Below are 115,891 nucleotides of genomic sequence, written 5' to 3' on the forward strand. Positions count from 1 at the left end.
TCATAATAGGGGCTTGGGGGAAATAGAAATCAGCTGGGCTGTGGGGACTGGAATGGTGGCACAGGGGAGAGTTCCAAGGAGGACCACGGGGAGTTGGAGGATAGGGTGGGAAGGATTTTTGTGGGTGGAAGAAAAACGTATAAACAGAACCAAAGGGTGAGGGTCTATCTGGGAAGATCACTTCCCCCCGAATTGAGCTTAGCATCTGGAATATTGGGCCAGAGGTCACAACTGTCTCCCCTGTCAGCGTCCTTTCTTTCGAGCATCACACTCCTGTCACTTCAGTCTGAAGTTATAGCATCGTTTTTGTTGCCAGTGTGTCTCATTCCTGGTTTGTATTGGGTGTGGATGAGAACGGAAATCTTCTGGGGTTTCCACATGGCCCTTGTCTGGACATCCAAGCCCCCTGTCGCTGACCTTCAGTCACAGCAACGTCCATGACCTCTCGGATTTCTTCCTTTGTCTGCTAGAACATTCCAGACACAGGTGTTTGGAAGCACCTATGCATCAGGGCCGCGCTATGTGCGGGAGAGAATGAGAAGAGCGTGTCTGGTTCCCTTCCTCGTGGTACCTGGAGTCCACCACGGCTGGGGTCAGTGAATACTTTCATTATTTATTTACACATAAATTTTACTTTGATGAGGAGCCCCTGGGTGGCTCGGTGGGTTAAAGCCTCTGCCTTCGGCTCGGGTCATGATCTCAGGGTCCTGGGATCGAGCCCCGCATCGGGCTTTCTGCTCAGCGGGGAGCCTACTTCCTCCTCTCTCTCTGCCTGCCTCTGCCTACTTGTCATCTCTCTCTGTCAAATAAATAAATAAAATCTTAAAAGAAGAAAATGATTTAAAAAGATTTTACTTTGATGTTAATGACAAACTTATTGGTCAACGATCTGGACAAATTATACGTTGGAGAGAATCTTCGTTTGCAAGCTTCCCCTGGGAGAGTGGGCACCTGACCTGGGAAAACGTGCAGCATAGCCCAGTGTCCTAAGGGCACCCAGTGTTTCCAGAAGGGGCAGACTTTTTCCTGGGAATGCCGCTAAGTACGGTAGGTCTTTCCTTCCCGGTACACACCCCCACACTCCACCGACTTGGGTGGTTTCCACATGAGGTCTGGCAGCCTCCGCAGCACCAGGCCGTGTTGGAAATGCAAATTCCTGAGGCCCACGCAGACGTCCAGAGCACAGACCCGGGTGCAGGGCGGGCGTGGTGTCGGAACGGGACCGCCAGATCACGAAGGAGACGGCAGCTCCCACGTCTGGTCTGTCCTCGGCCAGCGCTGCCAACCTTCTGCAATGTGGGCCGTCCCTGAGGTGAGAGCGCAGGCCTGGGGGCTGGCCCGGCTTGCCAGAGGCCTTGCTGAGGAACAGAAACCATGTAATAGAACATCATAGACTGGGCCGCTCCGAGACCTTGTCTGAACACAGACAAAAACAGGAACATGTCCAAACCACAGAAATAACCAAAATGTGCTTCCATCCTAGCTACAGACGAGTGGCCACAGACTCCTGGCCACTGAAAGCTTCAGACTCTGTTTACCCCTGCGTCCATCTGCTGCTTAGTCACGGAGCCGCCCCGCTTGCTGATGGCGTCCAGCCCTGGGCAGGACCCCACGTCTCAGGAGGACCCAAGGCAAGCCGCAGCCCATCCCCAGAAAGTCCCTTCTGATCAGTTCTTACTAGAGTGTCGCCGGCTGCGCTGAGGGAGGCCCCCATGGACGCAGGAACAGGTGCACTCCCGGCGTCTTTGGCTGGACAGTACTGACGGTTGGGGGGTTCCGGTCCCGCAGCCCCCACCCGGCTTGGGACCAGCGCCCTCCCACGAAGAGTCTATCCCCAGGCCAGCCCAGGTAAGCGCAGAAACGGACAGGTATTCCTTACGAGCATTTACGTTACGGTTACATTACGGTTTTAAGAGATACGGAGGACTTCAGCTGGCAGAACAGACCTCATGAACGAGGTCATGGAAGCCAGGAACAAAACGGTGTATGATCCTAGTCTGCACGCTAATTCCCAGCGGGCGGAAACGGACGGAAGGCGGTCACCCGGGACACGCAGGTGTGTGCACCGTCTGAGGGCACATCCGGCATGTGGGAAGGCGACCGACCTTACGTATTTATTCCTTCGTGCATCCTCGCAAAAATCATGGAGCTTATCATGTGCTGGACACTTGAGTGCACTGCCTGCGTTCCAGAAGAAAATGAGGCCGTGTTCTTGTTCTCAGGGAGGGTCCAGTCCGATGGAGGCCACGGATGCAATAAAGCAAGGAGAGAGTGTCGTAGGTGTCGTGCAGACGCTTGGGTCAGGACATCGCGGCCGCAGAGGCTAAAGGAGCAGGAAGATGGGAGGTGAGGAAGGAGAGAGGAGGGAGCGTTGATGAAGGAGCTGACCTTGGGGATGAGAGGAAGCCACGAGGACGCAGGCTGGGAAGGGAGTTCCCGGGAGCTGGGGACTTCTCAGCACCTGCCACACAGGCCTGGGCTGACTCGAGGGGCCCGGGGCGAGGGCACAGGTGCGGCTGCCTGGCTGGTGCCTGTCTCTGCAACCCCGATGTCCTCACACACCCGTGTGGACAGCGCCGTCTACACCAGCGGGTTCTGTCCCATCTCTCCTCAGCGACCTGCCAGGACATCGGGAAAGTAAAGCCGAGGAGAAGACACTCCTTGCGTCCTGTCCGTGTCTCTCTCCCAAGACAAAGCACATCAGGACAAGGTGGGAGCCAAGATGCCAAGAGGGGAAGAAGGAGGGCTGGGAGGGTGACCGAGGACAGTCAGCAGAGAGACCCTCGTTCTGGGAGCCGGCCTCTCACGTGCAAGGTTGACACCGGCTCAGGGGGCTGATGTACCGTCACGGGTCGGATCTAAGGCCAGGAACGTGGGTCAGCGAGAAACACGGCCCACGAATCAGCCTGGTTTTGAGTCCAGCTGCGGTCCATGGGGCTAAGCCCTTCCCGTAGCCTCACACCCTGGGCATCCCCACGCCCTTGCTCGGCAACAGGGGTCCCTAGGCGCTCCTGCTCCTGCGTCTGCCCACTCCACTCGGGTCTGGCAGCTTCTGGCACTTCCCCTGACACAGGCAGGGTACTAGTTTATCTCCTGTCTGCGGTGCGGTTGCTTCCCGGGGTCAGGAATCTGGTGGAGCCGGGCTCCCGGCAGCCCCAGACCACCTTTGGCTTAGCTCTGGCCTGGTGGGAAAGTCCTCTCCCTGTCCTTTCCCCTAAGTTGGAAGTTCCTTAAATCCCTAACTTGAAAAACAGGTTCTCTGTGCTCCAGGGAAGGGAGGGTTGACTTTACCAAAGCTGAGAGCTGGAATTTCCATTTCATTTTCTCATACATCAAAGAGAAGGAAGAAAAGCACACGCGGGTGAGATTATACTCTGAAGCCGTGTGAACACCCACACGTGCAGGAGTTCTGGAGCTGGGATGTGTCACCCTCCCTGTATGTAGATGTGGTCCCCGACGTGGAAGCTCTCCGAGCCCCCGACTTATTTTTTTTAAATGAAAGCTTCATCATGTGGGCATGACGGGTCATTAACTCTGTTGGCAGACTCTCCCTTCTGCAGAGAGTGGTGGGGAGCTGAAGTTTCGAGGTTCTAATCATGACTGTCTCTGTTTTAAAAGGAGCCCACCCAGGATCACCTCATAAAAATAACAGGTGCTCCCATCACCCAGGAAAGTACAAGAGTTTAGGAGCCCCAGGTCAGACACTGGGGTCAAGCACCCACTATTAGAACAAAAGGTGCTCCCCACTCTCTCGCCTCTTAGGACGTTAAAGGGTCTCAGGCCTTCCGTTCCAGGAACGGGGCAGAAAGCCATCATTTTGCAGTGACATGGCCTCATGTGTGCTTCCTGCCTCGAGATGGCTCTGGAAGTCTGTCGTGTTGAGTCTGGGAGTGGGGATCCTTGCTCCGTTTTGTGGGTTGCCGGGGGTGCCGACCGACGGTGCTGCAGTCAGCTAACTTTTGTTTAGAAGTCAGGAGCTTATTATAAGGGAGCTTGCATTACTCCAACTCCCCAGTTTCCATTCTGCTGATGGGAAACCTGAAACCCAGAGCGGCCAGTGACTGTCACACCATCTAGCAAATACGCAGCATCAAACCCACGTCCGTACGGCGGGCTCACACTGCGTGTAATTTACTGCCCAGCAGTGAGGTTCTGTGGGTGGAAGGGGCAGCTGCTGGTAACTGCCAGGAGAGAGGACAGAACGCAGAGCCCTCCTGGGGCAGGCTGGGTAGTATGCGCAGCCGGTTTTTTCTATTTTTATTAACTTTTTAAAAGAACAAATCATAATTTTGGAAATGAATTTTGTTTTTAAGTATTCTCCCTCTTTTTGATTTGGAAACTTAGTTTTATCATTTTTTAAAAAAGATTTTATTTATTTATTTTACAGACAGAGATCACAAGTAGGCAGAGAGGCAGGCAGAGAGAGAGGAGGAAGCAGTCTCCCCGCAGAGCAGGGAGTCCGATGCGGGGCTCGATCCCAGGACTCTGAGATCATGACCTGAGCCGAAGGCAGACACTTAACCCACTGAGCCCCGCAGGTGCCCCCATCATTCCTTATTTTTTTTAAAAAAGATTTTATTTATTTATTTGACAGACAGAGATCACAAGCAGGCAGAGAGGCAGGCAGAGAGAGGGGAGGAAGCAGTCTCCCCGCCGAGCAGAGAGCCCGATGCGGGGCTCGATCCCAGGACTCCAAGGTCACGACCCGAGCCAAAGGCAGCGGCCCAACCCACTAAGCCACCCAGGCGCCCCTCATTCCTTATTTTTAAGAACGATACGAGTGTCAAGTCCTTTTATGAAGCTGATGTAACCCCACTGTGAGAACCTGATGAGAACAGTGCAGCGAAAGTAGATCACCAGTCTCATTTGTGAACAGAGGTGCAAGGACCCTAATGTACATTAGACAACTGAATTCAGTAACGATCAAAAAATTAATACATTGTGATAAGTTACAATTAATTGGTAGGAATGCAAGGAGAAAATTCTACATTAGAAAACAAATCTATTAATGTAATTTCACATATTAACAAGCTGAGGAAGGAAATACTTAGGAACACTTCAACAGATGCAAAAAAAAAAGCATCTTATTTACAACTCAAGTTAGCAGAAAACTAGAAATAAAAAGAAACTTCCTTAACGGGATAAGAAAGTATTTATCTTTTTACCTGGAAAAACTTGAAAAGCATTTGTTCTAAGATCAGGAGCAGTACAAGAATACATGGTAACATAATGTTCTGCATGAGACTGAAGCTTCAGGTCAAAGTAATAAGACAGGAAAAATACTAAGAAATATACGGATTGGATGGAAAGAGATGAAATTGTCTCTTGCAAATATTTACATGCAAGACTGAAGAAAACCAACAGACCTTCAGAAGAAATAAAAAAGCTTAAATACTATAAGATCAATATACAGAAATCAGCAGTATCCCTCAATACCATAATAAAACAAAGAAGAGACAATAAAATACCAAAGTGTCCAACATAACAATAATCAAACCGTAAATATCAAGGACTTATGAGACAAAAATTCACAAGCCCATTCCAGAAGAACATTTAAAACTCCAGCAAAGGATGCAGAGAAAGCACTGAATTAGGAGTGAGATAAATTGTCTTCGTGAATGAGGGTGCAGTATTTAAAGATAACAATTTTGCCCCACTTTAATGCGATTTCAAGCAAAGTCGCAGCCTCCATTGGGGAGATCCTGTCCTGCTCAGATTTCGAATGAACCCTCCACGGAGTGAGTCTTGTCAGAAGGCAGGACCTTACCCCTCTCTGTGCACGTGGATGAAGGGCCGGACACGCCTCGCTCTTTGGAAGCTAGCGCGAGTGTGGGACGGTAGCTCAGGCCAAGCATTCTGCTTGTCGGGGCTCTGAATCTTGAGCGGTGCGGGAAGGCAGGAGAGTTTGGACGGCGTTTCACTTCACAGCATCCCTGCTCTAGGCTTTCCCCTGGGAGCGCTGGTGCACTCTGACGCCTCCTGCGGTAAATCTTGCCCCACGTTAAGTTAGGTAGAACCAGTTTCTGTTGCTTGTAATCAAGAACTCGGAACTGGGAACCTTTTCAAAACTTGACGTGGAAGAATTCAAGCCCCTGAGTAACGGAGACCAGGAGTCAGCAAACTTTTCCTGCAAAAACACTAAATATTCTAAGCTTTGTGGCTGGAGGCCACTATTCAGCTCCACGGTTGTGGTCAAAGCAGCCAGTGGCTGTGTGTGAGCACGTGGGTGCGGTTGGGCCCCAATAAAGCTTGTTTCACAGAAATAGTCCGTGCGGAGAGTTTGGCTCCTGGGCCGTAGTTCCCTGTTCCTGATTAAGACAATCATGAAAAGGAAAACTGAAGAAAAGACAGACTCACTCTATGACCTAGTGAGACTTACCAGCCACCACAGCAGGAAGAACGACGTGGACGGGTCTAGGAATGCGCAAGGGGCCCAAGGAACAGAACAGAACCCAGAAAGAGGCCCGTGAGGGTTTGGGTTATCCAAACATTTTGTAGGGAAAATTGGTTCATTATGTGGAAAAAAATAAATTGGATCCATACCTCAGGCAAAATATAAAAATAAGCAAGAACCTCAACATGGAACGGTAATGTTGTGAGAGGGAAATGTGGAATGTCTTCGGACTTGGCGGGGAGAACTACGGCGGCTAGGCCGTTACTGGACCGCTCTGCCTTCGCGGAGGACACATCCGCAGAGAAAGTGCTTGGGTCGTTAGAGCAAGTTAGCCTGGAGCTGACGCCACGTGGTCCACTCAGGTGAGTAGGGTCTGCTTCGAAGGACAGAGCCCGGGCCACACGCTCGTGGCCGAATCATCGTCTGGGTCGTGAACAGAAGGGTAGGCGAGACTGTACAGGGAATGAGTGTTTTCTGTGTGGGCAGTAAAGATGGGAAACCCTAAAGGGACAGTATTTGCAGCCGAAAAGCAATGCAAGGGCCTGCTTGATAGTTCTACAAAGAGCATGGCACTCAGGCACAGGAAAGAGACAAGCGAGCGAGACCCAAAGTCGCTGTCAAGTCATCTTGTTTGGTCTTATTCTGCACATACCCGTAATCGTGTCTTACTGGAGAAGCAATAACAAAGACCAGAGACTCAACCACGTCTTCAGCCCCCAGTGTCGTCACGTGCAGCCATGAGAATTCCCTCTCTGATGCAGTGGAGGGGCTCCTTCCCACCTCCCAGGGTGGCTGAAGTCCTACAAGGTCAGCTGCGGTACAGACTGAAGATGGCTTCCTGTTCTCTGTCCTGCTCTCCCATGGAGAAACGGAGCTGGTCTCCCCCGACGTTGAATCCCGGCTTTGACAGAGGGAAGTTGGCCACAGTGCTGCTTCTGCTTCTTGCTTCTTGGAAACTGTACGTCTAGGGCTTCAGCCACTCCGTAAGGAGACCGTCTGGACGGAGAAAGAGGTACCAGTCTCGACGTCTGTGCCAAGGAGCAGACTTGGGAATGAGCAAGTGGGGGGCAATCCAGCCCAGCCATGGCCTGACCCAAGAGGGCTGAGATCCTGAACAAGGCCAGGAGAGGAACCGTCTGGTCAACCCACAGAATTATGAGTGGTGGTAAATCACGGTCGTCGTTTCAGGACATTAGAGTCTGGGTTTGTTTTCTGTGTAGCTGGAGATAAGCAGAGTGCTTGGAATGTGGAACAGCCCAGCGAACCATGCATAAGGGGCCACCGTTCAGGAAAAAGCCCACTTTTATAGTGAATATCTTCCTAGGCGTTAATACCTAGGAAGCTGAATAGAAACCATTTAGCTATTTGAATTTAAAGTAGCCCGTGTTCTGCCTCTCCTTCTCTGTTTGTAGCATCATCTTCTGTAAGATGTCTAAAATGAAATTTTAATTGAACAAGTTAACTTGAATTAATATTCGTCCATTCATCCATTCACCCATTTGACAGTGGGTGTGAGAGACCTTCTCAGGGCCGCCGATCACGCTCATCACTGCGCTTCTAGCTCCCAACGGTGCAGACAGGGACTCCGCCTTTTTTGCCCGGAACTGCACCGTTCCCACCAGTATCACTGGGGTTGGGGGGTGGGGAGGAGGAGACGCTTATAGCAGTATTCGACCCAGCACGGTTTCTGTACCAGAATGATTCTGTAGGTTGAGAGCTGTCTACGCAGTCGGAGGTGCATTCTTCCGGTGTGAGATCTAGTTACACGGAAACTGAGGGAGTGGAGTAGGGGTTAAGTTCCAATGGAACTCCAGCCCATCATGTGTGTCCCTAACTTTTCAATGGAGTTGCTTGCTTTTCTCGGGGCTTGGTGATTTGCTCGCTTGGGCGGGAGGAAGAGGAAACCTATCGAAGGTGTTTGAATGATGCTGAGGGAGTTGTCCAAGCGTCTCCAAGTGTAGGCGTAGCCCATACTACAAGCTCGATGATCACCGTCATCAAAGTCCGTGAGGGCAAGTCCACGACTGCTTCGTAACCGACAACGGTCCCGGTCTTGGTTCTCTAGTCTCTAATTCCTAGGAAAGTGTGTCAGGGATAAAAGCCTGTGCTGCTTCCTGAACTTCAACCCATCGTCCGTGGGTAGTGGTGACACCGTGTTTCTCCTCACCAGGTGAAGTTGCCCAGTAGGTCACGGCTGTCCCTTAGCTGGAGGTCAGGCCGAAGGGCAGGTCACTGTCGTCTCCACGCCTGCAAGCCGGAGTTTCTCTCTCTCACATGCAGAAAGATCAGTGACGACGCGGGCAGGGCTGGTGCTGCCTGACCGCTTCCATACTTGCAGAAAGCATAAACTCCGTCCCCAGAGAAACAGTGGTCGCCAGGGGAGTGCTCCGTAGCGTCCTCTGTCTCTCTGGCACTGAAGCAGTGACAGTGATTCTCTCTTTGCTAGCCGGGGCATTGGCGTCCGGGCTATGGTGGCAAAGAGGGGACCAACCGGGACTTATTTTTGCTGGTCCCTACGGCATTTCATTTAATTTATTTTTAAAGATTTTATTTATTTACTTGACAGACAGAGATCACAAGCAGGCAGAGAGGCAGGCGGGGCAGGGGGCAGAATCCCCGCTGAGCAGAGAGCCGGATGCGGGGCTGGATCTCAGGACCGTGGGATCATGACCTGAGCCGAAGGCAGAGGTTTTAACCCACTGAGCCACCCAGGTGCCCCCGGCATTTTATTTTTGATTTAAATTCAGCGAGCCGACCTGCAGCGCGCCACCGCTTTCCGCCGGAGTGTGCAGCAGTCCAGCAGCTGCGCGTATCGCCCAGAGCTCATCACATCACGCGCCCTCCTTCCGCCCGCCACCCGGTTACCCCAGCCCTCGCCCCCTCCCTTCTGAGACCCTCAGTTTGGCTCCCGGAGTCCAGAGTCTCTCACGGTTTGTCTCCCTCCCTGATTTCTCCCCCTTCAGTCCTCCCTCCTTCCCCTGCGGTCCTCTGCTCTATTCCTTATGCTGCATCTGTGAGTGACACCATAGCATACTTGTTCTCTGCCTGACTGGCTTCACTCCGCACAGTCCCGTCCAGTCCATCCACGTTGGTGCACAAGCTGGGTGTCCGTCCTTTCTGATGGCCGAGGATAGTCCCTTGTACGAGAGGACAACTTTACCCGCTCCTTCCGTGCAGCAAGTGTACCTTCTGTCAGCGAACCCAACCCCAGGTCAAGGTAGACGGTTTCCTAGGAGAAAGGGCGACCCCGTGTGGCAGTTTTAAAATATGACCGTGAACTTTGCGGCATTTCTTTTTTTTTTAACTGATGCTGCAGTTTTATCTATTTTTAAGGATTTCATTTATTTATTTGAGAGAAATAGAAACAGTGACAGAGATAGCAAGAGAGCACAAGCAGGGGGAGCCGCCGAGGGAGGGGGGAAGCAGGCTGCCCACTGAGCAGGGGGCCTGGGACCCTGGGATCCGGACCCCAGCCAAAGGCAGACACCTAACCTGCCCGGCCCCATCCAGCGGGATGACTCTGGCTTTTTAAGTACGTTTTGAAATCAGGAAGTGTGACTTTTCCAGCTTTGTTCTTTCTCGGATTGTTTTTGCTCTTCAGGGTCTTTTGAGATTCCCTATGAATTTTAGCCCAAGTTTTTGTCTTTTGCATTAAATCGGTAGATCACTTTGGGTTGTCTCGACAGTTTAACAACATTAAGTCCTCCAGTCCACAAACACGGGATTTTCCCTCTAATTTACCTTTGATTTCTTGCACCTCTGTCTTTAATTCCCGAGTATTTTATCCTTTTTGATATAATTGTTCATGGCGCTGTAGTCTCGATTTCCTTTGTAGATTGTTCATTGTTCGTGCACAGAAAAGCAACCACGTTTTGGTTGTAGACTCTGTATCCTGCTACTTTGCCAAATTTATTAGTTCTAACAGGTGTGTGTGTGTGTGTGTGTGTGTGTGTGTGTAATCATTAGGGTTTTCTGTATATAAGATCTTATCCTTGTGAACAGAGATAATTTTACTACTTCTTTTTCATTTTGAAGATTTTATTTATTTATTTCACAGGCAGAGATCACAAGTAGGCAGAGAGGCAGGCAGAGAGGGAGAAACAGGTTCCCACTGAGCAGAGAGCCCGATGCAGGGCTCAATCCCAGGGCCCTGAGATCACGACCTGAGCCGAAGGCAGAGGTTTTAACCCACTGAACCACCCAGGCGCCCCTTCCTTTTCATTTTGGACGTCTTTTATTTTTCTTATCTAATTGCTTTGCTTGGGACTTCCAGTAGGATGTTGGGTAGAAGTGGCAAAAACAGGCATCCTTATCTTGTTCCTGATCCCAGGGGAAAAGATTTAAGTCTTTTGCCACTGACTATGGTGTTGATTGTGAATTTTTCATAATTTTTTTATGTTGTGAGAGTTTCCTTCAATTCCTAGTGTGCTGAGTGTTTTTTTATCATACAAGGGTTTGGAAAATGTGCAATGCTTTCCTGCATGAGTTGAGATGATGATGAGATTTTCCCCTTCTTTTTGCTAATGTGGCATATCGCACTGATCGATTTTCATCATGCTGCAACATCCTTGCGTCCCGGGAATAAATCCTCCTTGTATCGTGCATAACCCTTTCACTATGTTGCTGAATTTGGTTTGCTAGTACTTTGTTGAGAATTTCTGCATGAATTTCATAAGGAATATGGGTCTACTTTTCTTTTCTTGTCGTGTCTTCGTCTAGCTTTGATATAAGGGTAATGCTAGCTTTGTAAAATAACGGAGTGTTCCTTCCTGGTCAGTGTTTTGGGAAAACATTGAGAAGAATCGGTGTCAGTCCTCCTTTAAAGGAGGAATTTGGTGGAATTCACTGGTGAAGGCTTCAGCCCTGGCTTTCCTTTTTCAGGAGAGTCTCAGTTACTGACTGAGTCACCCTCCTCGTTACGAGTCTCAGTTACTGATTTAATCACCTTCCTCGTTATGGGTCTGTTTAGATTTTCTGTTTCTTAGGATTTAATCTTGGTGGGTTTGATGTTTCTAGGAATTTGTCCACTGAGTCTCTGTTATTCAATCTGTTGACATTTACTTGACCACAGAGCTCTCTTATTTGTAATTTTTTTCCCTGAAGAATCAGTAGTAACGTCCCCACTTTCAGATCCGATTTTAGTGATTTGAGCCTTGCCTCTTTTTTCCTTAGTCCGTCTAGCTAAATGTTTGTCAATTTCACAGACTTTAAAAAAATTCCAGATTGTAATTTAATGTTTAATCTATAAGGTTATTTTTCTAAAATTAAGACTTTATTTTTTAGGGAAGTTTTAAGTTCACAGTGAAACTGAAACAGTGAAACCGAAAGGGGAAGGTACGGACATTTTCCACAGACACCCCCCCATCCCAATCCTTCATGCGAAGAACCTCCTCCCTTCTTATCAGCATTCCCATCACAGCGTGCCTGATGCCGTCCCACAGCACATTAGGTTCCATTCACTTTTTTTTTTTTACCCTTTTTCCTTTCTCCCTGAGCTTTGATAATTTCCACTGCCTCATGTTCAAGCTCGCTGATTCCCTCTACCCAACGTGCTTCTCCACAGAAACGCATTAGCGAGTCTCTGAGGGCAGAAAGAGCTGTGTGGACGTCAGGAAAATGGGTTTCTGGGAGAAGTGAGAAGGAATGGGGTGTAGACATGGGGATAGGAGTGTGGGGCCGGGGCAGGCGGGCAGTCAGTGACAAATCCGTGATGCTCGGGCAGGGGGAGGAGTGGAGGGAGGTGGGTAATGCCGTTTCCTTGGAGCAATGTGCAATGCCACTGCTGAGCAGGTCTTCAGTAGGGCCTTGTTGGACGAGCTGGGAGACAGTGAAAGACAGGAGGGTGGGACTGACGTCTGGGCTGGCCCTGGGCCAAGGACAGGGAACCCAGTGTGGCCGGGTCAGGGAGATGCAGTGACATCAGGCCCGGACTCAGCCACAAGTGTGGAAATGTAAAATCTTGGGAATTTACATGCCTGTTGTGGGAAGAACCGGGCTTCCCAGAAGACTCGGAGGAAAGCCTGGGCCAGGAGGAAAAGGGGAACTTGGGCACCTTCGGGCTGTGCCGATGGAGAGAGCTCACTCCTTGCCCGCCCGGGGACAGGACAGGTGCAGCTGAAGACCCGAAATGATGTGGAGGTCTTCGTTCGTGTGTCCTCTCTGACACAGACCCAGTCCTTCCCGATAGAAATCCTTCTGCGTAGAGTAAAAACTTTATTTATCTGTGTATTTAACATTTATTACCACTGACCAAGTGCAAGCTCTTGAGGAAAGTCATGGAGGAAGGAGGCTCTCGTGCTTTTCCCCAGGAGAGCGAGGCGGGTGGAAACTAGCCAGGACGCGGGGAGGGACGAACGAGGGGCCGAACGGAGCTTGGGGATCGTGTGCGTTCGCTCCGGCTGGGGAGTAGCCACGGAACCACGGAATGAACGTCCACTCTTCCCCACGTTCCTAATTCTTCCTTGAATTGCTATTGTCTCCTGTTGAGAGAGAAAACACGAACGCCCAACATGGGCGACAACGCACAAAAACCATCCCGAGACGCTGAAAACAGAGGATGTGTCACAGGCGGTACGGTCTGTTGTCCCCGGAGCCCGCTTTCCTGCGCTGGACCAGCGGCTCTGAAGCCCACTGTGGCGGGGAGGGTGGCGCTGGGTGGAGCGCGGCCGGGCCGAGCGTCTTGAATAGCAGCCGCGCCTCCCTGGGTAAGGTGGGCCTCCGGCTCTCGCGACTGGAGCTCACCCACCAGCACGACAAGGGGACCAGCGACTCCCTGGGCTGTCCTGTACGTGAGCAGGACTTGTGAGAGGCCGGGCGCGCGCCGTGCGAGACGCACTGTAGCTATTATTTGTATGATTCTGGAAAGAACACCCGTGCGGTGAATCATACGCTTTGGAATGTGTACTTTCCGCTCATACCACTCCCGGGGTGCATGTCCTCACTCGATTTAAAAGCTTTTAATTACCTCTTGCTTCCCTTTGTCCAGAACTTACCCCTTTCCCAGTTTGACTGGGGCGCCCTCTGGGCTGATGCCTAAGAATTTGATGCCTTGGTCTATCTGCTTCCTGTGAAATCTAGTCAGTCCCTTTTGGGGTCCCTTTCTCACTTTCTTAGGGTTCTGGGACAGTGACACAGGCCACAGGGGATCCCACGAGGGCTGCGGATTTATGGGAGGAGTGGCACTGTTTTCTGTTCTGTTGGTGATAACTTTGTCGACAATTGTCAGTGTTTCATCAACTTCTGGGCAACAGAGGCAGTTTGAGTCACAACCTGAAGGCATGGGTACGTGGTATTCTCCAGGAAGGGTTCACTATTCTGCGAGGGCTCAGTCCGCGGTCCAGAAAGAGGATACAATCTAGGGAGCTTGCGGTTAACTGGACTGGCGGGTATGATTACCACCCCCTGCGCCCGAAATACAGCAGATGCTGTTTCTTGATCTTGTTTTCCCATTGCTTCCTTTTCTGGGAATTGTCTTGGGGGACTATTTAATGTTCTAGGAACACAGTTTAGGAAATACCATTGATGGTAAGCTCTAGGTTGGACTGATCTCCTAAATCCATTTATTCTAGGAATGATCGTCTCCTGAGGGCACGGTCCTGCCGTTCGGAAGCACCTTCACGGCTCTCGTTATCATTCAGACCCTGGGGCAGCTGGGAGGAAGGCGCTCTGACCCTCAGCCCATCGCCCCAGGGGGACACTCCCGAAGGCATCTGTACTGAGCCAGAAAGAACAGCGAGTGGCAGATCGGGGACAAAAAATACCTCCCTCGCATCCTTTACCTGATTTCACCCAATGATACTGTATTACTGAATATGTAAACCAACAACGTATAAAATAGCCTGGGGCTGTTTTCAGGAGCTAAGGTCTCGAGTTTCTCCCCTCAGTGGGCTTTTAGACGTAAGTTTGGACAGGCTTTTCCAAGCGGGTACCCATTTCCCAGCCCTTCCTGTTGAGGCACGCCCGCCTGGAGGAGGGATGTGAAATCGTAAATATTACCGTATAACTTCTGGATTCCTTCGATGTCATCTGGTGAAAGTCTGAAATTCTTGGACTCTCCGACTCTGTAGGTTGGATACATGACGGCATTGGGATCAGACGAGTGACCGAGGCCCAAAGAATGGCCAAGTTCGTGGGTCGCGGTGACCAGGAAGTTAACTCCTGCAACCCAAGAGTGACACGCAGGAACCGTTAGAGCAGCCCAGTGAACAACGTCACACGTGACGCGCGAGGGAAAACGAGACAACCGCAGGAACGCACACCTCTTCAGAGCCTTTGCCGCTCACCTCCTCGAGTCTAGGCCCCACGAGTGGAGGGCTGAGAAGGAGCCTCAAAGCGTAGTGCTTTGATCTCATCACCCCGTCTGCTTTTACAAAAACGTGCTGTTTTTCTAAGGTCATTCCCCCAGACAGCCGTCTTCTGGAGTGGAAAGCAGAGGCTTCAGAGGCATTAGGGACCCAGGCTCAAGGCCCAGCTCTGCTGCTCACTAGCTGGATACTTGGGACACATGACCTGACCTCCCGAGTCTTGGTTCCTCGTGTTAATCAGAGATAATTGCTCCCACTGTGTAGGTCTGTCATATTCCTGAGAGCTTTCCAGTATCTGGAAAATAATGGCTATTCACGGACAGTGACTTTGAGCATGAGGAGAGAGACAATCGGCCTTGAGGAAGCCAGGACAGCAAGGCAGGGTCTCCTGGCAACGCCAGGTTTGGTTCTGATTGATTGAATCATCTTCCCTCAGATTCACAGATGGGCTGTGCTAGGAAGGCAGAAGGCAAGAGCCTGGGAGTTAGCAGTGTGGCCAGAGCTCTGACAGTGGGCAGACACCAGAGACCCTCTGTGAGCCCACCCGGAGAGGGAAGAAAGCGGAACCAGCAGGACACGCAGGATGTGGGAGCGAGCCCTGGTCACCACCTCACAAGGCTCAGAGCTAACAGCAGACAATGCGGTGGTGGTGACTTCCCACGACCAGACACTCCTACGGATCTCTAGCTCAGGGGCAGGGAGCAGCCACGTTATCTTATCTAATTAACTGACTGTTAGAACCTCCTCCACTTAGCGGTATTTAGACCAGAGCTTTCTTCTGTTAGTTTTCGGGGGATTCTGTAATCTCCCACTTTGCAGGGTGACAAAGATGGTGCCTGGCTTCCTTTTGAACAACAGAGAATGGCCTGAGACTTGTGCACAATTCTTAAATATCATAGTCTCTGCTCCTCCTCCTCCTCCAATAAAAAATCCTACTTTTGGGAACTGGAAAGACCTCTGATTGATTGCATGACCATGTGCTCCCAACACTGTAAAGCACTGTGCACACATTATGTCATTCACTTCCCACCACAATCCCAGGAGGAGGGAACGACGGTCCCACTTCATAGACGGAAACCGGCTCAGAGAAGTCATCACTTGACCAAAGACACAGGGTGAGTGGCTGGCGTTGCCACAGCTGGTTGACCCCAGTGTGGTTTGAGCCTACAACTGCCTTCCATCCTCTGTCTACACAGCACAGTGAGCTCGTGGAATGAAGTAATGCGATTAGATGCACACTGTCATTGGCAGTTAACTATGGGTCAGTAATTACCGTTAACAAAAGCAATTAGCGAATTCACACTGGTCTAGGGGTTTGGATCACCGTGCAGGGTGGTGATGGGTGCTGAGGAGGGCACATGTGCTGAGCACTGGGTGTTACACGCAACCAGCGCATCCTTGAACACTGTGTCAGAAACGAATTCTGTACTATACAGTGCCTAACTGAACATAATAAAAAGAAATAAAATGTTAAAAAAAAAAAAAAAAGAAACGACCACGGTGTGGCGGGAGAGGGTGGGCACTGTACCTATCCTGCTGCCGTCCGTCCAGCGCTCGTCCTCGTCAAAGTGCGCGTCCCCTCCCAGCCCCGGCCCGGGCCCGAAGGCGTGGGCCAGGGTGTTTCCCGGGCCGTCAAACGGGTAGTAGTCCCCGTGAGCTGAAAGAGAACGGGGGTCGCCCTTTGTGAGCCAGCCCACCTCTGGCCGTTTACCTTGTGCTTTAGGAACTACAGCGGCTGCGACGCTCAGCCCGGTGCGGGGCGAGGTCCGTGTGCGGTGCCGGCCACAGGCAGGTTTTCGTTCACAAAACCGCGGCTCAGCCCTGCCCACCCCACAGACCCAAGGCTTCCTGCCTGCGGGAGCGCAAACGCGGACAGTGTCTGGGAGGACCAGGCGCAGACGGTCCCTGCGAGTCCCGTTAGAGCTTTCGTCGTGATGCAGACGCTTGTCTGAGTCGGACCCGGTGGGATCCGTCTGAATCCAACAGATTCCACCCATTTCCAGACGGACACGGGCTGCCGGGATCAGGGCTTTCTGGGATACATCCTGGGGCGTTGTCAGTATTGTGGGCGAAGTTCACAGGTCGGCTGAGTTCGCAGCCCCTGGGCGGTCCAACAGAACAGACCCCCAAAGAACACTTGTCTTTAAACGTGCACCTAAAAAGCTAGCAGTTAGCAGCGGCGTGTGTGGGTTTTAGCTCCTTAAATCCCGTGATCTGAATGCTCTCAGTTTCTCCTTTCTTACCCCCTTGAGGGTGTTGGCAACGGGCCATGGGGAGAACCCTGAGGGCTTTCGGAAGTTGTAACCCGTGTCTTGGTTTAATGAGGGTGTTAGTCATATTTTAACTGTTCTGTAAATGCACGTATGTACATATGTATACGTCTACCAGGATTCACGCTACACACAGGGTCAGCAAAGCTTCTCTGTAAAGGACCAGATAATAATTTAGGATTTAGCAGCTCAGCAGTATCTGTCACGATCCCTCAACTCTCCCATGGTAGCCCCAAAGCAGTCATTGATAACGGGTCGATGAAGGACCATCCCTGTATTCTGTTAAATATTTATCCACAGAATGCGAACCTGCCCACAAAAAAAAAAAAAAAAAAAAAAAAAAAAAAAAAGGATAGAAATTCATGCACAGAAATAGATGGCAGGCCAGGTTTGGCTCACGGGCCATCATTTGGCATCTCTGCTACCAACAGTGGCTCCACGTTAATAAACCACAATACACTATACATCCCCTACATCCTATGTGGAGCACAGAGGAAGGTCCTGAGCAGAGGAATGTGCTCCCAGGAACATGCAGGGCCGCCCACAGCGACCTTCCTTCAACCTTCCTTACCTCCTCTTGCAAAGCCAATCATGATGTCTGCCGTCCCCGCTAACACTCTCCGGAAGGCCAGCGGGATCTCCCTGCTCCACAAGGCCAAAGCCTTTGCCACAAGCTGATTGACGGTGAACCGCGGCAGGTCTCGCGTGTACGATATGACCCTGACAGGGAACGAGAGGACAGCGTTGGCCTCAGGAGGAGGGCCGGGCTGTCTGCCGCGGCGAGCCCCGGGGTGCGCACCTGTAGGTGACAACTTGGGAATTCCACTTCGGCTGGGTTGGGAAGAGGGAGTAGTCGGCGACGTCGGGGACCCCACACCTGGGCTTCTGCATTATTTCCACCAGGCGGGGGGTCAGGACCCCCGTCACGGGCAGGCGGAAAAACGTCTGCATCCGCTTGAGTCTGGCTTCGACGCTGTCGGCTTCCCTCGTTTCTGAGTTGGACGGATAAAACCTCCTGAGATAGTCCTGTTGGGGAGAGGGGGATGGTCTGTCACCTTTATTGTCTTCCTTTTAGATCACAGAAGCCTGTGCGTCTTTCCTCAGATCCCTGCGGACTCGAGCCAGGGTGTGAAGGTGGTTGCGTAGCCACGAGGGAAACAGTGTGCATCAGTGGGAGAAAATTCAGTATGGATAAGGACGCATCAGCATTCCATCTCATGAGCCAAACGGTCCCTCCATTTCCCTTTTATCCCATTCAATGTTTTTTTAATAAGATTTTTCTTATTTTAAAGAGTTTATTTGAGAGAGTGAGAGCACATAAGCAGGAGGAGAGGCAGAGGGAGAGGGACAAGCAGACTCCCCGCTGATCAGAGAGCCCAAAGCAGGACTCTATCCCAGAACCCAGAGATCATGACCTGAGCGGCAGGTCGACGCTTAACCCACTGAGCCCCCCAGAGGCCCATCTCCCGGTAAATGTTTTGCAGAGAAATGCACGGTACACTTCATAAAGCACAGACTTGCTTGTAACAGCCAAGTGGGAAGGGCACCGGGCGAACCCCAAGGACGCAGCCTGCCCGGAGGCCCCTGGCACCCAGCCACCTCCAAGATCCGCCAGAGGTCTCGCCTCGCTGAGGTGAACAGGTCTGAGGATTCTAGTCTCAGAAAAGGATACTATGAAATTATTTCGTTTACTGTGCATATTCTCCAGGCGAAGAGAGCAGAGCTCACGGGGCTGAATGATGTGCCCAGGGCCACATATGAGCTTAGCCGCAGAGCTGGCCTGAGTCCCCTCACTGCCGGTCCCCCGGGCTGCAGGACACAACAGGTCTCCCTGGGGCACCCCACGTGCCCCTGGATCCTTGGCACTTTCTCAAAGGAGAAAGTTGCAAGGTCACCCCGAGAGGAACTGTATTTGAACTCGTTCTCTTTCCAAAGCCCGTTTCATGGGAACGCTGGAGAGGGCCGTAGAATGCATGATGGTGTTGTTGAGCACGCATGCCGTGCGCTAGGCCGTAAGGTTACTTGTCCCTGAAACGCTCGGAAATGTGACCTTTGTCCTATTGGTCTCTCTCTTCAGGGTCCCAGGGATTGTGTTTTCTTCAACACAACACTGTTCATCCATACAATTAAAGATCAATCTGTTATTTGAAAACAAGTCATTTTATCTCTTCCTGAGCTCCAGGCTTTACAAAGATGCTCTTTTGGAAGAAATCTTTTTATATTCTTGATATAAATTCTCCTGCCTCTGTTAAACCCAGCTAACGTCTCCCTGGTTTATTGGCAACATGTGCAGGAAGTAACGGGACTCAGCGCGCTTGCAAATGTGCCCCTTTTGGAGAACCCATTAGATTGGACTTTATGAAATTGCTGTTTTGTAGGTTAAAAAAAATCAAATATCAGTAATCCCATATAGTTCAATCTAACAGATTACTGGGACTTTTTCAAAGTCTGAGTTAATTGAAATAAAAGCAGACTTTTCTTATGCTTAAAGCTTAAGTTTTTGAACAACAGTTAGGAGTCAACAGCCCATTATTTTACCAAATATTCATTACTTATTAGGTTGCTTGTTAAGGAGTCTATTGGAAAGACCATGGCTTTTGAACCAGAAAAACTTGTCCTTGACTCCTATCACTATCATCATCAAGTATGTGACTCATCATAACTTTGGCATCTTTCTCCTGGGATAGGGCTGAAGTTTCCATGATATAAGATATGTTAAAGCACTTTAAGTCTATGATTTTCACATACATAGAAGTTGGCACTGTCACCTCCTTATTCAGGAGAAGAATCCCGTGAGCTGTGAATCACACAGTATCACTGTCCCCATTGGGCAAAATCAGAACTTCACACCTGCCTATGGTTCCCACCAGCTGGGCATGGGCCCCCAGGAATCTCTACCGTGTTTTCTGATTTCAAGCCTCTCCATTACCGGGAGTCCCCACCTTAATGGCAACACGCAGCTCTCTGTAAAAAGAATCTTGAGTCATGATAAATAACAACATTAACAACCTCAATTTGTTGAGCAGGAACCCTGCTTTGGCTTCCGAGTAAGTCCCCACAGCATCCCATGTCATCTCCAACTTCCAGTCGGAACACGGACGCTCAGAGGGGGGTGAGATCACCCCCACATTTGTCTATATAGCGAAGGCAGGAGGAGCTGCGACGCGAACCCAGTCTGGGCAGGCTCTGAAGTTGCTCTGTTTTTTTTTGTTGTTGTTGTTGATTTTTAAAAGATTTTATTTGTTTATTTGTCAGAGCGCGAGCGAGCGAGAGAGAGTGCAGTCCGGGGGAAATGGCAGGGGGAGAGGGAGAAGCGGACTCACCGCTAGCTAGTGAGGAGCCTGATGCCAGACTCAATCCCAGGACCCCAGGATCATGCCCTGAGGGCAGACGCTTAACAACGGAGCCACCAAGGCAACCCCCCCTTTTTTTTTAAGAGAGAGAGAGAGAATGTGTGCAGTTGTGCACAGAAGGAGAGAGAGAATATCAAGCAGACTTCCCATGGAGCATGGAGCCCGATGCTGGGCTGGATCTCATGACCCTGAGATCATGACCAGAGCTAAAACCAAGAGTCAGTCGCTTAACTGACGGAGCCCCCCATCAGCCTGCTCAGAACAGCTGCTTGATTAAACATGCATATGGTCAGAAAAACTACCCACATTGAAAATCACACCTCCTCATGCTGACGGTGAGACGGGGAGCCCCCACCCCAGGGGAGCGGGCCAGGGACGTACCTGAGCCTGTCTCCACTGTGGCTCACTCATGCCCCCTGCCTCCCGGGGGAGCGGCGAGGCCAGCCCGCTGCGCAGCAGACACAGGGCACATATCACGGTCAGCCGCATGGCTGCTGTCCCTGATGTCTCCTCTGGACAGACGGCAGATCGGCTGAGTCCCGCCGGACGCTGGGGACATTTATATAGCTTCTCAGCCCTGCGTGTGGAAACAGGTGACTCACTGGACTGTTTTCTTTCTTTTTAATGTCTACAGAACCTTGGAAGTGAGTGTTATTTTTCATTAACGGCAACAAGGAAGTTTTATGCCCTTACTGGCAGGAAGCACACAAGGTATTTGCCTCTCAAGGTATTTTTTTTTTCCCACCCTGTTTGCTGTATAAATTTAACTCATTTTATTTGCCAGAATCAAACTGCTGCTCAGACAGGCCTTTGCAATTTAACATTTGGGGAAAGCGTCATCTGGGACTTCTTGTAACATGTGTCTTAAAGGAATTTTCAAAAAAATTTGAAATGCATGAAAAAGCGCCTAAGACACACAAATAATCAAATAATTACAAAGCATTCTGTAATAGTCTCAAAGTCAGGATTTGAGTCCAAATCCTTTATTGTTATCAAAGGTGAAGCTGAAGCTGAGACGACAGATCTACTTCTTTCCCAGATGTCCCAGCTCGGTGACAGTGGCCCGACTCCCCACCCAGAGCCGCCTGTCCAGTGTGCCTTCATGTAATGCATTTCCCGGGAGAGTCCCACGGCTTCGAACTGTATTACATCATGGGAAACACGCCAGATACGCTGCAGCTGAAAAATTTACTTATTTAAATATATCCTAAATCATCTGGAGGTTGGGTGTCATGACTTCGCAAAAGCCAATCTTCTAGATCAGGAAATTAAATTGGCTCTTTGTGTAGATGCCATAATTCTGTATCACCACGGTTCAGCGCTGCTTGAGAACCTCCTATCTCCGGTCAGCGTGTGGAAGGTAACAGGGGCTCGGTGCAGGTTTATAGAGGAAATAAATACTTCACGATTTGGATCAGCTAATGCAGGTTTTATGAGGTTTTTCTGTGATCTTTGCATTGAATTAAAGTTCAAAGGCATTAGCTAGATATTATATTTTCTGTTTCTGTTAATTTTAGTAGTTCAAAGACTGTCAGATACTATAAGTTTTTTTAAAAAAAATTTTAAAGATTTTATTTATTTATTTATTTGACAGACTGAGATCACAAGTAGGCAGAGAGGCAGGCAGAGAGAGAGGGGGAAGGAGGCTGCTGAACAGAGAGCCTGATGCAGGGGCTTGATCCCAGGACCCCAAGATCATGACCTGGGCCAAAGGCAGAGGCTTAACCCACTGAGCCACTCAGGTGCCCCTACAAATATTTTGAATAAATTTGGGTTACTGTCTTGGTTAGTCACTTCTGGAGAGCAAGAAAGAAATCTTTTCTTGTCTTGTTCCTCTGAATTGTAATTAGTGAGAAATGAGTGAACAGGACCAAGTCCCCATCCCCGCCTGTAGAAGCTTATGCTCTAGGATGGGGGTACGGGGACCCCCTGTACAATGGGAAACTGCCTGTAGTAGGTAACACTACCAAGGACGGGAACAGCTAATCCTTCCCATGGGAACTGAGGAACGATCATGTAGATGCTGACATTTTAACTGGATGTGAGAGGGCAACTAGGCATTCCCCCGGGGTTGGCATGACAGGAGAACGCTTGGGAAGGGAAGAACCCATGACAAAGAGCGAGCCGTTGGCATTGCTGGGATGTGAGTGGCTGGGGAAGGAGTTTGGAATCAGGCTGTGAGGAGCCAGTCTTGTCTGCTAGGGGCGTCTGACTTTATCCTAAACAGTGTCAAGGAATGTTTCAAAGGAACAAAGTAGCATTATCAGGTTTGTCATGTTGTAAGCAAAGGGTGGCGGTTGCTGTCAAAAAGGAAAATCATGGTTTTTTACTGTCGTCAAATATGCATACTGTCACATTTACCATTTCCACCATAGTAACTGCACAGTTTAGGCGCATCAGGTCCATTCACGATACTGAGCAGCCTTCACCCATATCTATTTCCAGAACTTTTAAAATCATCATCAGAAACTCTATACCCATGACATGGGAACTCTTCCCTCCCTGTCTTCCCAGCCCCTGGTAATCTCAGTTCTGCGTCCTGTCTCTATGAGCACACCTCCTCTACACATGTGAGGGTATTCATGTCGCAGTCGTCCTTCCGTGAATGGATTATGTCATTTAGCAAAGTGTCCTCAAGGTTCATCCCTGTTGTAGCAGGAATCAGAGCTTCCTTCCTTCTTTCTTTTTTTTTTTTAAAGATTTTTCTTTATTTATTTGAGAGAGAGAGAGAGTGAGAGAGAGCATGAGAGGGGAGAAGGTCAGAGGGAGAAGCAGACTCCCCGTGGAGCTGGGAGCCTGACGCGGGACTTGATTCCTGGACTCAAGGATCATGACCTGGGATGAAGGCAGTCACTTAACCAACTGAGCCACCCAGGTGCCTAGAGCTTCCTTCCTTCCTTACGGCTGAATAATATTCCATTGTATGAATGTATCACATTTTATTTATCTATTTATCTGTCAACATCTTGGGTTGTTTCCACTGCCTAGCTATTGTGAACAGTTGTGCAATGGTTCTCAGAGTACAAATGTCTGTTCGAGTCCCTGTTTTCCACCAGTTTGGGCAGACACTTAGGAGTGGAATTGCTGGGCCATGTAACAATTCTACTCTAAGTAGACTGAGTTCTTGGGAGCCACCAAATGGTTTTCTATAGAGAGAGCATCATTTGACATTCTTGCCAGTAACATAGGAGGATTTCAATTTCTCCTCAGCCTCATCAAAATTCGTTATTTCCCATGTTTAAAACTTTTCTTCATTACAACCATGAAGTGGTGTCTCATTATGGTTTTGATATGTATTTCTGATGACCAGTGAACGATGTTGAATGTTTGTTGTCCATTTGAAAATCTTCCTTAGAGGAATATCTAGTCAAGCTTTTTGACTGTATTTTTAATTGGATTGTCTTTTTGTTGTTGAGTTATAGGAGTTCTTTACATAGTGTGGCTTTTAAACCCTTAAATAAATATAGGATTTGCAAATATTTTTTCTCCCTCCTGTAGGTTGCCTTTTCATGCTCTTGATAATGTCCTTTGATGCACAAAAGTTTCTATCTTGACGAAGTCCAATTTAGTTATTTTGTTGTTGTTGCTTGTGCTTCTGGTGTTGGATCTAAAATCCCATTGCCAAGTTCAAAGTCATGAAGATTTCTGCCTGTGTGCTGAGAGATTTTTGCTTCTAGATCTTATCTGTAGGTCATGCATCCACACTTTATTATTTTTTTCTTTTTTCAAGTTTTTATTTTAATTTCAGTTTGTTAAAATATGTATAACATTATTCTCAGGTGTACATACAGTGATTCAGCATTCCCATACATCATCACGGCAGGTGCCCTCCTTCCCCCCATCCCCTGTTCCTCCCCATCCCCTCGCCTGCCTCCCCTCTGGTCACTGTCAGTGTGTTCTCTGTAGTTCAGTCCGTTTCTTGGTTTGCCTCTTCCTCTCTTTTTTTCCCCTCTGCTCATTGGCTGTGTTTCTTAAATTCCACATTTGAGTGCAATCATACGGTATCTGTCTTTCTCCGGTTGACTTATTTCGCTCAGCATCACACTCTGGCTCCATCCACATTGTTGCAAATGGCAAGATCTCATTCTCTCTGATGGCCGAGTCACATTCCGCTGTGGATACAGACCCCGTCTTCTGTATGCAGTCGTCAGCCAGTGCACGCTCCGGCTGCTTCCGTATCCTGGTTATTGAGACACTGCTGCTGTAAGCATCAGGCTGCCTGTTTCCCTTCAAGTGTGTATTTTTGTATCTTTAGGGTAAATACTCAGTAGTGCGATTGCTGGGTCACAGGGTAGCTCTATTTTCAACTTTTTGAGGAACCTCCCTGTTGTTTTCCAGAGTGGCTGCTCCAGCTGGCATCCCCACCAACAGTGTAGGAGGCTCCCCTTTCTCTGCATCCTCGCCAACATCTGTTATTTCTTGTGCTTTTGATTTTACCCATTCTGACAGCTGTGTACATGCTCTGTTTTTTACAGCCTTCCTTTTCATGCCTCTGCTTTCCTCTGCTGCAGTGTGATTTTTTGCTTGGATGTTCTGACCAGACAGACTTGTCCCACTGAAGGAGCTTTTTCAGTCCTGATCAGTCCCCTTGCGTCAGAGTAACCTCTCTGTGCTGCGGATAGCTCAGCTGAAAAACAGGGGGGGCACCTTTCTCTTTTGGTTGGTGAGGGGAATGATGAGGGGTTAAGTGCATAAGCCGGTAAGACTTTAATAAATGTTGGCTAGGATCTCTGTCATCGTCATTATGTGCTGGGAGTTTTCATGCCCTGCAATCTCTATGAATCTAGCACGATCATCAGATAATTAGGTATACAAGAAAAATAGGAAGTTTAAGTGGTCTTGTTCCAAAAATTTTACTGATGCTGATAATGCCAGTGTTTTCTGAGATGGGGGAACTATTTTAAATATCACATTGTGGCATGTTATAATAGCCATTAAAGATAACGTCTTATCATAGATGCTATTGACTTTTTATTTTCTATATATTTTTAAAAAGACCTTATTTATGTATTTGAGAGAGAGAGAGAGAGAGTGAGTGAGTGAGAGAGAGCACAAGCAGGGGGGTACGGAGAAGCAGACTCCCTGCAGAGCAGGGAGCCTGACACGGGACTTGATCCCAGGACCCTGGGACCATGACCTGAGCTGAAGGCAGACGCCCAACCCACGGAGCCACCCAGGTGCCCGGCGCTATTGACTTTAAAATAAGAAAAGCATTTGTGATATTTATCAGTAAAATCTTCGGGTGCACAGTATGAACAAGACATATCCAGGAGGTAAAGTCACAAAGACGAAGACAAAGTAAATCAGTCTTAGCACAAGTGATGTCCGTGAATTTTAAATGCGTGGAAACATTTCACGTCCAGAAGGTGGGTTTCTGCAGAGCCAAGGAAGGCAGGGGGTACCTCAGTGGACACAGTGGATGTCCGGCGTCCCTCCCATCATGTCCGGTGACAAGCGACCCCACCATGTGGCATCCACGCCTGTTCTGAGGGGGAAGGGCCTCTGCTGTGCCCTGTTCTGTGTGCTTCCTACCTCCCCCACCACCGAAGGGAGAAACTGGGAGACGTTCCTCCTCCTCTCTATCCCTTCCTTTCCCCAACGCCTGTGGCCTGCTGGGGTCTGGAGCTTGGGTCACTGAGCCCACCTCCGCTGCTTGGACGGGGAAGGGCCAGGAGCTTTTCAATGGAGCTAGGCGTCTTACCCCAGTGCCACTTCTTACAAGTTACACCTCGGAAAGAAAGGGAGTGACCACGTCATCCCAGCCCAGCCCAGTGGACGGATGTCACTGTGCGTGCCTGACCTCCTCTGAGGGACTCAACCTGGAGGTCTGCACAGAATGAAGGGTTGGAGGTGACGGGAGGCAGGTCACAGCCGAGCACTGGATGCAGATAATGTGCAATTCAGGGCTAAGTGTCCCTGTTCTTACCAAAAACCTTACCAACTAAATCTTCCATTTCTTGCTCTGCTACTTCTGCTGGCTTCCAACCCCACAACGTGGTTGTCTTTTACTCTATTTTTACGACCAGGGGTCTCTCAGTAATCTCCAGATTGTCTTCTTATGACCCGCGTTCTCTGAGCCTCCCTCTCCGTTCCGAAGTTGCCCACCGAGGTATTTTCCTGGGCTTAGACCATCGTTTCTGCCGACGCAGGAACCCGGCCCCTCGGGTTCAAATAACATGACCCTCATGTCCAGGGCTTCCTGGGATTCAAGCAAAAGGGAAGCCAGTCATTGACCTCAGGTTGTACCTGAAACCGCAGTGGCAGACCCCCCGAATGTCATTTCCAGGGGGAAGAGTTTTGGCTTTCAGCCAGCTGCTCTGGGAGCGTTTGCTCTGCTCCAGCCCCTCTTCTCTGCTTACATGGACGCTGATGATTAATTAGCTGTTGCTTGGAGCCCTAACAGTTACTGGGATGTTCTATCGTCTTGTTTCACATCTCCACCTGTAAGTGGCTCGGAGGACTAGAATCAGCAATGGTTTTGAAGACAGCCAAGCCTCTTGGGGTGTGGGCTGAGCCCCACGGGAGGAGGGACGCTACACGGCGCCCTCGGACCGCTCCCTGCGGCCACCTGGACCACACCCTCCAGTTCTCTTGAGACCAAGCCCGAGGTCTTCCCTCCGTTTGCTCCTGTGGTCCTGGCTCAGGGAATCCACTGGTTTGAACCCAGAGTCGCTTACCGTAGCCAGGGACATTTCTCTGATGTTTTGTGTTTTGTTCTGTACTGGATTATTCGGTTACACACTTGCCAAGCCTCCAAGGTCTATGCCAGACTTACCAGCCTCTCCTGCAGCCTCTCCCACGAACACAGCAATGCAGGGCATGAACAGACGCTATGTAGAAACACACTGTGGCAAAATAACTTTGGGAGACACTATATGAAAACAAGTTAACAGTTTTGCTTCCTGCAGGATTTCCTAGAGCCTCCAACATGCACATCTGTGTTCTGAATCTATGATTTTACCTTCCAAGCTTATTTGACCGAGGATTTCTTACTCTTTTTTTTTTTAAAGATTTTATTTATTTATTTGTTGGAGAGAGAGAATGAGAGTGTGAGCACAAGCAGGGAGAGCAGAGGCAGAGGAAGAAGCAGGCTCCCTGCTGAGCAAGGAGCCCGATGTGGGACTGGATCACAGGACCCTGGGATCATGATCTGAGCTGAAGGCAAATGCTTAACCAACTGAGCCACCCAGGAGTCCCAAGGATTTCTTACTCTTTAGGCGTTTTTTAAGACGCAGGGTTCTGGCAAAGACCGCGTGGGGAGCGGTAAGGTCTCTTGCTGATCAGGCTACTTCTCGGATGTTCACAAGGGGACCCCCACCGTGGGGTACAAGGCCAATTGTCCCCCTTTTCTGGGCCATCAGTTTTCTGTCATTTTTTTTCTTTCTTCTTGCCTCCTGAAGTCATTCAGTCTTCTCAAAAATTTTCTGTGTTTGGCTGTTTTGCATACTTATTTAGGATGGGTGTTTCAGGATATCATTTTGCTGATCTGACATCAAAAGCTGAGTTGGTGGGGAGGCAGGATCACATGTAGGAAGACAACCGAGTCCAAAGTTGCTGTGTCACCTGCTCTCACTGAACATAGCTTTCCATGATTCCCTTAGAGAGGAGTGTCCCTCAGACTAGGTGAATACTGGTGAGGGCAAGGGTAATGGGGAGGGGACTTTTCCTAAAACTAGCTAGGAATACTTCCTAAATTGTTTGGGTAACTCTTCCTTTGTAATATTTTTTAATTCATCATAGCCACTCTCTCATTTGTGTGTGAGACTCCACTCGGGAGAGAAGACCTTTTCCTGATCCCATCTCTGAGGTGGGTGGACTCAGCACTGTCAAGAAGTATTTATGTGTGGGGCACATGGCTGGGCTCAGTCGGTGAAAAATGAGACTCTTGATCTTGGGGTTGTGAGCTGAAGCCCCACGTTGGGTGTATGGATGACTTAAAAATAAAATTTTTTTAAAAAAGTATATCCCCAGATTTTTTCTTAAATTTTAAAAAAATTTAAAAAGTTTTTTTAAAAAAATTATCCATTTGAGAGAGAAAGAGCAAGAGAGCATGAGCTGGGGCGGGTGTGTGTGTGTGGAGAGGCAGAGGGAGAGAGAGAAGCAGACTCCCCGTGGAGCAGGACGCCCGGATCATGATCTGAGCTGAAGGCAGAGGCTTAACCAACTGAGCCACCCAGATGCCCCTATATGACCTGATTTATTCATTCATGCAACAAAAACATTGATTTATCCATTATATGTGCTTGGTCCTAGGGATAAAAGAGTGAACAGACATGTACTTTGGCCTCAAACATCTTGTGGGGAGACAGAATGGGACCATCTTACACGTGAAAGTATACACGTGTAACAGCGGTGTAACGGGCCTTCGTTGCTGCATCTGCGGGACTCCTCTCAGTCCTTACGGAATCTGATCACTAGGAGGCAACCAACACCTCAGACTCCTGCTTTCTCTCCTGCTATCCTGCCCATTCTCTTATTCACAGCCCCTCTGCTGTCCATCTCCTAACTCCTGGCAGTCCTCAAGGTTCTGTCCCCTTTCCTTCCCTTGGTACGAATGCTCCTTGGGTGGTCTCATCTATCCCAGGGTTTCATTTACTGTCCATTCCATGATCAGGAGTTGGCTTGTCCAGTGCTGATGTGATCTTGTCCTGTCCCTGAATTCTGGCTCCTTCCTATTAGCTGTGTGGCAGCACACATGTATGGACATCTCTAAACCTCATTTTCTGGGGGATGATAATAGCCCATCACTTAGCTGCTGTTAGGATAAAGGACATGTTTGTGAAGCACTGACCTCATTTCCTGGCCTAAATTTGCCTAAGTCTGTCCCCCTTAATTGCCTTCTAGAAATGTCCATCTGGATGTTCCATTGGAACTACACGTCCTAAATGGAAATTGTGATTTCTTTCTCACCAGTTTCCTTCTCCTCTGTGTTCCTTATTTCGGTGAATGTCACCACAGTTCACACTTGGCTGCTGTGGCTCCGTGGGCATGCCGTAGACTGGGGCTCCCAGAGGTGTGGGAAGTAGTTCAGCTGGGGGCCTCCCAGCATCATGGATGCACAGAGGAGCTTGCTGACTCTCTGGTTTCTCTGGTCAGTTTATGGTGTTATTCTGGAAGTCCTTCTCAGAGGTCTGGCCTTTCCGTGACTTTTATTAACAGGTGATTCCCTGTATTTCCTTTCTTCTAAAACTTGCAAAGGCAAATCCTGTCTCTTAACTGAATTCTGACTGATGAACCACTTCTTGGGATGACTTTGAGCAGAGAAAGAAATGACACAGATCGCGGCTTTAAAACCGTGCTCTGACATGTAGTAAGAGCCCAACATTCGGTCCGCGAGTTACTTTAAGGATTAAGGTTCCAATCATCTGTGTCATTGAAACCAATCACTCTGGGCTCTTCTGCCTAGAGACCTCCCGGATACCTGTGGCCAGCTTTCTTGAATGTCACCACCCTACCTCACTGTGATTCGTTTACCCAGATGAAATTACCACTGGCAAATCACGACTAGCTAATCCACAGGCTTTAATTGGGCTTCACTAGTTTTTGCAGTCATGTCCTTTTCTGTCCCATGGCCCAGTCCTGTATACGAAATGGCATTTAGCCTTTCTCTCTGTCTCTCCCTTTTTTAAACAGCAAATGAGCAAGAGAGGCAGCTAACATCATGAGCCAGTCGGCTAATGGTATCGAGGTCTCGGACTATGTTCCTACGGCCTCGTGGCCTGATGGAACATTCAGAGATTGTAGGGCCCTGGTTTTCCTTGGTACCCAGGGAGACCAGTGTGATTTTCGGTTTCCTAAATTAGGGCAGTATGACACACACAAATCCAACATTTAAAAAGAAGAGCTTTTTGTGTTTTTTTTTGTTTTTCTTTTGCACTTGAATAAGGATACAGTTCAAACTGAATATATAATTCTTGTTGTTACTTTGAACTCTGTTCCCTTCACAGCTCCGTTATGAGTAACGGCTACTGCTCGTCCAGCGCCTCTTACTAAGTGCTTACGGGCGGCTTTGCTGGGAATCGTCACAGCAGAGTGGGTGGATAATGTTTTTTGTTTTTTTTTTAAGATTTTATTTATTTGACAGAGAGAGATCACAAGTGGAGAGACAGAGAGAGAGAGGAAGAAGCAGGCTCCCTGTCTAGCAGAAAGCCTGATGTGGGGCTCGATCCCAGGACCCTGAGATCATGACCTGAGCTGAACGCAGAGGCTTAACCCACTGAGCCACCCAGGTGCCCAGAGCTGACAGGTAATTTTAGTGTGAGGTTGTTCCTTTGTGGTCTGCTTGGCGGTCCTCCCCTCCGTGGGCCGGCCGCTCCTCCTTCCCGGGTCCCTCCCTGAGCCCCGGGGACATCAGTCCGGGAGTGGGCGGGTGACCCCAGTGGCAGGCGTGAAGAGCCTATTCTCGCCTTGAGGTTCACAGCCGTCGAGAGGGGCGTGTGTTTTGGGCACGAGCCGTAAGAACCCGTGAGCTTGCCGCAGCTGACGGCTGTCTCACTACCACGTGGAGAACCCTAGTCCGAGACTAAAGCTGAGCAGGAGGCCGCGGGTTTCCAGTCACGCTGTGGGGCTCCTTACATTGGGCCAGGGCTGAAGGGCTGCTCACGACCGGAATTTCCCAGCAGGCCGCTGGGGCTCCCCGAGTGTTGGTTGGCTGCTCGGTTTTCAATGCTGCGTGTTTGTGCTGGTTTCCTGAGGCTTTCAACCACATCATTCAGGAAGCGGTTACTGTCTCTCCGAGTTTCAAAGGTCTGTGGTGATGGGTGGCGGAGCTGGGGTTGGAGCCAAGCCTGTCTGTCGGTCAGGATCCCCGGTTGCCTTTTAGCCCCTCACACCCACGCGGTCCCTCAGTCTGCGGCACGCGGGGCGTGTCCATCCCCATCAGCGCTGGGCTGGGCCCTGGGCTGGACGTCCTGTGACAGATTTCTATTACTAGGCTGTGTCGTGTGATCACCTCGTTTATTAATACCAAATAGATAATAAAATGGTTTCACCCACTGAACTCCTGTCTGGGCTGATTCTCATTCCTTCCTGACCCCAGTGTGGTCACCAAAAGCTGTGGTGACTTGAACCAGGGCTGTCACAGGGAGACTCTCCCAACCCCTGGCCGCTGCTCTGCTTAGAGCCCTTAGCACCCATCTCTGGGGAGTCTGGGTGAGTTGTTCACTCACGCATTTATTTACCAAAGATTTATAAAGCTTACGGCGCATGGTCTGGCCCAGTGGTAAGACTAGGGGACTCGAGGAGAGTGACCTGGGGAATGTGCCCTCAGGAACGGGACACACAGAATCAGAGCAGTGTGGTTGGCGCGACGATAAAGTGCGGAGACACTGAGGGGCGGACAGGAGGAAGAGTTAGCTGGCCTGGGGGTGCTGGCCGAGGCACCGAGAGCCACGGAGGCAGCATCATACTGTCAACATCTGATGTAATCAGTGTGTCCCACTGCCTTGGTAGTCCCTGTGAGGAACGGTCCTGTCCTGGGGGCTCAGATTCCGCGATCAGTGCGGACCAGTTAGACCTGCTGCAGAGTAGCTGGACTGACGGGAGTCGGGCTCCTGAATCGCCCCATGGCCATGACCGGGCCCTGGCGCTCGTGGGCCACCGTGTTCATGGGCAGAGGCAGGCTGACCCCCCACCCCTCCGCCCCAGCTGCCCAGCTGCGCCGCCCCATCCACACACTGCGAGTTCTCCTGTGGGCGCTCAGGTGAGACTCCGAGGTCCCATACCGCATGCTCACCTGTGCACGTCCCTTCAGGGGCACTCTCCCAGGCCTCCCCGCCTCTGATCTTAACATCTTTCCTTCTCGCTCCTTCCAGACCCTGAAGAACCAGTCAAGCGACTGGTGATAGGCCAGAGCGTTCTGTCGGTTCTCCCTTCCTGCTTATCCTCATCGACATCAGCCCCCGGGTGCTCAGCCCTCTGCTTCCTCCAAGTGCTCCGTCTTTCAAAGCCGACCCCTTGTGAGCAACAGTCGGTGATCCGGGCACCAGTGGGGAGAGAAGAGGATGGCTCCCCAAGGGTGTCACTTTGGCGTAAGGATCACTTCAAGCCGTAGGGAACTGAGAAGACACAAAGACGGGAAGAGTTCTCTGCCCTCTTCCTGAGGTCGCCTAAAGGCAGGCCGCACACCTGTAACTTCCCGCCCCGTCCGTCTCTACCAGGAAGGATGGACGTAAGCACCCAGGACCCTGCTAGACCCTGACCAACCTGGAGGGGCACCAGAGGAATTACACACTAAAACTTCACTAGCTCGATCGTCTCCTGCATTGTCTCCTGATACATTTACCTTCTCACACTGTGCTTCCCCTAGAAACTCAGATTTCTTTTCCTAGGTCTTGTTTCTTCTCTGAAACATAATATATCTATTTCATTAAGATGCCGTATAAACCCCAGCTCTGAGCAGTCCCGACTTCTCATCTGGCGCCCCGTTAATACACTTCTGCTCTTCGCTGTAATCTATTGTGAGTCTGATTTACAGACCCCAGCTGGAGAACCCGGGAGGCGGCAGGAAGCAGTTTTCTCTCCTCCCCGACAGTACTCACGGAGAACCCCGCGAGACGGTACGTGTGAGCGGGGGGAGAGGCACTGGGGGACCCCGAGGTTCTGGCTACGCTCATGGAACCCGTGCTCTCTGGACCGGGCAGGGCCAACTCACATGGGTTTCCTGCCGTGAATGGGCATCTGGGCCCAGAATCCCAGGGGTCTGCCCTGCCGCGGTGGGGAGCTTCTTAGATCTTGCAGGCGTGAACCGTAATAAAATTATCCCTCTGCATCTGACGGTCATTAAACCTGGCAGCCTCGTCATTCTTCTGAGACACGCACTGCGTCAAGACTCTAAAGATCTTCGTTCTTTTCTCTTAGTGGCAGGAGGTGGACGATGTCGCAGCTGCAAGGGGACGCCGGCCATGCGGCCGCTGCGCGGTGAGCAGAACCACAGGGAAGAACAGGTGAGTGGTGGTCCCGAGACCATCACTCCACGAATTCATCTTCCCACTGAATTAAACCGTCCCCTTTATCTAAATTAAATGATCTTTATACACTGTCACTGAAACATCTCCAGATACGCAAAGACGTACAGACGAGCTCAAAGCAAGCGGCCAAACACTATGGTTTGTATCTACGTACTTTCCAGTCGCAGAAATAAATACACAAATTTAACTATAAACCGTGTGTGACGGCGGTTTCTTCTGGGGAGGGGCACACAGCGGGACACCGATGATGGGAAGTTTTCACCTCTTACCTGGTTAACCCTAAAAGCTGACTTTGTTGCGTGTCTCGGCCCTGTTGCGCTGCCTTCCTGTTTGCTCTCTCCTGACTCACGACAAGCCTGAGGGGAAGTGAGGAGAGCAGCAACTTGAGAACGACTTTATTCCCGAGCTGTGACTGTGGGCAGACCAGGGTGTGACCGGCACACGACCTCAGTGCCCTGCGCTCAGCTTTCTCACCTGCAAGCTGTGAACACAAGTCCGTGAGGAACGGGGCTGCTGTGCGGAGCACTTGGGGCGCCTGGCAGACCTCCCTTCACCGCGGCTCAGCTCTGGGCACACCCCGTGCCTGGGGCAGGTGATCCTCCCCTTGCACCCGGGCCGCGGGCCCACAGGTACCCGATTCGGCAGGTGGATACCATCGTTCTACGTTCTTATTATTAATTACAGCTGTTAACCTCCTACTGAGCCTAATTTACAAATTAAACTTTATCACAGGTGTGTGCTGGTAGGAGGGAAACCTGGTCTGTAGGATTGGGTACCACTGTGGTCCCAGGTGTGCACCGGGGTCTTGGGCTGTGTCCCCTGCAGGTGAGGGGTGTGGCACGTGTAGATCGTAGCCCAAGACGTGCGGCCAGCGCTCCTGAGACCGCTGTCCCCCGTGACCATCCTCGTCTCCATTTCACAGAGGACAAAAGTGAGGCACAAAGGTTTGAAGGGACTCGAGAACGAGTGCAGGAGCCGTTTCTGACCCGCTCGGACACCAAGACCGTGGCTCTTCACTGGGGATCAGTCTGTCTTCTCGGTTCTGCGTCTCGGAGGGTTTGGGAAGCGCGCTCATGAACGAACGCACGTTATGCACATATCTGGGAGGAACCCAAAACTGTCCTAAGAAATGAATGGGAGATAAGTGATTTCTGTGAGACGGAACAGTTTTTTAAACTACCCCCTGTGTGATTTTTAAGAGAGACTTGTAGCTAGTCTTCATTTTTTTTTTTTTTTAACAGCATGACTGAGCTGAAATGTACCTGAACGGTGGTTGATTGTAGAGAGAGAACAGTCCGAGTTAGGAGTCGTGTTCTGGCTCTGGTAGAATTTTCCAAGTCTCTCCGGTACACGGCTTCACACGCACTCACGGCTTGCAGCGCCAACAGAAGCGGCGGCCTGGGGAGCACAGCGGTGCCCACGGAAGTCCCGGGGCTTTCCTGACGCTCAGTAGCTGGTGTTTTTCGATACTTTGCATTTCATTATTTTTGTCCTTCTTTCTTCTCTAATGTAAATCACGATTAAATTGGACACACGGCCCCTCCTGTTCTGTGTGTGCAGAGTTTAGTGATCCACTCACGGCTTCAGCTGTCGGGGGTCTCCTCTGCCTTCTTGTTCATTTTGAAGAAGTCGCATTCTCTTGTGGTGAAGAGAAGAGTTCTCGGATGTTTACTAAATCCCTTGGAAGCAATTCCCACACCGTGTCTTAGGCTGGTCATTCTCGTCTCAGAATCTCCCAAGTCAGCAAGATTCGGAGGGTTACTATGAAACCCCACAACGGGTTTCATATTGTCTGCGTGGCCCCTTCGCTCTGAATTTCCCACATCCCGCGTCCGGTCCCAGATCCGCCTGAGCAGACGTCATGCCTCCGTGCATTTCCGAGCAGAGTTACTTGGTACTGGGGATAGTCTTGGTCCCTGGGGACCTGGGTCTGGTGTGTGCAATGAGCCAGAGAAGATCCACTGGGAGACAGCACGGAGGTCCCGGGAGAGTTAGGGAGAATGGGGTGCACACTGTGAGCTCAGGAGCCCCTCGACGCAGACACCGAGTCTGGTCCTTGGTTCCTCTGTGTCGGCCGAGCTGGGCTGTAAGAGGAACGCTGACTACGGAATCAGACCCTCATCGATCCAAATCTCAGCTTTATCATCTTGGACAGCTTAATTCAGTGCTCTGAGCCTGTTCTCACCTCTAAAATGGGTTAATATGAAAGCTGTAAAACTTTCTTGTTTCTGGTTTCCTGGGTCTTAGTAAGTTTTTTGAAATACCTTTAGACCAAAAGGGATGTCCAGTAGTCCTATTGACGTAGTTAGGTCCAAATCAACTTAAAAATTATTTATATTCCAAAAACAGTAACTATTGAAAAAAGACACGTAAATTGAAAGAAAAATTATTATTATTATTTTTAAAGGATTTATCTAGGCATGAGTTGGGGAGAAAGGCAGAGAGTGAGGGAGGCTCCCCGTGGAGCCACGTGTCGTCATTCTTGGGGACTTACTAGGAGAAACTCTCCGTGGCCCTCGGTGCTTAACTCTCCATGTTTGCCGCGTCTTTGTGTTGACTCCGAAATCCAGAGGTGCCTTATCTTCCCAGGGGGACAGGGGAGAAAAACGGCTTGTCTTCTCAGAGAGCTTCAATCCTTAAACCATGCTGGAGACGTGATTCCTCTCCAGGAACTGGTGCCTTTGAGAATTTTTACCCATGAGAGAGGAGAAAAGAGTCCCCAGCTCTGACAGCTGACCAGGTAGGGGGCAGAACAGACGGGTCTCCTTCCACCTGTGGACTCCGGGCGGAGGAGAAGACAGGTGCTTTCACAGGGAGCAAACGAGACCTGGATTAGAGACTCAGGTGGTTGAAGACGGTTTCAGAGACCTGAGCGACTGCAGAGATGGGAGCCTGGGGTGGATAGCTTTGTTTGCACAATTTCATCTATGGTGTTTTGTTCATGAACATCAAAGTCCAGGAAGTGGGAACAGAGGTCAAAGAAGTGAAAGTGCTCTGTGTGATAAAAGTCATGGGAGTTTCCTGTTTTTCTTGGTGGTCCCCAAAACGTGTTCACGGGCCTCTGAACCTGGGAGGTGGGAAAAGGGGGGATCGGGTGAGAGGGAGGTGAGGGCCAAGAAGAGAGGCAGCAGGAAAGAATGCCAGTGAGCCAGCGGGACCAGAGGCTTGGACGGTGAACCTGTCTCCTCTCTCCCCCTCAGGCTGCCATAAACCTCCTCCTCGGACGGCCGATTTGGAGGTGATGCCGGGCATGGGGAACGGGGGTGGTGGCCCACGGTGGCTCTGCCAGGGACAGGAGGATGGAGCGCCCGGAGGGTGACCAGCCCCAGAGGCCCATGGCCAGGCTCCAGAAGCAGCCAGAGAAGAGACGACGGGGACGAGGAGGAGGCGGAAGAGAACGTGGCCTGCCCGGGCGTGGGGGTCCTCAGAGGGCTGAGTGGTGCTGTGGTGTGCTGGGCCGTGGGGGGCGGCAGGGCAGACCGGGGGCTCTCATTTTCCTGTCCGGGTGTTTGGGAAAGATAAGACCCCAGGGTTGTAAACTTGGAGACACTTGGACTGAATTGAAGCCTCTCCACTGGCTCGGGGTGTCCAGCCTGAGAGGAAGGTCAGGCCCACGTGGGTCTCAAAGAGGCAAATCATTTCCCAGGCTCTGCCCCCTGTAGTTGTGAGATGGGAACCTCCGTGATCTGGGGGCCGCGGGGAGCTGGTTAGACCGCCAGAGGCCCTGGCACCCTTCCGGGCCTCTCTTCTGCCTGCCGGCCCCCTCCGCCAAGAGCCGCCACCCACACTGTTAGGGGAGCCCCCGCGGAGAGACGACTGACCAGCCCACAGCAAGCAGAGCCCGAGAACAAAGGGTGCATTCAGGAAGACAGAGCAGTCATGCCACCAGGAAAGGTGCACTGTGTGAAAACACTGTTTCCTCCAAAGCCCCGGGGTCCATGTTATTCTGGGGAGCAGCCCAGAAACCCAGACGGCTAGTGGCTACGGGTGCAACTGTCTCTGAGCCAGAGCCCTCCACCTTCCTCTGGGCCCACACCTCCACCTCGCCTGAGCCACCCTTCCCCGCCTCCTGAATCCCCCCTTCGCACACCAGCGCCAGCCCGCAGACGCCCACGGTTCCCACCAGCCCGCGGGACAGAGAGCAGCTCTCCCTTTCTGGGTGTTCTGGGAGGGTATGTTCCGGTGGGCATGTGTCCGTGGGCCCTGCAGTCTTTCCAGGGACGGCTTCCCGGCTCAGAGCATCTGTCATGGGCTGCGACCCGGCTCCTAAGTTTTCCTTAGCCCGGGAACAGAGACCCGGTGCCCAGCACATCGCGTGGTGCCATGAAGACCAAACGAAACACCTGTGAGCTCATACTAGGTGCTCAGTGGAGGTGATGGCCCACTGGAGCCCACACGCCACGGGGGGAGTGTGCGATAGGACACCCACCCTCCCCGGGGGCTTGGTGCTACCTGCCAAAGCTGACCGTATGCTCGGCTGGCGTCCCACGATCTACTTGTGCGTCTACACTGCCCTCTTCTTGGTGAGTTGCTGAGATCACCGTCATGGGAACTACGGTCTGAGTTCCGAAGAGCTAGCAGACAAGGTCTTGACTTACAGACCAGTTAGGACCTGGCGACCGTCTGCTCTGGATCTTGATAGATCTGTGGTTTGGTGCTGGTCGTCTCTCACATGCTCCAGCGGCACCTGCCCGCCATGCTTGGCGTGATGTGGCTGCGTTAGTCATGTAGTCCTGTTCTGGAATTTGGGGCTCTGTCGTTAGGAGAATAATTAAATCTTGGGCAGGAATTGGCTGACATCCCCATAGAGACAAGGGCAGGTCCCCTGATGCTGAGCCCGGAGGCACGGGTTCTTGGCATGACAGGTATTACCCGGAAAATCACTGTCAAGGACACTCTCACAAACCTAAGAATCAAACTCTCGTTTGGTGAACTTGGACTCAACAGATGTTTATTCTCTCCTCCGTAGGACTTTTACAGCTGGTTGCAATGTGTCACGAATAAGGCCTTGTTGAAATAGTGTTCCGTGTAACTAGGAACTATCAGCCAATTCTACTTTTGTTCCCGTCTTCCTCCCTTCCCTTCTTGCCCTCCTCCTCCTCTGGACAGACGAGTCCGCTGCTCCCCCCGCAGGGGTGGGGGTGGTGCATAGGCTGTTGCTCTCGGTGAATGCAACAGTGACAGTGACACTGCTGTTGGGAAGGTCACACAGAGAGGACATGACCGCCCCCCGCTGCAGCCCCTGAGCTCCATCCGAAAACCCCAAGGCCCGTCACCCCCAACCCCCACCTGGGGGTGTCCATCCCGCCCTCCGGCTGCTGTCCCCACGGCAGGTGCAGGTGCAGACACGTGCGGGGTGCCCAGGACGAGCCTGCAATGAGTGTCCTTCTGGTGTCCCCCGTCTGTCTGCAGCCGTCCCCTCCCCCCCAGATCAGTCCCCGCCCTGGTGCCCTGGCACCTGCGGGCTGTGTTCAGATGGCACTGGGAAGCACCCTCCCCAACTTCCCAAGCCTCCTGTAGTCTGAAGCTTCATTTAAGAAAACATCCCACGGTGTAGCCTGCGTTTTTGAGTTATTGACTCAAGTTCCCGTCCTCGGCTTGATTTTCAGGGTCCTTCACGGCACGAGCCCCACGTAGCCGTGTGAATGCCTCCCGTTTCTCTCAAGGAGTTGCAGAATTTTCTCCTCACTGTCTGTTTAAGCCGCTTCTGCCAGAGGGTATCCTCTGCGTACTGGTTTACAAACATGTTCTCCGTCCCGTGGGTGTTTCTTCAGCGTCCACTCAGGGCTGGGCGGGGAGCTGCATCCCAGGCCTCCTGCGAACGCACACCTGCTCCCGGGGGCCCCCGTGAGCTGCCGGCAGAGAAGGTCCTGCCCCAGCCGGAGGAGGGATGGGGGTGTTGGGAGTCACTGCGGCTGGTCGGTCGCTTCACCTCTCGAATCTGTACTTGTCGGTAACATGGGGATAACAGTGATCTTTTCCTCACAAAGATTCACTTAAAAAAAAAAAAATGAGAATGAGGCCAAAATGCCTGGCAAAACGTATACCACACTCCATGTTATTTTTCCCGTGGAAAAAATTTGCTTTTTATTCAATCCAATTTGGCCAAACTCAGTCTACACGAGCTCCTTTCCTTTTTGCCCTTTTCCACACTCGGACTGCTACTGTCTTTCCAGCCCGACTGCCCTGTTTTCTGGAGCGCCCACTCCCGCTTTCCGTCTCCCCAGTCCCGGGTTCAGGATGGGATTCAAATCCGCACCCTCCGGGGTTATTGGCTGGCCCTGAACCGTTCCGGCCTTTTCTCACAGGAGTCCCTCAGGCTCGGCCGGGTGTCTCTGGTGTCGCTGGGCGCCGTGTCTACGCGACCTTGTCTAGCTACTAAGAACGACTGTTCGCGAACGGCAGGGAGCACTTCCTATACGTCGCGTGTGCTGTTCTGCTGCGGGGGCTGTGCGGGACACGGCCGCTAGCGAAGGACACGGGGGAAGCCGCGCCGCGATGTGCGTGTCCCGTGACCTGCGGGCTCCCCGCGCCCGCGCTCCTCCCCGCTCACCGACCTCGTGGCGCGAGCGATCCCGTCTGCGCCTCAGCAAAACGGCAGAGCCCCGTCCTCCGACAGCCTGTGCCTGCAGGAAGTCGAAGCCGCAAGGACGGAAATGTCCAACACCAGGGTTTCTAATGCTTTTGATGAAACTGGTTGTGCCCAAAAAACTGGACGAGGACCTTCTCTTTGATCCAGTGAGCTTGGTCTTGTACTGTTTCAGGAACAGGGTTCTCTGCAGCGTCCCTGGGTGTGGGCTTGAGGCCCGGTTTTGGGTGCACACAGATGCGGGAGGAGCCTCCCGACCTGGCCTGGAGGCCTGGGCTGTGGCTCTGCCCTGGGCCCCACGCAGGGCGCCGGCCCACCGGAGGGCAGGATGGGCCCTTTCGAAACCAGCTCCTCGGGCCGGCTGGCGGGAGTTCCAGGTGTGAACCTTGACACAAGCCTTGATTTGGGGACCGGGAACTTGCCTTGGCCTGTGGTAGAGACTCAGGGACCCTGGTTTTCAGGCAAGCACAGAAGAATGCGGGAGAGACCTTGCGGTCACGTCTGCTGATGTGGCAGAGGTGTGTTCATGTAGGAACAAACGGAGTTTTTGGAAAAGTCGTGAAATTTCTTTTACCGTATTTAATTATGATGCTTAGGTGACCAATAACTCTCTTCCAGGAGAGCAGTCCTTAAGATTTTCTGTTTTCCTTTGTGATTTGTTCTTTGAATTTTGTACCAAGACACGTAAAAATCAAGAAAAAAAGAAAACCCAAGCCTCTTATTGAGCATTAAACCATGTTCTTTTTTTTCTATAAGATTTTAACTTATTTGACAGAGAGAGAGAGAGAGAGAGCACGAGCGTGAGTGCACAGGCAGGGGGAGCAGCAGACGCAGAGGGAGAAGCAGGCTCCCCGCTGAGCAGGGAGCCCGACTCAGAACTTGATCCCAGGACCCCGGGGTCATGACCTGAGCTGAAGGCAGACGCTTCACCACTTCACCAGCTGAGCCCCCCAGGCGTCCCCAAACCATGTTCTTACAGCAGGAGGGAGAGCGGGTCGGCAGCCTGACGGGTCCCCATGGGTCCACGCCGTCTGGCCTCCCGCATGGCTCGTCAAAGGCGCAGCTCACAGCCAGCTGCTCCCAGATCGCACACCCCTCTCCCACGTGCTACGCCCTGCAACCTGAGAGGTTTTTGCTTAATTCCAACATACACTTCAGGAGCGAGTCCTGTTGGTTTTACCTAGAAAATTCCCTCTGTCTGACCCCTGTTAGCGTCTGCACTGCTGTTTCCCTGGTCGGTGCCGTCTGTGTCTCCGCCCTGTCTGCGGAAGGAAATGGTGGCCTTCCTGCGGGGCCTCAGACTTGCCCGGCCCCTTCCTCCCACCGCCTGCTCCCTCGGCCTCAACCGAGGGGCCTCCACAGCGCGGCATAAAGATCCCTTGGTCAGGGAGTCGTCTCCCTAAACAGGGTTAGGAACACGCACCCCGCCCCCCGCACTATACCCTCTTCCCTGCTTTGCTTGCTTTTCCTCAGAGGAAGCTCAGTATCTTTCATTACACCTAGAACGTTCTCTGGAATAGTGACTCTCCATCAGAAGAGGGTGTTCCTTGGGGGCAGAAGCTCCCACGGGAACACAGCGGCACTGAGGTGTGGTCAGCATAGAGGAAATGCTTCGCACAGTTTCTGAACGGCCGGAGAGTGACCGCGGAGGGTGGAGAAGGTGGGTGGCCGGATTCCTCAGGAAGGCTGAAGGGATCATTCACGGAGATAAAGCTATTTTAGGGAACAGATGGAATCTTTCCAAAGCAACTGCTGGTCACACCACTGACTTCCAAAAACTGGCTGTTCGCAAGGGGAGCCATCCACGGTGCGGAAACGAGGCCGCCACCCATCAGCAGGTCACGGGACGGGCTCGCGTGGGACTCCTGCCGCCCGGGCCTCGAGAGCTGCGCACACATCTCCCACTACCCCAGAAGCTCACGCTGTTTGTTGTTGCTCTACAGGCCGGGGATGTTCTAAGGACAAACAAATGGCTACTTCCGCAGACATGCTTTCTTCCCCTCCCACCGCAGATGATCTAAAATGGATTTATAGGTTACATTTCTCAATGGTCTCCGCAAACGTTTTCTCACCGAGTTGCTCTGGTCTTTCTCCCGGCTCATCTCTCCTCCCACTCTTCCCGGGACAACACACTGTGTTGCGAAACAGATGTTTACTTTCCTCCCCAACCTTTTGAAGTGATGCCCTGAATTAAAGGAGAGGACGCACGGTGGAGAGATGAAGGACGTGTGCGTTACATGAAGCCTCATTCGGAGCCGGGACATTCACTGATTTCCTGGGATAACTACTCACTAGCAGTCTTCCCGGGTCTGTTCTTAGTTCAATGACGAGCGTGTAGGTGTCGGGAGCAAGGACCGTGGCATTATGGGTACAGCAGGACGGGCTTTCGTCCGGTCACGCCCACAAGCCCCTTGGGGTTGGGAATGGCATCAAGGACAGGCTCAGCAGAGGGATGTGATTTATTGGTTTATAGGGGCGACAGACAGAAAATCTTTGGGACTGTCCTCTGCTCTGTATGAGAATCTAAAATTCCAACCTGCTGACCTGCACCGTGCACTTCTCCTCAAGCGGCACTCACTCCCACGGGCGATTTTAGCTGTGAATATTCACAGCCCCCGCCCCCCATCATCGTCTATGAAGGAAATGGCTGAAAGCAACAAGAAGAAGAAGACATTGGATAATGCAGAAACGAAAGCACTTGAAGGTGCTGGGATAACTGAAAAACATATCAAGCAGAAAACCTGCCTAGTCCGTTTGCCACGTGTCCCCCGAGAGGGCGGTCTGAGGCGTTTCCAAATGACCACGTGGAAGAGAAGCGAGGACCGGCCGGAGCCGGGTCTGCCGTTTCACAGCAGGCTAACTGGAAGCGAGCTTGGGGCCAGCCACGGAACACTCAGGGCAGAGCTGCTGGGGAAGCCCCTACCTGGGTGGGTGCCCTTGTCCTTAGCAGCTCCCCGGGGGCTTTCCCAGAGCTTCCACGTGGGGCTGCCCAGAAAGAGTCACCCCTGGGGTTAACAGGACAATGACCGATGTCACCGGAAATAAAACTCCGTTCTGCTTACTCGTGACCCCAAGAAGAGCAGTTGAACTACACCGTGTCCGACTGTGACTGAACAACGCGTTTGCCCTCAGTCACTCTGAAGCCAGGTGATGAAGAGATGTTTTAAATTATTTGGACACAAAGCTGTTTCAGGCGAGCACAGAAATGTTCCAAGTGAGTTCTAACACAAGCACAGTCCGTGGAGAGCCTGCCTTTCCAGAACACAGACAACGGTGTCTAGGAGCCAGAAGTTCTCTTACTCAAGAAAGGAATAATACTGGGGCGCCTGGGTGGCTCAGTTGGTTAAGCGCCTACCTTCGGCTCAGGTCATGATCCTGGAGTCCCAGGATCGAGTCCTGCATCAGGCTCCCTGCTCGGTGGGGAGTCTGCTTCTCCCTCTGACCCTCCCTCTCCTCATGCTCTCTTTCTCTTTCAAATAAAAAAAAAAAAGAAAGAAAAAAGGGTGCCAGGGTGGCTCAGTGGGTTAAAGCCTCTGCCTTCAGCTCGGATCATGGTCTCAGGGTCCTGGGATCAAGCCCCGAATGGGGCTCTCTGCTCAGCGGGGAGCCTGCTTCCCCCTCTCTCTCTGCCTGCCTCTCTGCCTCCTTGTGATCTCTGTCTGTCAAATATTTTTTTTAAAAGAAAATTTTAAGAATTATTTTTGGGGGGAAGGGAGATAGCAACAGTCAGTACATTATTTGATGATTGATTTCGTTTGGAGTTTGGAAAGGAAAATTTCAGGCCATGGGTTACCAAGCCTCGTGACGCTGTACAATGTCTTCAGTTATCTCGAGGGACATATACAAATTCTCCAAAGTGTCTCAAAGCACACTTATTTCTAATGGCTTCCACACAGCCATTACAGAGCCCCTCTGGAGCACCTGTCACTGTCTAAGGGCTTTGTATATTTTGACTTAATGTACTTAAGCCTATACATATCTCTAGGACGTAAGGATATTCCATTCTAATCTTAGGAAGGAAGAAACCGACACTGAGATTGAGGCTAAAATAACAGATCTGGGTTGAAGGCAGTCAGACCTCAGAGCCCATGCTCTTTTGTGCCCTGCAACGCTCGTTTATTTAGGGAAGGGTCTGCCCGGTGCATGTCCCCAGGCGAGCCCCGGGCAGCGGCAGGGCCCGTGGCTGGTGGGGCTCGGCCCCGGATGTCTTCGGGCTAACGCATCCCTGCCGTGGGTCCCTGCCCCAGCTGGCCAGGGCGCCCTGCAGAGACCACCACGTACCCTGGAGCTCCTTGCTTATGGTCATTATGAGGACAATAGGTTCACTGAGAGGCAGTTCACATCCGATGTATCCACTCAAAATGTACAATTCAATGGCTTTCCGTGTGCTCACAGAGCTGTGCGACCCTCACCATCACCACTTCTCCCATCCAAGTACTAACCAGGCCCGACCCTGCTTAGCTTCCGAGATCAGACGAGATCGGGCGCGTTCAGGGTGGTATGGCCGTAGACACCATCACCACTTCTAGAACATTTTCATCACCCCACAAAGAAACCCCTGACGCCTAGCCTAGGTCACCCTCCGTCGCCCCTCCCCCAACTCCTGGCAAGCACGTGTCCGCTTTCCGTGTCTGTGATTTTCTTCTTCCGAACATCTCGTAGGAACAGAATCCTAGAGCCGGTGGCCTTGTGTGTCTGGTTTCTCAGTGTACTGCGTTCAGACTTATCCACACCGGAGTGGGTCCGCCGGCCTCACGGGTGTGCGCCCAGGAGTGGAATCGCTCGCTGGTGGCTAACTGTGTGTTGAGCCTTCGGGAAGCGGCCAGGCGGCCTCGACCCCTTGCCCCTTGCCGTCGCGCTCTCCTCCTCCGCTGGCTGTTTTGCAAACGCAACTTTGCTTCCTCAATAAGGCCACTGACCTTGGAAATCAGGCGCGCTAGACGTTGTCTTCAGCTGTCAGAGAGTCAACATCTGCTTGGCGATCAATGGCCACTTTCAGTAACAACCACCAAGTGGGAGGCTGGGAGTCGCCTCCGGGAACGGCCCCGGCCCTTCTTCGCCCCGTGACACCAGTTCGGTCAGTGATGGGGACGGTCACAGCGAACGTGTCGAGCACTGGGCTGTTCCAGACGGCCTGGGGAGTGTGCTAAATGTATTCACCCCTAACTTTAGACTCAGTCTTCAGAATCCTGTGTTCTAGAGGGTGAGGTTAAAAGAGGTCACAAGGAGGACAAACAGCTGTGTTTTCCCTGAACTGATGAGTAGGTAAGAAAGAGAAAAGGTTTAGCTTGAAGTAAGAAAAACTAAAGAGAGAGCCTCCCCCAGATGGAAAACCCCTGCCAAGAGGCGCCCTTGGACGGGGTGAAGGCGGCTCACGGGGGTGTTGTACTGCCGGGAAGTCAGCAGAGGAGCGAGCGACTGTCGCTTCTCCTGGGGCTGCTCACAGTTCTGAGCTTCCGCGAGGTACAAAGGGGGGTTGCCGAACAAAGTGTGATGGAAGCTAGTCAATATTAACTGAAAAGAGAAATGAGGAACTGTTCTTAGACAACATTTTTATTGGCTTTTGTTAAAAGATTTCTTCTCGCCAAGTGTCCATCTCTTGCCTAGCGTGAAAACTCATTCGAATAGGTTTGCCCTCTACGACCTACTTCAAAGGCCAGTGAGTGCACGGAGCTCGTTCTCCAATGACGAGAAATAAGACTCACACGGTATTTTGTTTGTGCTGGGTTCAAGGTACAGACGGACAAATGTCTACTTATCACAACGAATGCAGGGGCCACAAACGCCACTGCTGGTAAGGAGTAATGATCATTTGTACGGCAATGACGTTTCCTGTTAAAGAGAGTTATAATATGTGTCAGGGAATCCACAAATATGCTTCTTCTTGGAAATAAAAACCAAATTTATCAATTTGCTTCCGTATATTAGGTAAGGAGAGAAAAGGCGGTGGGTGTCTAGTGGAAGACAGCATGGTTTCAATTCTGATTTTACGTGACGCTGACCCTAGAGAAATTGTCCATTTAGATTAGAATTATGAATCTGCAACCATGAAAAACTTGAGAAGCGTAATGATTTCCGATGAAGTCTAAGCGCCCTCAGGATCGAAGGCTGCGGGAAGACCCTGATCCTACATTCTGCCTCAGTCCTTGCGGTCCCGGGACCAGCTGCTGGTGGTCGTGCTCACTCCCCAGAAAACACGAGACCTTCCTGTTTAGCAGCCGATCCAGGAGCTGGATTTCAGCACACTGACCACGTCCTCCTTCTCTGTATCATACTTGTATGCTTTGGGTCCTGAAAAGAAGTAAATGTAGCCTAAAAGAGACAAGGTTGAAAATGTCGTTACTGAAAATGACTGGCAGAGCCACAAAGGGAGGGTTTGGAGGCGGCCCCAGATGGGGGCTTGGGATGCACGGGGGGCAGCTGCCGTCCGGCGCCGGCTCTCCTGGAGCCCTCGGACCCAGCGCTTCTGGTCTGTCTGGCCCCGCTCACCGTTCTCCCAGGGGCACTTACCCAGCAGGTGGGTCTCAGCCGTGTTGGTGCCTCCACTCGCCTCCAGGGAACCCCTCCTCTCCTCTCCCTACCCAAACCTCTAGCCAGTCCCTAAAACTCTGCTGACGTCCCGTCGTGCAAACTCCGAGTGCAGATGTGGGTTCTCATCTTCCCTTTCTCCGCTCGCCTCTCGAAGTTGCCGCGAGGTCCGCACTCAGTACCGAGTCACAGACCCCCCGGTTTCCTCGCACTGGTGTCTGTGTGGCGCAGCATTTCCCGGGGTTGGACCTCTCTCTGGGTTTCTGACCAGAGCCCAGCCCTGTGCTCCAGACTCGGAAGGTGCCGACTGGTCTGCGAGATTCAGCCGCGTTTCCTCAACCCTGTGCGGTTCAGATCGGCTGCCCTGCTCCACTCTAAATTGCAGGATGGGGTAAGAGGGTGGGGAAAGGCCCTGGGAAGGTCGACAGGATGTGCATTTTCAAGAGGAAAGAGGCAGTTTTGACTGGGTGGGCTTGGAGGTGTACCCGACTTACGGACGAAGCCATCCATCTAGAACTTTCTATCTGCAAACAGAGAGTCTTGGTGGCGGACATTCTGTACTCTTTCTCTATGTCGGTCTGGTCAGCTAGACTGGTAAGGGACTCAGGACCAAGGACTCCCATGCAGAAGCCTGTTTTTCTTCATGTCAGAGCAGAGCCCACATGTCCCACTACCTGTTGCCTCTGAGAGCGCCCTTGGCGGAGATGCTCACCGTTCAGTTCCACAGCAGCGTCGATTTGGCCGTTGACCCCCGAGAATTCCTCCTCCGTGTTCTTCGGGTAGTCCTTCTCCATCTTCCGTTTTCGCTCATCATAGCTGGAGGAAGCGTCATTCCACAAAACATGTCAGTAAGCGGTCTTTACTGAGGGGAGGGGGCACGGCGCTCATCGGTCGTCGTGAGCCAGGCCTGACTGAGGACTCACTCTAGATGCATGTCTGTGCCTCTCTGAGCCTCTCTTCGCCACACACGTCCGCACACACACACAGACACACAGACACATTGCCTCACTGCTCTCCCAAGTTCCTTAGATTCTAGGACGGCTCGTTTGCTCTAGTCTGTAAATAGATATATTCTTAGAACTAGTCTTAGAATTATTCCATATATTGTAGCAACATGTTCCTATAATTAAAAAAAGAAATGTTGGGCGCCTGGGTGGCTCAGTGGGTTAAGCCTCTGCCTTCGGCTCAGGTCACGATCTCAGGGTCCTGGGATCGAGCCCCACATCGGGCTCTCTGCTCAGCGGGGAGCCTGCTTCTCCCTCCCTCTCTGCCTGCCTCTCTGCCCACTTGTGATCTCTGTCTGTCAAATAAATAAATAAAATCTTAAAAAAAAAAGAATTAAGGAAAGAAAATCATTATTAAAAAATAGGTATGTTGCCTTCCCAAAGGAACTCAGCATGTGCGTTATTTACTGTCGCAACGACCCCCACCCCACTCCGTGTAAGAATTTCTGGGCTTGGATTCTTGTCCAAGAATCAGTTGAAAGCTCTTCCTGGGGGCTTTTATTCACGGGCCCCTTTGCTCCGTGTCTGTGGAGGAGCGACCGGACCAACGGTGCACAGCGAGTGAACAAACACATGGGCAGTCACCAGGTGACATTCAGGAGCAAGAAAATCTCGGATAACTGAGCCTCTGCCTTGAAACCAGGTGAACGGCATTAAATTGCTTTTGTTTCCTGGAGACATTACACACGGACCAAATACTAGATTAGGCTTCTCTTGCCAGATCAGTAGCCACGGCGCAGTGACTGCTCGGAAGAATGTCTCATGCCCGTCTTTGTGACCCATGCCGCCCCTCGAACAGAAGACGGGGACTTGTGTGAATCAGCCTGCCTGGTAAGGGCTGACCGCATAGGCAGTCAGGCGGCCCTTGTCTCCATGGTGAGACAGTTCCTTCTTCTTCGGCACAGAGCCCCCAGCGGGGACATTCCCAGGGTGGACGCCCCACTCGTTTCCCACCGAAAGGTCAGCCACTTTCTGCTGGTGCCTGGAACCCTGAGCCGTGCTGAGCCGTGTCCTGCAGCCGCAGACACTCACCACCTCTCACACGGCTGTGACCGCACCAGCTGGGGGCAGATCCCTCTTGACCCTGAGCAGGACTGCACGTTGGCCAAGACTTATTCAGGCCTGCGTTACTAGCGGGTTGAGCTGTTTGGGGGTGTGTGGCGGACAGGAGTGGACGTTGACTGTCCCAGATGCTCTTTTCGGGAGGGTCATCAGAATCTCCCAGTGGGGCGAGGGGAAAACCGGGCTCTGCGAGTCACTGTGGCAGAGACAGAGATGGAAATCATTTCCTGTGTTTTACTGTCATCAGAAATGCCAGTGCGGCCTGTGGGATGGGCCCCTGGTCATCCGGGGACTGTGAGGTCTCAGGACTGGAGTCAGGGGAAAAAGGGGTCGGAAAAAAAAAGGAACAGCCCGGGCACAGTGGGTGCTCTGTGGCCCGAGTCTCTTACGCTCGCCTCCTCCCAGCGTCTGAAATCTGGAGCCCCTTATTAAGGACTGTTTACACATGAAACTTTGATGGCTAGACTGCTTTCTTCTCTCACCTCCCGGAGACACTGTGGAGATGAAACGGGTGCTTTGGTGGGAGAGAGTGAGGACGATAATTCTGAAGCTTCAGTATTTGGGGAGGGACGCAGGGGAGAGGGCAGAGCGACGGTGGGCCTGCAGGCATGGAGGACAGCGCGGAGGGAGGGGCTGGAGCCCTGGCTCAGGGAGCGTGGACGTCCAGCTTCTAGGTGTCCATCCTCCTCTGTCTGCTCTGAAGCTGAGCTTTTAAACCAAGGCTGTGCCTTGCCTTTGTGCATGGTAAGCAAACATCTGGGAGGGATTCTGAGAATGTAACCACCATTTATATTGTTTTATGGCAAAATGTGTTCTCATTTCCGAGTGAGTGACTGATTAGAGATGCTCTGTAGGGAGACTATTCCAAGTGGGGGTCTGCGGTCTTCTCCTTGAATTAGATGGGGAGGACTGGAAAGGATCAAAGGACAGAGCAAATCTCTTTTTCTCAAGAACAGAGCAACAGTTTAGACACAGGGGTATGTTTTAAAGAGAGAAGAGCGACTCTTAATCCAATAGGAAGATATGGAAGAAAGGTCTTTCTCTTTTATCTGTCTGCATAGGTCACTAAGGTGGGGGTAACACCCAAAATGTTATATGTACCTCTTCAGAGGATAACAGAGGTAAAAATATTATATATACAAAATGCTTCAAGGGGCGCCTGGGTGGCCCAGTCAGTCAAGCCCTGGACTTCTGATTTTGGCTGCAGTCATGACCTCAGGGTCTTGAGATGGAGCCCTGAGTCGGGCTCTGTGCTGGTGGGACCCCTGCTGGGGAGTCTCTCGCTCTGCCCCTCCCCCAACTCATGCTCTCTCTCTAAAATAAAATAAATAAAATCTTTAAAAAATTTTTTTTCAGGAGAACTTTTAGAGACGTTCTAAATGTCGAGCTGGGAATTTAAATTCACAATCACATTTACAAAAACCCAGGCAAAATGCTTGGGGATATTGTGAAATCACTGTTTCTTTCCCTTGCTCCTACCACTTACGTGTTTAACAGACCCATGCCCTGTGGGCTCGACCCTCTGGCTTTTGCTTATCCAGTAACTGCTTTCTAAAGAGCGTTACTCTTAACACAGTCGTTTCAAAATACCGGCCTGAAACACAAATCACCATTGTGGGCTTGGCTGATAACACGTAAATATTTCATCTGGACCCTTCTGGTAGACGTTAAGTGGATGGGACCTACAAAGTTACCATAGAGTTCCCTACTTTTCATGGTACCAAGTAAGGACATTACCATCAAGTCATCAAAAAAGAATTACCACCTATTTTCATTATCATTTCACAAAGGAAAGAAACTTTAACACCAAAGAGGCAGAAAGGACATAATCTCAGCCTAAAAGATGGTTCTTACCAATAACGTGTCTTTATACTGACCCACACCATACCCTCTCCATTTACAATATTGCTCTGTTCTTGTTTTGCTGTGGATTGGTGGGAACTTTGTGATGATCTAGCCCTCGTTTGTGGACAGATACGTGAGGATTTCTGTTGTAGAGGAAAGCGTATACCGTCAGACAGCCTGGGACCCGGGGAAAGTGCTCCCAGCTCCCGTTTCCTTATCTGGAAAGCGGTGGCAAGAGGGTAAAAGAATTCACACACATGCAAACACACACCCGGCACACAGACACACCCAGGCGCCCAAGAACCAGTGACAGACTGGCCAGCATGAGTGTGAGTAAAGCCCGTGATGTGATCTGAGCTCTTCAGTCATCGAGAAGTTGAATCTTCACCTAATCTTCCAACACCGCCTCTGGAGACCATTCTGTAGTAGAGGCGAGGCTGAGACGAGGTGGGGAGAGAAGGGCTGGACGGCGTGGACGGAGTCCAGAGAATGTAGCCAGGAAGGAATTAGGCTTGAGAAGGTCTACCGTTCTGTTGCAGATTTTGCAGAAAATCACAGAAAAGGAAGTTTGAAGACAGAGTGAGAATCACGAGCGTGAGTATCTGATGGGTGGGAAAAATGAGGTGAAGAGAAGGAAGAAGATGGCACGGTGGATAGCGAGGGCTCTGGGTACAGACCTGGTGTGAAACGCAGCTGCAGGGGGACCACTGAGGCCACTGGGGGACCCGAGCTAACGACATAGCTCTCTGAGATGCAACGTTTCTGTTTCATGGAGACGGGAATGCCTGCTCTTCCAGACCGCCGACCGGGGAGACGGGAGGACGAGAGAACGTGAGCAGATTCCCAGCACATGATTATCCGACCGTGTGATAAGCCATGAACATAGACGAGCTGGATTGCAAGGTTAAGGAAAGACATGCATTTTCCTTGTGCACCTACTGTGTACTAGCGACCTGTGGAAGTCACTGCACACGTTTTCTCATGGCCGAGGCCTTGTTTGTGAAGCCCAAATACCAAGTAAACATGATTGACCTGTAACTGTTTCCTTTGTGGGCTGTTTCCCCATTGCTGATTAATGGGCACAGATACCACAGAAATTACCCCTGGCCGTGACCCTGCACTGGCGACGTCACGGACCCATAGATGCGGCGTGTTTTTTCAACTACATTATCCTACTCTCTGCCTTGGTCATCTGAATGTTTAGGGACAGTTTTGGTAAAGTGCCTGCATGTTGTGTAATCTTATGCTTTGAATTTAGATTTGTTAGGAATTTCTGACGATTTCCAGCATACATCCATGCCAAAACTGACCCCGCCCTGCGACCTCTGAAGTAGCGAGTGGGGAGTTGTGTCTGCGGAAGGATGCTTACGGAAAATGTGAGCAAGGGTGGCCAAAAGGGGAATTTATGGATAAGGTGTCTAAAATACAGGTTTTCAGGAAGTCTCTTCAAGGAGGCCTTTCTAGGTAAATGGAAACCCAGAGTCCCCTTTGAAAGTCATTCTCCACGCCCAGCTAGGAATGACAAGGCTTTCGGGGAGGACAGGGACTCTGTGATCTACACTAGAGAAGCAGAGTGGTCAAGGATGGAGAGGAGAGGGAGAAGCGGCCACGGACCATCCCAGATGTGGGGTAGGGACTCTGCCTGTGAGGATTTAGAATCAAGACTATGTAACCACGCTGAAAAATAGCGACGGCCTCAGTCAACCCCAGATTCTTTGAGGAAGTGCACGTTTGCATTACTAGCCTGAATTCTGAGTTCAAGCCCTGTACACGGAAGGCTCTTCTGGACACTTCTGTTCTTGTGTTTCACCAGCGTGTCAGACTCCATGTGTACAAATCTCCTGTGTGTTCCTTATGTCTTCTCTTCCCTTCTTTTGTTCTTTCCCCATTGAGCGGCCCTAGCGTCCTTGTCAGCAACCAGCTGAGCATAGATCTGTGGGTCTATTTCTGCGCTGACAGTTTTGTTCCAGCGGTCTGTACGTCTATCCTCATGCTCGTGTCACACTGTCTTGATTATTCTTGCTTTGTAGTGAGTTTTGAAATTGGGAATTCTGACTCCTCCAAATTGGTCTCCTCCTTTTTCAAGATATTTTGGTTATTCTGGGTCCTATGAGTTTCCATATGAATTTGAGATCAGTGTGTCATTTTCTACAAAGAAACCAGTGATATTCTGATAGGGATTATGTTAAGTCCTGCAGATCAATTTGGGGAGTGTTGTCATTTAAAAAATATTAAGTCTTGGGGCACCTGGGTGGCTCGGTCAGCTAAGTGTCTGCCTTTGGCTCAGGTCGTGATCCCAGAGTTCTGGAACTGAGCCCTGCATCGGACTCCCTGCTCAGCGGGAGTCTGCTTCTCCCTTTCCGACCGCTGCTCCCCATGTTCATGCTTTCTCTCTCTCTCAAATAAATTTTAAAAAAATTAAGGTTTGTAATCCATGGACAAGGGATCTTTCCCTTTAGATTGTTTAATTTTCATGCTATAAGTTTTCTACTTATGTTAAATTTATTTTAAAATATTAATTTCTATTATTTATAATATATAATTATTAAAATTATCATTTCTTTTGATATTGTTGTAAGTGGAATTGTTTTCTTCGTTTTTGGATTATTCATTGGAAAGGATGAAAATCTGTCTGGAGCTCCCGTTGGGTTTTGCACGCTGAACTCCACCCTGCGCACCTGCTGAACTTAGTTCTAACAGGTGTTTTGGGAGGATTCCTAAGGCTTTTCTATATAAAAGATCACAAGACATAGAAATAGTTGTTCTTCCTTTCCAGTCTGAATGCCCTTTATCTTATTCATTCTTGCTCAATTGTCCCGGCTGGAACCTCTAGTACAATGTTGAAAAGAAGTGGTGAGAGTGAAAACTTTCGTCTTGTTCCCGGTGTTGGGGGAAGGCATCCAGGCTTCCTCCACGGAGCCTGAGGTCAGCTGTGGGCTCTCACAGACACCTTTTGTCAGGCTGAGAAACTGTCCTGTTTCCGGTTCACAGAGTAGTTTTTATTTTGCAACAGGGTTGGATTTTGTCAAATGCTTTTTCTGCCTTTGGTGAGGTGATCATAGGGCTTTTGTTTTTTATTCTAGTGATATGGTGTATTACATTAATAGGTTTTCAGAAGTTAAACCAACCTTGCATTCCTGGGAAAAAAATCCCACTGGGTCATGGTGTGTAATTCTTTTTATAGGCTGCTGGATTTGGTTTGCTATTTTTGGAGGATTTTTGTATCCATATTCACAAAAGATACTGATCTGAAGTTTTATTTCCTTGTGATGCCTTCGTCCGGTTTTGGTATCAGGGTAATCCTGCCCTTGTACAATGAGCTGGGGAACAACCCCTCCTCTTCTATTTTTTAGAGGAGTTCGTGAAAAATTGGCATTGATTCCTCTTTAAATGTTTTGGTAGAATTCACTACTGACACATGTAGTCCTGGGCTTTTCTTTGTGGATAATTTTTTGATTATGAATTAAATCTCTTCAATTGTTACAGGTTAATTCAGGCTATTTCTTCTTGACTCAGCTTCTTCATTTTGCATCTTTCCCAGAATTTGTCATTGCAGCTCAGTTATCAAATTTACTGGCATACAGTTATTCATAGGGGTCCTTTATCATCCATTTAATTTCTGTAAGATTGGTAGTCGTGTTCCCTTTTTCATTTCTGATTTTAGTAATTTGAGTCTTCTCTTTTGAATGAGGCCAGTCCAGGGAGAAATCTGTCAATTTTGTGGATCTTTTCAAAGATCCACAAACTTAGGTTTGTTGATTTCCTCAAATTGCTTGTAATATTCTCTACTTATTTCCACCATAATCTTTATTATTTCCTTCTTTCCACTTGCTTTAGGTTTCATTTGCTTTTTTTTACCCAGTGTCTTAGGTGGAAGTTTAGGTTATTGACTTGAGATCCTTTTTTTAATGGGCCTTTAGAAACAGAAATTTCCCATGAGTACTGCTTTCATTGCCTGCGTATGGTCTCAAATACCCGGTTTTAGTTTTCATTTATCTTTAAGTATTTTCTAATGTCTCTTGTGATTTCCTCTTTGGCACATTGATTATTTTAGAGTATGTTCATTTCCACATGTTTGTAAATTTTCAAGTTTTCCCTGATATTAATTTGTAGCTTGTTTCACTGTGATCAGAAAAGGCATTTTGTATGATTTCAGTGGTTTTAAATTGGCCTAGCATGTCACCTCTTCTGGGCAGTGCTCCGTAAGCCCTGGAGAAGAGAGTGTGTTCTGCTTTTGTGTGAAGTGTTCTACAGACACCTGTTAGACCTCATTGGCTTATCGTGCTCCTGACGGCTTCTGTTCCCTATAGATCTCCTTGTCTACTTGTTCTATTCATTATTGAAGGTGAGGTACTGGCGTTCCTAAGTTCTATTATTCAGTTGTTGTCTTCTCCCTTCATTTTTGTCAGGGTTTTTTGGGGGGTGGCTTCATGTGTCTTGGGGGTCTGTTGTTGGGTTGTTTTACCCTCTTGGTAGACTGATGTTTTCATCACTGTAGAATGTTCCTCTGAATCCCTAGTAATCCTTTCTATTTTAAAGTCTGTCTTGCCTGATATTAGCATAGCCACTCTGGCTTTCTTATGGTTTCTGTTTGCATGATAGAGATTTTTTTCCATCCTTTTACTTACAATCTATCTATATCTTTACATATGAAATGTGTCTTCTACCAATAGGATATAGTTGGGTCTTGTTTTTTTTAATCCCATCTAATAATATCTCTCATTTGATTATATTGTTTAATCCATTCACATTTAATATTATTGATATAACTGGATTTATATCAGTCACTTTAGTTTTTGTTTTCCACATGTGTCGTGTCTTTTTGGTTCCTTTTTCCTTCCTTAATGCTTTCTTTTGCATTAGTGAAAATTTTCCAATGTACTGTTTTAGTTTCTTTCATGATTTTGTTACTACATTTTAAAAAGTTATTGCCTTAGTGGTTGCTAGGGAGCATATCATAAATAATTTAACTTACCATACACTGCGTCAGATTTTTATTAGCTAAATTCCAGGGAGACTCACAAACATCACTCCAGAAAGTCTGTTCCTTGTCCCTTCCTTTGATGGTCTTGTTTTTGTACCTCTTACATCAGTTTATGTCACAAACCCCCAGTGGACATTGCTCTAATTACTATTTTGTACAATTTAATGTCTTCTTAAGAAGCTGATAGAAAAGAGAGAAAGTATATATTTATAGTTTTTGATATATTAGCCTCCTTACTTAACATGTCTGTTTTCTTTTGTTTCTCCTGTGAATTTGTGTTAGTATTTGATATCATTTCCCTAGCTTCGTACAGTTTTCCCCACACCTGGTGCTTTGTGCCGTTATTGACAAATAGGTTATGTTTCTGAATGTTATAGGCCTAACAATACAGTTTTATATATATGAATAATAAATAAATGAATATATATACATACATACATATATATATATATGTATATATATATATGTATATATATATATATGCAGTTTTAAGCAGTTAATTTTAAAATCAATTAAGAGAAGAAAAGGAAGGAAATATACCTTTAGACTATCTTTCAGTTACATTTACTGCTCTTTTTTTTTTTTTTAACGTGGATTCAAATTACTGTCCAGGGTCACTTCCCCTCCTCCAGAAGCTCTTTCTGTAGTATTGCTTGTAAGGCAGGTGTGCCAGCAACAGATTCTCTCAGTTTCTGTCTATCTGGGAATGTCTTCTTTGGTCTCCATCTTGGAGACAGTGTAGCTGCATGTAGGATTCTTGGTTGAGAGTTCTTCCCTGGAGCACTTTGCAGGTGTTGCCCGTGACTTTCTGGTCTCCCTGGTTTCACTAACTCCCATCTTGTCCCCCTCTGCTCCGGTCACACTGCTGCCAGAGTGGTATTTTTATAATACAAAGCTTCCTGGGTTACTTGTTTTTTTAGAACACTTAAAGATATCCCTCTTTTTCTATAAATTCACACTGGTCTCCTTGGAAAGGCATAGGCCCTCCATCATTGACACCCTGCCTCTCTTTGGGCCACATCTCTCATTCTAGCCCACAAGGCTATTATGCTGAACTGCTTGAGGTTTCCGCCACATACACAGGTGATTTCATGCCCCAGTGCCTTTGCTTCAACTGCTGTCTCTGCCTGGAAGCCACGCTGCCCTCCTGCTTCCTCCCTGGGAAACTCAAACTCCCTTCTCAAGATGAAGGGCAGTGCTCACTTCCTCTGACGGTACTTTCAGGACGCCTTTACTAGCATTGGCCATTTCCTCTTTGTTTTGCTCCACTGATCTCCATCCAGTCTTCTCTCAGGGCACCTGTCACACTTGGACTGCTCTTCATTATTTCCCTGTGTATGTGCTCTCAACTGTAGGCCTTCCTGAACATGGATAGCCCTCAACGTGAACGTTCATTGTGTGGTGGCATCTCACAGTTTCCTTATCCATTCCCATGAATGAAGCAGATGTTATTTCCACCTCCCTTTTGAAGATGATTAAACCCAAACAGAAAGGCAATCCAGGTTGCCCCATGATGGCTGTGAGGGCTGAGGTGAGCACTCTGTTACTCGGGTCCACGCTCTCAGGTGGCAAACTCTGTGCTCTGAGTGTTAAGGTCCTCGTACAGAGCCTGACGTATAATCATGCCCAATATATGTAGATTGAAAGTGGTAGTTTGGTAATGCAGTTCAAAAAATTTATGATTAAAAAAGAAGATTTTGAACTCTACCCATCTTTCTTACTTTTATTACTCACCTATTTTCCTCTATGGTGACTAACTATAAAATCGTAAATAAACACTCAATTTTAAGTATACCTGGGGCATCCAGGAGGGAGAGAATGTGTCCTACTTTGCATCAATCATGTCTCAGTCTGTCTGCACAGAGAGATTGACTTAGGGATAGAAAGGGGCTGGAGCCCACAGATTTGCACGTCACTTTACACAAAATTCAGAAAACACTGACTGCCTCCAAGGACGATGGAGGGGACGGCAGCCCCAGACCCTAGGAGCTCTCTGGTGTAGCCACTGGTCTGCTGCTGGTAAGCAAGTGAGAATATCTACAGGGAGAAATGAGCCAAAGGTAATGGAAGTCGTGTAAAGACGGAAAAACTGGCAGGGTCCTTTGGGCCTGCCTAGAAGAAGGAAAGAATCTGTAAAAACAAAGGGATGAGGGGGAGGGAGCTCTCCTTGAAGTTTAAGCAGCACATCAGTGGCATGCGGTGGCACTGGCATGGTAGAGCCCCCTTTTGGGTTCCACCTTGTAGTTCCCTGTGGCTGTGCCCCTGTGAGTTCCTACTGCACGGAGCACGGACACGTGAGCCCTCACTCCCAGAGCCTGAGCCGACCTGGCCCCAAGCCAACCCTCCGTCCTCAGTGGGCGCAGTTCTTCAGTAGTGTTCTCATGGCCCGTCATTCCCTAAACCGGCTCCACCCAGGAGTTCTCGGAGGCTCTCCCTGACAACAAGCCTATCCAGAGACTTCTCTCCCCTCGACACATCGTTTGTGTCACAGACGGACCTAGTGTCAGGACCGAAGAAGGTCGTGAGGAACGACTAACAGAAATAAATCCTAGCACGCTGTCCACCCCATTCTTGGTCTTGAACTCGGTCTGTGGCTCTGGCCTTGTGTGTTTTGAATATGACCTCCTGCTTTACTGAGAGAAAATCTGTCCCCTTTGGCTTTTCCTCCTATTTCCTCCTTCTTCCTGTTTAGAACAGGATGTAGTGACCAGACTTCATGGGCCGCTGGAGTCTTAGGCAAGCGCGAGACGGGGACCTCCATGTTAACAGCGGAGCAAGGTTTTAGAAGGAACTCAGGTCTCTGGTGACTGTGGACTCGCCGTGTCCTCCCAGGTCTGTTAAACTTCAGACGTGTTACGCAGATGAGAAAAACAGTCCTTGATGTGTTTCAGTTTCTTCTGGGTCTCTTAACAGCCGCTGAACATGACTTCTCACCAAGACGGGGCTTCCCACGACGGTGAGGTGTCCTGCAGGAGAGGCTTTGCTCAACGCGGGTGCGGGGTCTGGGGGAGAAGGTTCGTTAGTTGAGTGGCTCGCAGCAGCTCTTCTGAACTCGGAAGCTGTAGGTCAAGGCTGTTTGCTTTATTCTTTAGTGCAGAAGCCGGTGTGCTACAGCACGTATGACAGAGGACCTCGTGGTGGAAGGACGGTCTATGCTTTGCCAAAAGCAGGAGTTTCAGTGCAATGTTGGGCCTTCAGTCTCTCCAAAAGAAATTCACTTTGAGCTGCTCTATGACTGGATTGTGCTCAGAGAACTCCTGAGCTTTAAATGGCCATTTGTTAATTATCTCAACTTCTGAAGCAGGTATCTGCTGATTACCACATGGGCTCCTGTAAGTCTGAACAGTCACTGTATTTGAGCACCTACTACGTGCTGGGCTCTGTGCTCGCATCTACCTGTGTTACTATTCACTTAATGCTCTCAAGAGCCTTGGAAGGTTAGTTTTAAAAGAGCCTTCTGGGGTTTCCTTCCCTCAACATCAAAATGAGTCTTTGATATTGGAGTTAATCCCTTAGACCAACTTTTTAATGAATCTGTTTTATCCAGATTATTAAGACTTTTCCTGAATAGACACTCACAGAAACTTAGTTGGAAAGGTGCATTGTGATTCCCTCAGGGGGGAGTCAGGCCTCGTTACAATCGGAGACCCTGTCCCTCTCCAAGCTTGCATTTACAGAGAATTAAAAACCTCTCATCAAGCCTCCTCTGTTAGCTGCTAACCTCACTGCTGCCTGGCTGGAGGCGTGTGCTTTGTGGTGGCTGGTACGTGAGTCCAAAGACCCGGTGGGGAGTGAGGAACGGAGAGCTGAAACAATGGGAAAGTGGATAACCCTGCAGCGGGAGTCGGGCAGTGAGCAGTCTTCGAGGCATTAACTGAATCATCATAACCGGAAAGCCACACCCACACCCACACACCCTCACACCCACACACATGCTTCTGTGGGCATCTCAGTCTCATTCTCTGAAAATCCGTAATGGGAGTTGGGTTTCTCCGTGCCTATCATCCTGTGTGTCAGGTGTCAGGTGCCAGGCACCTTATCTTAAAGAAAGACTTGGGGGATCTGCCCAGCAGAACTTAGGGCTTAATAAATGAATTACCATCAGGAATGCAGAAAGGAAGTTCTGGAGGAAAAATAACTGGCTTAGTGGTTTAATCATTGGACTGGAAGGAATAAGTCAGGACACCCCATGGTGCTCTGAGTCATGCTCCCAGAACTCTGAGCTCCCAGAGCTCTCAGTGGGCTGGGGTCAGCAGGGTCTGCATGTGTCCTTCATTCCTAGAAAATACATATTCCTCTTCACAAGACAGATCTGTTATTTGGTCTTCTCAGTCCCAGACGGGAGAAGCTATTAGTCAGGTGGAGGAAGGTCACGTGTACTTATCTATAAATTTCTTTCATGCCGTAGAAATGGTGACTGAAAAAGGTGATATGCCAGTAAAGCTATGATTCAGAACAGAAGGAGAGTTGAAGAGTTTCTCAGACAACAGCTGCAGGAGTTCGTGACCACTAAACCAGCCAGCAAGAAAGATCAGAGGGGCCTCTTTGGGCGGAAAGGAGAGACCAAAAGTGACAACATCAAGGCAGAAAATACAAAAGCAGTAAAAATGAATATTTTTTAAACTGTCAGCCAAGGACCTCACAAAGAAGAGATATAAAATACAGTAACATACCTAAAGTGTGGAGAGGAGAGGAAAAAAGAATGGGTTCAAACTTGGATGGCCATCCACCCAATACAGACTGCTTTATGCTAAAGGGATTATATGCAAACCTAATGGTAACCACAAATCACCAATAAACATGAAGAATAAAGAGGATGAAACCCAAATACATCACTAAGGAAATCAGCAAAACATGAAAGTGACAAAGATAAGAAAGGATCAGAGAAAAGCTCAGAAACAACCAGCAGAAAATAAGGAAACAATGGCTTCGAATGACACACTGGACCAGGTGGACATCACAGACATATTCAGAACGTTTCATCCTAAAACTGCAGAATATACATTCTTCTCGAGTGCACACGGGACATCCTCCAGAACAGATCACATCCTGGGTCACAAATCTGGCCTCAACAAGTACAGAAAGACCAAGATCATACCTGCATATTATCAGACCACAACACTATGAAACTTGAAGTCGATCACAAGAAAAAAAATGGGAAAGACCACAGATACATGGAGATCAAAGAACACAGTACTGGACAATGAATGTGCGGGGAGGGAGAAGATGGCAGAGGAGGAGCAGACTGAAACGACATCAGATCCCAGGAGTTCGGCGAGGTAGTTATCAAACCATCCCAAACACCTACAAACTCAACAGGAGATCGAAGAGGAGAAGAGCAGCAATTCTAGGAACAGAAAATTGACCACTTTCTGGAAGGTGGGACGTGTGGAGAAGTGAATCCCAAGCCACGCGAAGAGAGACTGTGGGGGGAGGGGCCGGGTCCCTGCAAGTGGCGGAGTAGCGGAGCACAAAATCGGAACTTCTACAAGTCTGCTCCACGGCGGGATGGCCCTCCAGAGGCCAAGTGGGCGTGGAGCCCTCGCGGGGACAGTGTGGTCTCAGGACCCGCAGGGTCACAGAAAGACCAGGGGTGTCTGAGTGTGGCAGAGCTGCCAGGGATCAGAGCGGGGAAGCTGACTATAGAGATGCAGCTGAGGAGGGAGCTCTCAGCTCGGGCTTACCTTAAACCATGATCCGAGGCACAGTCAGACCACTGCTCTTTGAGCAGGGACCCCACAAGTGGCAGATCCGGGGAGACTCACCTTCCTTCTCTGGGAGGAACAGCGTGGCAGGAATGTGCTGGGTTTGGAGACTCCAGACAGGGCCGTGTGCCAGAGACAGAAACGATCGTTCACAGGCCGGGCGAGCTCACAGTGCGGCCGGAGACCAGGGAGACGGGAGGGACTGACGGCTTTTCCGTGAGGGCGCACTGAGGAGGGGGGCCCCAGCTCTCGGCTCCTACGTGGCCGGACACTGGGCGGCCGCCATCTTCATTCCCGTCCTCCAAAGCGGTACGGAAAGCGCTCAGAGAACAAAAGCTCCCGAGACCAAAACCGCGCAGATTACTTAGCCTGGAGCAATTCCACCTCCGGCAAAGACATGGAGAATCTCGGCAACAGGCCCCTGACCCAGAAGATCAGCAAGAGCATCCAGCCAAGACCAAGCTCACTGGTCAACAAGAACCATGGAAATCCAGAGAAGGGGAAAGCAACACACAGAATTCATGGCTTTTCCCATTATTCTTTAGTCTTGCAAAGTTAAATTTTTAAAATTTTCTTTCTTTTAAAAATTTTCCTCTTTCCTATTTTAACCAACATCTTATCAATACCTTTTAAAAAAATCTTTCTTAATTTTCATTTTTATAGTCATATTCTATCCCATCATTGTATTTAACATTATTTTTTGTATATTATACACACACACACACACACACACACACACACACACGTTTTTCTTTCTTTAAAATTTTGGGAGGCAGTTTCTTCTAACAGACCAAAGTACACCCCAAATCCAGTGTGTAGCTCCGCTTATTCACCAGACTGATCATATTCTTTTTTTTTTTTTTTCTTTCTTTCCCCCACCTGGTTGGGGGTCTTTTCTGATTTGTTTAGTTTAGTGTATAATTTTCTGGGGTCATTGCTACCGTTTCAGCATTTTTTTCTCTCATTCATCTATTCTTCTCCAGACAAAATGACAAAACAGAAACCTCACCTCAAAAAAAAAAAAAAAAAAAAAAGAGCAAGAGGCAGTACTGACTGCCAGGAACGTAATCAATATGGACATTTGTAAGATGTTGGAACTAGAGTTCAGAATGATGATTATAAAGATAGTAGCTGGGCTCGAAAAAAGCATAGAAGATACTAGAGAATCCCTTTCTGCAGGAAAAAAGAACTAAAATCTAACCCAGTGAAATAAAAAAAGCTATTAATGAGGTTCAATAAAAAAATGGAGGCTCTTACTGCTAGGATAAATGAGGCAGAAGAGAGAATTAGTGATATGGAAGACCAAATGATGGAGAATAAAGAGCTGAGCAAAAGAGACAAACAGCTACTGGACCAGGAGGGGAGAATTAGAGAGATGAGAGATACCATAAGACGAAACAGTATTGAAGTGTATAACAATACAGGCCTACCTCCTGAAGCAAGAAAATCTCAAATAAACAACCTAATCTTACTCCTAAAGGAGCTGGAGGAAGAACAAGAAGTCTAAAGCCAGCAGGAGGAGGGAGATAATAAATATCAGAGCAGAAGTAAATGATAGAGACACTAAAAAAACAATAGAACAGATGCATGAAACCAGGAGCTCGTTCTTTGAAAAAATGAATAAAATTAATAAATCTCTAGACAGACTTACCAAAAAGAAAAAAAAAAGAACCCAAATAAATAGAATCACAAGTGAGAGAGGAGAGATCACATCCAGCGCCACAGAAATACAAATGATTCTAAGAGAGTATTATGAAAAAAAAAAAAAAAAACACGCCAACACACGGGACAGCCTGGAAGAAATGGATAAACTCCGAGAAACACATAAATTACCAAAACTGAAACAGGAAGAAAGGAAACTTGACCAGATGGATAGCCAGCTAAGAAACAGAATCGGTCATCAAAAATCCCCCAACAATCAGTCCAGGACTAGATGGCTTCACAGCGGCATTCTATGAAACATTCAAAGAAGAGTTAATACCTATGCTTCTCAAACTGCTCTAAAAAGTAGGAAAGGAAGGAAACCTTCCAGATTCATTCTATGAGGCCAGTGTTGCCAATACCAAATCAGGTAAAGATCCCACCAAGGAAGAAAACTATGGTAAATATCCCTGGTGAACATGGATGCCAAAATTCTCAATAAAATACCAGCAAGTCAAGTCCAACAGCACGTTAAAATAATCATTCATCACATGGGGTTTGTTCTTGGGCTGCAAAGATGGCTCGGTATTCTCAAACCAGTCAGTGCGACAAACTCTATTAATAAGAGAAAGGATAGGGGTCCCAGGGGGGCTCAGTGGGTTGAGTCTCTGCCTTCGGCTCAGGTCATGATCTCAGGGTCTCGGGATTGAGCCCCGCATCGGGCTCTTTCCTCAGCGGGGAGTCTGCTTCCCCGTCTCTCTGCCTGCCTCTCTGCCTACTTGTGATCTCTGTCTGTTAAATAAATAAATAAAATCTTAAAAAAAATAAAAGACAGGATAAGAACTATATGATCCTCTTAAAATTTGCAGAAGAAGCATTTTACAAAGTACAAGATCCATTTATGAGAAAATCCTCAACAAATTAGGGATAGAGGGAACCATACATCAAAATCCTAAAGCCCACATATGAAAAACCCACAGCTAATAGCATCCTCAAGAAGGAAAAACAGAGAGCTTTTTTCCTATAGTCAGAAATAAGACAGGGATGTTCACTCTTACTGCTGTTATTTTTTATCATTATTAAAGATTTTATTTATTTATTTTAGAGGAGAGGGAAGATGGAGAGGGGGAGAGGATCTTGAGCAGACCCCCTGTTGAGCAGGGAGCCCAATGTGGGAGTCAACCTCATGATTCTGAGATCATGACCAGAGCCAAAAATCAAGAGTTGGATGTTTAACTCACTGAGACACCCAGGTGCCCCTCACCACTGTGTGTAACATAGCACTGGAAGTCCTAGCCTCAGCAATTAGACAACAACAACAACAAAAAATAAAATTCATCCAGATTTGCGAGGAAGAAGTCAAACTGTCACTATTTGTAGATAACGTGATATATATAGAAAACCCAGAAGACTCCACCAAGTGCTAGAACTGATAAATGAATTCAATAAGGTCACAGAATGCAAAATCGGTGTACAGAAATCTGTTGCATTTCTATACACCAATAATGAAGCAGCAGAAAGAGAAATTAAGGAACCCGTCTCATTTTCAATAGCACTAAAACCAGTAAGACACGTCGGAATCTACCTAACCAAGAAGTTGAAAGCCCTGTGCTCTGAAAACCATGAAACACCGATGAAAGAACTTGAAGATGACACAAGGAAATGAAAAGACACTCCATGCTCATGGATTAGAAAAGCAAACATTGTTAAAATGTCTACATGACTGAAAGCAATCTACATTAATGCAATCCCTATCCAAATACAGACAGCTTTTTTTTTTTTTTTAACAGAACTAGAATGAACAATCCTGAAGTGTGTATGGAAGCAAAAAAGACCTCGAATAGCCAAAGCAATCTTGAAGAAGGAAAAAAAAAAAAGGAAAGCTGGAGGTGTCATCGTTCAGGACTTCAAGTTGTATTACAAAGCCGTAATAACCAAGACAGTATGGTACTGGCACAAAAATAGACACAGATCAGTAGAACAGAACGGAGAACCCAGAAACGAACCCACAACTCTTTATCAACTAGTCTTTGACAAAGCAGGAAAGAATGTCCAATGGGAAAAAGACAGTCTTCAACAGATGGTGCTGGGAACACGGGACAGCCACATGCAAAAGAATGAAACTGGACCATTTCCTTACACCACACACAAGAATAAATTCACAATGGATGAAAAACCTAAATGTGAGACAGGGATCCATCAAAATCCTAGTGGAGAATGTAGACAGAACCTTTTTGACATCAGAGGTGGCAACTTCTTACTAGACATATCTTCTGAGAAAAAGGAAATTAAAGCAAAAATAAACTATTGGGACATCATCAAAATTAAAAGCTTCTGCACAGAGAAGGAAACAATCAACAAAACTAAAAGGTAACCTACAGAATGGGAGAAGGTATTTGCAAATACAGACAAAGGATTAGTATCCAAAATATATAAAGAACTTATTAAACTCAATACCTGAAAAATGAATAATCCAATGAAAAAATGGGAAGAAGACATGAATAGACATTTTTCCAGAAAAGACATCCAGATGTCCAATAGACACATGAAAAGATGCTCCTTATCACTCATCATCAGGGAAATGCAAATCAAAACCATGATGAGATACCAACTCACAGCTCTCAGAATGGCTAAAACTAACAACACGTGTTGGAGAGGATGCGGAGAAAGGGGAACCCTCTTACACTGTTGGTGGGAATGGAAAATGGTGCAGCCACTGTGGAAAATAGTAAGAAGGTTCCTCAAGAAGTTAAAAATAGGGTAGCTCAGGGGGTTAAGCCTCTGCCTTTGGCTCAGGTCATGATCTTAGGGTCCTGGGATTGAGCTGCACGTTGGGCTCTCTGCTCAGTGGGGAGCCTGCTTCTCCCTCTGTGCTCTCTCTTTCAAACAAATAAACACATACATAAAATCTGGGAAAAATTAAACTATTTGGCATGGTCAACTGCTTAGAATGTATTGCTTTTACTTCTCCCTGCTGAGGTTCAGGTGAGCAAGCCCATGGACGTGAGAGCTGGGGGGGTGCAGACATGGGGGCTGCTCACCCTTCACAGGAGTCAGTTAATGCTAGAAACCCAGTGGGGGGCATGAGGGTGACCCTGTGCACAGTGGCTGGATGACAGACGGCCGCTTCCTGAGATCTGCAAGACGGGCAGGACAGCTCTGGGTGGGGAGAGAGTGCACGTTCCGGGTTGGATAAAAGGACTCAGCAAGAGGGGCTTTTCCTTGCAGCAGGAAAAGACCTTTCCTTCAAAGAGCCCCCACAGTCATAACCACCTCCATGTTGCACAGAACCACAGAGTGTTCTGGATGCACTGGTACCCACATAACAGGGAGTCAGTTCCATCCCCTGCCCCGGCATTCGCTGTGGCTGGCAATGTATTTGGGGATGCTCTGTCTACTCGTGTACGCCACTGGCAGTCCAGTTAGTAGATGCGTGAAGGATTAGGCTGTTCACGTGCTAGAGAACCAACAGTGGGACTCGTGAATGAATGCTTCGCCTACTTGGCTGGTTTCCTATCTTAGAGACCATGTCCACCATGAGTAAATGGCAGCCCAGGGGCCCAGAGGAGTCAATGGGCCTATTGCCAAGGTGATTTGCATTCTTTTCTGCAAAAGGACTTTTTCTTCCCACTGAATACATCTGGACAATCGAAAGGAGAAAAGCCATACCTGTAGTATTCATCTCCCACAAAGAAAAGGGTCTTCTGCACGTCCTTGAGGTAGACGGCGGCATCTATCCGCTGCACATACCTCGGGAAGCCAAAATCATAAATAGTTCGAGGAGGACCCTGCATTTGGAAGCCTCTCGTTATCCAGTAGTGGGGGCCTGAAGACAGAAAGTAAAGTTCACAAACACTCAGTACCACTCGGCGATGTACTTCACTCCTGAGGACTTCTACGCAGGGTCCCACATGGAAATAGTTTATGGGATGGTTGCCATGGTCATAAGCCGATATATAAGCTTGGATTCAGTTCAAACTACTCTGCAGGCAAGCATCTCTTAGTGATGTCCTAGCAAAACAGTAATTTTGATACGATTGTATCTTAAATCTCACACATTAATTTTTTCAAGATACTTTTCTTGTGTGTAACCTCATTTCAGTCTCATCCAGATGCACGGGAAAGAAGGGGCCTGTGAGAGAGAAATGCTGTGGGTTGTCAGCAAGCACTGGCCTTGTAGCTTCCTCCCCCAGCTTCCAGAAAAAGAAGCTAAACTTGACAGGGGCCACCTACTGGGTAACCCCCATTGGCCAGCCACTGTCACATCTCTGAGCTTGCTATTATTATAACCCCTTATCAGCCCAGGAAGAAACGAAGGCTCAGAGCAGTTAGGTAATTCCCCAGAGTCACTCTGACGGTAAAGGGCTGGCGCCAGAGACTGACGACATTGTGCCCACCTCCCAGAGTCACAGGTTAGGGTCCTGCTTCTGAGCAGGACATGGCAGCAAGGGCATCGTTCTCCTAACTGGGGTGCCATGTTGGATTTGCTGACTAGAGGCTCTCAGTGGGCTACACCATGTCACCCTGAGGGGTGGGGACAAAGTCTGTAGCCCCCTGGGCACTGTCACTTTGCACGGTGTCTCTCTAAGGTAGAGCATTGGCTCTGAGAATATTGTGACAGTCATTGTCCTTTCTGCCACTGCTATAGAACAACAGAGTGGCATTTCGTGGCTAAGCTGAGGAGGAGTGACCAGCACATGTCCCACCATCCCTGACCAAATGCTACCAGCACTAGAGGCTCCCCACATCCCCGGCCGATCCTGTCCCTCACGGATGTGTAAGGTACCTTTGAAGAAGTAAGCGGTGCCCCTGTCGGCCACTTCGTAAGCTGCGTCCACATTGGACATAAGCTGAGGGAAGGAGCTGGTAATGGTGCTGGGCCGGATCCCCGCCATCACGTGAACTTGCCGACGCCAGAAGATCCTGTTGGGCAACCCACAACACCAACGGTTGATTTAGATCTTGAACCGGATGTGGACCCACGTATCTACAAACCACAGTTCAGGGGCCGTTCCTCAATGCCTCATGCCCCTAACTTGTTTTCATAAGGAGAGCATAGGTTTTTGACCTTATTAAATAGTTCTTCTCCCTTTTCATTCTTTGAGCCTCCTTGGAATCCCCTTTCCTTCATTTACTTAAGGACGTGCCTGACATGGAAGGATGCAGCAAGGAGAAAACCCGGTGTTTCACACATTTCACCCATGCCCCTTCCCAGTCCAGGTGTCCCTTGATATAAATGTCCTTTTCCTTTCTACTCTTTTAAAAACTAAAATCTCATAACGATAAAATACAATCCTTGTGAATGTTTTGAATATTACAATTAAACCAAACCTTTGTGGTTGGGAGTGCGAGTTATTCCCAGTAAAGCCAGCAAGAACACTCACAATCATCAGTTATATTGGAAGTTATCTACTGAATACTTACCTCTTGAAAGTGCTTCTATTCCTGAAATCAATGGCTAGTTAACAGAAAATCTGGTACCCACCAGTTAACTCCAGTTTTGGCAACTCATCCATCCATGCACCCAAAACTATTCCCATCAATCTGTGGCAATACCACGAGGGTATTGGGGTGAAACACTCACTATAAATGGGGTCCATTTCGAATTGTGGAGGTGAAACTTATTTTTGTAAAATATGAGTTTACTTGACTCTGTAGAAAGCAGAATCTATACATACAATTATTTGTGGGCAGGGAAACTGTAATAAATTTTGACATTTAATTTTCTGGGTAGTTCGTGTAGGAACTCCTGATCTAATGCTGAGTTTTCCAGTTCAGATAATTTAACAAATATTTACAGTGTGCCTGTCAGCTGGGATGGTGGCAGACATCAAAGACGGGACATTGAAGGAGACCCTGGTCCTGCCTCAGGGAGCTGAGTGCCCAGGAGCACAGACAGGAACATGATTAGGCTGTTTGGATCATAATCAGACAGTTAGGACTCATCCTATACAGTCAAGTTTAGGAGGCTGACACAGAGCATACCCCACAGGAGGGAAAGTCCGCTGTACTCGGGGCTTTGGTGAAGGCGTCATGCGGGGGGCAGTGTAAGCTGACAGTGAATTTAAAAGAGCTTCACTGAGAGAGACATGGCTTCGTTTCCCATGTGGCATCGGGATGCAGAAGGACAAGCACACCGTGCTTCCGGAGATGTAGTCTTGAGTTCTAACTCTGACCGGCTTCTCCGAGCTCAGTCTTGTCATCTCATAGATGCAAACAGTACTTGCTGTGTCTCCTGAAGTCGTTCTGAGGATCCAAGGAGAGAAGGTGCAGGAAAGTGATCCTAAACCATAAAGGGCCCTAGAGCTAGACATTGTCCATTCTAAACATTATGATTTGCCTAGGCCTCACCCACCCGCTAACATGACACACGGGGTGGCAGGCCCCGTGGCAGGTGCGCTGGCTCGCCCCACTCCCTACACGTCATAGCCTGTTCTAACACCGGTATTAACAGGTGACACACCGGGGCTCAGGAAGACTCGTGGGCCCAGGGGTCCCCTCTTGCTTGGGACAGACAGAGTGACGGTCTGGATATTCCTGTCCACCCGTCTGACCTCCTTGCTCCTTCCCAGCCTTGTGATCTTTGCTTTCCTGTGTTCGTAACTGGACGCCCGTCCAGTCAGATCTAGGCTCTCCTGAAGGCACGAGCGACCGCCTTCCCCTTCTCCTTCCTCTCTGCCACCACCATGCAAGCATGGGTTTGGGGAGTCCCACAGATTTGGGTCACGACAACAGATAAATGCATCATGTCCATAGCCTGTCATCTGATTCTTGATAATGACGCAGTGATTGGGAAACTGAGGAGAAATCTGTAAAATGAGGGCTTTTCACTGAATTCGGTACTTGGTTCTGAAATGCTGACTCTGGTCATAGCTCCATGCTGGATGCTCACCCAGGCACCGAGGTGCGTTTCGGGGTTCTGCCGTGGTGGGGACGAGGAGGTGGTGGCGGGCAGGGGAGGCTCTCTCCGCATCACGTCTCTGAGGAGCGCGTGGACTCCCGGGCACTTCCTCCTCGGGCTCCTAACGCGGGGAAACACTTGCTCTCATTTTCCCTTTAAAAATGGGCGGCGGTGCTAGGCACCCGGAAACCTTATCTTTCCTGGGACGTTTGGGCTCGGCTGCCCCGAGTGACTCAGGAGGAGAGGTCATGGAATGTGGAGCGCCCGCAGACCCACAGGGTGCTTTGGGGACTTCTCTCATGTGGTAGAATGTAAAAGTCCTTTCCAGATCAGCCCTGACTGACCCGGCAGGAATTGTGGGGACTCAGGGGAAGTGGACTGGTCATGCTCAACCAAGGGCGATTTTGAGCGCCCAGAGACCCTGGGCCGTGTTTGCGGACAGTCGTGCGTGTCACCGCTGGGGGAGGTCGGGGCTGTTGGCTCCAGCGGGAGGCCGGTCAGGGAAGGCCCACAGTGCGCCCCTCACCCAGCAAGGAGCCCGGGCTTAGACAGCGGTACAATGCACAAGCTACGCACGTAAGGTAGAAATAGTTACTATCCATCACTTAGGAAAAGTTGCACAAATTCCAGAAGAAACTGTGATCCTGAACCTTCTGACACCAACAGTGGGTAGTGGAACGTGGGGCGCACAGCCGGAGGGTTTACAGACTCGGAGCGGAGATGACACACATAAATGGGTTATGATGGACTCAAACCCTGAGGAGAGCAAGACCCTCTTCATGTGTCTGCACGTGGGTTTGAAACATAAACGAAAAGAGAACTGATCTGCGACCTCGCCGGCGACTTCGACTTCGCCAGGAAGGAGCAGCTCCAGGGTGTGTGCGAACTGGTCTCAGAAGGAGGCAGAGGCTTTATCAGCGGTCTGTCACCTGATCTTGATAAGGAGGACGGAACAATGGCACTCATTGACAGTAGACGCCCGCGGATGGTGTATTTAGCGGTGTGGTTTATCTCAGGCTTGCAGGAGCCAACGCTGTGCCTGGTACACAGTCAGAGCTCAATAAATACTTGTTGGCTGAGTGAATGGGTGCCAGGGAGTGAGAGGAACTCATGAGATCACCGATATTCACAGCCTCTGCAATTTTCATTCCCTTTTCTCAAAGAACAGCAGCTAATTCAACTTGGAGATGGGCTCTCTGGTAGCCTTCACCGGGGGCAGGGTCCTGATGATCCGTCTTTCTGTCCTCTGGCTTACCAGGCACCTGGCACACCTGGGGACGTGACCCTCAGTTGCTGAACTTCTGTTCTTCCTGTGTGGGGCCCGACCCACTTCACCCCGACCTGGGTAAGGAGCCTGTCGCCTCCTCGTTGCTGGACCGTCGGGGGATTCAGCAGGAGCTGAGTAGGGACCTTCCTCATTCATCGTCTTCAACCCTTGACTCTCCTTGACTCGTTTCAGGGGGAGGAGAGATCTCCTTCTGCTTTTGATGTTTGCAATGGAATTGCTGCTTCTCTCCCACTGAGAGCTTGAAACCTGGTTTTATCATTGGGTGTGTGACCTCGTGTGAGTCACTCAATTTTTCAGACTCAGTTTCCTTCCATCACATAAAAGTGAGAATTCTAATAACACGGATGCCAATTCTTCAAAGGATGAATTGTGACAATGTACCTGAGGGTGTCTTGTAAGCTCTCAGTCCTCTCAACAGTAACTGGTAGACACTGTAGAAACACACGTTTTCCCTCTACAGATGTATCGATTGGTGATGGATACATCTTAGAGTTTATCAGCGGAACAAAGTTTCTTTCTGAATTTGCTTCGCTGACATGAAGTTCTCATCACTAGAAACTCTGAAGTACACTCACATCCTTGGCTGAAACGGCCTCGTCCTGGGGCTCCACTCACCGGGTCTGCTACATCAGAAGGCTTTGGAGGCTGAGAAATCAAGCATGTACCGTTCACCTCACTGAGCCCCGGAAGAACACGGCTTATAGAATCAAAGACCCATGTGTAGACGGCGCTTAAAAGTCGTCAGAGCCTCATGTGCCACATTGTTCATCCCACAGGAGGAGCCTGTGGGTGCCCATGCCAGCAAGCCGTGATCTGGAAAGGGCCCCAGCCCCAGCCCGGGAGTCCAGAGGAGGTGACAGCAGACCAGGGATGGTGACACGCCTCCTGCCTCTTGGTCTGAGTTCTCATACATAACCCGGACACAGGCTAAGTAAGCACCGTGCCGCTTGCTGACTTCACGACGCAGTCTCACAACCAGAAGAGACACATCCCCGGGAGACTGAAGGAGCATGACGCCCCCCTCAGTTGTGCGGGCTCTGCTCAAACCCGTGGACCCCGCAGAACGCCAGGTTCCAAAAAGTCCTGTCTGGGAGAAGGAGGGGCCGATGTCCTGTCCCTCCTTCCGTAGACCCCCCGCATTTCTGTTTCTCCACCAGCTCCTACTCCCGTCTCCCAACAGGTCTGGGTAGTTTCCAGGCTTGGAAACTCCTCCCAGACACGGCTGCCCATGCCAGCTGTGGTCTTTGCGGACCTCGCTGTACTAACACGACTGCCAGGTCAGCGGTCTGCATCACCATTTCCTCCCGCTCCCTCTGCCTGCTCTCCGGCTGTCTCACTCCCCAGGCCCTGGACCCTCCTCACGACTCCTCTGGAAGGACACACGCAAATCATCCTGGCCGGGCTGTCCCTTTGCTTCAGGCCTCGGTCTGAGGGTCCCAGTGTCCCTCTCCCCTATGGATCACTTTGAAGATTCATTTATTTCTTTGAGAGAGAGAGAGAGAAAGCATGAGCAGGGGGAGAGGCAAAGGGAGAGGGAGAACCTCAAGGTCCTCCACACGGAGCCTGGAGCCCAATGCGGGGCTTGATCCCATGACCCTGAGATCACGACCTGAGCCGAAATGAGGAGACGCACGCCCACCGACCGAGCCACCCCAGTGCCCTGCACTACTGATCACTTTGGAAGAAAATCCTCTCTTCCTTGACTTGTGTGGGGCTCTGTTAGGGGACTCTGTCTCCGATGTCAAGGGAGTTAAAACCGCAGCTGGGGGAAGTGGCGCTGGATTAGAGGAGCGCCGGGAGAACGCTGAGCACAGCACACAGCAGCCGTGGGGGATCGTGAAACGTCGGTTATTACTATGAGAGCCCATTCCCAGATCTTTCCCCCCGGTTCCATCGCCCGCGAAGCCTCCAGCCGTAAGCGCCCCCCTGAGTACCAGCGGCTTCCACAGAACCTGCTAGAATTGTCCTCGGCTTGAATGCCACGCGTCTAAGCCTGAGATTTCCCGTCTGTGTCCGGCAAACCTCCTGGACTTCTCGTCTGCTGCTGTGACTCTTCCTCTCACTGTCTCCAGCGCTAAATCTTCCAAGTCCTACTGGCGACTCCCCAGGGCCCTTTCCGGCCCCGTCCTCCTTTCCTACCCGAGTAGCCTGACGGATGCTTTCCTCCGCCTGCTGATCGGAGGTACAGAGCGGCTTCAAGACGGGGCCGGGAGCGGCTGACAGATACTCTGAGAAGAAAACAGAAGGGGGCCAGCCTAGCCAACAGGTCCAAGATGCCTCCACGCTCTAGGAACGTTCTTCTCCTTGTGGCTGTTCACCTGACCGGCAGGAGAGGGTCCGGAGCACAGGACCTGCCATCCCTTGCTCTCCCCACAAACTCAAATGCATACCAGAGGCCTGAGTTCTTTCAAGTCAAAATGCCCCTCTTGTCTTGGGTGTCCCAGGGCTGGGCGAGCTGTTCTGCATGGGTGACGGGATCGGCTCTGGACCCATAGGCTGTGTATGCTAATTCCACGTGCAAAACGCTGTTACACCTCGGAGGTCTACTGCGGACAGTGATGTTCTTGATTTGGTGGGTAAAATTCAACTGGGTAAAACCCACGAGCATCTGAGAGGGGCTATGTGCTTCCCATCTTCCCTAAGGGCCCGAGGAGTGTGGGGCGGCCGTGCTATCCTCCGTCTGCTGGAAAGAATGAACGTCTGTGCCTTCAACCCACAGATCCAGGTCCCTGTCATCGGTAGATACCTGCCATTTTCAACCTGGCGTGGCAACGCCCATTTGTCCTCAAACACAAGCCTGGAACGCATCCATGTGCCGTTCTGGGCAGCAGACAGCGGCCGTGGTCTCACGGGGACCGGGAGAGGCGCCGCACCCCATCCTGCTGTGTAAACTCCCTGCGGAGATGACGCCCACACCTGGGAATGTCTCCTCCACAGGCTGTTGCTGGGAACTCCGGGCCGGACCCCAAGCTCCCCCAGCCGTCTGCGGGTTGCTCTGTCGCTATGGCTTGAAAGAAAGCTTTGTTCTCCGGCCAGACTCCGCAAGCACTTTGGGAATTTTCGGTGTCCGCCGTAGGAGATGAGAGCTCTGGAGCGTGTCCTTGTGCAAAGGGAGCAGGAAATCCTGCCCCACGGAGTCCTCGTGAGGGTGTGATAACCACGTGCTCCCAGGGAAGCCCGGGGACATCGGAGCCCCTCAGTGCAGAGAAGAGGAAGAGGGGCTCGTGGGCCCGTGGGGATTGGGTGGCTCCCCTGGCTCCCTGCCTCCTGGCTGCCGCCAGGGTCGGGCCACGCGAGAAGGTGCAGCCTGAACACACTCACGTCACTGTGTCCCTCCCTCCCGACCTCTCCTGTCTTCGTCTCCTGTCCCCGGTGGCTCCGTTCCTGCTTTTACCTTCCATGATGTTAGCCATTGTTCATACTTGGATAATAGGGTTGTTTTTTTTTTTAAACATTTTTTTCGTTTTTTAAAGAAAACAGATATAGGGGTGCCTGGGTGGCTCAGTGGGTTAAGCCTCTGCCTTCGGCTCAGGTCATGATCTCAGCGTCCTGGGATTGAGTCTTGTATCGGGCTCTCTGCTTGGCAGGGAGCCTGCTTCCCCCTCTCTCTGCCTGCCTCTCTGCCTACGTGTGATCTCTGTCTGTCAAATAAATAAATAAAATCCTAAAAAAAAAAAAAAAAGAAAAGAAAACAGATATAGTTGTTCATGGGGCGTCACATCTTTGACTTCTTGGTCTCCTCTGGGTCTTTTCCACCAAGAGTAAGCTCTGTGCTGCACGGTGGCACCTGGTGTCTTCTCAGGGAAGGAGCGCTCCCCGGGCTGGCCTGGGCCGTGGGACAGGTGACAGCCCCACCCCTTGCATCGTGCTCCCGGCTCTGAGCCTTGCCTGTCGCGGCTGGTCAATGCCTACCAGTTCTGTTCTGCTTCACTTTTTGGTAATAATAGAAAGGAAGACAATAATCAGAAAGTCTCCATAAAAATCCTTAAAAACAAACAATGGTAAGAAACACTTCAAGCTGTTTCTAAACCATGATCTGCTGTTGGGATTGTCCCATTCTCAGCCCTCAATACAGTGTCTGCTGCTCACCGAGCCCTCGCTGTGTGCTCAGCCCGGCATCCGCTTGGGGTCCCCTGCTCAGTAGGAAGCGCAGCTGAAATTAAACCTCCTGAGCCTGATGCTGAAACCTGGGTTCTGGGCTCTGCTCTAGTCCGTTTCAGAAAAGCAGACGCCAGACCACTGTTAAGATTGAGTTCAAGTTCAAGCAGATGCTCAAAACTATGGGATTGGTTGAATACGTGATGATGTATCTACTTATGGCATAATATATGCATTTGTATAATGAATGACAAATAAAACTCACCGGCATGGAAAAATGAGCTATTGCTGAGCAAAGAGGATTTATAAATCAGTGCATCTAGTAAAATCCCATTTTTGTGGACATCCCTCATCCCGTCCTGGACTTAGACTATGTCTGTCTACACAGGAGAAAAATCTGGAAGGAAATACGTGTTGAAAAATGTGATGACTCTGTTATGGGCTGAATGCCTGTGTCCTCACCCAATTCGTATGCTGAAGCCCTACCCCCCGGAGGGATGGGAGGGTGACATTCAGGTGGGACCAGTGGGGTGTAACCAGGGTTAGAAGAGACCCTGGCCATGGGTCTCTGGTCACATGTGATTAGCATCCTTCTAAGAAGAGAGCCCCAAGAGCTTGCTCTCTCTTCCCTCGTGCACAGAAAGGTTATGTGAGCACACAGGATGATGGCCGTGTGTTTGAACATCTTACTCCCTTAGGTAACTGAGGTGTGCAAAGGCGAGGTGAGTGTTTCTCCTTTGTATCTCTAGCCCTACAGTGGGGCTGGGCCCTCCATATGGGCCCCATGACCACTCTTCCAATGAAGAAAAAGGAGTAAAAAGTATTCAGACATGCTGTTCCTGACCTACATCTGTCTGTTCTGGTGCGAACGAATTCTGCCCCCGGTCGAGGGAGGAACAGGGATGAGTGCTGGTGCGCCTTTTCCTCCAAGAAAAGAAGTGATCCCAGCAGTCAGCCATGGGTATAGCCCCCTGCTCCCTGAGAGCCAGGGGCCCAGAGAGAAGGGGTGATCTAATGCAAATGCACAAGGTCTCCAACAAATCTGCACATGTGACCTTGACCGTGACCTCATTCCACTAAGAGTATTTGTCTCAGTGCAGCTGGGAAACCTGTCCAACTTGGCTTTCACCCATGACCTCCCTTTGTCACCGAAGACCCAAGGTCAGTCTCTGCTTTCCTTCATTCAAATACAATAGTTGTAGCAGGTGTCTTTCTATTAAGTCCCTTCTACCCAGCAACAGGAAAAAATACTCGTCCAACATCAACACTCAGTCTAGCTGCTGGACCAGGCTGGTTACGGCAATCTGCACTCTCATCCAAAATGACTTCGGAAAGATTGTCGCCTTCTTTCCCGCAAGCTGGTTGGTCCTAACAATGGTTACTGATGATACTAACCACCACACCCCGCATCCCTCACTTCTGCTCACGGGCATGTTTTAAATCCGTGTTATTCATATGCCGTGGGTCTGTTGTTGATCATTTAAATGATGAACAAGACATCCGAAAACGAGGCAGCTTAAAGCTTTATCCTTTCCTACAACCTCATTACTGGAAGACCAGCTTCACAGGTAAGCCTTTTCTTACAGACTTCTACTCCACAGGCTTCATTATCAAAACTGTCAACATATCTGTGATATTGGGGTTCGTAACAGGAAATACACATTTGGTCTTCCTCCTGGTTTCTGGCACAGAGCCCACTAAAAGCTTGGGAATTTCCGCTGATGAGAGAATCAAGGTATTCTTTGTTATGTTAACAAGGTCACTTTCGGAAAGTACCTGGTAGGGGGGCGCTGGTTACCCCAGGGCACAACCAGGTAATTAGAGAGTTGGTCCCAACACCCACTTCTCCCCCTTCAGGGAGGGAAGAGGGGATGGAGGTTGGATCAGTTGCCGAAGGCCAGTGATTTAATCGGTCATGCCTCTGTGGCGAAGCCTCCATAAAAACCCCAAAGAAGGGGCTTCTGGGTATTTTCTGGGTTGCTGAACACAAGCGGATGGGCAGATGTGGGGGCGGGGTTTGCACCTGGGGAGAGCATGGAAGCTTCGAGCCCTTTCTCCAGACACTGTTCTGGGCGTCTCTCTGCCTCTGGCCGTTTCTGAGTTACATCCTTTTCTCATGCACGTTAATCTCATGAGTAAACTGGTTTCCTGAGTTGGTCTGCTGCGCTCGTAAAGCAGTCAAACCTAAGGAGTTCATGGGAACGTGATTTACAGCTGGTTGGTTAGAACTGGCACCTGAAGTGGAGGGCGGTCCTGTAGGATGGAGCCCTGAACCCACGGGGTCGGCTGATGGTTATCTCCGGGTGGATGCCGTCAGCAGTGAGTGGAGTCTTAGGACCCCCAGCTGGAGTCTGAGAATTGCTTGGTGTTGGGAGAACCCGACCTCAGGGCTGGTGAGCAGAGCTGTCCTGTCTGGGTGGGTGCCCAGCCCTGCGAAGTCTGCTTCCCAGCGGCCGTCTGCAGTCCCACAATTACTCTCTTCCCACCGCTAGGACAACCTTGCTAGTTGACACGAGTTCTAACAGTGCAAATACTGCCCCCCGATCTGCTCTAGGAAGTGTTTTGTAACCAGAAGAATTTTTGCTGGATTTTTATTCCCACAACATGACCCCAACCACCGATCCTCACGCAAGGATGCATGCGACCTGAAGCGAGCGGTCTGCCCTCACGTTCCACTCTCATTCCAGCACTTGAACGTGACCTCAGTGCCCAAAACACAGACTTTCATGCTCCTTCACCCCTTTATGAATTTTCCACACTCCTTGGGTTTTCCCCAACGACTACTCAGGGCCTCTCACCATTCCTCAGTTGTTCAGCCCACAAAAAACTAACATCGTTGTTAGTTGACGTACCCCAACGAGAAAACATTGTCACCAAACACCATTTCCTGTCCTCTCATGAAAACTTCCCCATTGGGGCGCCTGGGTGGCTTATTGGGTTGAGCCTCTGCCTTCGGCTCAGGTCATGGTCCCAGGGTCCTGGGATCGAGCCCCGCATTGGGCCCTCTGCTCAGCGGGGAGCCTGCTTCCTCCTCTCTCTCTGCCTGCCTCTCTGCCTACTGTGATCTCTCTCTGTCTGTCAAATAAATAAATAAAATCTTAAAAAAAAAAAAAACTTCCCCATTAATTTCAAACCTGAGAGGCTTAATAAAATTATATTTCCTCTTTCCTTATTACACTAATCTTAAATTTACTTCTTTTTGATTTCCCTGAGTGATGACCATGACCATAAACATACTAATAAAGATCAACCAGGGGGCGCTTGGGTGGCTCAGTGGGTTAAGCCTCTGCCTTTGGCTCAGGTCATGATCTCAGAGTCCTGGATCCAGCCCCACATGGAGCTCTCTGCTCAGCAGGGAGCCTGCTTCCCCTTCTCTCTCTGCCTGCCTCTCTGCCTACTTGTGACCTCTGTCTGTCAAATAAATAAATAAAATCTAATAAAAAAAGAATAAAAATAACTATAAAAAAAGAAAGATCAACCAGTTCTCCTGCTGATCAGCTCACACAGCTATAAACACAGCCGTTCTGCCAGCACCGTCCCTAAAGATCCCAGCTTCTCTGGCATCATGAGTTAGTCAATCTCCTCTGCCGTTCAATATATTTTTTAATTTTTTAAATTTAATTTTTAATTTTTCTAGAAAGAGCATGAGTGGGGGAAGGGGCAGAGAGAGAGGGAGAGAGAGGATCTCAAGCAGACTTCCTGCTGAAGATGGAGCCTTCCGTGGGGTTTCCCAGGACCCTGAGATCATGACCTGAGCTGAAACCAAGAGTCAGACACTTGACCCCCTGTGCCACCCAGGCGTTCCTCCTATGCCATTAAATTTAAGTATCAATTCCACCTCACCGGCCTTTACAACTCCTAGAACTATGAAAACTTCTATTAATCAGTTCAAAAGAAACATTCTTAAAACAACAGAACTAGATCCTCAAACCTCAGGATGTTCTTCAGGTGCTGTAGCTACAGAAGAACCAAAACCCGTTGGTATTCCTCCCCTGCCCGGGCGGGCTGACAGCCTGCTGACAGCTGAAAAGTCAAGGGGCCTTGAGAAAGAGGGGTTTCAGCAGAGCGATGACTTTGGAATTCCCCATCCATCCATCCATCTCTCTGATCATCCATCCATCCATCCATCCATCCATCCATCCATCCATCCCTCTGATCAACTATCCACCCACCCAGCCACCCATCCATCCATCCCTCTGACCATCTCTCCATCTATCCATCTATCCATCCATCCATCCACCCAGCGAGCCAGCCATCCATTCCTCTGTCTGACCATCCATCCATCCATCCCTCTGACCACCCATCCATCCACCCACATGTCTGTCCATCTATCTATCTATCTAATCTGTTGACGCGTATTTACTGAACATATACTGTGTGCTCTCACTAGGGATACAGTGATGGACAAAATAGGCTTCAGATAAATCTGGGCTGATGTTGTAACTCAGCCACTCAAGGGAACTGCTACTTCAGGAGAGTACCTTATTCTCTCTGAGCTTCTTTCTGCATCTGTAAATTCTCCTTCACGGTGAAAAGGGTTAGAAGAAGTACCTCCCATATATGGAAAACACTCTGTCCAGTGCCAAGAGCATGGTAGCTGCCCCACAAATGGTGGTTTGGGCGGTTCTGTGTCTCCCTGGAGACCCGCGCCTCCCATCCTGGTGCTACACAGGACGGCATCTCTGCATGGTCCTCAAACGTGGCGGCAACAGGACCCCTAGTGGGCTGCGTGCATCCAGGTGGGAGAGACGTGGTACTGTGTCTGAGGCTTACCGGTCCCGGAAGAGCAGGAGCTCCTTTCCCAGCATCGTCACGGCATCGAAGGAGGAGCTGGAGTCGCAGAGATCAGGGATGGATGGACTTTGAGGGGGTGCGTGGGGCACGGTGGGCTTTCCCAGGAATGTCTTCCGGGGTCCTAGGATTCAAAGTGACTTGGTCAAAATGGTACCAGGAATCTAGCACATCCCCTTCTGCTCCAGAGACCCCCTTGGGCTGTGTGGCAGGTGATAAGGCGCGTGGCTGTCTATGGCAGGTGGACCTGCATTTGAATCCCAGCTGCACTAGTTGTAGGGTTGTCTGATAAACGGGCACATCTGGGAGCCTCTCTGAGCCACCGTCTCTTCCTCAGTAAATGGGAGGGGGGAGGACAGGAGCTGCCTTGGTGGGCTTTGTGAGAACTCCTGTCTGTGAAGCCCTCGGGAGAGCAAGTGGCCCGCACTGACTGTCAGAGCAATCGTGTCCTTTATTCCGTCACACCTAACTTCTCTGACAGCTGCGGATGCTCCAAACCAGAGATGGTTTTTAATAGTTGCCACTTTTTTTTATTCTTTTTTTTTAAAAAAAGATTTTTTAAATCTATTTGACAGAGAGAGAGAGCACAAGCAAGGGAAGCAACAGAGGGAGAAGCAGGCTCCCCGCTGAGCAGGGACTCCGATGCAGGACTCGATCCCTGGACCCTGGGATCATGACCTGAGCCGAAGGCAGAGGCTTAACCCTCTGAGCCACCCAGGCGTCCCTTAACTTTTTTATTCTTTAAAAGTTGCCACTTCTTTTTTTTTTTAATTATTATTTCTTGGTAGTTAAATTCTTTGTTCTCAATAAGATAACTTCCCCGTGTGTTTTCCTATAATTTTCCTCTACTTCCGGGCACCCTGCACGATAAGCCTTTTATCAGGCGCCCAGGAAAGGCTGAGTCGTCCTTATGGCAAGAAGGTCCCCCAGAGTGGCGTGCTGGCTCAGGGCACCTTCTGCTAGATCCTTCCATAAAGTGGGGGCCTGTGCCTTAGGGAGAGCTGCTGGGGGCTTTGTCCCACTCCGTGCTCTTAGAGACAATATGTCTTCTGCAGGAGGGGAGCTGGGGCTGGCTGAGCTGTTGGCGCTGGTGGCTCCCTGCCCTTGAGCAAGTCCCCATGGTGCCCAGAGGGACTGAGGCACAGGGAAGGACCCGTGAGAGAGAGATGGGTAAGCCCTGGGGTGGCACAGGGTCAGCAATGGGGTGAGGCTTTGGGAAAGGATCAGAAACTAGAAGGCGGCCAGGTCAGGAATGTGCTGCCAGTCTTTGAACACTCCCTATGAGCCAAGCCACCTGCTAAAGGGCCAGAGGTGGCAGGGTGGCCCTGGGTGGGGGACATGTCTGCTCCCCGGCCACATCACACCATGCTCATGCATTCTGGTCACCTGTACAGAAATGGCCACGTCAAAACAAATGCTTCTGTCCCCTGACTCCGTGACCATGGCCTTCAGCACGGTGGTGACCTTCCGTGTGGAAGGATCTGGAAGCAGCACACAGGCACTGGGGTTTGGTCCCTCTCAGTGGCCCGCGGGGATTGCTTCACCTTGGAACCCAGCCACCCTGGTCTCTGGAGCCAAGTTTGCACAATGGAGGCATTCACAGCCTTTGTCTCTGTCACTCAGAGGAGGGACAGAGCTGCCATGGACCCTGTCTCTGAGGTGGGTAGAGCTGGCTGAACACTTCCCTGGATGACACAGGTCTCCCATGGCTCAGGGGCTGTCTGCAGAGGTGTGTGCCCGTCCCCAGGCAGGCTGGCCAAGCTCAGGAAGATGGGCCAGCCCGGTTCTCCGGATCCCTTCCTGGGCTGAGAGGATGCCGAGAGCCTCTGACAGGCAAAGGCAGAGGAACCAGCCTCTGAGGTTAAGGGGAAGGTCTGCTTCCTAGAGCCGTCTGCCTTTGATCCGTGAAAAGGGTCACTCCGGGATTCCCTCTCAGGACTTCGTGGGTCTGTCTTTGTGGTGAGGAAGGCAGGGTCTAGAGCTCCTAATACCTCTTTATCATCTCGGGAAGAATGCTAACTCCTGAGAGCATCTGGACTATCTGGGACGCTTCTGTGTTTGAGCCTCAACTCTCCCAGCCGTCCCGGAGGGAAACATGGGGTGAGACGGTGAATCCCATGGCGCCGTGTGGCAAGGTGCAGGCTGCCTATGTGGCCGGCAGTCTGGGTCTTAGCATAGCCCTCGCCGTTTTTAGGAAGATAAGGTCAATGATCTGCAGACGGGTAAGAACCATATGTAGGAACTACGAAACACACCCATCTTCTCCCACTACCTAAATCTGGACCTGCACTCAACAAAACAAAACAAAACAAAACAAAACAAAACAAAAGCCCCCAAAACCCGGACAGATGATGGCATTTTCTTTGGCGCTTGAGGAACCAATGTGCTGTATTCCCTTCTGGAAATCAGCTCTTCCTAAAAGGGCACAGGTGCGGCTATGGTCCCGAGCTTGACCTCTACCTGTGCAGGTGACTCCCGGGAACGGACACTTTCTCTAAGTGGGAGACTGAATGCCTGTGGCTCTCATGGTGAGCAGCTGAGGGAGGGCATGCGCATACCGTACAAGGCCTGGATCCCTTTCACGTCGTCCTTGGGCAGGTGGAATCCGTAGGGATGCTGGTACTTATATGTCGGGTACATTAGTGCTGACGGGTCTGTGGAGTGGGCCAGGCCCAGGGCGTGGCCGAATTCGTGGGCAGCCACGGTGAATAAGTTGAAACCTACAGGAGAGGAGACAGAGAAAGACAACCTCCACTCGGGGTTTTGTTTTCAGTGTCTTCCGTCTTCACAGGAGAACGGATGCCCCAATCACAGTGAACTTGTTTTCTTTTCCTGACCAGATTCTTCAGAGGCTGGTGGGTTATTCTGGTGCTGAGGATTCCCTGGTGCTCCCCACCTCGTCTAGAAGGGGCTTTGGAGTGGGGAAGGCTGGAAATGTCAACCAATCCATTTCGTTCCTTGTCAGCAGCCCGAGATCCAAAAGGGCCTGATTACAGCCACCAGGGGCTGTGAGACATGGATCAGACGGGCATGAGATCCTGGGACTTTAAAACCCGTTCCCGTCACACTGCTCTGGAGAGCACAGATTCCCCCCAGTCATCTCGGAACAGAGCCCACTTCCAAGTACAAGTAAGAGACAGTAAATGCTACAGAAAGAAAAAGAGAGCCGTGCCGGGGAGGGCTCGGTCCTCGAGATCGCAGGCAGGAACCAGAGCTCAGACAAGTGTATGGCACATGGGAGGGGGGTCTTTTCCCTTATGGTGTTCCCTTTTGGATTTTTGGCTTACTTGTTTTCCTAGCCAGCCTCCCTAGTTAAAGAGTGGCTTGGGACGTTGAACCTCAGGGTTTCATGGTGGAGGCCCAGAAGAAGGTACAGTATTTTCCAGGTTATGGTGAATTGTGCATATATACCATTCATTCCCATAGTCCACTTCTCAGCATTGTCGAAATGGGTATCGCCTCCCAGGCCTTCCCCAGGTGCAAACGCGTGGGCGAGAGTCCCCCGAGGGCCATCGAACGGATAGGAATCCCCGTGATCTAAACGGGTGGGGAGAGACACCAACAGCAGTCAGTCCTCCTGGCAATTTTGGGGGCTTCACATTACAGGGAAGGGACACCTTTTTTCTTTTCTTTTTTTTTTTTTTTAAATAGCGTTGACACTTCTCATTCAAGATTTACTTTCCAATACTCATTTTTTATAAGAAGCTCACATGTCAACCAGTAATCGTCCACTGAAAAATTAGGAGGAGGGGCACCTGGGTGGCTCAGAGGGTTAAGACTCTGCCTTCAGCTCAGGTCCTGATCCCAGGGTCATGGGATCGAGCCCCGCATCAGGCTCTCTCTGCCTCTCTGCCTGCTTGTGATCTCCGTCAAATAAATAATAAAAATAAAAATCCTTAAAAAAAAAAAGAAAAATTAGGAGGGATATTGGGCCTTTCAAAGATCATTAGCATTAAAAATAGAAAAAACGCTCTTTCGTGACTGTTTTCATTGCAATGTCTATGTCCTACAGACGTCTTACAGAAGGAGTGGGAAGCAGCCCGACAGGCTGGGATGTGCACGTGTAGGCGGGCTGAGTGTTCGAGTCTGGTGCAGCTAAGACAGTGACAAGCAGTGAAAGGGGCAAACGTGTTCCCTCTGTTTCTACTGGGCAAGACGATGCAGGGAGGTTTCCAGGAGAAGTTTCCTTGAGCATTTCGATATGCTTTCCTGTATCAGCTCATGCAAGCAGTAAAGGTGTCCCTAAAATCCTAACCTGTAGAGATTTCCATGTTTCTGTTTCCACTTATATTTAACTAAGGGCTTATTAGAAATTTGATAGAGGAGAGAGAACATAATGAGGCATGTTGTAGAAGCCTTGTGGGGAAGAGAACCCGATACGGGCCAGGTCACACGCAGGGCCACCCTGAAGCGTTTACACCCAGGACCTGCATCACCTTCCCTCCCTTGCCCCCACCCCCAACATGTATGTCCCAGGACCTGAGACTCCCTGAAGGTCGAGACCTGAAGGAACAGGGACCCTTGGCCACGGTGTCTATGGAGGGAGGAGGCAGGGGTGCTCGCTCACCTTGGCTACTTGGAAGCTGAGAAGAGCTGAGCTGAGCTCCCTGGACAGGCTGCTCTGAAAGAGGCTCAGAGCCCGCCCCCACACCCTGTGCCCAGTTAGGCCTCCACGCCTTACCAGGGCGAGGATGGGGTGCAGAGGTGGGGGAGGTGGGGGAGGCCTGGGGACTCCAGAGGGTGTGGACGAGACAGCAACGCTGATTTCTTGACCCCTGCCACGGGGGGAATGTGGCCAGGGCCACTGTGGCATGGACTTCTTCTGGTGGGGACTCCTGGTGGATACGGAAGGGGGTGTGTGGCAGGGAGCAGTGCCATGGGGATGAGGTCCGCTGGCCTCCTAGCCAACAGGGAAGCTAAATGGGATGACTTTGTCTCTGAAGGGACAGCACAGTGAGAGCAGAGCCCCTCTCCTGCCCCATCCAGCACAGTGGGACATGCTGAGAACTTCCCAGGGTCCTGTGTCCAGGCCAGACATACCCATGACCTTGCCATGACCTTGGCCTCCACCCATCACTCTGTGTGGAAGAGGATCCTGGGGACTGCTCGCATTAAAGGCTGTAGAAGGAAACACGTCAGGGCTTGTCTCCTGTGGTCGGGACGAAAGTCCGAGAACGGCCCCCATACCTCCAGTTTCAAACGATATCATGATATCGGCCTCGCCTGCGTTCACCCTGACGAAACTCAGCGGCACGGCGCTGCTCCAGGCCTGCAAGGCCATCTCCACGGCTTTGTCCACCTCCGCTGAGGGCATGGAAGGTGTGTATTTGGATATTCTGCGGAAACAGAAGGACACGGTTTCCTCTCAGTGAGCGCTGGGCCCGAAGGCGTCCTGGCCCTGAGGTGGTGGGACGCGCGGCAGGGGGAGCGGGAGTCTACCATGCGGGCATTTTTCTCCCCAACGGTCATGTTGTTTTGCTTTCGTATTTGCTCCTGGGAATCACCTGCCACTGAAACGGTTTGATTCTCCTTGTTGTGGGACTAACCCCGGATTTTAACCTTCCTGGGCGCAGCAGAGTGATGACCCTGTTCAGAGCTGGCCGCCTTAGGGACTCAGGCCGGTTGCCGCCCAAGCAGGGCGGAGAGGAGCCCCCGGCGCTCTGCTCCGGGGCTGTGGACCCTCGCTGGACCGACCGCGGGGACTCGGGACCCCCCACCCCGCTGAGCTGGGACCTTGTAAGGACAGGGTCTGCGGCCAAAACTTCTCAAGTGAGGGCTTTGTAATTCCCACACTGTAAGCGCTCTCACGGGGGAAAATTTCAAGCCACCCACCGCCCCCCCCCCGTGGGGACAGCTGGGAAGACATGAGCAGCAGCACAGGGCCCCCCACCGTAGCACGAAATGCAAACGGCCTCATGAACACAGATCCCAGGTACGTGTGCGACAGTGACGGAAGCAACGTTGGATGGCCGTTTATTTTTAATTCCATATAACATCCAGAATGTAATATGTAATAACTGGTGTATAAATATAATTTGTTTAATTGCAGGTATGTAGAGCTTAATTTTTAATAATGGCTCTGTTCAGCCACCAGCCTGCTGGGGTCTGGGGCGGTTGACAACTGGGCGCAAAACCCCAGACGGGTGGAGGCCGCCTTCTGGGAGCGGGAGGAGTGAGCTCCAGCACCGCCCTGTGGGGACTTCGGGAACAGCCCCGCCTCACCCGCCCCGGTCTCGGCCAGATGTGCTCATCCGAAGAACAGACTCTGGCCCCACGCTGGGCCTGGCTCTCAGCTGCCCTGGGCAGCACCTGCCCACTGGGCCAGCCCGCGGCACGCCTAGACTCGTCTTGCCCTGGGAGAATCCTCGCTGTTAGCCAGGCCCGGGGCAAAAATGCAGGTGCAGGCTGCCCGTTTGCGAGGCCACATCTGTCAGGCAGGTGCAAGGCCCAGGTGTGCAGCCTGCCTCCAAGCCAACCCGCAGGTGGACGGGGGCCCCCAGGATGGAGGCCGGCTGGCTCAGCAGTGGGTCCCTGCGCCCCCTCTGGGTCCACAACAGTTCTCCACTTGGCCCGGCAGGCTCACACCTGTCATGGGAGCTGCAAGGATCTGTTTGCTTGTGTGTCTCCCGAAGAGGGCCGTGAGGGTCAGGGAATGGGATTGACTCACCTTTGTATCTCCAAACTCGAATGTCTAGAGTAGGCATTTAATAAATCGTCAAAAAATTATTTTTGGAATTGATAAAACAATTGCTCTTTAATAGGTGAGTTTTCTTGTTTCCTTCTGACTGAGGTACTTGTTTTAAGAAAACTGGTCGGTACTGTCAGGTTAGTATCTGAACGAGGTTATTTTTCCTTAAAGACAAATGTGTTGTCTCTAATTGATAAAATTACTTGTTGTGCCGAAATGGCCAGCCATTGGAAAAACCCTGAGATATTTTGTAACGAGTCCTCCAATGTCCCCGTCTAAAGCTTAGCCCTAAAAAGTCTTCCTTACGGTGGTGATGAGTCAGGATTTTTATACGGATTGAAGGAGGATATTTCTAAAGGAAAAGAAAAGGAGAGAGGGTGTTTCTCTCCGACTTTGGAAAGACTCCATCTCATTACCTGTATGTCAAAGAATTTTTTTTCCATTTGGGTTCACCTGGGAAGAGGCGATAGTTTGCCACGTCGGGAACTCCGCAGCGAGGCCTCTTGATGACGTCCATCGTGGGCCGGTCCAGCTTCCCGGTGACGCGGAGGCCGAAGAAGGCTTGCAGCTCCTTGATCTTCTTGACCAGGGCTCTGCCTCCTGCTGCCCCCATCTCGCCGACCTGGGGCCCTGCCTTCCTGGTGTAATACTTGTCAAGATAGTCCTGGAATGGAGAGGCAGGCTGACACAACCGCGAGAGACCCGCGCTCACGTTAGAAAAAGGAACAATATCCTGACAAGCTAAAAAGAGCCGGGACCGCATATCCTCATCTTTGAAAAAAATTAGATCTACTTGGCTCAAGAAAGCTTCGAAAGAGACATTCAGCGTTATTGACAATGGTTATGTCTGGGTGGTGGGGATTGTATGGTTTCTTTTTTTTTACTCACTTGCATTTTATAGCTTTCCTAAAAGGACTGGTTATTCTAAGAGGAAAAAATAATGGAAGGAAATTAATGCGAACACTTTCCCCACAGAGTGTTTGTCATTGAAATCTTGACCCAATTTGCAAAACCAAGACTAGTGTATTTCCCAAGAAGACAGTCACCGGTACCATGTTTTCCCTGTACATTATGCAGGGTGGATAGGATTTTAACGCTCAGAGCCCTACTGTTGCCGCCTCTCATCTTATCCAAAGGCAGACAGCCCGTTCCGCTCCCTGCTGGCTTTCCATCGCTCAGTGAGCGGACTGTGGGCTTGAGCCTGTCTTCCCAGGGCAGATTCCGCGGCTGGCCCTTTGTCCCCCCCAGGCAAATAAAATTACCCATAGATTATAAGCTTTTCACATGCACATTAAGGCTTCAAACCTCTAAATTTATCATTCAAGACACTTTTCTAGGACTTCCTGGGTGGGGTGAGAGCCAGTGCCTGCTGCTGGCCAGGGGACTTCCACCGTCCGCCGTATTTCAGGGAAACACGGAACAGCTGAAGAATTGTATGTTTTATTTTACGTAAAATTTTATATTTATATATTATACATGAGGAATTTACTTAGTGCGTGTAAATGTTCATCTATCACAGGAACTGTATATTTAGTTATTTTCTATATAAATTATGTGTAGGATTTCTGCTCTATGTGCATATTTACATACATAAATCATAAAGCACTGACAGCTCCCTGTCTAACCGTAGCAGATTTGTTGGGTATATTATTACATATTCATATGAAGCAACACTAGGCCTCTAAGATCCCATTTTTGAAGAATATTTAATGGCATGGAAAAACACACTCAGTAGAATGACAATATAGAGGTAAAGTCTTTGTACAGATTATAAGCATAATTCCAAAAAAAAAAAGAAACACTATAATGTGTACATATTAAACTCCTGTTTGTTACAAATGTATGCAAATATAAGGTTAATATGCAAATTAACATTGAAATTGATGTCAATTGATCTATTGATAATAAACATATGCATGGAATTTGTATGAACATGAGTAACATCAGTAATGGAAAGAAAAAGAAATAGGTCCGTACCAGACCTGTTTATCTCTGGGCTGTCATACTATGGGTGACGACTTACTTTTCTTCCTTTCCTAGATCCCAAAGTTTTCTGCTGTGAACATGGACTGTAGTTGTTCAGGAAACAATGAAAGGAGTGAGGTGCGCTGGCTTGTTTGGACAAGGTGCTCCTAGAGGGGGGATGTCAGCTTATCCTCACCCTCCACCCTGCTGGCCGGGGAAACTCACTTCCCTGGTGGTGGTTCCTTGCAAGAATCTTTTTTTATTTTTTAAGATTTTATTTTTCATTTATTTTATTTTATTTATTTATTTTTACTATGTTCAGTTAGCCACTGTATAGTTCCTAATTACTCCTTGATTCAGCGTTCAGTGATTCGGTACTTACGTATGACACCCAGAGCTCATCACAGCACGTGCCCTCCTCAATACCCATCACTACGTTACCCTCTCCACCCTCCCGTCTCCCCTCTGAAACCCCCACATTGTTTCTCGGGGTCTATAGTTTCTCATGGCTCCTCTCCCTCTCTGATTTCTCCCCCTTTGAATTTCCTTTCCTTCCCCTATGGTCCTCCTTGCAATCACTTACGATCCACATATGAGTGGAACCATATGATAATTATCTTTCTTTGCTTGGCTTATTTCATTCAGCATAATCCCCTCCAGTTCTATCCATCTTGATGCAAATGGTGGGTATTCATCCTTTCTGATGGAGGCATCATACTCCACTGTACATATGAACCACATCTTCTTTATCCATTCGTCTGCTGCAGGACATTTAGGCGCTTTCCACAGTTTGGCAATTGCAGCATTGCTGCTATGAACACTGGGGTGCAGGTGGCCCTTCTTTTCACTACATCACTATCTTTGGGGTAAATACCCAGTAGTGCAATTGCAGGGTCACAGGGAAGCTCTAGCTTAACGTCTTAAGGAATCTCCACACTGTTTCCCACAGTGGCCGCACCAGCTTGCGTTCCCACCAAAGTGTAGGAGGTTCCTCTTTCTCTGCATCCTCACCAATACTGGTTGTTTCTTGTCTTGTTAATTTTAGCCATTCTGACTGGTCTGAGGTGGTATTACATTATGGTTTTGGTTTGAATCTCCTTGATGGCTAGTGATTTTTAACATTTTTTCATGTGTCTGATAGCCATTTGTATGTCTTTTTTAGAGAAGTGTCTGTTCATGTCTTCTGCCCATTTTTTGACATGATTATCTGTTTTGTGTGTCTTGAGTTTGAGGAGTTCTTTATGGATCTTGGATATCAGCCCTTTGTCTGTAGTGTCACTTGTGAATATCTTCTCCTATTCCACGGATTGCCTCTTTGTTTTGTTGACTATTTCCGTTGCTGTGCAGAAGATTTTGATCTTGATGAAGTCCCAAAAGTTCATTTTCGCTTTTGTTTCACTTGCCTTTGGTGAACCTAAAGACACCTCCAGACTGACAGTGAAGGGCTGGAGAACCAGTTTTCATGCTAATGTGCCTCAAAAGAAAGCTGGATAACAATTCTCATGTTGGGCAAACTAGAATTTAAAACGAGGACTTCAATAACAGATCCAGAGGGACACTGTTTTATTCTTAAAGGGTCTGTCCACCAAGAAGACCTAACAATTGTAAATATCTATGCCCCAACACGGGATCAGCCACCTACATAAGCCAGCTGCTAACCGAAATAAAGAATCAGACAAGAATACATTAACATTAGGAGATTTTAACGCTCCTCTCTCAGCACTGGACAGATTAACTAAATAGAAGATCAACAACACAAAAACAAGAGCTCTGAACGACACATTGGACCAGATGGACTTTGTAGATACTCACAGAACATTCCACCCTAAAACAACAGAATACTCATTCTTCTCGAGTACACATGGAACTTTTCCCAAAATAGACCACATACTGTGTCACAAATACCAAATCAGGTCTCAGCCAATATCAAAAGACAGATTATTCGCTGCACGGTATCAGACCACAATGCCTTGAAACTAGAACTCGATCGAAAGACAAATTTGGAAGGAACTCAAACGCTTGGAAGTTAAAAAGCATCCTGCTAAAGAAAGTTTGGATCAACCAGGAAATCAAAGAAGAATTTAAACAATTCATGGAAACCAATGAGAACGAAAACACTTCAGTTCAAAACCCATGGGATATGGCAAAGTTAGTCCTAAGGGGGAAATACATAGGCACCCAAGCCTACCTCAAAAAGTAGAAAAATCCTGAATGGACAAGCTAGACTTGCACCTACAGGAACTAAAGAAAATCACAATGGAACCAAAACGGAGCAGAAGAGAAACCACTCACCGCAGATGGTGGTGGCTGCTGAATTCCTATAAACCACGGGGTGGGTCGAGAATTCTTTCTCGTCACTGGGACCCACTCTAGCCGTTTGCTCAGATCATGCTAGCTTGCTCAAGGGGATGCCTTTTTCCTGCCCGGGGCTGGTGACTGGGGCTGCTGCAGGAGAAGATGCAGTTTGCCAAGCTCCCCTGGTCCTCAGAGCAGGGTCTTTCTGAGCAGGTTGTAAGGGAGCCCGAGAAGAGTGGACTTAGTTTGGAGCAGAAGTCGTCAGGGACCCCCAGCATCCCAAGGCCACTTCAGGCTTTCCAAACGCTGCTAGCAAGCCTATCTTTCCTGAGACTTTCTGTCTCTTTCCTGCATAGACTGCTCAGGGCTCAGCTACTTTTTGCTGTGAAGGGCTGCTCATAAGTATTTTCAGTTCCGCCATCCTCCGCCTCTGCGGTGTAGACACAGGTGATATATGGACGAGAATGCGAGGCCGGTTTGACCCTGTGACTGTGGTTTGTCTGGACCCGGACAGGAATCACAGTCTCTGAAGCCCTCATGTGGGTCACGGCCTCAGCATCACCCTCCTTCCGGAGGTCCCAGCGACTCTAGCCTCTGAGTCAGAGCGGCGTGACGCCAGGTGAGGGAAAATTACATTTCAGGAGAAGGGACCCAGAGCTACAGGGTACCCACGAAAGTCACAGTTTGAAGTAGACCCCAAATTCTGAGATACGTTACTGCGAATTTAGTTTGCCTGGCAGTGGGCTGTAGTCAGAAGGTCAGGTTCAGAGCTCTGTTCTTGGCATCTGCTACCTCGTTCATAAGCAGGGCCGATATGAAATGTTTAATGACTGGTGGGGGGGTGCCGACTAATGAGCGTGGATGGGTGTGCAAGCAGTCGGCGTGTGCGTGTGCACCGGTGGAGCGTGCTGGGCAGGAAAGCCTGCAGCACAGTTGACAGATAGCCGTTAGGTCCCAGCCCAAACAAGTCTCACCCAAACACGTCTCACCTGCACACATCCCCGAACATTGGGAGTTCCATGGTCAGACGCTTTCCCCCAGATTTTAATGTAACCCTATACCCAACACGGGGCTTGAGCCCCCAGCCCTGAGATCAAGAGTCACACGCTCTGCTGACCAAGCTGGCTGGGCGTCCCTGGGGAGGTTTCTTTAGATGACATTGTCACCTTCCCTTAAACGCCACAAATGCTTGGAAGCAAATAAATATTGAATCACGTGGAGTCACATAATTGTTGCAAAAATTCTAACGTGAATTATTTGTATCACATCCTTCCCAACCAGTTCAGAGAGACCGTCAGAGAGGAACATACAGAAAGTGGCCATAAGTAAGATCCTTGGGAACATGTCTAGAGAGGAATGGCTCTCGGGCAGAGCGGGTAGGCACCCGGGACAAACGGTTCACGTTGGACCGGGATCGAGCTGGCGCTGAACGCTGGGGCCATTCTCCAACGTGTGAACCCAGGACCTCTCTCTGGTGGCCGCCAGACACTTAATGTCTCACTGACCACCCGCCTTGCAAGGGTGGGACTTACGCCTCTGGGGCTGTTTTCCTGCCCTGGTTCCCGCCGACACTTGCCATCTGATACTTGGTGTTTCTGCCTTGCATGGGTTTTGCAAGTTGCTTCAGTTTCAGTAGGAAACTCGCTACCTGGAGGCTGGTTTATTCCGTTGCCTCGTGCACCGCCACATGCACCTGACACGGGTCCTAGCTGTCTGGGGGGAAGTCTCTCCTCAGCTCCAGGCCTCTCAGAGGGGTCTCAAAACAGTAACGGATTTTTCCTTGTTTTCTCATTATACCCTTGTAGGTTTTCCGGCCCGGGCGGAGGAATTGTGTAAAAACTCACAAACCTGTGCAAGGTGGTAGTTGTTCCGTGAGGTCCTGGGGGTGGCTGCAGACAGGGAGGGGGCGGTGGCAGGCAGCTCGAGGGCCGTGAGGAGCAGCAGAGCCAGGCCCGGTGCGGGGAGCACCTTCATCTCCTCGGGGCGGCTCGGGGATGCGATCAGCCCGGGCGAGGCCGACCGACCGACCGACCGTGTGCGTCTGCCCATGGCCCTCGAGCTGCTTTTATAGCCTCCTGTAGGTCTGGGCCCTGGAGCAAGGATGACTCATGTCTCAAAAGGTAATTACACAGCTCGCTTCTCGGCCTGGGACGGGTAACAGCAGGGTGCACAGGAGTCAGGGAAAAGCTTCATTCCTTGCGATTTACCAAGTCCCCAGAGCAGAAAAACACTGAGTTTTCGTGAGGTTGGTCAGCTGCTTACACAGATTGGGGTGAACTTGATTAATTTTAACCCAATCCGATGGGAACGTTGGTGAGTCTCGGTGTGGGGCTTTCTTCCACTCTGAGCACACAAGAGGTCCGTGATTAGAATACGGTTTAATTCCTCCCTGGCAATCCAGTCCCTTCCCCCCAAATTCAGTGGACCGCGGGAATCTGCTGCATCCTCTCGGGCGTTCCTCAGCTTTGAGCAGGATCCTGAATCATCCGGGAAACATTGCCTTAGCCTGTGTGGACTCAGGGTGGGACGTAGGCTCCCAGCTGTCAGAAGAGCCTAGAACAAGCTAACGCACGAGATGCATCGCAGTCAACTGGAAGGGAGCACTCTGGTTTCCTGGGCTCCCCGTCTACCCCGGCTCTGATTAAGACAGGTCTCCATCTAGAGAGAGCGTGGAGAAATGGTTTTTACAGTGGGAAAAGCACTTTGGCACCAAAGGCAGATGCAGTTTTAAGAACTTCCTCACTCTGTGACTTTGGGCAGGTCACGTAACCTCTCTGAACATGGGTTTTGTGTGTAGGTGCGTGTGTTTCAATCTGCAATGACAGACGACATTCGGGCGCGTGAGCTCCTCAGTGCTGTGGCACAAGCCGGGCATGCCGCGCGGTGTCTGATGACCACTTGGCATTCAGCAGACATATTCAAATCCCCGTTCTGACACCTGTCCCCAGGACTCGGGGCAGGTTACTTGGTCTCTTTTAAAAGGCTGTGGTATTTTCATCTGTAAAATGGGGGAAGATACCTGCTCAGTTGGATTGTCATAAAGGAGTACATCAGGTCAGAAGAGAGCCCCGAGCATGGGGCTCAGCGGACTCCCACTCCTACGGGACGATGTTGGACTGAGCTCCTGACTTCAGTCCCCAGCAGGTCTGAAGAAATGCCCTTTGAGTGGATAAAGGGTTGACTCGATCAGGGGTTCCCAGAGTGTGGTTCCTGCACCCGCAGCATCACTGTTCCCTGAGGATGTCTTGGAAAAGCTCATTCTCAGCCCCACCCGGACTTACTGAAGGCGGCGCAGCGGTCTGTGTTTTCACGAGCCTTCCGGGTAACTCTGGTGCACGGCGAAGCTGGAAAACACTGCACCGGCTGAGCAAGTGGCATCGTGAGGGCCGGGACGAGCGAAACAGTGTACAAACAGTGCCGGGAATATTCCAGACGCAGAAAGCACTCAGTACCGCCCTGCCATCCGGAGCCGCGGTTTTTAGTGGTGACACACTGTGTGTTTGAACGTCATTTGTGAAGTTTGTTGCAAACAATTTATTACTAATACTTGTTAAGCTATGAAAATGTGTAAATGACTTGCCTTCTCGCTTAGACTCGATTCGAGGTTATTCCTGTAGTGACCTCTCTCTCCTGGTCTCTCCCTGTCTCTCTCCTCAACCGCCGTGTGCGGAAACTGCAGAGGCTGGCGACGGACAACTCAGACGTCACTTACACATTAGTGGGAGTGAGTTTCACCGCAAGGCCGGTGTGAAGCAACATCCTTGACCTTTCAAAACAGAATGACAAGCCCCGGCTGATAATTTCCCACTAGGTGTTTCCTTTTCCAGATTCTCTTCTTCTTTACAAGGGAGCAAAGTCTGCTTTCTTTCTGTCTTCCTTATATTAAATCTAAATTTAAATCCAGATGGTTCCAACCCACAGAGATCCTATCAAAGCCAGTCCGGGACTGGGAGGACGTGAAATGAGAGGCTCTATCACAGAAGACTGCAGAGTGAGTCGTATCTGCAGAAAAATAGTCCACACGGGACAGCAGGTGGGGAGCCTCCAAGCAGAGGCTCCTGCAGACTTTCCAGAAGTTTCCACGTGCTACTAAGACACAGGAAGAAAGGTTTTAAATGACAGGATTAAGTGCTCCACGCAGAGCTGTTTCTTGCCAGGTCCCCGCTGATTCAGTCCCATGTTTTTGTTTCTGAGACGGTGCTGAGGTGCCCGTGATGGGCTGAGAATGACTGTCAGATGGGCTGAGAATGACCGCCTACTTGTCTTACTTCAACGAGAGGCACAGACTGTGTATTTACACAGACCTAGAATCAAACATTGACCCGACCACTTTCTAGATGTGTTAGCTGTTGGCGTTTTGAGCTGTGAAATCCAGTTTTGGCTAATTTAAAAGAACCCCCCCCCAATTTTATTTATTTGAGTGAGAGAGAAGGAGCAGGAGAAGGAACAATGGGAGAGAGGGAAGCAGGCTCCCCGCTGAGCAGGGAGCCCGACGTGGACTCGATCCCAGGACCCTGAGATCATGACCTGAGCTGAAGACAGATGCTTCACTGAGCCCCCCAGGTGCCCCTTTTTGGAAAAAAAAAATGAGGTAGCCCAGACAGCACCAGGCTGAGAGAACCAGTGGGACCAAGGGTGGTAGAAACCAAAACCAAGAGAGATGTTTCTGGGGCCCCGGCTTCTTATCACTGGGGTTTTCCCACTGAGCGGCTCAGGCTGCTGCGGCCGGGCTCCTGGTTCTCACCGTCTTTGCCTCATTCCCTTGGCGTTCTGGGAGTATCTCCCAGAGAAGGAATCTGTGCTGGGCGACCAAAGAACACATCAAAACTCAACCGGAAAATGTCCCCCACAATCTGGGAAGCCTCCTGAAATGCCTCCTGCTTCGACACATGCAGGACGAAACCTATCTCAGAAGGACGTTGAGAAGTTTCAAGGGGCTCATGGGTGCTCAGCGCTCAGTTCAGGTCACAGACAGGAAACTCCAGAATTACTTTTGGCCACGAATTGCAAAACTGTCCCAGAAATATTGTGATGTGTTAATAAAAAATGAATATAAGGCATTTTCTTACTTCTAAGATACTATTGTTCATCGAACTGAGCATTGATTAAGATAACCATTGTGGAAAAAGTAGAGCATTAGGTCATTAAATGTGTGCGTCGACATACTATAGGTTTAGGCGCCTCTTGTCTGTCCTTTACCACTAGGATGAAATTTCCGTGAGGATCAGGGTCTGTTCTGTCCACTGCATTATCCCTAGTACTTAGGACAGAGTCTGGCACAAAACAGGTGCTCCCAGCGCTTGTGCATGGATGAATGCCTGAATGAGTGACTGAATGACAAAATCAGGAAGAAGAGAAACAAGACTATCCTCAGAGGATACGTTTCAAATCAGCCCATATAAGGAATTAAACAGAGGGGTGTAGCCCTCCCCTAAGGGGTCAGAACTTTTATTAAACCCATATTATATGCCAGACATGGAATCAACCACCAACAACTTTAAAATATCTCATTTTTCTTTCTTTCTTTTTTTAAAAAAGATTTTATTTATTTATTTATTTATTTGTCAGAGAGAGAGAGAGAAAACGTGTGCATAAGTGGACAGAGAGGCAGGCAGAGTCGGAGAGAGAAGCAGGGTCCCCGCTGAGCAAGGAGCCCGATGTTTTGGGACTTGATCCCAGGACCCTGGGATCATGACCTGAGCCGAAGGCAGCGGCTTTACCAACTGAGCCGCCTAGGCGTCCAAGATATCTCACTTTTCAACTGAAGTGTTGTCTCCAGAATTTTCACCCAGACCAGCTGGAGCTCAAAGCCTGTGCCCTTGCCCTCAGGGGCTGGCCAGCAGCCTGCTGGGCCCCCTAGGGCTCCTGTGGAGTCTTGTTTGCCCCACGGAACATGAGCAAGCAGACCCAGTGCTCTGACTGGTGATGCTCTTTCTCATTGCAAACAATCCAATTGTTTTTCTGGTTTTTATATTTCATTCTCTAATAATCTAGCTTTCCCAAGGAATTAAATTTATGGATTTCCAAGGAGTTCAGTCCCAGCCTGGAAGACTACCCTACGGGGGGGGGGGCAGTGTCCAGCAATTGGCCCCCAGCTGGCCTCAGCCCCTTCCCAGCCTCCATCCTTTCTTCAGACGCCTCCAGTAAATACAGCCCACTTTGAACCCCGGATTTCTAAAAATTGATTTAACTTGTCATTCATGTAGTATTTTATAATTATATTATAATTTTTTAAAGCTTAGAAATTTTTGTTAGGGTGAGAGAAAAATCTTATTTCAGCAGTAGATAAGGGGGAGTGGAGGGGAGAGAGGAAGGGGCGGTGGGGAGGGGTGGGAAGAAAACAGACCTACCTATGCCATAGATGAGTTTGGTTAGAGAGATGGACACAACCTTTTGATCTAGGCATTGCTAGTTTTAAAATGAGCTATGACGTAGTGAAAAGAAGGGCCATCTGTACCCCAATGTTTACAGAAGCAATGGCCACAGTCGCCAAACTGTGGAGAGAACCAAGATGCCCTTCAACAGACGAATGGATAAGGAAGATGTGGTCCATATACACTATGGAGTATTATGCCTCCATCAGAAAGGATGAATACCCAACTTTTGTATCACCGTGGATGGGACTGGAGGAGATTATGCTGAGTGAAATAAGTCAAGCAGAGAGAGTCAATTATCATATGGTTTCACTGATTTGTGGAGCATAACAAATAGCATGGAGGACAAGGGGAGATGGAGAGGAGAAGGGAGTTGGGGGAAATCGGAAGGGGAGGTGAACCATGAGAGACTGTGGACTCTGAAAAACAATCTGAGGGTTTGAAGGGGCAGGGGTGGGAGGTTGGGGGCACCAGGTGGTGGGTATTGGAGAGGGCACGGATTGCATGGAGCACTGGGTGTGGTGCAAAAACAATGAATACTGTTACGCTGAAAATAAATAAAAAATTTAAAAAATAATAATAAAAAAAATAAAATGAGCTATGAAAGGAGTTTGTGGAGTTGCTCCCAAAAGTCTTTGACTGCAGGATAGAGACGCTTGAGCAGGTGTTGAATTACAGGAGGTTCCGCCTGTCGGCTTGGGTTCAGGGTGCATGAGGACAAGTTAGATTAGACTCTTTAGATTTAGATTAGATTTAGATTCTTTCGTATGTATGTGTATATACACTTGTAAGTACATATACATAAACACAAATAAAAGCACATGTGAACCATGGATGTGTTCACTATATTCAATATACCTTCAATGCATTTTTTTCAATAGACTCATATTCAAGTCCATTCATTCATGTCTACTTACTTCATTTAGTTCGTATCAATTCATCCGTTCACCCTCACTTACTTTTTAGCATTTGAGGCAGGTCTATGTGCTGGAGCTCAGAACTCCTGTGATGCGGCTGGACCTGGACCTGGAGTAAGATCTTAGAAAACTATGGACCATCTCTTTGTGACAAAAACGTGCCTTCACCTTGGAAGTGGGTAGGATCCTTCTAAAAAGCATTTAGGCCATGCAGACCAAGAGCTATACAAAGGATTACAGTATGTGGGTCACATTCTACCCCTAAGAAAGTCATCTAAAGGAATAGAAGCAGAAATGTTTATTTTGTGTCTAATCTTGGAGCAAAAACTTGGAAGCCTCCTCAAAGTCTGAAAATAGGCAAGTGGTCAAGTGCTTACAGGAGTTATGGCAACTCAATATTATATAATTCAGTCATCAGAAATAAAATAGCAATGCGTAAAATATTAAAAGAGGGGCAGCTGGGTGGCTCAGTGGGTTAAGCCGCTGCCTTTGGCTCAGGTCATGATCTCAGGGTCCTGGGATCGAGCCCTGCATCGGGCTCTCTGCTCAGCGGGGAGCCTGCTTCCTCCTCTCTCTCTACCTGCCTCTCTGCCTGCTTGTGATCTCTGTCAAATAAATAAATAAAATAAATAAATACAAATTTAAAAAAATATATTAAAAGAATGATTGTAGCCAAAAGAATGGACTACGAAACTGGACAAACTTGGCGCTATGTTTGCGAAAGAAAAGCACAAACATCAGGCAGAAAAGTGGGAAGGACACAAACGGTGCTGGGAACAGTGGTGTGTGGGTGGTAAGGCTCTATGCTTAACCATTCTTGTAAATTTTCCTTAATGCCGCCCCACATTTTTAAAAAGAGGAAGTGAAATTTTGAACGACTGTATTGATGGGCCTTTAAGTTAGGTTTGCATCTAGAAATGGAAGAGCTGTACAATCGGCTCTGTGGCTCGCTTTGCTTCTAATTTATCTGTTCTTCCTGTGTTCACTCAGTCAAAAACTTCTGCGTTCATTCTGTATGCTGGTACTGGACTTAGTGCTGGAGGCACAGGAGGTAAACAGAAACGTGTCCCTGCCTGCCAGGGTCTTAGAGCCTCCAGGGAGAGACTCAGGTGTAAGCTCAAAGAATCCTACAGTGTAATTAGTGGGATAATAGGGGTCTTGAAAGGTCCAAAGGAGAGCAGAGGAAAGAAAATCTGTTTGTGCCTGGACTGCTGAGAGTGGGAGAGGGGAAAAGAGGGGTCAGCGTGGGCTTCCCACAGGATGGGGTTTCATCCCCATTACAGACCCCCAGCAGGGTGGGCAGGGGAGCAGGAGGGATGGTGAGGGAGAGTAGGGAGAGAGGAGGTCCGAGCTGAAGGGACCATGGGCTGCAGAGAGGTCAAGGAGCACCTACTCTAGGAAATAGAAGGTATTTTCATGCACAAGGGGGTTTCATGCATCAGGAGATGGGGCCGAAACGCTGGGCAGAGACCTGTCTGTTGGAGGACACCCCTCACCCATGGTTCCGAGGATGAGAACGGAAGGTTCTAGAGTCCTCTCAAGGTACAGAGTGGAAACAAGAAAATGATGAGCACATTGGGAGATTGATCTACCGTCCCCATGCTCGGTGACTGTGGCCTTGCCCAGCATTCAGCCGTGTTCTCTGGGCTCCTGCTGAGTGTCCGTAATTGGACTCTGTTTCCTTTGCCACCTCTGAAACGCTAGTTCTCATGTTGGGGTTCATCTGTAACCTTCTCATTTGAGTGTTCATGCCTGTATACTCTGTGCATCATCTCTGGGTCACCATCCCAGGAAACAGGCTCCCATTTTCCCGGCCACCTTGAACTGGTCCAGAAGGGGCCCATCGGGGACCCCACGGAAATAATGAGACTGTTTTCCAGGATTACTGAATTCAGGATTACAGACTGAGCTCTTTCTGGCAATGGGGTTGTGAGGTTCTGGGGTCCTTTGTGGCCATGTTCCCCACAGGGTGGAAATGCCGGGGTGCATAGGGGAAAATGAAGCAGAGGCACACCCATGTGCGTGTGCGTATGCGTGTGTGTAAGACAGAGACTGAGACCTACAGGGCTGGCATGTGGCCTGCACACACAGGGAGACAGGTCACAGCTTGTGCACCACAACATGACAGTAGGTATGTCTTTACCGTATCACCCAGGCCAACATCTACCCAAATCAGGAGCTTAGCCTGGATTCCTGCTTCCCTCCACCTCTGTGTTTCCTTGTCTTTTTACTTTTGAAAATTCCTTACTTACATAATTTTCCCTATATTTTATCCTTTTTGGTTTGAGATCATCTCAGGCTTACAGAAAAGTTGCAAAAAAGAGTACAAAGATTTAGCTGTAGGCTTCCTCCGGATTCTCCAAATGTGAGCATACTGCGTACCCCCAGGGGAGTGCCAGTATCAGGGAACCGATTCTGGTGCACAACCGTCATGTCGTCTGGTGGTTGTCACAGCACTTCTGCCCCAAGAAGAGAAAAAATGAGATACTGAAATTCTGCAAATGCTGTCACTTTAAAACCTTCAGAGAGAGGATTCTAGTAGAATCAAGAAGTCACCAGATACGAGGATCTGTATTTTAGAGAAGGAAAGTGGTAGATGATGTCCAGTATGAGTAGTAGTGACTGCAAAGAAGTAGGAATAAACAAAGCCTCGCAGTCCTAAACCACATTGACGTAGGGGTCACAAGCCCAGGCCATCCCGTCCAGCGCCCACAGCAATTACAGGTGTGTGCTGTGTTCCTCCAATGCTCAAATAATTTTAATCTCTGAGAACAGAGACACAGATCTCTCCACTCTGTAACCCCAAAGTTCTTCCATCAAGAAACGGTTTCTCAAGATCCAGAGAATGGTTAAACAAAATCTCAGTTTTGCTTTAGAAGCCCTTTCCCTAATAATCTGGGACAAATTCGAAGGAAACAATTCCCTAGTTACAATGCACTTACAATTAACCAGATTCTAGATGGGGGCAACATTCCACTGGGGGATGGAATTGTTGGTCTGTTTGAGACATGGGTGGTGTTTTTGTAAGAACACAGTAGTCTTGACAAGCTCTTCTGAAGACCTGCTGTTTGGACCTGTTTCTATGTAGTGGTGGGAAGTTTCAGTTAACAAGTGTAGATTTCTCTATTTAGATATATGCAAGGTAACAAGGCCCCATGGTGCTGTGGTCTTGGGCAAGTTAGCCTTCCTAAGCTTTCCTTTCTTCATGATGTGAGGACAGGGAGACCTTCTCCCTTGAGCTGCCGCAGTGGAAGGAGAGGGTGTGTGTAGACACTTGGCACGGTGCCTAGCCTACAGAAAGTGCCAGGTCGTGTTTGCTGTTATGATACAGCATTACGTACATATTACAGGCCGTATGCATTATGTTCACATACAACCTACAGTTACAACTTAATATCATAGATAATAATTACTATAATCGTAAGATATAATTTATCTGCAAAAGCCTCCCAATTTCACTCCCTTTTGACTTGGATCCCTTCGAACCTCTTGGAACTGCTGACTGAGGCGTACGGAGTAATGAGTGGCTATACGAATGTTCTGCTTCCCTTCTCTTTTTTCTCTCATTTTTCCTTCCCTATCTTTTAAACATACCCTAAATTCATCTTCCCTTCCTCCACCCACCAACTCCACAGTTAAGAAGCATTCTCTGGGAGGGCAAGGGGCTCATGTTTCTTTCTTTTCCCGAGGTCCTTCCTACCGTCCCAGGAGCTCTGCTCACGAGGTTTCTGCCGGCAAACGGTGAACGAGCCCAGTGGCGTCGACAGGCACCCCAGTTCCTCATGCACTTGACCAAGGGCCACCTGCCTGGCCCCAGCAATGTGGTGGCAAACAGGTGCCACGCAGCTCAGTGGCTGGTCCAAGAGACAGTCCTACAAAAGGACGATCCTAAAACAGGACTCCAGGGCAGAGAGGGGATGTCAGGGCTGTGGGGTTATTGCGGAGTCGGGGAAACCTCACTGTGTGTTGGGATGGGCAGCCGTGAACCAGCCAAAGGAGCGGACAGTGTGACGTGGTCGGGCTGGACCTGGTCGGTCGGGGTGTGAGAACGTGACAAGCCAGAATTCCCGAGGCCAAAAGGGTGAGCAGACGGGCAGGATGTGGGCAGAAGAGGCTAGAGGGCCAATCCCGGGGAGGCTCATGCACCCCACCCAGCGCTTGACCTCTGCCTCGGAGGTGAGGGGTCAACACGGAGGGGTTTTAACCCGGACAACGCTTTCAACTCAACTGCTTTCCTTTCCTGTTTGCACACACCTTCTTTTGTTTCTAGTAACAAGAACAGAATCTGGGCTCTGGGGGAGCTGGGAGCCCATGGGAGGGAAGGAGGCTGTGTGCGTGCTTATCACCTCCCACCTCCAGGTCGGGGTGCCTCGCGCCTGGCCGGGCTGACCCCCAGACCATCGTCATGACCCTGGAGTCACGCTGCACAACCACACGCCAACCTGAGACGGGGGCAGACTGCCTGTCAGGACATCAGCTCTTCCCCGATGCTCGTTGTCACCCGATTTCATCCGAATGAAGCGGTGTCGGAAGGAGGGAGCAGAGCCTCCTTCCGGGGCTCTTTCTGGGTATTTTGTGCCTTGTAGCCCCATCTGACCCCTCGAACGGGGAAGCCACACTTGGGCTTCCTCTGCAAATAGCCTGACTACCAGGCGCGTCACCTTCGTGGAGTGATGCTCAACTTCTGGTTTGGAGTCGTCGTCTTCTCGGGAGCCATCGTCTGCTGGCATGGTTTTGTCATTTCTCTCCACAGGCTGTGGCTGTAGCGGTCATGTTTGAGGACAAGGAGAACAGGATACAGCAGCCCCAGAAGAAAAGGCTTACGATTTGCCGTGCATGTATTTTCCCCACGTCTTCAGCACACCTTTCCTATAAGGCAGCATTTCCACATAACTCTATTTCAGTACGTAGCTCCTTTCATTTGGGTGATTTGTCGTATTTCCATCCCCCAGACTAGATTCTGAGTTCACTGAGTCCCATTCCACTCACCTCCGATTTCCCATCGCTACAAGAGCGATACTCACCACAGAGCATGGGGGCAAGGGCTCAGTCTATCAGATTCGAGCAGCAGCGAGCATACCAGTGGGAGCCAGAGACATGGTCCGAATTTGGAAATCTTAAGTGCCCCCCCGCCCCGAGCACCCAGGATCTTTTCTAAAGTGCTAATTTGCAGTTTGAAGCAGTTTAGGTGAAAAATATAAGCAGCAGCAGCAGCAGCAGCAGCAGCAGCAGCAGCAGCGACGAAGCAGCTCTTCTGCAGGTTGTAACCAGACGCAGCGCTTGCTCTCATTAGAGCTCTCGGGCTGTGCCCGTGCTCGCGGCTCTGCGCAGTGCCACGGGTTCTCAGGACTCAGACGGTCTCAAAAAGGCTCCACAGAGGCAGGAGTTTAAATGTCTACCAGCGATCGCTGACCCTAGAGTTTTCTTTTAAAATATCCAGGAAAGGAAGGACACATAGAGGGAAATTTTTTTTTTGAATAACATTTTTTCTTTTAAAAAAACTGAAGTGTAACTAACACATAAACTTGTATTAGTTGTGGGTGGATGGCATAGTAATCTGACATTCCCACGCGACGCTCAGGGCTCACCACGATGAGCCCACGCTCAGGGCTCACCACGATGAGGGGAGTCGCCCTGGGTCCCCGTGCAATATCGTTACAATGTTATCGACCCCATTCCCTGTGCTGCCTGGATTGAGAAGTACAAATTCCCAGGTATGAAGTCATGAATAAATATATTTTACTAGTCTTTGTGGGTTAGGGTTTAGCCATCTGCTACCTTCATTCTCCTTGGTTCTTCCTTCTCTTGTTGCTTCTCGGGGTGCCCTGAAACCCTCTCTTTTTTGAAGGGCACTTGAAACCCCCCACTTCTCTACGGTACGAAACGTCACCAGCAGTCCTTGTTTCTGGAGCCCAAGCCTGCAGGCCGTTCCCAGCTTTGGTTAAGATGTTTATTTCAGGACAAAAGCAGCGCTTTCCCAAACAGGGATTTTGGGGACTGAGATTTCTTTCTTCATCTCATTACCTTTCCATGCACTCCTCCAAAGAGATGAATGCGCTCCTTCACTCTTTCAACATACTGCTTCCGTTCCAGAAATAGGGCACAGGCCTGTTTCCTCTCTCTTTGGTCCCCTGCTCAGGTCAACACCCATCATCTGGCTGTGGACCCGGAGCTGATGACAGGGTACTAAAAAAAGCCAGGCCACTCCAGATTGCAGCATTCACGGGTGGCTGGAAGTGCTGGTGACTCAGTTCCTGGGGTCTGCCAGATACCACCATTTGCAACGCAAACTCCGCTTTATCATTACTGTTTTTAAGTCTTTGCTGTGTCCCATCAGATTTGTAGGTTTTCCCACTGACTCACTGTGTCCTATTCTCAGACTTAGTAGAGGGGGGCTGTTCCTTTTTCTCTGCTCTTCAAGGCCAGAGGATTCTGAAGGTCAACACAGTGTGTTGCTGGTTGACTGATTTCTCTTGTCACATCAAGGTGTGTAGATGGTACCGGCTCTCATTATTTGGTTGTGGACTTCCTGGCCTGTGGTCTCGAGAACAACTTTTGGTAAACATGATGGTACAAGTACCAGTCACTGTGCTAAGGGAGTGGGAAAGAAGAGGAAATCTTAGAGGTGGGAGTCAGGAAGGCTTCCTGGAGGAGGGGGCTATCGGGTGCAGTAAAGTTTGTCAAGGAGAAGGCCAGGTAAAGAGGACAGGATGGTAGAGGGAGGGGGTTCCAGGAAAACAGAAGAGCAGGTGCAAAGGCCCGACGGTGGAAGAGAACATGGCCTTGTTCAGGCAAACTTGTTGAAGTCTGGCGTGACTCACTCGTCACACAGGCTGGTAGGTGAGGGATGAAGAGGCATCAGGCATACACTTCGGTCATGCTGGGCCTTGCGAGTCATGCTAAGAAGATGAGAGTGACGAGAACTACCTAAAGGTCTTAGATAAGGAATGGCATGACTAACTGTATGTTAGAGGGCTTACTCTGGCCTTGAGGTCAGAAATTCGAGGCAGTGGGGCTCCCATAGCGGGATGTGCAGTAAACCCACAGAGAAGCTGGCAGCCTGAACTGAGGGGGAAGAATTAGATGAATTTGAAAAATGTCAGTCTGGCAAAATGGACAAATGAGACATAATGCCCTGCCGCTCCCATCATATCTGTAGTTAAATTATGCAACAAAACTTGACCCTACCCAGTGGAATTAGGGGCTATAGCTAGGTCTTAGGGGAGCCACAGTGAGGAGTAGGAATTCCTTGGTTTCTCTGATTGACAGTTTGCTTCTAAATTGACCTAGAAGTAGAGTGACCAGCTTTCTGCTGCACGAGACCCCTGTCCTGGAGGCGCTGTGGGACTGGACGAGCATCGTGCAGGAGATGACGAGCAGGCCCAGGTAACTCCCTGTCTCAGCACTGATCAGATCCCACCTGAACCACTATGACTCCTTCTAGAGTCCCATGTTTTAAAAGGATCATAAGTGGAACCTCACAGAGAGGAATCAGAAAGTAAGAGGTGCTCAAAACACATCAGACAAAGAAGAGGTCAAAAAAGTTGACTTATTAAGAAGAGAAGGGGGAGACACATGATAGTCCTCCTCAGATACCGGCAGGGCTCTTAGGTATGATCTGTGCGGCTTCAGAGGGCTGACCCGGGATCAGTGGTGGGACAGAAGTTTGCAGGGGATGGGCAGTAGCTCCCCGGAGATCTAAGCCTGGCGCTGGCTATAGAACGGAGGCAGTGAGCACCCTGCCCTTGAGGGTGTTCAGCGGACCAGGCTGGGACCTCAAGAGCCCCTTGGCTCTGAATGCATCACTCCACTCTGTCTCCAGGATTCCACTGCCTTTTCCTCTGTCTGTATCACACGGTTCTCTCTCTTCTAAAGGGTAATTGTGAGTGGATTTAGTGTTTGCACTAATAATCCTCAATTTAGTTGCATCCACAACGACTCTTTTTCTAAGTAAGGTAACATTTGTAGGTTTTAGGGATTAGGGTGTAGATGTATCTCGGGGAACCATTCTTCCACCCACCGCAAGTTCCGGGGCCCGTAGCAGAAGTAAGGACCCACCAGTGTTTCCTTTTCTTACGTGTCCTACACAGGTGAGCTCCTGGTCGTCTTCCCCTCTTCACCACTTTATAGTCATCTTATCTTTACAAAGTCATGCACAGATCAAAGGACACCAAATGGAAAATGGGACCGTGACATGACTGGGGGAGAAGGGACATTGGTCAGAGATCCTGGTCCTGGAATGAAAGCCACAGATAATAATAAGACTTTGGGCTATTTTTTTTTTTTTATTGTTAGGACAAAGCATGAGCATGTTTTCAGTTGGATTAGGGGTGGTGAGTCCCATCTTCTCATGGGAGCATCTGCTTTAGAAGCGTAGCATAGAAGAAGGGTGGACACTGGTGTAGAGCAGATAAGGAGACTTCTCTGCACATTTTCATCTTCTGTGACTGCCTGGTAGCTGAACTCTTATCCTCTGCTTAGAAGATTCCCTGCTTATGAGGCCAGATCAGCCTCCAGGGTTGAAACTGAAAATGCCAAGCATTTGCTTGCAAATAGGGCATGGTCAGTTTCTCCACCCAAGGACAGGGGACTCAGGTGCTGCCCATTCACTGCAGGGTGTCGGACACTCGTGGTTGCAGCTACTTCCGGCTCCCAGGGGTGGACTGGAAGACATTCTAGGACAGCATCCGCATCCAGTGGGCATGTCCTTGACAGTGCGAGCCCAGCTGACTACGTCCAGTCGTGGTGATATAGCTTCCCTATGGAACAAGTTCTATGGCACATGTGGGTTTCTTGGCTATTGTAACCTTCAAGTTATGAATTCCATAAGCTACCTCACGTGTTTTAACCACATCTCCTTTCTGTTCAGTTAGCCAGAGTTTGCTTCTTATGCTTGCAACTAAATACCCTGACTGATATAGACAAATGGGTTAATTTTACTAAAAATACAATAAATAGGGGCACCAGGATGGCTCAGTTGGTTAAGTGGCTGCCTTTGGCTCAGGTCATGATCCCAGGGTCCTGGGTTTGAGTCCCACATCAGGCTCCTTACTCAGCGGGGAGCCTGCTTCTCTCTCTGCCTCTGCCTGCCACTCTGCCTGGTTGTGCGCTCTCTCTCTCTCTGATAGATAAATAAATAAATAAATAAATAAAATCTTAAAAAAAAAACAATAAAGTGAAGGATATTGTCCAGAAAATAGGATAAAAATATGAAGAGGTAAAAAATTAAAGGGAAAAAATAAGAAAACTAGAAATCAAACCAGAGGAATGAACATCTAACCAAAAAGAATTCCAGAAAGAGAAAGGTGAGAAAACAGAAAGGAAGAAATTATTAGAGAAATAATAAAGGAAAATTTCTTGCTTTTGAAGGCAGAGAGTTTCTAGACTGAAAGGGTCCACCAGTTACCCAGATACAACAAATGGAAAAAGGCCCACACCAAGGCATATTACTTTGAGATTTAGAAAAACAGATAAAGATAGAAAAAAACAGATTACAATCAAAGGACTGGGATTCGAATGGCTAGACTACTGGACTGTAGAAGATGGTAGACAAGTGTCTTCAAAGTTCTAAGGGAAAATGACTTTAATGTAGGCTTTCATACCCTACCATTCTATCAATCAAGATACATATCAAGAGTAAAAAAATCAATTTTCTGTGTATCCTGTCTCTGGAAGTTGCTGGAGAATATGGTTCAGTGAATTGATACAGTAAAGAAAGAGAAAGACATGGTATTTGGGAGTCAGAGGAGAGACTACAGAAGGGAAAAGAAGGGAGGTGTTCAGATAAATAGCTGAGCCTCAAGGTTAGAGACCTACTAGCTCAGGATGGACACCTTCATCCTCAGAGAGGAAAAATCGAGCTAAATTAAATGGTTGGATGGAATTTGAGTTGCATAATTATCGATAGGCACACACTGAATCAGCTGGAACATGTGAAAAAACTTCAAATGAGTACATAGAAAATGAAGCAATGAAAGATAAAGCAATAACTAACTTTTAGGAAAAAAACTTTTTTAGGAACAAAAGTTGTATGTAAATGGAAACTTACTCAGCAAACTATTTTGACTTTGAAGTAGTCATTATTTACATAGTCAAAAACCTAAACTGCTGATTTAATAAAAAAAATTGTGATACGAGTAAAGAGAGTGAAAGGGAGCGATGGAGATTACACACTTGGAGAAACTTGAAAAGGTTAGGATATCATGGGGTTCTCATGCAGCGTGTGCACCTTACAAGTCTGGGGTTCAGGACTGCGGTTTTCTGTTCATGAAAACTTCTGCAGAATTAAGTGGAGCAGCTGCAGGCCAGGAACCAGAGCGTGGTCAGGGTGCCTTTCCATTAGCGCTGCAGTGGCCTTGAGGTCCAACATTCCCCATTAGGTGACCGGGGACTGCCAGGCAGGAATGCTGTAAGACTGTTCCTCTCTGTACTGTTGGAAACAGAATGATTCCTCACAAAACTGAGTCTGGACATGGCTTTGGGAGGTCTTTCCAAGGTGACACGTCAGTCAGTAGCTCATCAGTGTGTGGGTTCTTCTCCAGACGGGATCTGTCTGTCTGCCTTGGTGAAGGTGAGTGTCATCCTTAGTTCTACACGTTGGATGGCTTCTTCCCACTCTCAGATAAATGTGTAGATCACGACGTACTTTATGTGTATTGCTTTATTTACCAGCATAGCAGCCCTCCAAGCTACTGTGTATTAAGCCTTTATTAGACTCCAGGTATTAAAATAGCTAACTGTAGCCCCTCTAGGCGAGCACTGCTGGGCCCATTCTACTGACAGGAAAACAGGCGGAGAGGCCTGTCCTGCAGGAGCTCACCAGTTGGTGGAGAGCAGAGCCAGGAGGAGAGGGAGCCTGGACTTCTTGCTGAGCAAGTCCTGTTTCTTTCCAACACTGTCGCTGTCTCCAGGTTTCCGTCATTGCAGCAAATTCCGGTCCTTAAGCCAGAAGTCTGGCAGAATGTTCCTCAGTAGGACCCTTGCCCTCCCCCACGGTTCTACCCTCTCTCCTCTCCGTGTGTGTAACCCTCACTTCCTTCGGGCTCTTGAAACCCTATGAGATCTTCTGTGTGGCCAGCCACCAAATTTATGAGTCTGGCAAGCACAGTTATTTTTCTCAGGAGACCCAGTTCTCTCCTAAAGTCTTGTCTGTATATGACTGGAGGATAAACTCAACACCTGCGCAGGGTCGCGGACAGCAGCTGAGGGGCTGGCGGACCGGCACGGGTGCCTAATCCTGCATTAGCGGAGCATCTGGGCAGCACACGTGCAGACGTCCTCCCTTCCATGTTCTGGATTCGGTCTTGGCCCTATCATAGCTAATGCATTTGGATCCCTACTGGAAAGGTATGTTTTAGTAAAATGGAAACATGGTTATTATGTCTAATTTTCTGTCTCTCTCACCCCCAGGTCTTCCAGTCAGACCGAGATTTCCACATACTTCCTTCTTTGGAAACTGTAATTCTCTCTTTCTCTCGTTTTCTCTCTCTCCCGCTCTTTTTTCTCAGGCAGCTAGACTCTGTCACTAGATGTTATAACTGTTGGAGTTTTCTTCTTTAAAAAATTGTTAACACACGCACTTGGATATGAGAGCAGTTATCCTGAGGGCCAGGGGAGGTTATGTAGGACTGTTGTGCTTTTCCATTTGTGCTTTTATGTATTTTGTAATTAGGGAAAAGGTTACATAAAAATGTGCTTTGGGGGCACCTGGAAGGGTTCAGTCAGTGAAGCATCTGCCTTCAGCTCAGGTCATGAGTCCAGGGTCCTGGGATCGAGTCCTACATGGGGCTCCTTGCTCTGCAGGGAGCCTGCTTCTCCCTCTCCCTCTCTTCCTCCCCTCTGCTTGTGCTCTCTCTCTCAAATAAATAAATTCTTTAACAAGTGTACTTTATTTCAGACTGTGCTTATTAAAATGGGGGTGAACATCTCCATAGCAACACACAAGCACCAGGTTATGCCTGAATCTGTTATATTCGTGTTAAGCAAATACAGACATACAGTGAAATAGCCAAATTCAGATGAATTTTTAAGCAAAACCGGGCACGTTTAGAGGTATTTATAATTGCAAATCTGATTTGTACTACACCTGTAACTCCTTTTAGTCAATAAAAAGTATTTCCTTAGGGAACCTTGGAGGGAAATCGTGAGAAGCCATGGGTGTAGGGGACGTGATCAAGTAATACCTCTTGGAATGTTCTAGAACATTTCGACACGGATAGGAGAAGATTGATGGCCCCCAAGATCCCTTTAAGTCCAAAGTTTTCTAAATGCCTTTAAAAAGGCATGCAGGGCCTGGGAAAAGAAGGAGGAGACGGAGCAGCGGCGGCAGCAGTGGCAGCAAGGAGGGACATTGTATTTCCAGTTCTGAGGGATTTTCCTGCGAGGAAGATCATGTGTGGTAACGAGCACTGAACTTACGCAGCAACTCGAGCATGAGATCAGGTCCCACACTAAATGATGCTTTTTGAGGGGAAAATGCCCTCCCCGACCGCTACTGAAGTCCGTCACGTTTCCTCACGGTATGGTCATGCCCGACCAACTCTCCAGCCGAGGTCTGGAGTCCAAACCTTCTATTGAAGCGGCACATTCCGAGCTCAGATCCGTCTGACTTTGCGTTCGAGACTACCTCCTCATGTTTCTGGAGCCGGCACGACAGAAGAGGGTGCGGGAGGCCCCCGCCCATGCAGCCCCAGGCCCCACAGTCCACCAGGACCACGACGGGCCCTGCACAGGGTCATCCTCCCAGCACTGGTTTATTACGGGGCAGCATAGCGAGGAAAATCAGCACAGGGCAAAGGCAGAGGGGGCAAGGTGCGGGGAAGCAAGGGTCCCCTTTCTGTCCCGAGGGTCCTTTTCTAGTGGAGCCACGCAGACATGCTTGAATCTCCTCGCAGCAATGTGTGAAGTGTCGTGCACCAAGGAAACTTGCTCAGGAACGGCAGGCGTGCCCTCTGCCCCCTCTGCCTAGCGTGTCCTCAAATTCCAGAGTCCCGAAGGAAAAGCAGGAGTGCGGCATAAGCCATATTATTCGTGCAAACCGTCTAATCACAGGGAGTCTTTCTCAACCATTAATGGTGAGAACTCTTCCAAAAATCTAAGTTTCTAGAAGCCAGCCAAAAGCCAGCATTGCAAGCAGAACTTTCTAGGGTCGCCGTTCAGGCCTGCGATGTCCGTTCTTTCCTGCACAGTGGTCCTTTAGACATTCTCGAATGAGAGGTTCTGGCCTTGCCAGCAAGGGAAGGGCCTCTGGCGGCTCATCCGTCGTTTCGCGGCTCTACAAACTTCCCTTTCTTTCGAAACCAGGGAGAACAGGAAGGATTACAGCTGGAGAATCCATAGAAGGTGTTGTTTTTAATCCTTCAAATGGGACCATCTAAGCGGAGGCGTGTCCCCAGGAGCCTCACGGCTTGGCGCAGGTAAACAGCCACAAGTGCGATCCCTTACCACAAGCCGACGTCTGCCTTAAGTATGTGTTGGAGCAGGAAAACACCCATGTAGAAGGCTCCAGTAAGCACTTAGAGGCAGCCTGCTGGCGTCCGGACAGGGCTAAGTGCTGATTTCAGGTCGAATACACAGTCATCACATTAAACAGTGTTTACCTGCCAGGACCCAATTGTGTCTGGCTGGCCACCTCCCTGATGCTCTCTCTCTCTGCACCTGTGCACCTCATCTCGCCCTCCGGCTCCAGCCCTTGGACCTGCCTTCCTCCTGGCTGTGGGCCCCTGGGATATGTCCTAGGGACCCTCACCCCAGTAACAAGACAGTTGCCTTGTTTCTATCTTTCTATCTATCTATTTATTTATTTGACAGAGAGAGATCACAAGTAGGCCGAGAGGCAGGCAGAGAGAGAGGAAGGGAAGCAGGCTCCCTGCTGAGCAGAGAGCCTGATGTGGGGCTTGATCCCAGGACCCCAAGATCATGACCTGAGCCGAAGGCAGAGGCTTAACCCACTGAGCCACCCAGGCGCCCCAGTTGCCTTCTTTCCCCTTCGAGTACTAGCATCTCTTGGGAAAACCAGGTAGTACTGGTTATCCAGGAAGGGAACGATGCAGGCAGGAGAATAGTCCGTGGGAATCACCGCTGAAACGCTGAGCGGGTCGAACTAGATGAATGGCCCCATCCCAGCCTCCCAGGCGCTTGGCAGAGAGAACTAGGGCATCCTTTCCTGTGTCTGCCCTGGCATTGCACACAGCCCTCCCAGCCCCTCAAGACTGGGATATAGACGGACACCCCCTTCCTCCTGGAATACAGCCTTCAGCTTACACAATAAGGTACTGCGCCTTTTCCGACCACAACTGTATGAAACTAGGAATAAATCACAAGAAAAGAACTGGAAAAAACACCATGTGGAGGCCAAACAGCAGGATCCTAAACTACCGGGTCAATGGAAAACTAGAGAAAAGAAAAAACACGTGGAGGCAAACGCAAATACGGTACTAATGATCTCCAGAACGCAGTAAAGTTGGAATGTGCTTGACTGGCCCTGACGTTGACAGAGATCATGAAACCAGCAGTCGTTGTGATTTAACTGTATTATGAACGTCCCCAGGTCGCCTTTGTCCGCTGCAGTGAGAAGCAGAACGCACCACATAACAGCGGGGCCACCACCCTCCTTCAGCGCAGAGCAGCCACTGGCACAAGTGAGCGCGTAGCTGAGTCCTGGGACGTGCCACCGCGCGGTGTTTGTGACCAGAACACGCACTGACTGCGTGCGAAGTCTTGGCTAACCCGCATCTCACGTGACATGTGGGGGACCACACACAACATCCCCAGCCTGTGGGCCTCTGTAATCCGCAGGTAGGGGCCCGGCTTCTCCCTGTCTCTAGTCTGGACATAGGAAAGTGTTCAGTCTCTCGTTTCCAGGATAGAATGTTCTGGACTGCATCTTCGCTGTGATAAATGTCGACAATACAAAGAAAACTGGCTCTCTGGAGAACAACACAGTTGAGGAAAGCGCATTTTTCTGAGGAAGCACAGTTTTCCACAATAGGAATGGGGGGGCTGGAGTCCAGTGATGGACTCTGGAGTACTGACCGGACCTTATCTCAGTGCTCCTGTGTTATTAGTTTGATTCGAGAGGAATACAGGTTATTAATTTGCTCAAATAATTAAAAACGCTGATTTATAGAATACATTTCTCCCGATATTCTCCCACCAGTGACTAACTGTATTCTTCCTCCCCCACTCCCGTAGTTCTTTTGGATTTTTGTTTGTTTGGTTTGCTTTCTTGCTCTTTAAATTGTGGCAAACATCTCCTAACACGAAAGCCACCTTGTTAACAAATTACAAGTGTTGCCAGCTCCGAGCACATCGTCGCACAGCAGACCATCTCCTTCATTCCTGGAAATCCATGTGAATAAAGACAGCAGCAGGGAGGATACTGTGTTTACCAAGCACTGTGGGGCGCTCAGTATTTTAGATGAAAGATGGACACACATTTAAGACTTGTTTACATTATTATGAATTGGGAGAATTGGCCAACGCTTCGACCTCACTTGGGCAAGCAGATGAAGGTGACGTGTGTGCTGTGGTCACGTAAAGCATGGAGAGCCAGACTACAGCATGTTCAGTGGACAACAGCACGTGGGCACAAGCCGTGGCCCGAGGTTTGGAAAGTGTGAGTCAGGAGGACAGGGATGGCCTTGGGCTTCGGCACGTTCTGACCCATGGAGTCCGGAAGGGATGTGGAACCTCCTTGAGCCTCAGCCCTTTTCCTGGTCAGAGGCAGGAACACAAGCCTCCTTTCCATGCAGCAAGGGTTAGAGGCACTGTTCCTCATTTCTACACCGCAGCTGCCACAGAGCAGAAACCCAGTAATGCTGAGAATCAATCGAATCCTTATGGTGGGCCCGATATATGTATATATTGAGCTCATTCTCCAGAAATAGATAAAAACCTGGTAGGAAATGCGCCATTATTAGCTCCTTCTTTGCCAAGGGGCCAACTGAGGCACAGAGAGGTTAAAGTAAGGCTTTCCCAAGTTGCACAGGCAGTAAGAGGAGGGAGGGAGATGTGAGCCCAGGCAGTCTGGCTCCAGAACCTTCCTGGTACCTAGTATTCTAACATTATAAGTTCAGCCCACCATCCATAACATGTATCACTAAGGGGCCTTTTTCCAGGGGCACCTGGTATCCTTGACCTGTGCTCACAGGGACACCCAGGGTCTCATCCAGGCTGGGAGTGGGTGGGACATGAAGGCAAGCCATTAAGGGACATGTTGGTGACCTTGAATGACAACAAGAGGCTTCAAATTCATTTGGTAGGTCATGGGGACCAATTACAGGCATCAGAATGTTCCATATTAATTTTTCCCTTTTGGGCATCAAAAAGAGCCTTGCAAAGGAATGACAGGGTGCAGCCCTCGAGGACCGGCTGGTCCAGAGAAAAGAAGTGGCTAAAATTCACTGCACTAGAGCTGGAGGCAGATGGCGGAGGAGCAGCAGACTGAAAGGACATCGGATCCCAGTTCAGCGAGACAGTTACCAAACCATCCCAAACACCTGCAAACCCAACAGGAGATCGAAGAGAAGAGCAGCAATTCTAGGAACAGAAAATCAACCACTTTCTGGAAGGTGGGACGTGCAGAGAAGTGAATCTGAAGCGATGGGAAGATAGACTGTGGGGGGAGGGGCGGCTCCCGGCAAGTGTCAGAGCAGCGGAGCACAAAATCGGAACTTTTAGATTCTGCTCCACTGAGGGACAGTGCTCCAGAGGCCAAGTAGGGGTGGAGCCCTTGCGGGGACAGTGTGGTCTCAGGTCCCACAGGGTCACAGAAAGACCAGGGGTCTTTCTGTCTGAGTGTGGCAGAGCTGCCAGGTATCGGAGCTGGGAAGCCGCTCCAGAGACGGAGCTGAGGTTGGGCTCTCAGCTCAGGGTTACCTTAACCCGTGATCCAAGTCACAGCTGGGCCTCTGCTCTTCGACCAGGGACTCCACAAGTGGCAGATCCGGGGAGACTCACCTTCCTTCTCCGGGACAGCGGCACGGGAGCACGGCAGGAATCTGCTGGGTTTGGAGACTCCAAATGGGGCCGTGCGCCAGAGAAGATGCTCCGTCACAGGCCGGGGGAGCACAGAGTGTGGCCAGAGACCAGGGAGACCGAGGGACTGACGGCTTTTCTCTGAGGGCGCACTGAGGAGTGGGGCCAAGCTCTTGGCTCCTCTGCCAGAGCCTGGGCGGCCGCCATCTTCATTCCCGTCGTCCATAGCGGTAGGGAAAGTGATCAGGGAACAAAAGCTGCGGAGCGAGAACCTGCGCAGATCACTTAGCCCGGCCCCTGGCAAGGGCGTTGTGATTCCGCCTCAGGCAAGGACACGTGAGAATCACGGCAACAGGCCCCTCCCCCAGATCAGCAAGAACATCCCGCCAAGACCAAGTTCACTGATCAAGAACAGTGGAACTCCAGGGCGCCTGGGTGGCTCAGTGGTTAAAGCCTCTGCCTTCAGCTCGGGTCATGATCCTGGGGTCTTGGAATCGAGCCCTGCATCGGGCTCTCTGCTTGTCAGGGAGCCTGCTTCCTCCTCTCTCTCTGTCTGCCTGCCTCTCTGCCTACTTGTGATCTCTATCTGTCAAATGAATAAATAAAATCTTTAAAAAAAAAAAAAAAAAAAGAACAGCGGAACTCCAGAGGAGGGGAAAGCAACGCAAAGAATTCATGGCTTTTTCCACGTGATCCTTTAGTCTTTTACAAAGTTAATTTTTTTTAATTTTATTTTTTTCTTATTTGATTTTTTTAACGTTTCCTCTTTCCTCTTTTAACATTTCTTAACCAGTTTATCTTAACCTTTTTAAAAAATTATTTTTAAACCTTCATTGTTGTAGTTGTATTTTATCCCTTCATTGTATTTAACCTTATTTTTTGTAAACATATAGTGTTTTCTTCTTTAAAATTTTGGGATACAATTTCTTCCAATAGATAAAAATATACCCT

General features: G+C 49.6%; 2 protein-coding genes and 1 long non-coding RNA gene across 9 annotated transcripts; 1 reads left to right on the forward strand and 2 right to left on the reverse strand.

The window, feature by feature from the left end:
* Nucleotides 1–13: 13 nt before the first annotated feature.
* LOC125079422 (uncharacterized) lies at nt 14–16,173 on the forward strand. 5 transcript variants are annotated; one of them, XR_007121119.1, is made up of 5 exons: nt 14–331; nt 471–592; nt 1,484–2,346; nt 13,963–14,290; nt 14,461–16,173. It is a non-coding gene; the product is annotated as an uncharacterized LOC125079422 (long non-coding RNA). The 5 variants fall into 5 exon arrangements; XR_007121116.1 differs by having other exon boundaries at nt 14–592; XR_007121120.1 differs by lacking the exons at nt 14–331; nt 471–592 and adding an exon at nt 913–1,047.
* On the reverse strand, nt 12,556–20,897 carry MMP7 (matrix metallopeptidase 7). 3 transcript variants are annotated; one of them, XM_047693015.1, is made up of 6 exons: nt 20,702–20,888; nt 17,767–17,993; nt 17,539–17,687; nt 16,226–16,354; nt 14,390–14,551; nt 12,556–12,873 (listed from the first exon to the last, which is right to left on the reverse strand). In XM_047693015.1, exons 1-6 carry the CDS (start codon nt 20,807–20,809, stop codon nt 12,845–12,847), a joined length of 804 nt encoding a protein of 267 aa, XP_047548971.1. In that variant the 5' UTR covers nt 20,810–20,888; the 3' UTR covers nt 12,556–12,844. The 3 variants fall into 3 exon arrangements, with proteins under 3 accessions (XP_047548971.1, XP_047548970.1, XP_047548969.1); XM_047693014.1 differs by lacking the exon at nt 12,556–12,873 and having other exon boundaries at nt 14,214–14,551; nt 17,845–17,993; nt 20,702–20,897; XM_047693013.1 differs by lacking the exon at nt 12,556–12,873 and having other exon boundaries at nt 14,214–14,551; nt 20,702–20,894.
* A 23,875-nt stretch (nt 20,898–44,772) lies between these two features.
* MMP20 (matrix metallopeptidase 20) lies at nt 44,773–92,646 on the reverse strand. Its single transcript, XM_047694052.1, has 10 exons — nt 92,521–92,646; nt 86,829–87,076; nt 84,912–85,060; nt 83,136–83,261; nt 82,283–82,444; nt 79,707–79,848; nt 67,433–67,569; nt 66,316–66,472; nt 47,118–47,221; nt 44,773–46,189 (listed from the first exon to the last, which is right to left on the reverse strand). The coding sequence occupies exons 1-10, from the start codon at nt 92,644–92,646 to the stop codon at nt 46,089–46,091; spliced, it is 1,452 nt and encodes a 483-aa protein (XP_047550008.1). The 3' UTR covers nt 44,773–46,088.
* Between the last annotated feature and the right edge of the window lie 23,245 nt (nt 92,647–115,891).

Source organism: Lutra lutra, chromosome 10 (assembly GCF_902655055.1).
Source record: "Lutra lutra chromosome 10, mLutLut1.2, whole genome shotgun sequence".
NCBI classification, from domain to species: Eukaryota; Metazoa; Chordata; class Mammalia; order Carnivora; family Mustelidae; genus Lutra; species Lutra lutra.

Bases quoted from the DNA above. Each gene is read 5' to 3' on its own strand.
- MMP7 (XM_047693013.1), bottom strand. From the start codon at position 20,809: ATGCGGCTGACCGTGATATGTGCCCTGTGTCTGCTGCGCAGCGGGCTG. The intron at 17,688-17,766 runs GTGCGCACCCCG...GTTCCCTGTCAG, and splicing joins TCCCAAGTTGTCACCTACAG to GGTCATATCGTACACGCGAG. The intron at 14,552-16,225 runs GTACAGTGCCCA...CTTGGGTTGCAG, and splicing joins GACGGACGGCAGCAGGATAG to GAGTTAACTTCCTGGTCACC.
- MMP20 (XM_047694052.1), bottom strand. From the start codon at position 92,646: ATGAAGGTGCTCCCCGCACCGGGCCTGGCTCTGCTGCTCCTCACGGCC. The intron at 67,570-79,706 runs GTAAGCCTCAGA...GTTGCCCAACAG, and splicing joins CTCCTGCTCTTCCGGGACCG to GATCTTCTGGCGTCGGCAAG. The intron at 47,222-66,315 runs GTATGGCTTTTC...CGCTTCCTCCAG, and splicing joins GTGGGAGATGAATACTACAG to CTATGATGAGCGAAAACGGA.